General features: G+C 42.1%; 5 protein-coding genes across 5 annotated transcripts in view; 3 read left to right on the forward strand and 2 right to left on the reverse strand.

The window, feature by feature from the left end:
* Positions 1 to 603: 603 nt before the first annotated feature.
* ntn4 (netrin 4) lies at positions 604 to 41,158 on the forward strand. The gene is made up of 9 exons (XM_083999589.1): positions 604 to 1,134; positions 12,589 to 12,870; positions 22,009 to 22,135; positions 23,222 to 23,407; positions 33,193 to 33,406; positions 34,398 to 34,492; positions 35,837 to 35,905; positions 37,719 to 37,892; positions 39,814 to 41,158. The coding sequence occupies exons 1-9, from the start codon at positions 658 to 660 to the stop codon at positions 39,951 to 39,953; spliced, it is 1,764 nt and encodes a 587-aa protein (XP_083855715.1). The 5' UTR covers positions 604 to 657; the 3' UTR covers positions 39,954 to 41,158.
* Positions 41,159 to 57,823: 16,665 nt separating this feature from the next.
* usp44 (ubiquitin specific peptidase 44) lies at positions 57,824 to 74,679 on the forward strand. Its single transcript, XM_083999579.1, has 7 exons — positions 57,824 to 57,877; positions 61,803 to 63,078; positions 64,532 to 65,093; positions 67,875 to 68,073; positions 69,884 to 69,992; positions 71,061 to 71,296; positions 73,812 to 74,679. The coding sequence occupies exons 2-7, from the start codon at positions 61,994 to 61,996 to the stop codon at positions 73,934 to 73,936; spliced, it is 2,316 nt and encodes a 771-aa protein (XP_083855705.1). The 5' UTR covers positions 57,824 to 57,877; positions 61,803 to 61,993; the 3' UTR covers positions 73,937 to 74,679.
* Positions 74,680 to 77,632: 2,953 nt separating this feature from the next.
* metap2a (methionyl aminopeptidase 2a) lies at positions 77,633 to 89,263 on the reverse strand. The gene is made up of 11 exons (XM_083999582.1): positions 89,088 to 89,263; positions 86,258 to 86,353; positions 84,820 to 84,882; positions 84,625 to 84,727; positions 82,880 to 83,041; positions 81,786 to 81,967; positions 80,919 to 81,013; positions 80,728 to 80,824; positions 80,332 to 80,435; positions 80,093 to 80,208; positions 77,633 to 78,776 (listed from the first exon to the last, which is right to left on the reverse strand). The coding sequence occupies exons 1-11, from the start codon at positions 89,245 to 89,247 to the stop codon at positions 78,524 to 78,526; spliced, it is 1,431 nt and encodes a 476-aa protein (XP_083855708.1). The 5' UTR covers positions 89,248 to 89,263; the 3' UTR covers positions 77,633 to 78,523.
* A 6,105-nt stretch (positions 89,264 to 95,368) lies between these two features.
* Positions 95,369 to 125,120, reverse strand: vezt (vezatin, adherens junctions transmembrane protein). The gene is made up of 12 exons (XM_083999360.1): positions 125,012 to 125,120; positions 123,358 to 123,495; positions 118,280 to 118,372; positions 117,107 to 117,318; positions 114,688 to 114,972; positions 113,133 to 113,279; positions 111,108 to 111,255; positions 105,683 to 106,122; positions 102,665 to 102,861; positions 99,910 to 100,016; positions 99,089 to 99,296; positions 95,369 to 96,417 (listed from the first exon to the last, which is right to left on the reverse strand). Exons 1-12 carry the CDS (start codon positions 125,045 to 125,047, stop codon positions 95,774 to 95,776), a joined length of 2,655 nt encoding a protein of 884 aa, XP_083855486.1. The 5' UTR covers positions 125,048 to 125,120; the 3' UTR covers positions 95,369 to 95,773.
* A 1,267-nt stretch (positions 125,121 to 126,387) lies between these two features.
* The window catches only part of fgd6 (FYVE, RhoGEF and PH domain containing 6), a gene marked incomplete at its 5' end in the record, with an annotated part of 51,475 nt that continues 33,683 nt past the window's right edge, over positions 126,388 to 144,179 (forward strand). Inside the window, 2 exons of the mRNA XM_083999361.1 lie at positions 126,388 to 126,397; positions 128,244 to 130,392. Of these exons, the coding sequence (XP_083855487.1) occupies positions 126,388 to 126,397; positions 128,244 to 130,392 (2,159 nt within the window). The remainder of the gene's footprint in view (positions 126,398 to 128,243; positions 130,393 to 144,179) is intronic.

A 144,179-nucleotide genomic window follows, 5' to 3' on the forward strand; every position in this document is an offset into this window, starting at 1 on the left:
AGACATTTCAATATTAAAGATATATATACAATATTACATATTTCAATATAACAAATAAACAATATTACATATAAAGTACATTACAATAGGTATAAATCAGGTAAAAATAATGGTGTGCACTTTAACTGTTTTTTCACTTTCACTCTTTTTTTTCTTTCTTGATTTCTCTTCAAGGCAAGGCATCTTTATTTATATAGCGCATTTCATACCAAGGCAACTCAATGTGCTTTACATAAAGACAAAACATTAAAAAAAAGAAGCATAAAACAGAATAAAAACAAACAAAACACTAAAAACAGAGTTAAAAGCAAGAGCAAATAAAAGTAAAATAAAAGAAAATAGATAAAGTTTTAAGTTCTTTAAAGAGCTCAGCTATAAGCACGTAAAAAAAGAGAAATGTTTTTAACCTGGATTTAAAAGTGCTCACAGTTGGGGCTGATTTCAGTTCTGCTGGTAGGCTAGTTTGTTCCAGTTGTGTGCAGCATAACAGCTAAATGCTGCTTCAAAGCTGTTACATCACCACAGCCCATATTTGCAGAGTGCATGTGTAAACTTTTCTTTCTTTTTCTTCTTTTTTTCATCCATCCAGGTCTGACGGTGGAGGTGTTTCGTGCCGGCGTGGCCCCTCGCTGCGAGAGCCGAGCCTGCAACCCCCGCATGGGCAACCTGGCCCTGGGTCGCCGCGTCTTAACGCAAACCGTCTGCGGCAACAACGGCACCGAGCTCTACTGCTCCTACTCCGACCCGGCCAACTGCGCCGCCAAATGCGCCAAGTGCAACGCCGGCCTGCCGCTCCTCTCCCACCTGGCCGGCGCCATGTCCGACTCGTCGTTCCGCCACCCCAACACCTGGTGGCAGTCGGCCGAGGGCGCCGAGTCCGAGACGGTGCAGCTGGACCTGGAGGCCGAGTTCTACTTCACGCACCTCATCGTGGTGTTTCGCTCGCCGAGGCCCGCCGCCATGACCCTGGAGAGGTCGCAGGACTTCGGGCGGACGTGGAAGATGCTGCAGTACTACGCCGCCAACTGCAGCCGCGCCTTCGGGCTGGAGGAGGAGGAGGGGGGCGCAGCGGGACGGGACGGGGCCACATGCACGTCCAAGTACTCTGGGGCTTATCCCTGCAACCGCGGAGAGGTGAGGAGGTGACCCTTTTATCTATTTTTTTTTTTTTCGTGTCTTGCCTCACTCCCGAGTCCATGACCAGCAGATAGACACCATCCTTTCGACCGTGCGTGCAGTAACAAGGGAGATAGAGCTGTATCGCCCGTAATTAGCTTAGCTCAAACACTGGAAGTGTATGGGTAGTGTTAGCCTGCCTCCACCTAAAGTCATCAGAGAAACTCTTCAGCAACTCTAAACGGAAACCGGCGGGCCGATCTTCGTCTCAGAGCTGACAAAACTCTCCGGTAAGGCATCTTGAGCGGTCAAATGCCGCTAACGGGACGAGATCGGTCAAAACGGAGGGTTCAAGCAAAGACGGTTTATTTTGGTTCAAGCTAGCTACATCGAGGGTAGGTTAGCTTCCTATTTCAAAATAAAAGCACAAATTCTATCGTCATGGTTTTCTGTATGTAAAGGGCAACGGGTGTTTTATTTTGTGAAAGTAACCGGAAGTGCGTTGGTCACAACGGCTAGCTTGAGTAGCGCCGAATACGTCCGAACAAAATTGTAAACAGCTGGTATTTAGACAAATTAACGACACACTGCTGATCTAAACGGCTACTTTCTCACCTAAAAATGTTTGAAATGTTGATAAAGTGATATATTTACAGAGTTTAGAGCTAAAATGAATTGATTTCGGCTCGGGTAGCAGGCAGGCTAACACTACCTATACACTTCCAGCGTTTGAGCTAAGCTAATTACGGGCGATACGGCTCTATCTCCCTTGTTACTGCACGCACAGTCGTAAGGATGGTGTCTATCTGCTGGTCATGGACTCGGGGAGTGAGGCAAGACATGGGGGGAAAAAAATGTTGGCGTATCCCTTTAATGCCTGTTTGAAGTCCACTTAGTCCGTCTGCACATTGTAATACAACATTCTCTATTCTTAGACCCGTCAACAGGCATTCAGTGTATTTCCACTCTCTATATAGAAAGCCTTTGTAGGTGGAGTCCACCTTTCCCACACAGGACTCGTATTCCCAGCCGACCCACAGGGGGATTCACAGAAAATGACTCATGCACGCACGTACTGGACATTATGCACCAGACAAAAGACATTCAGACGTTCAGAGTTCAGCGTGTCCGTGTCGGATGGCGCGGCTGATTGTCTTCTTTAGTCTCCTCTATTAAAATAACATAATGCGGACGAATCCCACAGTTGTTTGGCTGCGCTGCAACAGAGCTATCGGTTACCGCAGTGAACTCCTGTTGTGTTTCTGACAAGAGACGAGACGCCGCCGCCGCCCATGATGATGATGATGGGATGGATTACACATTTTGTATTGACCTCAACTCTGGGACTTTAATTTGCAAATTATTTTTATACCTTTTTTTTTAGAGCAAAAAATAATTCAGAGAAGACAGGGAGAGATGCAACAATCGTTTCTTGTTAAGTGGAAATCAATGCAATGGATGGTCCTCAACTCCCAACAGGTCTGAAATCTTAAAGGGATACTTCACCCAAAAATGATAATCTCGATTATCGATAATTTTCTACTCACCGTCATGCCAAGGAAGGGTTTGGAGAACTTTTGGAGTCATCAAAACTCTTTAGGAGTTCCAGGGCAATGGGTTTTCATATAATGGCGGCGGATAGAGTTCACATTTGAATCGTCCAAAACACACACTATGAAACATCCAGATACCTCCATACTGCTCGTCCCTACTGACCCAAGTGTCCTGAAGCCACAACATGGAAAAGTTGTTCGGAAAATATTAATTTGATCTCTGTTTTTAGCCTTGTTGTAGCAGTAGCAAGATTTTCTTCCGTGTTTACATCAAACATCCAATGGTTTACAACGACAAACGAACATCTCGCAGCAAATCTCATGCAGCCACAGGGAGCTACTGCTACAACAAAGATAAAAACAGAGATCAAATAATTTTTTTCCGAACAACTTTTTCATGAGGCTTCAGAACACTTGGGTCAGTACGGACGAGCAGTATGGAGGTATCTGGATGTTTCATTGTGTGTGTTTTGGACCATTCAAAAGTGAACTCTATCCGCCGCCATTATATGAAAACCCATTGCCCTGGAACTCCAAAACAATTTTGATGACTCCGAAAGTTCTCCAAACCCTTCCTTGGCATGACGGTGAGTAGAAAATTGGTGAATTATCGATTTTTAGGTGAAGTATCCCTTTAAGGATTAGATAAGTAGTTGTAGGTGGGAGTAATTACAGTGGAGTAGAAGTGTTTTTCTTTCCCTCCTACAACAGATTGCACCACACTCCTAGTCCTATGTAACTCCTCTGAAATGATGAAGCAACACCTTGACTCACCTCTGTCCTCGTTTTAGGCGTCTGTCCGTGTTTGTTCTGGATCAGATTTGAATTCCCCAAAAAACACAGTCAGATGCCTCAGAGAGCAGCAGGTTAACACACCTGCAGTGACTCACCTAAGAGGGGAGGGGGGGGGGTCTTCTTCTAGTGAATGAGCAGCTGATGATGTCATGTAACACGATGCACGCGATGTACGACGGGTAAATCAAACCTCCGGGGCACAGATTTCCCAATATTCATCTCCATCATTCTTTACCCCTCCTTTTCCCCTCCCTTCTCCTCTCCTCCCTCCTTCCTTAGTTTCACTCATGCAAGTAAAGTCACGCAACCAGTGGTGGACAGTAACGGAGTAAATTTACTTGAGTAGTTTACATATCCAGGGGATTTGTACTTTACTTGAGTATTAGATCTCTTTGGTACTTATTACTCTTACTTGAATACATTTCCAAGACAAATATTTTTACTTTTACTCAAGTTAATTTCTAGGAAGGCTGAAACGTCTGCTCTTTTTTTTTTTTTTTCTAAAATCCTATTGGACACAAGCTGTGTTTGTCAGAGAAGGAAACCCTAACCCCTAAAAGCAGCACATCAGTGCAGCTGGTTTTAAAGAGTTAATTCTCAGAAACAAGAGTTAAAAGCTCCTTACATTCATTTAGAAATAAATATAGTAATTCATTGATGTGAAAAATAAGAAATTTACTCTTACTCTTAACTTAAAGCAGACGTAAGCGATATATTTGTGTTAATATAAGTCTTAAATAGTTATATCTTCCGACAGCAATCACTTACATAGAGTGTTTGGACCGAAACATGAGTCTGTCAGTCACTCTGCTCTGCTCTGAGCCGAGGAGAAAACTTTTCTCGTATCCTACAAGTTTTATCCAATGAGGAGAGAGAACGGCATAAAGGGATGTGTGTGCAGCCAAGGGATGCGCGTGAATGTGGTGACGTAGGAACGAGGACCAATAGATCCATGACGAGGGCGGGGGCTGCTAACTCCATCGGCTGACAAGAAGTTATGGTGCGTTCAAGGCAACTCGTAACTCGTGTTTTTCCGACCTGTGAACTCGTACCAGTTCGATCTGGTACGAGTTCACGGGTCGGAAGTTACGAGTGGCCGTTATAGTGACTTTCACAGGTAAAACAGGTCGGAAAAACACGAGTGGGTTGCCTGGAACGCTACAAAGTCGTAAGTTGTGACGTGAAGCTGTAATTTACGGTTTCAAAAGCTGGCCTGGAACGCAGCATTAGCCAAAACGACCGGATCGGTTACTTCTGCTTTAAAGTACCTTTAAAAGCAAGTACTTTTTTACTCTTACTTGAGTAACATGTCGACTGAGCTACTTTTACTTGTAATGGAGTCAATTTTGACCAGTAGTATTTGTAACTCTCACTCAAGTACTGGGGTCGAGTACTCTGTCTCTGTCCATCTCTGCAGATTTCCCAATGTTCATCTCCATCTTTACCCCCCTCCTCCCTTCTCCTCTCCTCCTTCCTTCGTTTCACTCATGCAAGTAAAGTCACGCAACACATGCAAGAGTCATACGGCGCACACTTAGCAGCAGCCAGGTGCAGCAGGAGGAGGAGGAGGAGGAGGAGGAGGAGGAAGAGGAGGAGGAAGGGGGGGCGAGTGCATGTGCATGAGTGAGTGTTTAATAGGCGTACTTTGACTGTAGCACGAGAGGGCTTCCTGAAAGTCCATTGATGTTTAATTGAAGCAGTGTGTGTGTCGGTGGAGAGCTGCTCTACAGATGTGTGTAGGTGTGTGTGTGTGTGTGTGTGTGTGTGTGTGTGTGTGTGTGTGTGTGTGTGTGTGTGTGTGTGTTGCGGCGGCTGTGGCGGCTGCTTGGCCCCCCCGCAGCGCTCTGGTGTAATGAGTGTTTACGCCCTTTCTCTCTCTCTCTCTCTGCTGCTCCTCCCTGACAGCTGCTGTGGACTGATTCTGCTGCACGGCCATAAATCTCTCCCTTTATTCTCCTGCTGCTGCGTTCCTCTGTTTTTTTGAGTTTTTACTAACTCCTCGGTGTGTGTGTGTGTGTGTGTGTGTAAAGAGAAACCACTGATGTTCAGAAAAGCAACAACTTCTCACATTTTTAAGAAGCTGGAAACAATAAGGAGAGCTTCATTCAGTCCCATGCATATTTATTTATTTATTTATCTTTAACCCTCCTGTTGTCCTCCTGGGTCAAAGAAGGAAGGACGAAGGGAAAGAGGGAAGGAAGGAAGGAAGGAAGGAAGGAAGGAAGGAAGGAAGGAAGGAAGGAAGGAAGGAAGGAAGGAAGGAAGGACCAAGGGAAGGAAGGAAGAAAGGAAGGACGAAGGGAAAAAAGGAAGGAAGGAAGGAAGAAAGGATGAAGGGAAAAAAGGAAGGAAGGAAGGACGAAGGGAAAGAAGAAAGGCAGGAAGCATGAAGGAAGGAAGGAAGGAAGGACCAAGGGAAAAAAGGAAGGAGGGAAGGAAGGAAGGACCAAGGGAAAGAAGGAAAGAAGGAAGAAAGGAAGGAAGGAAGGAAGGAAGGGAAAAGGGATTGTGGAAAGAGGGAAGGGAAAAGGGATGGAGGGAGGCAACAGATTGGGCCAATTAGATCAAAAGAGGAAGGAAGAAGTAAGGACGAAGGGAAGGAAGGGCGGATGGCAGGAAGGGAAAAAGGAAGGAAAGAAAAATGGAGGGAAGGAACAGATTAGGTCAAGGAAGGAAGCAGAAGGATGGGCAAAGGGAAAGAAGGAAGGAAGGAAGGAAGGAAGGAAGGGAAAAAGGATTGTGGAAAGAAGGAAGGGAAAAGGGATGGAGGAAAGCAACAGATTGGGCCAATTAGATCAAAAAGGAGGGAAGAAGTAAGGACGAAGGAAGGAAGGACGGAAGGAAGGAAGGAAGGGGAAAAAGGAAGGAAAGAAAAATGGAGGGAAGGAACAGATTAGGTCAAGGAAGGAAGGAAAGAAGGAAGGATGGAGGAAGGGAACAGATTGCTTGCTGTATGGTTTTATAACCTGTTTCATTGCTGTGTTGCAACGGCTTTTGATATTGTGTCATTTTTATCAGAACCACATTGGATGAATTAGTGACGTAAGCGCTGCTGATCACTGTTAACGAACTGGAGAATGTGCTGAGTCGAGCAAATACCTCCGTCAAGGCCAATGTTGTCGAGCGACGGCACCACACACACCCGACTCCAGAGGAAGGAAATTCAGATTTGATTGATCATTGCAGCTTTAAAGTGATAGTTCACCCAAAATTGAAATTTCACTCATTATCTCCTCCCCCTCATGTGGACTATGGGCTGGGAGAAGTTTCAGAGTCCTCCGTGGCTTCTCTGAGTTACAGGGGGTCTCGGCGTAGCAGTTCATGTCCATATAACGGTTGCAAATGGATACCAACTGTCTTCGTAACAAAAAGACACACCAAACAACATCCAAATACCTCCATGCTGCTCGTATGTAATGTCCGTCTTGTATTCAAGCCCCAACATAAGAAATTGTCCCAAAAAAATTAAATGAGTCTATTTTTCAAGCTTGTTTGTAGCAGAAGCTCCTCTTCCCAGTTCGTCCAAATTTGACGAACTGGGAAGAGGAGCTTCGAGAAGCTTCTGCTACAAAACAAGCTTTTTTTCGGGACAGTTTCGCATTTCGGGGCTTCAATACAAGACGGACATTACATACGAGCAGCATGGAGGTATTTGGATGTTTTTTGGTGTGTCTTTTTGTTACCAAGACAGTTGGTATCCATTTGCAACCGTTATATGGACATGCACTGCGATTAAATTTCAATTTTGGGTGAACTATCCCTTTAAACCTCTAAAAAAAAAAACTTTTAGTGAAATGAAAGTGTGAAAACTGCTCGCAGCTTGTTTTCTCTCTCTCTTTGCTTCACACTTCGGCTTGCTGCAGCCACCTGTGCCGGGAGCGCGACCTCCGACCTCTAACCCGTCGCCTGTTGACCCCGAGGTTAAAAGAGGTCAAGTAGAGCCGTGACGGAGCAGCTGCTGCTTCTGCTGCTGCTGCTGCTGCTGCTCAGCTGTTCACACTTTTCCTGTTTCTGCAGGTCTTTTATTATCACCTGCACATGACAGGTAAACTCTTACCTGTGCAAGGTGATGACAGGAAAACCTCACATACGGTAAAGTGTGTGTTTAGTAATAAGCTGCTGTAGCACATACAGTATATGCACCTGCTTCAGTTCTAATATGACGAGTAATATTATGTATTTGTTGCCCCATGCTGTTCAGGGAGCCTTACCAAGAATATTTATCTTATTTCTAGTCAAAACAAATCTACTTATACTTAAAATAAGACTCATCACATTAAAAAGTAGCTTGTTTTTAGACACTTTTTACTCCTTTCAAGCATATTTTCACTTGAAATAAGTAGAAAAATCTGATAGTGGAGCAAGTTTTTCTTTCTTATTGCAGATTTTTCTACTTATTTCAAGTGAAAATTATCTAAAAACAAGTTCATTTTTAGGTGATGAATCTTATTTTAAGTGGAAAGAGTTTAGTTTTGACTAGAAATGAGACATTTTGACAAGAAATAAGACAAATATTCTTGGAAAGATTTTGAGTTTTTGCAGTGTACTGATTATTGACTGTTGTTTGACAGGAAAAAGCTCACTTATTGAATATTTTCCAGAGCTTTCAGCCACATTTTATGCGTCATTATGTAATCATTTGTGATATTTTACATGAAAATACAGATTTAAACAAAACTTTAATTGTCACTCCAAGACTTTTCATAATCATTCAAGTCCTTTTATCAAGTAAAAATGTCAAAAAATCCTGATTTTTCATGCTGTTTCTTTGTGTAGTTGGGGCATTTTTCTGTATATTAAAGACTAAACAAGTAATAAACACAATCTTTTGACCATTTGGAGTATGAAATAATGTCATAAAACTTTAGCGCACACTTCTATAGAGTAAGTAAGTAAGAATAGTGAAAAATACAACTGCAGCGCTAATAAGCAGCAGTGACAAATATTAAAATGCTGTGAATCGGGGACGGAGCACCTGAGTTTTAGCTCCAGGTAAAGTTCTCCTGCGTGTGTGTCTGTGTGTCTGTGTGTGTGTGTGTGTGTGTGTGTGTGTGTGTGTGTGTGTGTGGGTCGGAGGCTGGGAGCGATTACAGGCAGCAGGTATTCTCAGCTTTCTGCCTCTCGTGTTTCGCCTGCAAACATGAAAGCATGTCATCTCTTGCGCTGAAAGCTTTTCGTGTTCACCTGTAATGTGGGGAAAAGGTGGTGTGTGTGTGTGTGTGTGTCTGTGTGTGTGTGTATGTGTGTGTATGTGTATGTGTGTGTAGAGGACTCCTTGTCTTATTTATGAGGTCAGCTGGGCTGGAAGAATGTGAGTGTTTGTTGTAGAGACTGACCTCCTTAGGGAAGAGAGTGAGTGAGGCAGACCAGCCAACACACACACACACACACATTTTCTCCCTCTTTTCCACAGTTCCTCAAACACACACACACACTTGCACACACACACACACTCGCCCATGCCCTTTCAGATAAACACATACAGTCGGCTCTCCGTCTGTTGGCTGGGAAGGAAGTGCCGTTGCTCTGATGGATGTTGGTACTGTTGGCTAGACACCCATCCCCCCTCTCTCTCTCTCTCTGTCTTTCTCTCCTTCCATCAATGCCCATTGTGCCTGTTTACCAGATTACAGTCCACAGCGCTTTGATGGAATTAGGCCTGCATGCGAAAGCCAGACTTACTTTATTTTTCAGACCCCCGAAACAGGAAGAAAGATTATAAGTAGTGGACACATGGCTCGGAGAGTGCAGTGCATGCAACCCGCCTCAGACCAAGATTCAATAATGTGCCCATTTGGCTGGAAATGTGTTGCACAGTGGAACGAACGGGAAGTGTAAAACTTTCACCTACAGTATGAGCTTTAACTTCCTCTGGAGAGCAAAGTTTCACCAGCTCTCACATTAGTTACAGTTAGTATGTAACCTCGGGAAACTGTGTCTTCATATCTTGACAGATGTAATTTTGTACCCTTTTAAAGGGATAGTTCCACATTTTGGCAAATTGGCCCATTGCCATAACAATCCCTATAGTTTTAGGAGTAGGTTCTTTACCTTTAATTGTCGGTGCAAGATGTTTTTAGAACGGCGGAGCAGAGCCGTGAGCTGCTCAGAGCTACGCTACGGAGGCTCATGGGATTTCTTGGTTTCCCTCATCAAATTATATCAAATACACAATCCAACAACTCCACAACGCTCTGGTGGACAAGTTGTGACCTGCACATTCACCACGCTATGAGATAATAACAGAACGTTACCACACAGAGTTGTTTTAGAGGTAAATTTATGCGAAACCGATGATGTGCGTTCCTGTCGGGGGCAGTTTTTCAGCAAGCAGTCTCTGCATTTACCTCTAAAACAACTCTGCTGGTAACGTTGTGTTATTATCTCATAGCGTGGTGAATGTGCAGGTCACAACTTGTCCACCAGAGCGTTTTGGAGTTGTTGGATTGTGTATTTGATGAGTTTGATGAGAGAAACCAAGAAATCCCATGAGCCTCCGTAGCGTAGCTCTGAGCAGCTCGCGGCTCTGCTCCACCGTTCTAAAAATAGCTTGCACCGACAATTAAAGGTAACGAACCTACTCCTAAAACTATAGGGATTATGGCAATGGGCCAATTTGCCAAAATGTTGAACTATCCCTTAAAGGAAATGGTAAGAAACCATTGCTAGAAATGTGCATTGCATTGATATTCAACAATATCAGACATCTACTCAATCAAAACTTGTCCCATAGTGCTGTCAGTGGTAAAAACTCCTCAATGTTTTGATGTTTTACTCATAATTTACTGTAAAAATATTCATTTTGACACCAGTTTGATGTCCCCGCACATCGAGAGGACACTCAATAACAATTTCTACTCTTGAAACGTAGAAAATGTGAAGCCACAATGCGATAATATGCAGCTTATTGCACGTTATAATCCTTTAAAGAGTCACATCTGTTCAGGACGCAGCTCCACGTAAACACCGGTGTCATCAGCGTACGTGCGAACGCTAATATTTGGTCAGAGGAAACATATGAGCCATAAATTGTGGTAATAGTAGTAAAAGGCTTCTTGTGGAATTTGTGTTGTGTTGTGTGAAGGAATCCAATTTTTTTTCTTTCAATCAGTGCGTGTCTCTCTCTCTCTCTCTGTGTGTGTGTGTGCATGCCAGCGTGGTTGTGTGTGTGTGTGTGAGTGCGCTGGTGTTGCCGTGGTGTCGCCGGGCTGTCGCAGGCCTTTTGTGCGGCCCTGAGTTATGTGAAGCTGCATCTCCGTCCCCGTCTTTGTCTTTGTCTCGGCCCGGGGCCCTGCCTGCTCTCCGTGCTCTCCCGCGGACCGGCGCCCCCTCGTCCCTCGTCCTCTATTTGTCGTGTTCTCTTAATTGCGGACCCACAATGCTGCGACCCCGTGACCTTTTCGCAACAACGGGGGAAATTAATAGCGCTCTCGGCCAGTCATCCAGCCAATCAGGGAGCCGCATGGGGGCCTTTTTTTGCTTTTTTGCTTGCATCTCAAACCCCAAAGCTTCATCCAAAGAAAACACACACACACACACACTATTACACACACAAAACACACACACACATGCTACTACGCACCCAATGATATCAATGACAGCAACACACACTTTTGGTAAAGAGAGACACACATTTTTCTTTCTCTCACAGCGAGAGTTTGGGTTTGGGGGCAGACACCAACTTTTTCACACACCCCACACTCCCCGACAACAGCAGCGGTGTTGGTTGCTAGTGGCAGCTGTAGCCATGGCGACGGTCGGCAGCCCACAATGGGGTCTTCGATTCGATTTGAAGGATGTCCAGGGACCAGACAGAGTAAAGAGAGAGAAAGACAGAGAGAAAAGAGGAGAGAAAGAGGGAGAGAAAGGTTCGTTGTGCTAATTTAAGGACACCCAGCGAGCCAACACCCTCAACGTCCGTGTGTCATGTGAGGATGTGGTCGTTGATGATGTCGGGGTGTAAAGGTCACGGTTTAGTGCGCGAACGATACCAAAACAAACCATTAACATGACAGATGTGATGACATGAGCAGCGTCAATGAAGCCGATTTTCTGCCTCTGAATACGTAAAGTCTAATCGCTTTAAATCATGAAGTGCAGGGGGCTGCAAGAATTTTATTACACTTTTCCGCAACCGTAAAAAGAAACACCAAAAGCCAACAAAGCAACACCCTCACACACACACACACACACACGCTCTGTCTGAAGGGTGGTATAAGAGCTACGAGCTGCTAGTGATCTCCATTTTCTAAATCTACAAGGTTCAGAAATATCTAATTATTATTTTAAAAAGTGATAATCGCAACAAGAACAACACTACAGACTCAGTTTTCGGCAGGAAACATGAGGACAGATTGAGATTAGTAACTTGACTTTTCCACCTCCTAAAACTTTCAAACTTAAAGGGATAGTTAGTTCAACATTTTGGCAAATTGGCCCATTGCCATAATCCCTATAGTCATAGCAGTAGGTTCGTTACCTTTAATTGTCGGTGCAAGCTGTTTTTAGAACGGTGGAGCAGAGCCGTGAGCTGCTCAGAGCTACGCTACGGAGGCTCATGGGATTTCTTGGTTTTCCTCATCAAACTCATCAAATACACAATCCAACAACTCCACAACGCTCTGGTGGACAAGTTGTGACCTGCACATTCACCACGCTATGAGATAATAACACAACGTTACCAGACAGAGTTGTTTTAGAGGTGAATGCAGAGACTGCTTGATGAAAAACTTCCCCCGATGGCAACGCGCATCAGTGGTTTTGCATGAATTTCCCTCTAAAACAACTCTGTGTGGTAACGTTGTGTTATTATCTCATAGCGTGGTGAATGTGCAGGTCACAACTTGTCCACCAGAGCGTTGTGGAGTTGTTGGATTGTGTATTTGATGAGTTTGATGAGGGAAACCAAGAAATCCCATTAAGCCTAAGGTAACAAACCTACTGCTACGACTATAGCGATTATGGCAATGGGCCAATTTGCCATTTGCCATTTGTCAGTGGATGGAAAGTGTTGTCATGTGTCCATTGGATCACCAGCTAACCAGATTACAATGAGGGTAATTGAATGTTGATCTGATTACTTTAACGTCTGTAAACCATTGAACTCTCCATCTTCGACCAACAGGTGATCTTCCGGACCCTCCCCAAGTGGGAGTCCCTGGACCCGTTCGGCCTGGAGGGCCAGCAGCAGCTCAGGGTCACCAACGTCCGCATTCGGCTGCTGAAGAACCAGCCGTGCCCCTGCCAGGCCAAAGACCCCTCCTCCTCTTCCTCCTCCTCTTCCTCCGCCCGACACTTCGCCATCTACGACCTGATAGTGAAGGGGAGCTGCTTCTGCAACGGCCACGCCGAGCAGTGTGTCCCCGCGCCGGGATACCAGCCGATCAGAGACCGCACCAACCACGTGGTAAGAAGAGACTCCAAGGAAAAGATATGATTAGATTTTGAAATGAAACTTGAATTAGAGAGCGTGGAGTGGACGTTCATTCTTGATCTTGCAAAACACAATAAAGTCAAGATCAGTATCAGATTTCAGCTGCACCTCTGCAGAGAAGAGTTTGTGCATCTTGAAATTTAAAGGGATAGTTCACCCAAAATTCAAATTTCACTCATTATCTACTCACTCTCATGTCGACTCAGAGCTGTGAGAATTTTCAGAGTCCTCCGTGGCTTCTCTGAGTTACGGGTGGGGTCCACGAAGCAGTATTTGTCCATATAATGGTTGTGAATGGTGCTCACTTTTCTTCGTCCAAAAAGACACACCAAAAAACATCCAAATACCTCCATACTTGTCTGTAATGTCCCTCTTGTATTGAAGCCCCGACATGAGAAATTGTTCCGCCGGTCATTTGCACTGACACAGGAAGAGCAGTGAACTGAGACACTGGGAGCTTCCGCTACAAAACAAGCTTAAAATATAGACTTATTTAATTTTTTTCGGAACAATTTCTCATGTCGGGGCTTCGACACAAGAGGGACATTACAGACGAGCAGTATGGAGGTATTTGGATGTTTTTTGGTGTGTCTTTTTGGACGAAGAAAAGTGGTATCCATTCACAACCATTATATGGACAAATACTGCTGCGCGGACCCCTCCCGTAACTCAGAGAAGGCACGGAGGACTCTGAAACTTGAATTTTGGGTGAACTATCCCTTTAATTTTGTTTATATTTCTCCTTATCAGTAGTAGTTATATTTCAACCTTTAACGCCATGATGCTTGATGCGTCAACTTTAATGTGTTTTTGATGATTATCTCTATTATTATTGGTAATCAGCCATGGGCAGATTCTGCACTCGTTCTGAGGAAATCAAGATTATAGGGCATGATAGTTGGAGACTCGATGGTTTGTTCACTTGGTGTTGGCAGTTGTCTTAATAACAGAGTGAAGAAAGAGGAGGAGGAGGAGGAGGATCGCCTCTCCTCGTTCTCCTGTTTCCTCTGAACTCCCGCTCTGATAAACAGCTGCTTTTCCGCTGATAACGAACCCTGAGAGATGGAGATATTGATTCAGCCGCCCGGGGGTTAATGATGGTGTTGATGTGTGTGTGTGCAATGCATGCGTGTGTTGATAAAGGTGTGAACAGACAAACAGTGTTTTTAGCTGGACATAATAATAACATAATATGAGGGATTCTTCACGCTCCTATAATCGCAGGCATCTCCACAAAAACAGAAACGCTGGGTGACTTTGAAGCCGAGCGAGAATCTGTTCCGCCGCAATCAGCGAAGCACAACAGGGAAAGTGAGAGTCAACACGGAGTTTCCTTTACAATTTATACAAGACATTTATAGTTATATATAGTTAGTTTATAGTAGAGAACAAGGCTGGATGTCAAACAAGATGTCGGCCTTGTTTTTCCTGCAAAAAACACGACACAAACATGGAGCTTTTGTTTTAATTCAGCCACACTGATTCAGTAAAAACGTTGTCAGTGCAGAGTTAGTTAGCCTTTGCTACTGTACATACACAACTAATCAAGTCAAACTAGCGTGCATGTCTTTGCATTGTGGGAGGAAGCTGCAGAGAATCCACAAAATCACAAGGAGAGCATGCAAACAGGGCCGGGGAACCTTCACACTGCACCATTACTGTGCTTTTACATCTGTAACCTTATGTTCTTGACTATTTTTCACCTTTTTGCATTGAAATATCTTGATATCTAATAGTTCAGCCTTTGTATTTTCATTGTATTTGGCTGATTTGGGCTAAATTGGTGCACATCTGTTCAGTCAACACTGTATTTTTTTATTGGTAAAGATCATTATGATGTTCATTTTTAATTCTGAGCACCTTCGTATCGCCTTTTTGATTATTCACCCTGTTATCTTGTGCATGAAACGATAAAAAAACACAACAAAAACCTCCCACAACTCGGCACGAGATCAAATATCTGTCTGATGATGAGCAGCTGCAAAAATAAACCATATTTTATATTTCTACTGATAAGAAAACGGAGAGAAAAACTTCTCCACGTGACAAACGAAGAGGGAGATTCATGTGTGTTTTCTTTTGGCGATACGGAGGGCCTGTACTGTAAATCTTTAAATCTCACTGTTTTCACGCAAGAAAATCCCCGAGCGGCTCCTTTAGAGAGTTTTTTCTGGAGGATTTCCTTCTTCTGAGGGTCGAAAATCCTCTGAAACGCTGTTTAAACCGCCGGACCGCGAAGCTCTCCTCTGCACGCGAGCGCCATAAAAACAATAATGAATCATTTTAATGGGATATGAAACTAAATAGCTTTTCTTTTTTTTAAACCACAAATATTAGTGTGGCTGCACCTAAAGGCTTGTTTGAAGTTTGAACGGTAAATCCGCCTTAACCGACCTCACAACATTACCTCAGGTCATCGGGGTGTGTGTGTGTGTGTGCGTGTGTGAGTGTGCGTTCGGTAAACACACAGATGTTATATAAGAGCCTTTTCCCGCCTATCAGCAAGTTTTGTTTTGTGTGTCTGTGTCGACCCCGAGCCGTCTGTTTTCGGGCAAAACCCAAACAAGCAGAGCAGCACAAGACAGGAGATGAGGGCAGAGATTACCGATCACTCAGGGAGGAGGGGAAGGGCGTGTGTGTGTCTGTGTGTGTGTGTGTGTGTGTGTGTGTGTGTGGTTAGGCATTTTTCAGCTTTTTATAAATGTGTGTGTGACCTCTCATAGCTGCTTTAGTGTTGTGTATGTTCAGCCGTATATAAACATACAATGCAACTCTATTCATACATGAACAGTGTGTTGTTTGTTTGGTCTACTGTGTGTGAGGTGCGTGTGCTTAAAGGGATAGTTTAACATTTTGGCAAATTGGCCCATAAATGCCATAATCCCTATAGCCATAGCAGTAGGTTCGTTACCTTTAATTGTCGGTGCAAGCTATTTTTAGAACGGCGGAGCAGAGCCGTGAGCTGCTCAGAGCTACGCTACGGAGGCTCATGGGATTTCTTGGTTTCCCTCATCCAACTCATCAAATACACAATCCAACAACTCCAAAACGCTCTGGTGGACAAGTTGTGACCTATGACGCTATGAGATAATAACACAACGTTACCAGACAGAGTTGTTTTAGAGGGAAATTCATGCAAAACCGCTGATGCGCGTTGCCTTCAGGGACAGTTTTTCATCGTCACAACTTGTCCACCAGAGAGTTTTGGAGTTGTTGGATTGTGTATTTGATGAGTTTGATGAGGGAAACCAAACAAGAAATCCCATTAGCCTCCGTATAGCGTACCGACAATTAAAGGTAACAAACCTACTGCTATTACTATGACTATAGGGATTATGGCAATGGGCCAATTTGCCAAAATGTTGAACTATCCCTTTAAAATGCTAAAATTAGATATCAAAAGGCTGATTAAAGTGCAGAGTGCTAAAGTGCTGTTTTAAATGCACAATACTCAATGCATGTTACATTAGTGTAGTTGTGTATAAACATACAACGCAACTCCATTCATACATGAACAGTGTGTTGTTTGTTTGGTCTGCTGCGTTTGTGTGTTTGAGGTGTGTGTGCTTAAGCATGCAATGTTTTGTCTGCTCCATGTGTGTGTGTGTGTGTGTGTGTGTGTGTGTGTGTGTGTGTGTGTGTGTGTGTGTGTGTGCGCGCAGTAATCAGCGGTGAAAGTGGTCGTTAGGGTTGGAGGAGTCATTACTGCCCAGACACTGTGAGTTTGTTTGTTGTTGTGGTTGTTTGCTGTCGTTGTTGTTGTTGTTTTGTGCTCCTGGACCCCCACATGTCTGTTAGTAACTTAGCCACAAAGCCAACACACACACACACACACACACATAATGACATCCAGGGCAAGCTACTGGAGCGTTTGCAGCAATTAGTCCAACTGTGTGTGTGTGTGTGTGTGTGTGTGTGTGTGTGTGTGTGTGTGTGTGTGTGTGTGTGTGTGTGTGTGTGTGTGTGTGTGTGTGTGTGTTCTTCACTTGTTCCCTGCTGCTGCTTCTTCATGGGTTTGCTTTGCACCTACTTCCTGTCTCTCTCTTCTTTAAGGTATTAAACATTTTTTTTAAAATGTAGATAACTGCTCACAGGCTGACAGTAGGAGGAGAAGGAGGGGGAAGGAAGGAAGAAAGAAAGAAAGAAAGAAAGAAAGAAAGAAAGAAAAAGAAAGAAAAAGAAAGAAAGAACGAAAGAAAGGAAGGAAGGAAGGAAGAAAGAAGGAAAGAGAAAAGAAGTAAGAAGAAGGAAAGAAAGAAAGAAAAAAGGAAGGAAAGAAAGAAAGAGAAAAGAAGTAAGAAGAAGGAAAGAAAGAAAGAAAGAAAGAAAGAAAAAAGGAAGAAAGAAAGAAAGAGAAAATAAGTAAGAAGAAGGAAAGAAAGAAAGAAAAAAGGAAGGAAGAAGGAAAGAAAGAAAGAGAAAAGAAGTTAGAAGAAGGAAAGAAAGAAAGAAGAAGAAGGAAAGAAAGAAAGAAAAAAGGAAGGAAGAAGAAAAGAAAGAAAGTGAAAAGAAGTAAGAAGAAGGAAAGAAAGAAAGAAAAAGGGAAGGAAGGAAGAAGAAAGAAAGAAAGAAAGAAAGAAAGAAAGAAAGAAAAAAGGAAGGAAAAAGTAAGAAAGAAAGAAAGAAAGAAAGAAAGAAAGAAATAAGAAGAAGCAAGAAAGGAAGGAAGAAGAAAAAGAAAGAAAGAAGTAAGAAGCAAGAAAGAAAAGAAGAAGGAAAGAAAGAAAGAAAAAAGGAAGGAAGAAGAAGGAAAGAAGGAAAGAAAGAAGAACAGGAAGAATGAGAAGAAGAGGAAGAAGTAGGAGGAGGAGGTTAGGAGTTATGGAAGTTTAACGACTCAGGTGAAGTTTTCACGGTGCCGTCGTTTCGTTTTATCTCCTGTCGCAACAATCGCGAGGTAGAAACAGTAGAAATACTGTTGTTCATGTTACAAAGTAAATCCATCAGGAATGTTCCCTGGCTCCCCCCCCCCCCCCTCCTCTTCGTCTTTCTGGCTTTTTTTTATTGCATCATTGAATATTCATTAACGGTTCTGAACATTGCACGTTAGTGAGTTTTACATCATCTTCCTGTGCAACAATGCATTAATTTACAATGAATAAGCGATAATTAGGAGTTAATATCAGGAAAAATCTTAATTTATGGTGTAATAGAGGTAGAATAAGGCTATGTAGAATAAAGTGTTAATACGTGATTAATAATTACTAATAAGGAACTAGTAAGCTACTTATATGCATATTAATAAGCACCTAGTTAATGGTGAATATGTGTTCCCTAATCTGAAGTGTTACCATGTCTTTTTTTTATTAGAATATGACATAGCTATTTCCCATGAAAACATATGGGATTGGTGAAAAATGCCAATTAGCTTTGTATTAGCTTCTGCAGTTTAGCCAATAATGATGGCGGCTCTGGTCACTATTTTAGAAACATAAAAAAATGCCTGTAAAGGTAGTAAAATGATAGTCATAAATTGTGACGTATGAATGATGTAGCCTATGAATTCTGCAAGAGTATCCCATTTTCACCGTCTGATTTGCTTACTTAATCATGTTTCAAATTTGTCTCTGTATTATATGCAAGTAGCTTAGTGATCTACACCATGATTGATTGTAAATGACTGTAATAGTTGCAAGGGGGTAGGTTTCTCATAAGCCTTGGCTTCTTACCTATCCTTTTCGTATGTCTGTCATTCATACGAAATAAAAACAATCAATCAATTTTAGTCCTGCGACTCTCAGAAGTTTCCAGAAGTTTCCTCTCTTATCAGTCGACTGCTGTGTCATGATTGCGTGTGTGCAGCTACGTTTGTTAATTGTCCCGTATCACGTTATGGTGGTAAACATGTGAAATGGGTTGAAATACCAGCATCAACATCTGGACCCGAGCCAGATGTTGCTGCTGCTGCTGCTGGTCGTTTTCCTCTTCTTCCTTCACCTCTTCCTTGTTCTTTTTCTTCTTCCTTCTTCTTTTTCCTCCTCCTCCTCCTCCTGCTTCTTCCTCCTCCTTCTTTTTCCTCCTCCTCCTCCTCCTGCTTCTTCTTCCTTCTCCTTCTTTTTCTTCTTCTTCCTCCTCCTTCTTCTTCCTCCTTCTTCCTTCTCCTCCTCCTTCTTCTTCCTTCACCTCCTCCTCCTTCTTCTTCCTCCTCCTTCTTCCTTGTCCTCCTTCTTGTTCTTCCTCCTCCTCTTTCTTCTTCCTTCTCCTCCTCCTTCTTCTTTCTTCTCCTCCTCTTTCTTCTTCCTCCTCCTCCTTCTTCCTTCTCTTCTTCTTCCTCCTCCTTCTTCTTCCTTCTCCTCGTCCTTTTCCTCCTCCTCCTCCTCCCTTCTTCTTCTTCTTCTACCTCCTTCTTCTTCCTTCTCCTTCTTTTTCTTCTATTTCTCCCTTCTCCTTATTCTTCCTTCTCCTCCTCCTCCTTCTTCTCCTTCTTCTTCCTCCTCCTTCTCCTCCTTCTTTTTCTTCCTTGTTCATCTTTCTTTTTTCTTTTCCCGTTCCCTTCGTTTTTCTATGTTCTGGACTTTTTCATGAATGGCTTCATCTTGTTCTGTTTGGCCATATAGTGTCATTACGTTTCCTGCCCCATTATGCATTAGTGCGACTGAAATTGTGTGTGTGTGTGTAAAAGCAGTCATGTGTGTGTGTCTGTGTGCATGCGTGTGTGTGTGTTTATATATGTGTGTGTATAGCATGACAGATCTGGGGTCAGTTCATGTTGTTTATAGTTGTGCTCTTACAGCATGTGGATGTGTTTAAGTCCTATATGCAGTACAGTGTGTGTGTGTGTGTGTGTGTGTGTGTGTGTGTGTGTGTGTGTGTGTGTGTGTGTGTGTGTGTGTGTGTGTGTGTGTGTGTGTGTGTGTGTGTGTGTGTGTGTGTGTGAGAATCTGAGCCTTTCAGGAGCCGGTGACACATCACACACACCGTGGGAAACCAAGGCAAGACCCAGTGTGTGTGTGTGTGTGTGTGTGCGTTTGGTTTCCATGCGTGTGTGTGTGTACTGTGTGTGTGTGTGTGTCTGCCTCTGTAATCATTGTATAATTGTGCGTCCTACATTACAGTTGCACGGTGTAACGCAAACAAATAAAGAGCTTCCTCAGATGCCTGGCTCGCCCCCCTCCTTCAATCATTATCCAGCATGCATGGCATTCCAGCTCGCAGGAATGACAAGGAGATTGTTATTGTGCTCTCAGTGCTGCATACTTGCACTCTTCACACACACACACATACACACACACACACACACACACACACACACACACACACACACACTGAAACACACAGAAACACACACACACACACACACACACACACACAGGCTTTTCAGAGCAGAGGCCCGTTCTTGTTTCCAGTGATGAAGCCAAACAATCAATCTCCATTCACTAATTTCCAGTTTCGAGGGCGTAAAGAGGAAAAGAAAAACGGAACAAGAGGAAATCAGGAAATCAGAGGGAGGGAGGGAGGGGGGGGGGGGGGGGGTTGATGGAGGAGGAAGAAGAGGAGGAGGGGGAAAAAAGAAAGAAGAGGAAGGACTGGGAGTATTATGGGTAAAAATAAAATTAAAAAAAAGCAAAGGGAGGTGAAGAAATGGTGGAGAATGAGTGTGAAATGTAAAAGGAAGAGGAACGTCTTCACTCCTCCACACAGGAAACGTCCCTCCCCATCACACTGACCTCTTTGTCCCTCCCGTCGCTTTTTACCTCCGTCTGTCTGTCTGTCGTTTTTTTTTTTTTTTTTTTTGCCTGTTGCTAATAGTCTGGGGCCGTTGATGACTCGCTGTTTTGGGAAGCAGCAACCAGATCCAGGGCGAGAGAGAGAGAAAGGCCTTTCTGTCAAATTAAATGCACCAAGCTAATAAAATGCGGTGAAACTTTCTTGATTTAAAGGAGAATTACGGTCATTTTTGACCCCTAAATTGTTCACGCAGTGTTGGGGGGGAGCAAAAAACGCGACTAAAATTGATGCAGGAAAACCAGAGTTACACCATGGCTACCCGGCGCTAGGGATAGCAACAACGCTAACCTATGGGGGCAATTCTTTCTTTCTTTCATTAGTTGCAATTTTGTCGAAGTGATTTTTGTATATGTCTGTTTTGTTTTTTTGGTTTGATTGTTTGTTTGTTTTTTGTTTTGTTTTAGTGTCTGTATTGTATTGTATTGTCTTGTTTCCTTTCATTGTATTGTGCTGAGTTGTGTTATGTCTTGATGTTTTTTGTGTAGGACCCCCTCGTAAACGAGTTGTTACAACTCAAGGGGCTTATCCTACTATAAATAAACAACTTCAACAACAACAATAACCACAACAAACACTCAGAAAACAATCAAATATCTCTGGTACATGACTGGAATCCTTAGAGACACCACTGAACTCATATAGTGTACAGTATAAACAGTATAAACTTTGTGTTTTTGCATGTAGTCACTCACCTCAGATAGCCGAACTCTGAAACATCCTGGAAAGACATTACTATCCCATCACAGAGCGCCTGCTCTCCCCGCCACAGAAACTAACACTTTTTCCTTGTTGTGATGATTTCTATACAAAAATAAACGGTGGAGCAGTGCAGCGGTAATGTCCAAAATATCTCTGACCGTTTATTTTAGTAAAGAAATCATCACAACAAGGAAAAAGTGTTAGTTTCTGTGGCGGGGAGAGCAGGCGCTCTGTGATGGGATAGTAATGTCTTTCCAGGATGTTCCAGAGTTCGGCTATCTGAGGTGAGTGGCTACGCAAAAACACAAAGTTTATACTGTTAATACTGTACACTAGGCTATATGAGTTCAGTGAGTTCAGTTGTCGCTATCGCTAGCACCGGGTAGCCATGGTGTAACTCCAATTTAGGGGTAAAAAAATGACCGGAATTCTCCTTTAAAGAATATAATTTAGGCTACAAGAAAGTCCCTGAGCCATTAAGTTAACCTTTTGCTTTTATTGTATTACAAGTTAATGTCTATTTTATAAGTTTTATGTTGATGAACACTTTTAATTTGGTGAATTTGGTGATTTCCAGATCCGCTAGAAGACGGGAACCAGAATGCAGACAAAACTCGGAGTTAACTTGTTGCTAATGAGTTCTTCCTCTCTCTCTCTCTCTCTCTCTCTCTCTCTCCCCCTCAGGTCCATGGGAAGTGTGTGTGCAGACACAACACTGCAGGTGACCACTGCGAGCGCTGCGCTGCGCTCTACAACGACCGGCCCTGGCAGCCCGCCGACGGCCTGACGGGGGCGCCGCACGAATGTCGGAGTGAGTCGAAAAACACAAAACGCAAAACACAAAACAAACGCACCCTGTAACCACACACACACACACCTCGTTACACTTCACTACGCATCGTACAGAAATGTTATGTAACGTGGTTTCTGCTGGAGCTTCACTGATTTTTATACACTGCCCGTCTAAAAAACAAAAAAAGTCACACACTCTAATATTTCGTTGAACCGCTTCTAGCTTTGATTACGACACGCATTTGATATGGCATCGTTTCAATAAGCTTCTGCAATGTCACAGCATTTATTTCCGTCCATAGTTGCATTCATTTTTTCAAAGATTCTCAATGGGGTTCACATTTCTTCCTTGAAGATGATGGTTCCCTGCTCTCCTTCCAGTTTTTAATAATACGTTGGACAGTTCTTAACCCAATTTTAGTCGTCTCAGTTAATCTACTTAGATGTTTTATTTGCTTGATGCCAATAATTTGATCCTTCTGAAACAGATTAACGTCTTCTCCACGACCACAGGATGTGTTCTTTCTAAGAAACGAGACTGCATCAGTTCGGGTTAAATAAGTTGTTGCCGCAGCTGAAACATAATCATCGTCACTTTTCCAAAAACAACAGAGTATAATGACGTCACTCAGGAATAAGTATTTGTGTCCTCAGTCATACCCATCCATAGCTACTGAATACACTGTTGAACAGAGCATGATGTCCAAGCCGAGGTCGGTTTTCAGGGAGGAAAAGGAAGGTGGCTTCAGCTTCAAGAGATGAAAAGACAAGAAAATGAAGCCAAACAAATGGACGATCAGTGTTTTTTTCTTTTTTATCAGACGCATGAAGGATTATGTCTGATAAAAAGGAAAAAAAACTCTGAAACGGAGTCAAACTGAAGACATAATGAACATAATGGAACAAACAAAGGGACATTTTGGTGTCTTTATAAGCATAAGTAGCTATAAGATGAGGTGTCACTGTGACGCAACATTAAAAAACGCCTCAAAATGTTCATAAATTATAATAATAATAATAATAATTATAAAATTATAAACTTCTGCTTCTCTGCAGAATCCGTCCACTCAGTCTAACTTCAGTCGTTCTCTTCTCTCTCCTACAGAGTGTAAGTGTAACGGTCACGCTCTGAGCTGCCGGTTCGACTGGTCGGCGTGGCGCGAGTCGGGCCAGCGCAGCGGAGGCGTGTGCGACTGTCTGCACAACACCGAGGGGCGGCAGTGTCAGAAGTGCAAGGTGGGATTCTACAGAGACACCCAGCGACCACCGACCGCCCCCGACTCCTGCAAACGTAAGACACACATTCGAAATATTTATTTATTTATTCCCACATAAAAAGAAAGTACAAGGGTTTTTCTTGCATAAGGGACATATATACTACCAGTGCAGTGCAGTTTTATCAAAGGGATAGTTCAACGTTTTGGCAAATTGGCCCATTGCCATAATCCCTATAGTCATAGCAGTAGGGTCGTTACCTTTAATTGTCGGTGCAAGCTATTTTTAGAACGGCGGAGCAGAGCCGCAAGCTGCTCAGAGCTACGCTACGGAGGCTCATTATGGGATTTCTTGGTTACCCTCATCAAACTCATTAAATACACAATCCAACAACTCCACAACGCTCTGGTGGACAAGTTGTGACCTGCACATTCACCACGCTATGAGATAATAACACAACGTTACCAGACAGAGTTGTTTTAGAGGTAAATTAATGCAAAACCGCTGATGCATATTCCCATCGGGGACAGTTTTTCATCAAGCAGTCTCTGCATTTACCTCTAAAACAACTCTGTCTGGTAACGTTGTGTTATTATCTCATAGCGTGGTGAATGTGCAGGTCACAACTTGTCCACCAGAGCGTTGTGGAGTTGTTGGATTGTGTATTTGATGAGTTTGATGAGGGAAACCAAACAAAGAAATCCCATTAGCCTCCGTAGCGTAGCTCTGAGCAGCTCACGGCTCTGCTCCGCCGTTCTATAAACAGCTTGCACCGACAATTAAAGGTAACGAACCTACTGCTATGACTATAGGGATTATGGCAATGGGCCAATTTGCTAAAAAAAATTTGAACTATCCCTTTAAACAACAACAACATCAGGGGTGTTAGCTGTGAAACAAACTGTGACGCAAGAGGAACACGCTGTGAAATGTCATAAAGTGTAATTGATGATACCCACTCAGTGTTGACAAAACGTTGCTAGCGTGAATCACAACATCACACACACACACACACACACACACAGACACACACACATGCACCACGGCGACCTGCTGGCACGGCCGCTCTCATCTCATCATTATCCAGCGAGGAATGCTGTCGAGGACTGACATCGCAAGCCGGGACGTGCTGCTGGATAACGCCGAGTCCTGATGCACGGGCAGCTGGCTGTGTGTGTGTGTGTGTCTGTTTGTCTCACTGTGTGTGTGTGTATATGTGTGTGTGTATATGTGTGTGTGTTTAGAGACGGCGTGCTCCATCCAAGGTTTACGCCATAGTTAATCATCAGATGGCGGCATTCCTACGTCTTGACACACAACACGACTCGTCCATCTCCAGCTTGTTTTTGCTTCTCATTTTTCATCCGTGACTCAGAGCGCGAGTCAGAGTCGCTTCGGGGTAAATCATTGGTAGTAAGTTGTTGTAAGTGTGTGTGTGAGGGTCGTCTCTCTCTCTCTGCATCTGTGTGTGTGTGTGTGTGTGTGTGTGTGTGTGTGTGTGTGTGTGTGTAGGCGGGTTGTGCGGCTCGCTGCCCTCCGGTGATGAGACGAGTCTTAAGTAAACACCAGATAGTCATCCATAAACACGACAGTGGCTACATTCTCCCTCTGATTATCTCTCCGATTCGACCCAGAGGCAGCAGCGCAGTCCTGCAGGTAGAAGCTCAGTGGTGGACAGTAATGGAATAAATTTACTTGAGTACTGTACTTAAAGGGATAGTTCACCCAAAATTGAAATTTCACTCATTATCTACTCACCCTCATGTGGACTAAGGGCTGGGAGAAGTTTCAGAGTCCTCCGTGCCTTGTGCCTTCTATGAGTTACAGCGGGGCTCCGTGCAGCACTGCATGTCCATATGACGGTTGTGAATGGATACCACTTTTCTTCGTCCAAAAAGACACACCAAAAAACATCCAAATACCTCCATACTGCTCGTCTGTAATGTCCCTCTTGTATTGAAGCCCTGACATGAGAAATTGTTCCGCCGGTCAGTGCAATGACACAGGAAGAGCAGTGAACTGAGACACTGGGAGCTTCCGCTACAAACAAGCTTAAAATATAGACTTATTTAATTTTTTTCGGAACAATTTCTCATGTCAGGGCTTCAATACAAGAGGGACATTACAGACGAGCAGTATGGAGGTATTTGGATGTTTTTTGGTGTGTCTTTTTGGACGAAGAAAAGTGGTATCCATTTGGAACCGTTACATGGACAAATACTCTCTGAAAATTCTCACAGCTCTTAGTCGACATGAGGGTGAGTAGATAATGAGTGAAATTTGAATTTTGGGTGAACTATCCCTTTAATTTCTAGGAAGGCTGAAAAGTTCTCGTTACTTTCAGGTCTGCTCTTGTTTTTTTTTTGTTTTTTTTTCTAAAATCCTATTGGACACAAGCTGTGTTTGTCAAAGAAGGAAACCCTAACCCCTAAAAGCAGCACATCAGTGCAGCTGCTTTCAAAGAGTTAATTCTCAGAAACAAGAGTTAAAAGCTCCTTAAATTCATTTAGAAAAAATTATAGTGATTCATTGATGTGAAAAATAAGAAATTTACACTTACTCTTACTTTTACACATGATTACTCAACTCTGTGTGCGTGTGTGTGTCTTGTACATGCACACACACACACACACACACACACAGACATCTCATTGAATTCAAAACAACTGTCAAGCTGCACCAGACCGTTGAACAACACCTGTGTGGAGAGAGAGGGAGACGATCGGCCCGATGATTTTTATTACTCAGACTCGACGTGTTGCTGTTGTTGTGTTTTTGTTTTCTTTTTCCTCATGACAACACACACACCCACACACACCCACACACACACCCACACACATTATCAGACAGCGAACACACTCGCAGCACAGTCTCTATCTGTCGTAAATATGATCCAAGGTCTCATGACTCGTGTTGTTGTCACTCGCTGCCGGTGATGAACGTTGGAGCTCGAATGACTGATTCCCATTATCTCATCAGGACGCCACAGTAACAACACAGCACGTTTACTTACGGGAGTTTATCTAAGTATTTATTTTATCTCATTACATGCATTTCTATGAAGCGCTCTTATTTTGAAACAGGTTTTCTTTTATTTTGAAAATGCGACTACAAGAAAAACCAACCACAGCCACTGTGAGTCTCTGTCAGTTGTTTCAGCTGACTTTGACTGGGCAGCTAATTTAGATAAAGATCAGGCGGACATGTTTGTAGTCCATTTTTGAAACTTAAAACTACAGAAAATTTGTTTTTAAATGTTTTTAACCCCCCTGTTGTTGACCTGATCTGTTCCCTCCCTCCATCTTTCTTTCCTTCCTTTTCCCCTTCCTTCTTTCCTCCCTTCTTTCCCTTCTTCCTTCCTTGAACGAATCTGTTCCCTTCCTCCATCTTTCTTTCTTTCAACAATCCTTTTCCCTTCCTTCCTTCCTTCCTTCCTTCCTTCCTTCCTTCCTTCCTTCCTTCCTTCCTTCCTTCCTTCCTTCCTTCCTTCCTTCCTTCATTCTTCCTTCTTCTTCCTTCCTTGAATGAATCTGTTCCCTTCCTTCCTTCCTTCCTTCCTTCCTTCCTTCCTTCCTTCCTTCCTTCCTTCCTTCCTTCCTTCCTTCCTTCCTTTTTGACCCAACTAACCCAATCTGTTCCCTCCCTCCTTCTATCTTTCCTTCCTTTTCCCCTTCCTTCTCTCCTCCCATCTTTCCCTTCCTTCCTTCCTTCCTTCCTTCCTTCCTTCCTTCCTTCCTTCCTTCCTTCCTTCCTTCCTTCCTTCCTTCCTTCCTTCCTTCCTTCCCTTCATCCTTACTTCTTCCTTCCTTTTTGACCCAATTGACCCAATCTATCTTTCCTTCGTTTTTCCCTTCCTTCCTTCCTTCCTTCCTTCCTTCCTTCCTTCTTTCCCTTCATCCTTCCTTCCTTCCTTTCTTGACCCAGGAGGACAACAGGAGGGTTAACCCTTTGATGCACAACATGGGTCTAAAGTGACCTGACTGAGTTTTTTTTTGTGCTATATCTATGCAAAAAATGTATTTCATCATATAGTATTCCAGGTATTCTTCAATTATGAACTTGTTTTGATCATAATACATCCTTATTTTATTTTTTACTTTATTACTTTTTGAATAAAAACACATTTTGTAAGGGGTTTGCATATGTTGTGCATCAAAGGGTTAATTCTGTTGCATTCAAAGGCAGTTTCTACTCTCTACTTTCTTATATTCATGTAGCTTTTATAAAAATCTACTTAAGTATATTGAAAAGCAGTCGCGCTGTCGCTTGAGGATCGACACTCTTGACTCAGGTGATGGAGCTGTGACCTCTGTGACCTCTGAAGAGGGTGAATCCTGTTAATAGTTTTTAAGTGAAACACGACACAACGCTAATCACTGGAAGAAATCTGACCTCCCAGAGATTGATTGATTGTTAATAACTGATTGCCGACGCTCCAAAATCAATCATCTCCTCTCATCAATCTGAGCTGTGAGTCCATTAGCATCAGCTGAGGATCTTACAATGATGAAACGTGACGTGAATTTACAGCCTCGTCTCTCTCTCTCTCTTTCTTTGTGCTGCCATCTTTAATAATAATAAGGTCACAGAAAAGAAAACTGATCCCAGGTCTGTTTTAAGTTCAGTCGGGTTTAAGTTTCACTTTTTTTTTTTTGCACCTGAGATCTCACAGAACTACACGCTGCAAAAACTCAAAATCTTACCAAGAATATTTGTCTTATTTCTAGTCAAAACAAATCTCATTATACATAAAATAAGACTCATCACATAAAATGTAGCTTGTTTTTAGACGATTTTTACTTCTTTCAATCATATTTTCACTTGAAATAAGTAGAAAATCTGATAGTGGAGCAAGTTTTTCTTCCTTATTAGAAGCACAAAAGATTTTTCTACTCATTTCAAGTGAAAATTTGTTTGAAACAAGTGAAAATGATCTAAAAACAAGTTCATTTTTAGGTGATGAGTCTTATTTAAACTGGAAAGAGATTAGTTTTGACTAGAAATTAGACATTTTGACAAGAAATAAGACAAATATTCTTAGAAAGATTTTGAGTTTTTGCAGATTGAAGCAGGAGGGTGATTGATCCTCGCTGACGGCTGAGTGATCGAAATAAAAAGAAGCAGTGGTGAAGGTGTGTGTGTGTGTATGTGTGTGTGCACGAAGCAGGTACAGGTACAGGTTGTGAAATCCCAGCGTTCCCGCTCGCTCACTCGCTGACAATGGAGGAATTTCCCTCCGTCGCGAGGAACATTTTTTTCATTCCAGGCTCCGAGGGGCCCGGGAAAGAAAACACTCTCGTCAGGCTCCACGCAATGCAAGCTCGTACAAACACACACACACACACCAAAACACTTTAGCAGAGGGAGGGGGGAAAGTTACAGTGTGTGTGTGTGTGTGTGTGTGTGTGTGTGTGTGTGTGTGTGTGTGTGTTTATAAGTGTGTTGAAGGCGGGTTAGGTGTGTTATCAGCTCTGGGTGTTTTTTGTGCGGTTGTTCAGGCAGGTGTCCTGTCATGTCTCAGCGCACGCTCATAAAGTTTTCATTGTCAGAAGTTCAGCTCCTGCAGCCCTCACTGCAAAAACTCAAATATCTTACCAAGAATATTTGTCTTATTTCTAGTCAAAATGTTATTTCTAGTCAAAACAAATCTCATTATACTTTAAAATAAGACTCATCATATAAAAAGTAACTTGTTTTTAGACACTTTTTACTTCTTTCAAGGATATTTTCACTTGAAATAAGTAGAAAAAAATGATAGTGGAGCAAGTTTTTCTTTCTTTTTACAAGCACAAAAAACTTGCTTTCACTTTTTCACGACTCCTTGACATGTGCGTGTGTGTATGAAATAAGAAAGCTGAGCACTGCAAAACTCAAAATCTTTTCAAGAATATTTGTCTTATTTCTTGTCAAAATGTCTCATCTCCAGTCAAAACTAATCTCTTTCTACTTAGAATAAGACTCATCACCTAAAAATTAACTTGTTTTTAGATCATTTTCACTTGTTTCAAACAAATATTCACTGGAAATAAGTAGAAAAATCATGAAAAAGTGAAAGCAAGTTGCTCCACTATCATTTTTTTCTACTTATTTCAAGTGAAAATGTGTTTGAAACAAGTGAAAATTATCTAAAAACAAGTTCATTTTTAGATGATGAGTCTTATTTTAAGTGGAAAGAGATTAGTTTTGACTAGAAATTAGACATTTTGACAAGAAATAAGACAAATATTCTTGAAAAGATTTTGAGTTTTGCAGTGCTCAGCTTTCTTATTTCATATACACACACATGCACGCACACACACACACACACATGCACATACAGGAGTCCTTGTGTAGTGAGTGACCCCTTTCAAAAGCTCATAAATTCTCACCCACATACAGTATGTAAACACACGCGTTCCCTGAACACATCGCCACACGTGTTTTAGCTTTACATGGCGCTGAGGTGTCGCCGTAATCTCTGTTAATTATTAACATGCGGGGGCTGCTCACTAAACAATAGTGTAGATAGGGACACACACACACACACATAGACACACACACAGTTAAAAAGCTTTCCTGAAAATCTTGTAATATCTCTCGTAAGTCCAGTATTTGTGTGTCTGTGTGTGTGCACTTCAGGTCTATAAAGTGTATGAATGTGATATCTTTATGGTTTTGACTGATACTGGGCCGTTGGGTCTCGTGATAAGTTTTTATCTTATCTCTGTTGTTCCCGGCGATTCGTCCGATAGCGCGTCTGGTTCAGGAGGACGATGAGACGTTTATGGTTCATCTGCAATTAAAAGAAAAGAAGCGACGCCAAAACGTGGGAAAGTTTAAAACTTTTATTGAGGAAAACTCTTTCCAGAAACTTAAGATGACCCACTGAGAGGTGTTTCTAATATTCTGCCCACTTATTTATGTAAATTAAGTTAATTAAAATCATCCATATAACCCAATGCATTAAATATAGATAAATTCATTAACATAATCTCATCAACAATTAATCTGGTTCATTTACAACACATATTATATTGCTTATTGGCAGGTCATTGTGTTATATTGAATTAATATAACGGCTGACTCTTGACCTGAAGTGGTAAATCAATATGTTCATTCAGGAAGTCAAAATGGGTTTGACATGCATTTATCTCATCATAGGAGTTTAAAATATTGGAAATGATTTACACATGATGCACAATGTTATAAATCCTAATGCATCAGCTTGTGCAAGGATGAAAATGTCGACAAAAGACGTAGCTGCGTCTCCGAGATGCTTTTGTTTTGAAGGACTGTGCACAGCTGCTGTGATAAGTTATTATCAGTGTGCAGAGTCTCTGTCTGAAATAATCCCACCCTGCAGATGATCTGTGCTGCAGTTTGCATGCTTTGACTGGAGGCAGCCGTCTCTGTGTGTGCAGCCGTGTTACTGTTATCAATGACGTTGGGTTTTTATTATTGAGTTTTATTTATAGAAAAAGCTTCATGGTGGAGAGACTTCACTTCCTTATAGGTTTCCAGCAACACAAATATAAACATTGGAGTTGTTCAGATGAATGAGTAGGCTATGTGATGAATTCAAAGTTGTTAAAGGGATACACCAACATTTTTTTTTCGTGTCTTGCCTCACTCCCGAGTCCATGACCAGCAGATAGACACCATCCTTTCGACTGTGCGTGCAGTAACAAGGGAGATAGAGCCGTATCGCCCGTAATTAGCTTAGCTCAAACACTGGAAGTGCATAGGTAGTGTTAGCTTGCCTCCTAATATATCACTTTATTGACATTTCAAACGTGTTTAGGCGAGAAAGTAGCCGTTTAGATCAGCAGTGTGTTGTTAATTTGTCTAAATACCAGCTATTTACAATTTTGTTCGGACGAGTTCGGCGCTACTCAAGCTAGCTGTTGTGACCAACGCACTTAACCGGTTACTTTCACAAAATAAAACACTCGTTGCGCTTTACATACAGAAAACCATGCAGTAGAATTTGTGCTTTTACTTTGAAATAGGAAGCTAACCTACCCTCGATGTAGCTAGCTTGAACCAAAATAAACCGTCTTTGCTTGAACCCTCCGTTTTGACCGATCTCGTCCCGTTACCGGCATTTGACCGCTCAAGATGCCTTACCGGAGAGTTTTGTCAGCTCTGAGACGAAGATCGGCCCGCCGGTTTCCATTTAGAGTTGCTGAAGAGTTTCTCTTGATGACTTTAGGTAGCAGGCAGGCTAACACTACCCATACACTTCCAGTGTTTGAGCTAAGCTAATTACGGGCGATACGGCTCTATCTCCCTTGTTACTGCACGCACAGTCGAAAGGATGGTGTCTATCTGCTGGTCATGGACTCGGGAGTGAGGCAGGCAAGACACGTAAAAAAAAAAAAAAAAAGTTGGCGTATCCCTTTAAAGTTAAATATTTCTATAATCTCCCATCCAAAAAAAAAAAAAAAGTGTCAGAGGTGAGAGAGTACAGAGCAGAGAGCAGAGAGAGAGACAGGTCTGTGGCTTTACAGTGAGTTACAGTCATTTACTGCCAGTCAGCCCCTCACGCATCATTAAACACAAGAGAAATGGCTCCAAACAACCAACCAACCCCACCCTCCTCTATTCCTCTTTCCTCTCTCTCCTCCTCCTCTTTTGCTTGTCCTTCACCACCCTCCACCACCCTCCTGCCCCCATCATGTCCTCCCTCCCCTCCCCTCTCCGTCTGCCCCAGAGATAGGGACAGATTTATGGGGAAGGTAAGACATGTTGTCCTGCTGCAACGCTCCAAGTCTCAGGTCTCAGCAGCAGACAGTAGTTTTCTCAGACTGTTAGTGGGTGTATACATGTGTGTGTGTGTGTGTGTGTGTGTGTGTGTGTGTGTGTGTGTGTGTGTGTGTGTGCGTGCGTGTGTGTAGTATATTGTTTTTGGAGGTTGTTTAAAGAACACCCTATCAGCACACAATTAGAGGGGACATGAGGGAGGGAGAAAGCTGTGATAAGAAAAAGAGAGAGGCCTTTGTGTTGCGAGCTCCGACAACAATGCCAGACAGACGAACAGCACAACTGATGAATGATGAAATTCTAATTTATCACCAGAGTTGGTGATAAATTTTAACATGCTGTGGGTCAGCAAAAGCTTAGAGAGAAAGAAAGAAGGAAAAGAAAGAAAAAAAAACGCCCTTTGGACTCAGGGCTCTACTAATGGGATTTGATTCTTTCTTTTTACATTTGAACCAACTTGGATATATTCACCTATTTTTATCAGGCTTGCATTGTAATAAAATTGTAAGCACCTTTATTTTTAAGCTTTATAATATGAGGATTCATCTTAAATCCAGGCTTTTCAAAATAAAGTGTCAGTCAGTCACAGTTTTTTGAAGAATTCACATTAGCTTTGCAGCTTTACAAATGTTAGCATGTTTAACAGCATAAGAAGTTACAATTATAAACATAGTAAATATTATAGCCTATCTGCTAAATATTAGCATGTTAGCTTTGTCAGAGTCCTAGCATTTAGCTCAAAACACCGTTGTGCTTGTAAATACAGCCTCACAGAGCTGCTAGCATTGCTAACCGTGTTAATAATGATTGTTTTAGATCATAAAATAACTATAATTATCTATTTTGTGAACTGAACTTTCAACTTTTGCAGCAACAATTTATAGCACAAGTCGCAAAACTTCAAGATACACAAAACTGACCCCCAGGATTATATCATACCAGAGACGTTCTAATATAGAACTAGAAGGACTTTGATCATACATGGCTTATTTCAACTCATTAGCGTGTTAATTAGCAGAAGATTAAGACATATTAGCGTATTAATCAATGCATTATCTCCAATTGTCCTAGTTTTTAGCTTATCTGGATTAATTGCACACTTATTTTTCCATATCCCAGCATGCAACTGCCACCCCATGGGCTCGATGCCCTTCCACCTGGCGGACGGCTCGCCCTGCGACCCCGCCAACGGAAACTGCATCTGCAAACCCGGAGTGGGTGGAGCCCACTGCGACAGGTGCATGGTGGGATACTGGGGTTTCCACGACTACGGCTGTCGTCCGTGTGACTGCGCAGGAGACTGTGATCCGTTCACTGGAGACTGCATGTTCGGGTGAGTGAAAACATTTTTTTTTAAAGGGATACGCCAACATTTTTTGTGTGTGTCTTGCCTCACTCCCGAGTCCATGACCAGCAGATAGACACCATCCTTTCGACTGTGCGTGCAGTAACAAGGGAGATAGAGCCGTATCGCCCGTAATTAGCTTAGCTCAAACACTGGAAGTGTATAGGTAGCGTTAGCCTGCCTCCTACCCGAGCCGAAATCAGCAGTCAGAAGCTGATTTCATTTTAGCTCTAAACTCTGTAAATATATCACTTTATCGACATTTCGAACATGTTTAGGTGAGAAAGTAGCCGTTTAGATCAGCAGTGTGTCGTTAATTTGTCTAAATACCAGCTGTTTACAATTTTGTTCGGACGAATTCGGCGCTACTCAAGCTAGCCGTTGTGACCAACGCACCTTGCTTGAACCCTCAGTTTTGACCGATCTCGTCCCATTACCGGCATTTGACCGCTCAAGATGCCTTACCGGAGAGTTTTGTCAGCTTTGAGACGAAGATCGGCCCGCCGGTTTCCGTTTAGAGTTGCTGAAGAGTTTCTCTGATGACTTTAGGTGGAGGCAGGCTACTACCTATACACTTCCAGGGTTTGAGCTAAGCTAATTACGGGCGATACGGCTCTATCTCCCTTGTTACTGCACGCACAGTCGAAAGGATGGTGTCTATCTGCTGGTCATGGACTCGGGAGTGAGGCAAGACACGGAAAAATAAAATGTTGGCGTATCCCTTTAAATATTATATTATGATTATGTTGTTTCAGTTCTGATAACGGAGATTTCTTTTAAAACCTGTAAAGTCTAAGATATTAAACTTGTTGGATAAACAGGAGTTTTATCAGATTTGTTCAGTGGTCATAGTGGTTGTTGCCTCCTCGGTCGAGCAACATTTGTTTAGTGCAGATTAACATTCCTACACCCACATGTGTGTGTGTGTGTGTGTGTATGCGTGTGATAATGTTGGTGTGTGTGTAATGTGTTTGTGCAGCTCCGATCTGGACCTGTACAACTTGGAGGGAAACTCCAGCGAGCCGGTCCGGATCTTCAGAGCAGACGAACTCTTCTCTGCCCTCCACTACTCAGGTGAGACAGTGGGACAGTGTGTGTGTGTGTGTGTGTCTGTGTGTGTGTGTGTGTGTGTGTGTGTGTGGGTGGGTGTGTGTGTGTTACTCATGTTCCTCCACAGTCCAGTGACCAAGCATTAATGGTTAAGTAATGAAAGTCTTGATAGGGCCATAGAAGGACATGGAACAAAGATGGTTGTGTCTGTTCTTGTACTTACTACGTTGTGAGGACCGGAACGAGTTTTTAACCAACAGAGTGAGGACATTTTTGGGAAGTGGGGACATTTTGGCCTCGGCCCTCACTTTTTCCCAAGGGCTGTTTGAGGGTTAAGAAGACTTAAGGTCATAATTAAGCAATACATCACCACAGGCCGTGGTAGCGGCTAAGAGGCGTTCTTCAGCCCGACGGTTACCAGTAATGACAATATAAAAGAGGGATACGCAATCAATTTCATGTAGTTTTATTCAACCAGAAATAGGCTACATATTATCCAATAAAATAGCCTCACTGTGAAAAAAATAGCTCCACCTCTCCGGACGTTAGCTCCAAGTAGCTCTGCATCTCGTCTTTTCCTCGTCTTTTTTTTCAGGTGAAAGTCACTGCTCAATCCCCTCTACCATTGTTAACTCTCCCCGGAGGTGAAAGTTAACCTTAAACATGTGAATTCAACCACTTTAGTCAGTTTTTTAACATTGTAAAAACACAGACTGGATACATGACAACAACTTCCATTCATACCAGTCATACGTGCCTGAGGCGGAGTGATAGCCTACGCTGTGATGAGGCTTTAGTATAGTAGCCGTGGTATATGCTCATTATACAACGGTTAATAATAATAATAATAATAAATTTTATTTGTAAAGCACTTTTCATAAAGTAATCTCAAAGTGCTACAGCTAACAACCAATCAGATTGCCGGATTTCACCTTTCCGTTTTATAATTAGGTTTAAATTAGGTTAAGAGTAGCTAATGGTTAAGGTTAGGCATTTGTTTTGGATGGTTAAGGTTAGGGTAAGGGGCTAAAGGGAATACATTATGTCAATGGGTGTCCTCACAAAGATAGCATTGTGTGTGTGTGTGTGTGTGTGTCTGCAAATGTGTGTGTGTTTCTATGCATGGATGGTTTCCAAGTGTCCCTTCTCTTAGACCCCCCCCACCACCACCACCACCACCACCATGTAACTGCAGCTTTCATAGGCACATTCCTCACCGGACACACACACACACACATACACACACACACTGTTCTTGCATTCTTAGGACGCCTTGCACAGTATCTTAGACCACACACACACACACACACACACACGTCAGCTATTTTACAGATATTAAATGTGCCTGTGTTTGTTTGTCCCCTGCAGAGAAGTGTGAGTGCAAAGAGCAGGCGCTGACCAACAGCAAACTCTTCTGCACCATGAATTACGCGTACGGTAAGAACGAATGACGTCTTTTAAAATTCCATTAGTCATTTCTTTCTTTTTTTCTTTTTTTTAATGTTTTATTTTTAGCTTTGTATGTACCATGTCTCAAAATAGAAGTATGTTTTGGTTTTTATTTTATAACGTCAGTCCCGTGGGTCCAACACCAAAATCGTCAGAACACTCAAAATAAAAGCAAGGTCATCAGGGTTCATTCGGGGGGGAAATCCATCCAATAACTATAGTGACTCACAGCGTTCCCTGTGTTGTTGACTGATTTCGCTCCAATCCCTCCAGGGGAAAAGCGTTTTATAACTAATCTGAATTTCATATCAATCTGTATGAATCACATTAAAACTCTAAACTTTTTTGAAATTTGTCCAGCGACCTTGAAAGTTGGCCACGTCAGCCATCTTCTCCATTAATGTCTAACCGAGTTTTATATTTCTACAGAAAGACAGTAAATCCCTCTTCTTTTGTTCTTAAAGGGATAGTTCAACATAGTATTGCCATAATCCCTATAGACCGAATCGCCTTGTTGTTTACATTCTACTTCCGGGTAGAAAACCAGCACGTAATTTGAATGAGATCAATAGTAACGAACGAGAGTTTAGCTATATATATCATATTTTTCACGCCGTATCACTGTTTAGACAAATATAAAATGATTGAAGAAACATTACTACTTCTGTGTGTGTGTTTTGTGTTGCTATGTGTTGTATTTATTCAGTTGGGGGGAATCACGGTGTGTAGAAAGCATCAGTGGCTGCAGCTGACAGGGACAGCTGACGGCGGTAGCTAAGCTAACGGCGGTAGCTAAGCTAACACCAGGACGTCAGCTGTTAAAACCCTCCCGTTGTCGGACACGACATGAAACTACTCCAGTTTGCTCAATCATGTTGTAACTAAGATATCCGCTGGAGAAAATATTTTTTCATGGACCGTTTATTGAGTCACTGAGTTATTAAAGTTAAACAGGTAGCTAACCGTTAGCCCAGCTAATCTCTGATAACCATGACTAATTACAAAAATGTGCACACGTAAATAGTAATGTTTGTCTAATCATTGGTTTTATAGACTTTACAAACATCAGATTAGTCTAAACGGCGATATAGTGACATGAAAAAGTAGATATATATAGCGAAACTCTCGTCCGTCACTATTGTTCGAATGCTGGTTTTCTACCCGGAAGTAGTTGTAAACAACAAGGCGATTCGTCCTATAGTCATTAATTGTCAGTGCATGTTGTTTTGAGATCGGCGGGGCAGAGACATGAGCTGCTCAGTGAACACAATGGAGGTGAACGGTATCAACTCATCAAACTCATCAAATACACAATCCAACAACTCCAAAACGCTCTGGTGGACAAGTTGTGAATTGCACATTCACCACACTATGAGATAATCATGTATAATTATGTAACATTACGACACATGAAGCAAATACTCAGCTGCATTTGCCTCGAAAACAACTCCATCTTTTAATGTTACATGATTATTTCATAGCGTGGTGAATGTGCAGGTCACAACTTGTCCACCAGAGTGTTTTGGAGTTGTTGGATTGTGTATTTGATGAGTTTGATGAGTTGATACCATTCACCTCCATTGTGTTCACTGAGCAGCTCACGTCTCTGCTCCGCTGATCTCAAAACAGCTTGCACCGATAATTAAAGATAATGAACCTACTGCTATGACTATAGATATTATGGCGATATGCGAATTTGCCAAAATGTTGAACTATCCCTTTAACAAGTGTTCGCTTCACTTGCTGTGGTGACTTGCAAATCACATCTGTGGTCTCTCTCTCTCTCTTCCCGACTTGTTAGTGCTGAAGGTGAAAGTGCTGTCGGCCCACGATAAGGGCTCGCACGCCGAGGTGGAGGTCAAAGTTCAGAAGGTGCTGAGTCAGAACACCAAGCTGAAGATACAGCGGGGGCGAGTCACCCTTTACCCCGAGTCCTGGACCGCGCGGGGCTGCACTTGTCCCATCCTCAACCCAGGTCAGACACACTGAACAGAACAACATTTTTTTTTTCATGTCTTGCCTCACTCCCGAGTCCATGACCAGCAGATAGACACCATCCTTTCGACTGTGCGTGCAGTAACAAGGGAGATAGAGCCGTATCGCCCGTAATTAGCTTAGCTCAAACACTGGAAGTGTATAGGTTGTGTTAGCCTGCCTCCTACCCGAGCCGAAATCAGCAGTCAGAAGCTGATTTCATTTTAGCTCTAAACTCTGTAAATATATCACTTTATCAACATTTCAAACATGTGTAGGCGAGAAAGTAGCCGTTTAGATCAGCAGTGTGTCGTTAATTTGTCTAAATACCAGCTGTTTACAATTTTGTTCGGAGGAATTCGGCGCTACTCAAGCTAGCCGTTGTGACCAAAGCACTTCCGGTTACTTTCACAAAATAAAACACCCGTTTCTCTTTACACACAGAAAACCATGACGATAGAATTTGTGCTTTTACTTTGAAACAGGAAGCTAACCTACCCTCGATGTAGCTAGCTTTAACCAAAATAAACCGTCTTTGCTTGAACCCTCCGTTTTGACCGATCTCGTCCCGTTAGCGGCATTTGACCGCTCAAGATGCCTTACCGGAGAGTTTTGTCAGCTCTGAGACGAAGATCGGCCCGCCGGTTTCCATTTAGAGTTGCTGAAGAGTTTCTCTGATGACTTTAGGTGGAGGCAGGCTAACGCCCAATCCCATTTCTCTTTTTTACCCCTACCCCTTGCCCCTCGCCCCTTGAAACGGAGCTACAAGGGGTAGGGGTAGAAAGTCAACCCCTCCGAATTGGGACACCCCTTCAACAATCACATACATCATCACGTAGTCTCACTGGCTTTTACGTAAGCTGATGCGGCGAGCTTTTGCCAGAAATCAAATAGCGTGTTCCATATAACTTAATAAAATAAGATAAAACTTAATGCAGACTGATCGGTTCATTGTAAAACATTTATTTACTGATGTAAATGTGGTGATTTCTGTACACAGAGCCCAGAGGCAGCGCTGCCTGCTCCTCTGACTGGTAGGCTACATGAAGCATAACTTTTCATCCAAATAAACTAATGCTACTGCCACAATTGTCAGATTTCATCAATGAGACCAACATTTAAATGCTGAAAAGAATTTAACATGCTGGTGGTAAACCTCTAAAAACCCGCGGATAAGTTAATTAACGACCGCCTTCTCTCCCGGCGGGACCGGGACGAGGACGTAATTTGGCCGGCGGAGCAGCACTGCAGACCGGCTGCTGTCTCTGTGAGGAGCCGCTCCTCCTGGAGCTTCACTTCTCCGAAAAATCGTCGGAGCAAACTTCTAACCCGCCGTCATTTGGATAAACTAACCGCACATTTGGGACCTAAATAGTTACTTTCTCGCAAGAAAAAATATTAAAACTTAATAAAGTGACGTAATAACCGCGCTACAGTGAGAAATAAAACAGCTTTTCGTTTTACAGCCACCGCTGCCGGCTGCCGCAAGATGCATTCTGGGAAATTTTCATACCCCTCCGTTTGGAGTGTGCCTCTGAAAAATCTCCGTTTGGAGGGCTATGTAGCCCTACCACTTCCCCCTACCCCTCTGTCCTAACGGGGATTGGGACACCCCTACCCCTACACGTGAACGCGCAAAACGGAGGGGTAGGGGTAAGTGGTAGGGCCAAGGGGTGAAATGGGATTGGGCCTAACACTACCCATACACTTCCAGTGTTTGAGCTAAACTAATTACGGGCGATACGGCTCTATGTCCCTTGTTACTGCACGCACAGTCGAAAGGATGGTGTCTATCTGCTGGTCATGGACTCGGGAGTGAGGCAAGACACGTAAAAAAAAAAAATATTGGTGTATCCCTTTAACAGAGTGTTGTATGAATGAGTGCGAACCGTCCTTGACGTTTTGACGACCTCATTTCTCAGGGGTGGAGTATCTCGTGGCGGGACATACGGACCGTAAGCAGGGCCGCCTCCTGGTCAACATGAAGAGCTTCGTCAAGCCGTGGAAAGCCAGTTTGGGGCGCAAAGTCCTCACGCTACTCAAGACGGACTGCAACTGGTAGACAGGACGGAGTTTAAAAACGCTGGAGGAGGAGACACAACACACACACACGGACTGACAAGACTGTTTTCTAGCTGAACAAAGCCGTGGATTCTTGTTTTCTTTGTCCTCCAGATGTGGAATACAGTACGAGTCGCACAGGATTTCTACGGGGGGGGGAGGGGAACCGGGACAGAAAGACATTTGAATACCCGATCCGCCCCACCCTCCGTTTCTTCTGCTGTTGTCCAATGAGAGCATAAAGCTATAGCGGTGGACTGCACAAAGCTAAAAGCACACAGGATGTAATTTTTTTTTGTGTGTTAAAAGACGTATCTGCCTCTGCATCCGAGCAAAAACTGTCACTCTTACATTTTCATGTAGGATTCTTTCAAGCAAATGTTTCTGTTGCTGCCGCAGCTCCAGATATCGAGGACTTTTCCGCGCTACGACCAAGAGTTCGTCATTTTGAGTGACTGAATGGACCCATTGACATATTAAAACACACACACAAACAAACACAAAGTGAATTCCCTCCTTTCTGCAGCACTTTAGCCTAAGACGGACTGAGGGGAATACATTACGGACACATGATGACGGATAGAGGATAGATTTGCATAATGTGTGTTTGAAAAACATACAAATGCAGTATGTCTATATCCTCTATGTGCTGCTTTTACAGTGGACACACAGAAAGCAGCAATGTGTGTGTGTGTGTGTGTATATGTGTGTGTGCAGGAGACACGATGTGCAAAGCACCCAGAGTGACGCTGAACAAGCCATACAAGCCACTACAGGTGGTTAAATCTTAGCCAGTCCAGGTGTGCCTGTGTTGAAATCAGAGTGAATGGGTTTTACCCCAAACGTGAATGTATTTGCCTGACTGTTTTTGCAAAATGTGTGTGTGCATGTGAGCTAGACAGAGAGAAAGAGAGAAAGAGAGAAAGAAAGAGAGGTTGAATGCAGCAGTATCCTACAGTACGAGCACAGTCCAGATTCAGTCCAGCTCCTAAGCTTCTCTCTTTAGGTTTGTGTACTACACTTTCAACAAAAAAACAAAACAAAAAAACAGCCGTTCCAATGTTTATGATTACGTTACGTACTGTATATTGATTCATCTCATATTACACTCCACTGCTGAATTCAGAAAATCCTTGTTATTCCTTCCTTTGTGCTCCTGTACAGTATTATTTGTATATATCTATATAAATATTATTGTTCATCTTTCTCTCTTCTGTTTGAGTCTTATTTTAAGGAGATTTGGCCAGCAGCTCCATTGGTTGTAATGATGTAGGTAAAGAAGTAATTAGCTGTTGTGTAAACCCCTCTCCCAAACAGTAATTACCAAAGTAGGCTTATGTTTGAGGCCACAGTCTGAGCAATTATCCTTTATATAAAGAATGAGGGTGTTGTCTCTTTTAGCACTTTCCCAAAGGGAAAAATGCAACAACAAATAGAAAATTTACACTGTTAGCATGTCTGGCTAACTATCTTACTAGGTATGTAAAAGCAAGGTTACTTATGCTGCGTTCAAGACAACTCGAGAACTTGTCTCGTGGGATTTCCCACTTAAAAACTCCGATTAACACCAGAATAACCAAAAACATGTTGGACTGGGACAAAGTTTGCATTCAAAGTGCTTCACACAGCTAATATAAGGCATTAAAACATTACAAAGGGCACAAAACCAATTTTAAAAAGAAGCATTTTAAAATAATGAAACAGTTCATTTAAAATCGAACAAAAATAACAACACGAATTTACTGTAGCAGTAGAAATAGAAGTAAATAATGTATATTTCATAAGGTTTTTAATGTATTTTTGCGTTAAAAATGCATTTTAATCAATGTTTTCTCTGAGAAATCGGGGGAAGATTTTTTTTTTTCTCTGACTTTTCCCGAATGAGAGCTTCCGGCATGAGGTGGCGTTCGATTGCACTTTTCCAAGATGGAGGTCAGAAAGACCCGCGTTCCGACCTGCGTTCCAAGTTGCCTTGACAGCAAGTTGACCAATAAAAGATTACAAGATGGCAAACTAACCAAACATGAGTGAAGATAGAAAGCTAAACAATAGAAGCCTGGGCTTTTAATTGCTTTGACTGCCGAACTGACCCGGCTTATATAAGAGACGGGCATCTATAGCTATGGGACAGGCTTTTAATCAACTTTGAACAAATCTTACGCTCAACAAAGGTGTGATATACTATCAAATTGCTCTATTCTTACTGTTTAAAAGAGTAAAAATAAAAGGAAAGAGCTGAATCCGGAGTACACGGTTGCGTGCTTGTTGAGAACTCTAGCACGAATTAAGCAGCTTAGAAACGTCTCAAACGGGCGATCTTGGGCTTTGGGAAGTTTTGTACATTCAGAAGAACTTGCAGAAAATAGAAGTAGACCCGGTTTCTGTTTGAGACTCGACTTTTATTTGCGCCAACCTGACGAGCCAGACCCGGGCCTTTTGAGACTCAGCTTTTATTTGAGAATGTATCTTTTCCCTGCAATGCAAGAAAAAGCTTAGCTGCCCCTTATTTACATGTAAACTGTATCAGCAGCAGGGTAGTTTTATCTTCAACATGAGCCGGCTATTGTCGTGGCCATTATTTTTTACATGCCAGCTTTAGTGTACATAGCTACCAAGCTGCCTACAACTGACAAAATCAGTGGACAACAATTGCTTTTTGACTACCTCTTATCTAAAAAATCAAGAACCCACAGTGTAATCAGCAGCTGTCGTTGATGCTAAACTGCAAATGTGTCACGCAGGTAGAGAAAGCTCAGCGGGGGCGTAGCAGCAGCAGCAGAACCACTGAGATGTGGCAACACAAAGACACATTGTTAAACCACATTTATCATTTTATACTTGGGAGTTTGTTGTCGAACTCTGCCGTGTGACTAATGTTGCTCGGTCACTGAGAAGTTGCAGTATCTTTCTGTGTCACTGAAACCTTGTTGCAGATCTGAACAATCCCCCAAACTCTCAACAACAGCTGATATAACCGTCCAGGCCTTGAAATACTTCACGTAAATTGGACAAAAATATCCTTATCACCCTGCTCTTTCTTTTTCTCTCTCACACACACACGCCTCCCTTTCCTTTCCTCTCTGTGTGTCCCTTCAGATTAAGTCATCCATCACTCTCCCTCCCAAAACACTCACCCCTACATTCACACAGCGCCACAGAATGTAGACCATAACAGAGAGCGCCCGGTGGCGAGCACACACACACACACACACACACACACACACACACACACACACACACACACACTGTTTGCACTGCAAAAACTCAAATATCTTACCAAGAATATTTGTCTTATTTCTAGTCAAAATGTCATTTCTAGTCAAAACTAATCTCTTTCCACTTAAAATAAGACTCATCACATTTAAAAAGTAGCTTGTTTTTAGACACTTTTTTTTACTTTTTTCAAGCATATTTACACTTGAAATAAGTAGAAAAAATCCATCTCAGTGGATCAAGTTTTTTCTTTCTTATTACCAGCACAAAAACTTGCTTTGACTGGCAGATTTTTCTATACTTATTTCAATTGAAAATTAGTTTGAAACAAGTGAAAACTGTCTAAAAACAAGTTAATTTTCTAGGTGAAATAAGACCCATCACCTAAAAGTTAACTTGTTTTTAGAATGTTTTCACTTGTTTCAAACACATTTTCACTTGAAATAAGTAGAAAAAAATGATAGTGGAGCAAGTTTTTCTTCCTTATTACAAGCACCAAAAAACTTGCTTTCACTTTTTCACGATTTTTCTACTTATTTCAAGTGAAAATGTGTTTGGAACAAGTGAAAATGATCTCAAAACAAGCTCATTTTTAGGTGATGAGTCTTATTTTAAGTGGAAAGAGTTTAGTTTTGACTAAAATTGAGACATTTTGACAAGAAAGAAGACAAATATTCTTGGAAAGATTTTTGCAGTGTGGGTTTACACTGCAAAAACTCAAATATCTTACCAAGAATAATTGTCTTCTTGTTCTAGTCAAAATGTCATTTCTAGTCAAAACAAATCTCATTATACTTAAAATAAGAAACATCAAATAAAAAGTAGCTTGTTTTTAGACAGTTTTTACTTCTTTAAAGAAGATTTTCACTTGAAATAAGTAGAAAAATCTGATAGCGGAGCAAGTTTTTCTTCCTTATTAGAAGCACAAGAAACTTGCTTTGACTGGCAGATTTTTCTACTTATTTCAAGTGAATATTTGTTTGAAACAAGTGAAAATGATCTAAAAACAAGTTAATTTTTAGGTGATGAGTCATATTTTAAGTGGAAAGAGATTAGTTTTGACTAAAATTGAGACATTTTGACAAGAAAGAAGACAAATATTCTTGCAGTGTGGGTTTAGGCTTTAGAGTGCGTACTGTTTTCCACCTCCACCTCCTCCTCGCCCCGGCCGCTCGCTCGCCATGACGTGGTTGGCCGAGAGGTGTGGACACATTCCTGGCGCATCGAGCGAGCGCTGCGCGGCAGGCCGGGTCAGAGGTCACTCACCTGTCTGCCGGCCTCGCCTCGCCAAGGAGAGGTGAGGTGAGCGAGGGGAGGGGGGTGGGGGGTCAGTGGAGGATGTTTTCTCTCACAGCCGAGGCCGGATATACTGTATAGCCTCTTGTACCCACGTTTTTTCCTCATTCGTGGCCCATTCACAGATCTGTGGCAGAAGGGGTCAACGGCTCCTCCTCGTCCTCGTTCTCCGCCGGGCTGTTTCCAGACAGCAGGGGAAGGGGTGAACGAGTGCATACAGGAAGAGGAATGTGTCTGGAAGGAATGCCTCAGTGCCAGCGGAGGAAAGTAACTGAGTACTTTTACTGCAAGCTCTGTACTTGTACAGTATGTCACTGTCTTATTATAGTGTTTTACACTGCAAAAACTCAAAATCTGTCCAAGAATATTTCTCTTATTTCTTGTCAAAATGTCTCATTTCTAGTCAAAACTAATCTCTTTCCACTTAAAATAAGTCCCATCACCTAAAATTAACTTGTTTTTAGATCATTGTCACTTGTTTGAAACTAATTGTCACTTGAAATAAGTAGAAAAATCTGCCAGTGAAAGCAAGTTTTTTTTGTGCTTGTAATAAGGAAGAAAAACTTGCTCCACTGTCAGATTTTTCTACTTATTTCAAGTGAAAATCTGCTTAGAAGAATTGAAAAGTGTCTAAAAACAAGCTACTTTTTAATGTGATTAGTCTTGTTTTAAGCATAATGAGATTTGTTTTGACTAGAAATGACATTTTGACTAGAAATAAGACAAATATTCTTGGTAAGATTTTTAGTTTTTGCAGTGTAGTCACTTGTTACTTCACAGATGGAGACTTTCCACTAGTAAAACATCATTATAAGATGATTAAACCAAGTATCCTGTTGGAAAAACCAATAAAGAGGTCCCCCACCCACTTTGGCTTTTGACCTCTCATAAAACAGCAGTCTATTGTTGGACTTCCTAGACATGTTTCAGATGTCTAATACAAGTTTTATTGTGACTGTAATGCACATTTTTAAACATATTTCCAGAAACTCTGCAAGAGAAACCCATATTTGGGATGTAACGATTCACTCAACTCACAATTCGATTCGATTCACAATTTTTGGAAGCTCTGTTTATGTCTGTTGTGAGTACTTTTACCCATGCTCTGTACTTGTATGTGACTGTCTTATAGTTTTTAGTCACTTGTTACTTCACAGATGGAGACTTTCCACTAGTAAAACATCATTATAAGCTGATTAAACCAAGTAACCAATAAAGAGGTCCCCACCCACTTTGGCTTTTGACCTCTCATAAAACAGCAGTCTATTGTTGGACTTCCTAGACATGTTTCAGATGTCTAATACAAGTTTTATTATGACTGTAATGCACATTTTTAAACATATTTCCAGAAACTCTGCAAGAGAAACCCATATTTTCATCCAATACTCTGGGGCAGACATCACATTACTAGTTGGGTAGCCTACATTGTAGATGAACACTTGGTTATGCTAATCTTCCTATTTGAAGAATATTCAACAAGATGCTACAAATAAGTCACATACTTTATGTCTGTCGTGATTTACTTGCTAAATGTTTTCATTTCTGTCACATTTTAGACTTTATTTATCATATACCAACTTTACAACAACTTAGTTATTTGGTGCACACATTAAATATATGCATGTAAGATGTAACGCAATGTAAATGTAACATATTTCTCAAGTTTAAATTGGTGCTCAGCATCCAACAAAAATGTCAAATTGTCCAATACACCCCTATTAATTATGGCCTGATGGGTCACTGGATTATTATCTATATCCTCATTCCACCTGTTATACAACAGGAAAATGCTCCTTACACATTAATGTATCACTCACATATCAAGTAGATAGGGACTTTAAATGGACTTTTATTTTGAAATAATAGATAATATTTCGTTAAGTGTTGTATCCTCCATCGCGGCTCCGGTCAGACCTCCAGGTGGAGGCGTTTGACATGGTGGGAACTGTCCTTGAGGTGAAGACACAACACGAGCACGAGCTGAACCACGGACTTCCTCTCTCACTCTCACTCTTTCTCTCTTTCTCAGTCTCTCGCTCGCACATTGTCCTCAGATTGACTGGCCATTCTCAGCCTGTGATGGAGATGTCCTGTGGGGGGTTGCATGGTGTGGGAAACTATAGTTGATGAATGAGTGTTTGGCATGCTCGCACACAGATGCATAGTTTTGCTCCCGTATAGTTTAATATGTGTGTGTGTGTATTATTGTAGTAATGGCAAATGCATGCATGTGTGTATAAAGTGTGTGTGCGTGCCTGTATGAGCACAATGCCCCACTTGTGTTGCTATAGAATAGAGTTATGGCCTTTGTCCTATGAGCATTCTTGTGTTGCTATTGGCCCCGGAGCGCATGGCAGCTCCCGCGGGCTCGGGGACAATAACTCCCCCACCCTCCCCTCCTCTCGCTGGGAGTCACAATGCCCCTCTTTGGCAGCACCCATCACCCTGAGACAGACGCCCTGAAACCGGTCTGCTATGGGTGTCACACGGCAACCGGCACCCAGAGGTCCTGCCTGGACTGGGGTTCCTCCAGCCACCATGCAGCCATTCATAAATGTCATTATTATGTGTCAAAGGTAAAGTTATTAGTTTAGTTAGCCTCTTACCGCTCCTATAAATTCTGTAATATTCGCCTATATCCAAGGCAATTTACCCAAAGTAAATTGAATGCTGTTCTTGAACTGTTTGGAGAATATGGATGGGCTTGGTCTCTTTTGAAAGGTAACACTCTGAAGTTTTTCAACCAAACTGAAAGAATCACTGTAATGCTGCGTTCATAACAACTCGGAGGTCGGAATACCCAACTCAGTAGCCTAATTTTCGATTTCCGACATCATTGCGTTCACGCTGCAGGAACTCGGAAGAAAAAAAAACATGGATACCTGAAGGAAGTTTTGGCATATTGTGGCTCATAGCTGAATATGAAAAATAAATGCAGCAGTAGGCCTAAATTATGTTTATTTTGGAGGAGAGGAGATGCCGCAGATGAGTGCACATATAATGTTATAGCCTTGATAACAGTTAAAGGGATAGTTCAACATTTTGGCAAATTGGCCCATTGCCATAATCGCTATAGTCATAGCAGTAGGTTCATTACCTTTATTTGTCGGTGTAAGCTATTTTTAGAACGGAGGAGCGGAGCGGCAGGCTGTTCAGAGCTACACTATGGAGGCTAATGGAATTTCTTGGTTTCCCTCATCAAACTCATCAAATACAAAATCCCAAAACTCCAAAACGCTTTCGTGGACAAGTTGTGACCTGCACAATCACCACGCTATGAGATAATAATGGAACGTTACGAAACGTAGCCGTTTTCGAGGTAAATACAGAGTCTGCTTGCTGAAAAACTGTCCCTGAACGCAACGCGCATCAGCGGTTTTGCATGAATTTACCTCTAAAACAACTCTGTCTCGTAACGTTCTATTATTATCTCATAGCGTGGTGATTGTGCAGCTCACAACTTGTCCACGAAAGCGTTTTGGAGTTTTGGGATTTTGTATTTGATGAGTTTGATGAGGGAAACCAAGAAATTCCATTAGCCTCCATAGTGTAGCTCTGAACAGCCTGCCGCTCCGCTCCTCCGTTCTAAAAATAGCTTACACCGACAAATAAAGGTAACGAACCTACTGCTATGACTATAGGGATTATGGCAATGGGCCAATTTGCCAAAATGTTGAACTATCCCTTTAAACGTTATTCCCGTCACATACAAGGACCACAATTTCACACAATACAACAATCACAGCTAAATATAAACGTATTTCATATAGGCTACTGCAATATTACACAAAAAATATGCATTAAAACTTCAACAAATAACTTAAATTTCTAAATTAAAACCGTTTAAGACGAGGCCCGAGTTTCCGACCTGTAATTTCCGAGTTCGACGCCGTTCAATTCATTTTTTACAATCGGAGCTCGTTTTTCCGAGTTGTCTTGAACGCAGCATAAGTGCTACTACCATTGAGTAATCTAAGTTGGAACACACTTAAGTAGAATGTTTTTATTCTCGCCTGAATTCTTTTTTTTGCAATCAGATGCCTGCGGATGAGTGTATAGCTGGGAATTTTAGCTGGAAAACACAATGGGACTACAGCATGAAGCCTTACCTGGCCCCAGTTCAAATTTGATAACAATCCTGCAGAAATTGAGTATTTTACACATGTTTTTCTAAGTGTAGGCCTATGTCTAGGCGTTTTCCTAAAGTTGCCATTAGGGGACAAGTCATGCGCCAAAGTGCAGCATTTGCATTGTTACGCATGAAGATGGCAGTGTTGCCTTTTCCTATAGCCTACTAATGGTTGCGGCATTAAGACTTGAAAAATGTTGGTAGGCTACTACTGTACTTTCTGATGAGACACCGATTACAACGAGTTTCCAGGCTGTTTTATACACAACTTTAAAAAATATAGGGAACAATACAGGAAAATGTGTTGTATTAGGCTACACTTTATGTGAAGTTGATCTATTAGTGTTCAGTGGGCAGCCTGAACGAAACAGTGACTCGGTATCGGAAAGGAATGAGACTAGCAAGCTAGGCTAACTAGCAGCCTAAGCATGCTAATTTCAGCATAGCCTACGTCAGGTAAAAGAAATAACAGTAGCAAAACAAAGGGACTATCTTCCGCCACTGGAGACAGTTCTTGTTAAGTAAAGGAACTGAACTCGTTATTTTTCTTTTAGCAGGGCTCTCAAGTCTCACGCATTTGGCGTGTGACACACGCATTCCCACCCGTTCACACGCTCACACGCCACACATTGTATTTCTCACGCATTTAAATTACCACAGTGACGTCCATCAAGTTGCACCGCTTTTGCAGTGGAACAGATTTGAGGGCGCACTGATCACACGAGAGAGGTGAAAAGAGACAACAACACTGTTACCTGTTAGCGCACTGGCCTCAGCCTACACTGGTCACTGCCTGAAGAGTTTGAAAGCAGCCTCTTAACTTCATGAACGCAGCTCAAACCGACCCGGTGCCTGAGCACGGCGGCCAAGCTTTGATAAACACACCAGATCCGCGCCGATTTACAGTAGGCTATACTCCCGTATTTGAGCCGGTCGCTACCGGAGCTTAATTAAAAAAAAAAAAAAGTGCTCGTCGGAGATGAGAACAGCGGAGTTTCCTCTGATGCAGCTGATCAGCTGACATGTGGTCAATAGCTACAGACCTGTCACTGTCACAGGTGCATCTCATCTCATTATTAGGACTTCAACCTCAGAGCTGTCTGTCCCCAGTCCTGACCTGTCCCTGAACATCACATAGGGACAACATGGAGCTGCCTGTGTGATTGGTTACTGAGTTTTATTAATGTTTACATCAGGCTGAGTTCAACAAATCAGTTTAGCTACTGTGATTTAAGTAGTTAAATACAGTAGCCTAATCATCATAGTGTTGTGGCAGGAAAGACCATTTAAATTAATCTGTATGTATCAAATATTGTGTTGGTCAAGAACAAGTTCAATTTAAAGTCAGAGGAAAATAAGGGTGTTTTTACTGTTCCTAAATGTAAAAATGGGTCACATTGGACCCTCAACATTATTTAAAGGTTAAATAACGTGCTACTTAAACATTTTTCATTGTGCTGTGCTCTAAAAATAAACTAACAAATACTAGTGTAGAGTCCTGTAAAGTGCCCAAAATAAGTGATTTGAGGGCATCCTCCAAAAAATTTTGTGCGCGCGCACGCGATAGCACATCCACATTCACTGTGCGCCCCCTCCAATTTTTGGGTTGCATGACGCCCTGGTTAACATATTCCAGTCATAAATCATAAATCATAAATATTTTTGTTTGAATTAATTTATGAGTCATTTGTCAGACATCCATCCTCACTTCAACCAAATCCCCGCTGCCGCTGGTAAAATCTCACTCTGAACTCACTTCAAAACTTGAGAGCCCTGCTTTTAGACTGGTAAAAAAAAAGAAAAAGAAAAGAAAAGACCGTTGTCATGCTAACGTTAGCCATAGCAAAACTTAGCTTCACATAGCTTCTTTAAAGTGCTAGTTTGCTGCTTTGCTGCTTGTTAGCCAATACACTTCTAATTGATCTATAAAGCAAAAGTGAATGAAGTATTAAAGCAGAAGTAAGCGATCCGGTCGTTTTGGCTAATGCTGCGTTCCATGCAGGCTTTTGAAACCGTAAATTACAGCTTCAAGTCACAACTTACGACTTTGTAGCGTTCCAGGCAACCCACTCCTGTTTTTCCGACCTGTTTTACCTGTGAAAGTCACTATAACGGCCACTCGTAACTTCCGACCAATACATCCATGCTTCCGACCCGTGAACTCGTACCAGATTGAACTGGTACGACTTCACAGGTCGGAAAAACACGAGTTACGAGTTGCCTTGAACGCACCATAACAGTCCTCCTCCCTACGTCACCACATTCACGGCGTCCCTTGGCTGCACACACAGCCCTGCATGCCGTTCTCTCTCCTCATTGGATAAAAATTGTAGGATACGAGAAAAGTTTTCTCTTCGGCTCAGAGCAGAGCAGAGGGACTGACAGACCCGTGTTTCGGTCCAAACACTCCATGTAAGTGATTGCTGTCGGAAGATATAACTATTTAAGACTTATATTAACACAAATATATTGCTTACTTCTGCTTTAAGTAGGCTACAACAACTCATACATAGAAAGTATGTTTAGTTGTAACCTGATGCTGATGCGTTTCATATTTTGTTGTTTTATTCTTGTGGAATTTAATTCTATCCCCTCAGGATGAATCCATTATTAAACAGCATTTATCATGTGTCAGATATGTCAAGTGCGTCTTTTACCTGTCAACTTAATGTTGGGTTTGTCTGTCAGCAGGTTGAACGGCTGCCTCAGCTACAGACGGAGGGAAATAAAGGCAGAAAATATGGAAAGAGGGGGATCTCTGACTCTTTTCTTCTATTTTTTTTATCCTCTTTGCAGTATGTTCAGAGAGGAAGCGTGTGCTGGATAAGTGAGTCATGTGTTGAGTATTATCCCATCAGCTGTGATTCACTTATACAGAGGAAATGAGAAGATTGAGGCAAAAGGAAGCCAGACTGAAAGTCCTTCACCAGAGAGTCCTTGAAACTAAAAATATCCAGCTCTGTCCTCAGGAACCATCCACACTCTTGGGTTTTACTTAATCACACATGAACACACACACACACACACTCACACACTCATACACACACACATGCATGCACACACGCATCAGGAATGCTTTTCTACCTGAGGAGTATCAGAGCAAGCCAGAACAGGGAAAGCCATGTTGACATAGCAGAGTGATTGAGACGCTACTGCTGATTATTACACAGCCATGCAAACAACGACCTGATGTCATCGAGTCATTATGAACGTACCTGCACGTCAACGTGACAGCAGGCCAGACGGTCCGGGCCAGAAAGTGAGGGAGGGAGGAAAAAAAAAAAAACAGCCTCCCATCATCATGACAAGTCGGGACGCCCTTAAAGGGATAGTTCACCCAAAATTCAAATTTCGGTCTCGTTATCTACTCCCCCTCATGTCGACTAAGAGCTGTAAGAAGTTTCAGAGTGCTTCGTGCCTTCTCTGTATTTGTCCATATAATGGTTGTGAATGGATACCACTTTTCTTCGTTCAAAAAGACACACCAAAAAACATCCAAATACCTCCATACTGCTCGTCTGTAATGTCCCTCTTGTATTGAAGCCCCGACATGAGAAATTGTTCCGAAAAAAATTAAATAAGTCTATATTTTAAGCTTGTTTGTAGCGGAAGCTCCCAGTGTCTCAGTTCACTGCTCTGCCTGTGTCATTGCACTGACCGGCGGAACAATTTCTCATGTCGGGGCTTCAATACAAGAGGGACATTACAGACGAGCAATATGGAGGTATTTGGATGTTTTTTGGTGTGTCTTCTTGGACGAATAAAAGTGGTATCCATTCACAACCATTATATGGACAAATACTGCTGCGCGGACTCCCCCGCAACTCTGAGAAGGCACGGAGGACTCACAGCTCTTAGTCGACATGAGGGTGAGTAGATAACGAGACCGAAATTTGAATTTTGGGTGAACTATCCCTTTAAAAGACAGATAAAAAAAAAAAACCTGTCGAGTAGCCAACATTAACAATTCAGGCCTGTGAGAAACCGAAGAGGAGAAATTACAGGAGATGTGTTTGTGTACAGGCTGTAGAAAGCATTTCCTCCGGCTTCAGCAGCAGCACCTGTGTTTTCACCCACCACAAAACCAACAGCGTATCCAGCTGCGTTAACACCAGCGTGAAACAACCAGCAGGAATGGCTTCCTTTCACTGCAGACGATAGAGAGACCTCTTCTTAAAATGAAAACAGGCCACACAAGCCACATGTTTCTATCTAAGTGGGTGCTTACATGACATGAGTCACAGCTAGGTTGTCGCTCGATCTGCAAACGTGTGAATGAATGGGTTTATAGGGAATCTATTGGCAGAAATGTATGTTATTATAATTGGTTTGGTTAGTGTAGCCTATAATCACTTGAAACTTTTCATCATTCTTACATTTACAGAGATATTGATCGTCTTGGACTGCATACAATACACTTTTGTTACCCGTAGGCCACCATAGCTTCCCCTACAGGCTTAGGGATGTTGGTATTTACACTGCTATATCCCACTTAATCCTCCACTCTGGTGCTTAAAAGCTTCTCCATTTCAATTTTTCCTGACTTTTTCAAGAGGTTAACACTTTATTTTTCGATTACTACGTGTATTTTTCCCGCAGCTTCCAGAGAAGTTCCTCTTCTCCATCTTTTTTTTGTAACCAGATGCCACTGTTGATGCATTTACTGTACGTGTCTTGTTGAGTCATGCAAAATTTATTCAAAACATTGTCGCTTCTGCACCTAAACACAACATTGGGTGCCAGTAAATCTAACCAGACATCAGAGGTTTAGATAAAAACAAATGTTAAAGAATACCATGGCAATATTTGGGTTGTTTTTTTTCCTTGTGCATCACATTCCTGTCTGGAAAACATGAAGTTACAACAAGTTAAGTTACAACATACACATTTACCATCCTATATTCAAGGTGTAGCTTTCTAAACTGGCTGTATAGGCTTTGTCTCTTTACAACAACCGAGAAAACCAACTTAAAAACAAACTTTATTCATAGTTTCTATTCTATCTAACACGTGTTGTGTTGTGTGTATCCTATCCTTGAGTTCTGACAAACATGTTTATCATGTTTCTTGGCGCGGTACAGTAGTGCCACCAGCTGTTGATAGCGCCCGCGTCCTTGTGCGGTTGCACAGTGTAAACAAAACGCTGGCCTGCTTGTCAAAACACCGCTCTGCAATGGCGCCGATGATGGTGCCGTAAAATTATGTTGGAAATGTCAGATTTCTGCTTGGTTTGGTGCCACCGAGCAGGTTAAGTATTTGGTTCTGTTGGCAGTGACATAGAGCTGCATGGTTTACGTAAATATGACGGAAAAACCAAAACAATGAGCTAAAAGGAGCAACGAGGCGAGGTCAGGCTGCAAGGTTGAGATACTATAATTCACTGCGTGCAACATCCGTGCTCAGATGATTTGATTTGCAAATGAAAATAAGCGATGAACACTGTAAAAACTCAAAATCTTTCCAAGAATATTTGTCTTATTTCTTGTCAAAAGTTCTCATTTCTAGTCAAAACTAAACGCTTTTCACTTAAAATAAGACTCATCACCTAAAAATTAACTTGTTTTTAGATCATTTTCACTTGTTTCAAACTAATTTTCACTTGAAATAAAGCAAGTTTTTTATGCTCTTACTGTAATAAGGAAGAAAAACTTGCTCCACTATCAGATTTTTCTACTTTCAAGTGAAAATATGCTTGAAACAAGTGAAAATGATCTAAAAACAAGTTATTTTTTAGGTGATGAGTCTTATTTTAAGTGGAAAGAGATTAGTTTTGACTAGAAATTACATTTGACTAGAAATAAGACAAATATTCTTGGTAAGATAAGATATTTGAGTTTTTGCAGTGAATGCAGCTTTAAATATAGACCACAGTGAATCTACACGGGGTCCTCACTCGTACAGTGACCGAAAAATGCACGAGTTTATGAGTGAGAGAGTATAGATGAAAAGAGGATAGGGAAAGAGAGAGAGGGAGGGAGGGATAGAGGGAGGGTTAGCATGTGTGGACATGAAGGCGGGAAAGGCCCGGGGACATAGAGGGAGAAAAACATTAGCGGTGATTCACAGGCATCGCATGGCACATCAACACATACCTTCTTCTCTAAGTCACTACCAATGCTCCTTAATCTCTCCCACACAGGCCTCTGGTCCATTGTCATGAACACACTCATATTAAACACACACACATGCACACACACACCTGCTATCACACTGGCCCTTGTTCAGTGGAGGTTGAAACAGGGCTTGTGTGGATCAGTTCCCCACTAATCAGTACATGAGAGGGATTCTTCACATGCGTGTGTTGAGATGAAACGTCCTCCTTCAGGCACAGTTTCTGAATGAAACTCTACTCCTCCTCATTCTTCACTCTTTGAGATATTAACTTAATGTTTATCTATAGGGATTCATATAACGGGTTTACAATGACAATCAATCAACACTGCAAAAACTCCAAATCTTACCAAGGATATTTGTCTTATTTCTAGTCAAAATGTCTCATTTCTAGTCAAAACTAATCTCTTTCCACTTAAAATAAGACTCATCACATGGAAAAAGTAGCTTGTTTTTAGACACTTTTTACTTCTTTCAAGCAGATTTTCACTTGAAATAAGTAGAAAAATCTGACAGTGGATGTGCAAGTTTTTCTTTCTTATTACAAGCACAAAAATCTTGCTTTGACTGGCAGATTTTTCTACTTATTTCAATTGAAAATTAGTTTGAAGGAATTGAAAACTGTCTAAAAACAAGTTAATTCTTAGGTTTTGAGTCTTATTTTAAGTGGAAAGAGATTAGTTTTGACTAAAATTTAGACATTTTGACAAGAAAGAAGACACATATTCTTGGAAAGATTTTGAGTTTTAACACTAACTTGTGCAGTTTCACCATTTAACGATTAAAGTTTTTTTTTTTTTTACCTGCTGTTGTGGTGGTGGTGGATGATGTTGGAGCAGTCAGAGACAGTAAAGTATTGTTTTCTTATGACAAACACTATCTCAGTGTGTTGATAGCATCTACGCAGTGAGTGCCAGCAGCCCCCATTAACCAGCATAAAGTGCAACATTTGCATCCCACACCAGCACACAAGACGTTAAAATACCTGGCTTCTACACCTCAGGGGCAACGGGGCAACAGATAATAAACACAGAAATGGAAGAGACGGGGCTGAAGGTAAAGTAAAAAAAAGAAAGAAAAATTGGCATAGTTGCAGGATCACATTACCTAAGAGGGGCAGCAGCTGCAGATGGGAAGAGATGGAGGCATCTGCAATTAAAATATTCCATATGCTGCAGCTTTGGGTTGGTGCATGAACCTCCATGTGGTACTAGGCAGCTACAGTATAATGGAGATAAATGGGAAACAGAACTCAGCATATAAATATATCCAAAGACAACTAGTACAATAAATAAATACCAGCTAGCTCCAGACTGTGGAAATAAATCTATTGGGAAAATAAACTTCTAAAATTCTTCATGACTCCTAACTAAGTTTAGAATAAGTGGATTTTTCACAGACACAACAACATTGCGATGCTGTTGTGGCAGGGAATGTGGATCTTTCTCATGTGTTGTGGGAACGTCTGAAAATAGGGATGGTTTATGTATGAAAAGGGCTGAAAATGATATGAGGTTATGAATTGGCTGCTGCGACGTTTGGGTAACCTGACCTGGGATTGGGAACAACATTATCCGACCTACGACATGCAGAAAGAGCCCAGAGCACAGAGCACAGCGGCTGTCAAGACTCAGAGTGTAACGTGTAATTCTACTAGGAAAATTTAAATATGAATGTCTTTTTGGGTTCAATAAATCAGTTTAACTCATAGTGGGTTGGCTACTGTACTGGTCTGGCCCCTGTTTTGTGGCGATAAAGTCATTGGGGGCAACACTGGAGTGTAAATAGTGCAACGCTCCCCTCTAGTGGTATAAATATGACACTGCTTTTATTCAATTATCAGAGAAAAGCAGTGATTTTATCCAGTCACGGTTTGGTTTATTGAAATGTGACTCTGTATGTCTTATACCTGTGACTGAAAGTAACTATAGTATGTTTAGTTACATACTCTTTACTTGAGTATTTCCATATTCTGGTACATAACTTTATCTGATTATTTAACTTTCAAGTGATTCCAATTGATTAGTATTGATACTTTTTACTTTAAGGATAAGGCTGGTATCCATTTATTCCAGGAAAAGACTAAACCAACTCTGTGCTGGTTTGTATCTAATTTTACTCTCTTTTTTTTTTCAAAGACTTGGAAAATGTCTTCTGACAGCTGGTCAGTGTGGGTTTCAGCAAATGTTGCTCTCAAACAGGAACAAATTGTGCATTTTTGAAGAACTAATCTGAGTGTTGGATGGATCAATACACATTGGTTGTGTTTGTGAGTCTTTAGGGCAGATGGATGGTTTATGTGGAGTGGGACAAACCCTTAAAGCCCATGTCTATTGTAGGCTAATAAAATACAGTGGAGCTGTCTGTGTGGCACAGAGTAATAACATTACCGGTAATCAAGTTTTGCATATTCAGAGAATAGTGTTTATTAATAATGATATTTTATATTGTTTATTGGGTTGGTTTTTTGTTCACTTTTTTTCTGTGTAAAGCACTTTGGTCAACTTGGTTGTTTTTAAATGTGCTCTATAAATAAATTTGATTTGGATTTGGATATTTATATTATATATTACTGTAAACAGCCTATGTTTTCTCCTTATTTGTAAAAAAAAAAAAAAAAAACGGGCTATACAAATAAAATTGCCTTGCCTTGCCTTATAATTTTATACTGATTTTGTTACGGCATCCTTAATATTATTCTAGCCTAAGTTATTTTATTCTCCTAATTAGCCTATTGTATTTTTTATTCTATTCTATTGGAGCTGCTGTGACACTATATGTTGATATATATTTGTGTGTGTTTTTTCTTTCTATAATCAGTGAGAGTCAGATTAAGATTACTTCCTCCATAGGCTACTGTAAAAACTACACACAGTAAAGTATAAGTAGCCTACTGCAACTGACACTGACTCAACCCATGATAAATCATTGCAGTATAATACAATTTAATATTCATTTGATATTATTATGTTATTATTATAAATATTGTGTTGTTGTAATAGAAGATTAGTAAACATATTAGCCATTAACAAATTCATTAACAAAACAACAACAACACGTCACGTATCGAGGACGCGCTCGAGCCAGCACCACGCGACAGCCAGGCAGCGACTGACAAGATGGCGACGATCATTTTAGAAACAGAGGAGTTACTGCCGTGAAGGAGGAGAGGCTCGGTACGGTTTGTTTTCTTTCTATACACTGGGCTTCCCGGGGACAAATATGTTACAGAACAGTTGATGGTACATTGGTTTCTTGGTAAAACCCACCCGGCAGGTTTGGGATATCTATTTTTGTCTCTCTGTGTGTGTGTCTCTCTCTGTGTGTTTGAAAAAGCCGAAAGCCGAAAGCCGAGCCCAGCTGCACTGACCTCCGGCTAGCGAGAGAACTTGTTCGGATTACCGCTGCTAACTAGCATGCTAGGCTAGGCTAGGCTAGGCTAAGGTTCGGCCATAGACATTCTATGGGTTGGGCTAGGCTAGGCTAGGCTAGGCTAACCGTCGCTAGGGCTCTGTGTGTAATAAAAACGGTAGAGCTAGTTAGTAGCATAAGCGGCGGTTGTTTTTGTGTGGGCTGTACTTTTTTGTTAAGCGGTGAATTAGACGTTTATTTCACGTAGTTTAACACATAATTTTCCATTTTCTTTGTGTTTGATTTCGGTATTTTTTTTTGTAATAGCAACTCCTTATAGCTTGGATCAATTACACGTTAGCAGTAACAGCAGCAGCAGCTGCTAGCTCACCTTAGCTGTGGAGGAGACCTGTGGGGTTTTAAAAGTTGAGTCGTGTCTCTGTGTGTGTCGTTTATTAAAAAGCCACACTGACACTGGCTGTCGGTGTTGTTACTATGGTTGTATATACTATTTACTATTAGTTTGTGTAGGACTGTGCGGTGAAACAGCTGCTCACTAACGTTACTAGTTACCAACCAGCCAACCAACCATGCAGGCACAGCACAAGGACAAACCAGGCAAAGACTGAGCGGCTGTTTGGGTAAAAACAAACTTCAGTGACATTATCAAACTCTGGATACAACTCTTTATTAGTATGCTTATTATTTTCTTATGCTTTCTACTGCTTCTTTTTCTTTTCTTTTCTTTTTTTACTTGGTGGCATTGTTCCCTAAAAGCCATGTGGCGATTACTGTAACTTATAATGCGGCTAATCCTCATCAAAGTTGCTGAGTGGAGTGACAGCAAAGCAAAGCAAAGCACCGCGCGTTAATCTTAATGCGCGTTTATTGGCTGTGATCACGGTTCACAGACCAGCAGTAGCAGTTTTTTTTTTTAGGTTTTCGGGGGGATGTCATGTCATAATGCCGCATGATTTAGCTAAAAAGAAAAGAGAAAAAAAAGACATGTGGTTGCTGGTTATCAACTCAGCGGGATCTGTGTTGTTGGATCAGTGACAGCGCTGAGATTTTTTATTTATATCCCCAAGTGCCTGCAGTCAGACACGCATACACACTCACAGCAGCACAGTCTGAATAATATTTTATATTTTTTCTATTGGTTTGGGTTGATATTTAACATTTAAATGTGCTTTTTTTGACTTTCTTTCTGTCTATAATCAGCAGTGTGAGGTTAAGATTACTTCCTACAACTACACAGTATAAGTCAGCCCATAATAAATCACTGCACTAACACTCAATTATGTTACTATAAATATTGTGTTGTAGTAGTAGAAGCTTAGTAAACATCTTGATCAAACCAGTTCCTGCATAACACTTATTGAATAAACACGCCGCCCACGCTATAACGGGGTAAACAAACGCCTACTTTGAACCTGAATGCTTTTTGAGTCATGCTTGATTTGCCTTTTTTTTTTATGTTTTCAATGAAACAGCTGATGTAAACAGCTCTCACTCCATCACTCTTGTTATTTAACTGGCTGCTTCTGTAACAAGACAAAAGGCGTAGAAACTTTTCAGGCCCACTCCCCCCTCAAACCCTGGTCTTTTTGTTGGATAATCTTACTCCTCTGACCTCAGTGGGAGGAGGAGGAGGAGGTTTGATAGTGCTCAGCCCACTTAAGGATCCCCACTTTTGTCAGGGGAGTTGGAGAGAAGCCAGAGACGACCGATTGTTTAGGTTTAGTTGTTCGTTCGTCTCTATTTTCTTACTTGAACTACTGTAACATGGTCTGGGCGGCTACATCTCCTACACATCTCAAGAAATTACAGTATGTCCTACTATTCAGAAGAGGTTCTTTAGATTCATCTCACATTCAAAGAGATATGCTCCGTCAACACCACTATTATTCACAAAGTATTCTCTTCTACCAATTCACAAACTGAATCACTATCCCTATGCCTAACCCTAACTATCAGATTTGTTTGTTTATTGATCACAAGTTTATTTATAGGAACCAAGATCTCCCTGTGACTTTTCAAAATTTCTTTACCTTCACTCATAATGTACATTCTCACCGTACTAGACACAGTAATAATCTTACTTTATATTTACCCTTTACCCGCACATCACACCATCAGTTTAATATGTCCTATAGAGGTCCTATGTTTTGGAATGGACTACCTCCTTCACTAATCCATTTCTTCCTATCCACTTTTTAAAAAGCAGCTAAAAATAGGCCTACATCTCAACTTCTCTTGACTTTCCCACTCTCTCCATATCCCACATCCTTACTCTGTCTTTTTATGATTTCAATTCACGTGTAGGCCTACCTTATTTCTATTGTCTCTATTTGTTACTGATTCCTTTGTTCTTTATCTCTCCATTTTTTCTTATTTTTGTTAATTTTGCTCATATAACGTTGATGATGTATGCATGCACTTTATCTTCTTTTTTTCTATGTTTATTTGTTAGCCATAGAAATTTGTCTTGTTGTAATTTGTTATAGGGGTGGAACTTATATACAAGTCAATCGGCTTCTTTCCCTCCGTGCACCATTGAATATAAATGTGTGCTAAATAAATAAACCTAAAACCTAAACCTTGTGAATTAAAAGCTTACATACTCTATAAATCACTCTGCATACCGTCAAGTGACTAATTCTGGAGGTTTGTAATTGTTGACGTTCTCACATTCAGGTTTTAACAGTCCACTCCACACACACACACACACACACCACACCACGTTACCTTCCTGGTTTTTTTCAAGAGTGGAAGTGTCTGGCAACACTCAAGTGCGGTGAAGTGAAGTCGTGTTTATCAACCGGTGATTTTCCTGTAGGGAAATATTATTATTAATGCTCCGTCCTCGGCCTCAGCCTGCTGGCAGCTTGCCACTGGACTGTGTGTGATTGTGAAGCTGTGGCCTCATAAACAGAATCACTGGAGTACTAGGGGATGTCACAATTACTTGTTTTTAGAAAAAAGAGAGAGTTGCCCGCACACTCTGGTAGGATATCACAGTGACTTTATTTGCACACTAACGTTTTAACGCTCACATCTATACATAGGGTCACAGGTGTATTGATGTGCGGTCCAATTGGGTGAAAAGGGGCAAGCCTGAAGGTGAGAGGACATCCTTCAGTTTAAAGTTATCTCACTGTGTTAACCAGTGGAAAAGTTTAACAATTTTTAAATATAGAAAACATCTTTTAAATAAAGAACATAACATCATACACTATCATTCAACAATTGGGCTAAGAAAAACACACAATCACATACATAGTATATAATCAGTGGGAACCCATTTGTAGTCAAAAAATTCATCATCATGAGAGAAAGAAAAAACGTGTATATAATCCAAAATGGATACAAATGCATAAACAACCAACATCACATATAAAAAATCATTAAAGTTACAGAATAAATATTAAAATCCTGTTTTTAGGAGACTGCTTTTAGGAAAACGCTTGGTATCATACTACTTTGTCTTAATAATAATTGTGATAATTGTAACACCGTGATTATTTCTCTGACAATAATAAGAAAATCTATAATGGTGACATCCCTACACTGGAGGTTTAGAAGTTGTTTGTTTGAGATTATACTTTTTATTCTGTGGAGGAAAAGAACAGGAAGTGTGTAAACAACAAATCTGCAGCGATGGAGAAACATTTTCTTAAATCTTTAAAAACTTAATAAATGTAACTCACACTTGTTTTTAATCTCTCTCGCTTTCTCTCTTTGCTTCAGACACCACCATGCCCTGGATGGGTCCCATTTCTCAGCTCGCCGTGGTCACCATGGTGATATGAAGCCGGTGTGAAACGTTGACACGCGCGGGCACACACACAGACTCACGCACGCACACACACACACACACACACGGACCGTCAGTTGCTGTCCGACTGACTGACGCGACTGACGCCGACTGTGTGTAATTAATGGACAGGTGTAAGCATGTGGGGCGGCTGCGGCTCGCCCCCGACCACTCCATCCTCAACCCCCAGAAGTGGCACTGCGTCGACTGCAACACCTCCGAGTCCATATGGGCGTGTCTGGGCTGCGCTCACGTGGCGTGCGGCCGCTACATCGAGGAGCACGCGCTGCAGCACTTCCAGCAGCAGCGCCACCCGCTGGCGATGGAGGTCAACGAACTGTACGTGTTTTGCTACCTGTGCGACGACTACGTGCTGAACGACAACGCCACGGGAGACCTGAAGCTGCTCCGTAGCACGCTGAGCGCCATCCAGAGCCAACGCTACGAGGTCACCACGCGCAGCGGACGCACGCTACGCTCCGCCGCCAGCGCCGCGGACGCCGCCGCCGCGCTGATGCCGTCCGGCGCCCGCGAGCTGCAGCTGAGGGACGAGGACAGGATGTTCACGGCGCTGTGGCACCGCCGCCGCGCGCTGATGGGACGCGTGTTTCGCTGCTGGTTCGCGCTGACCGAGTGCGGACAGAAGCGGGAGGAGGAGGAGAGGAGGAGGGAGGAGGAGGAGGAGCAGAAGCGCGAGGCGAAGGAGCGGCGGCGAGCGATGAAGAGGCAGCTGCAGGAGGAGCTGGAGAACGCGCCCGTGAGGAAGAGTCGCCGGTTACGCCGGAAGAGACAGAGAGTCGCGGACGCCGCGGTTGCGACGCCGCAGCCGATTCCTCGGAGGACACGCAACAAAGCGAAACCCGCCGAGCCGCCAACGCCCGCGCGACGGCCGCGCACGCAAAGTCCCGCCGCCGCTGCTGCTGCTGCTCCCAAAAAACCTGCACGGACGAAAAAGCCCCAACCGGGTCCCAAGCTGCGTAGCCGCTCCTCCGGCGCCAAATCGAAGCCCAAAACGCCGTCAGCGACCCCCCGCGCCGCCCAGACGCCGCTGCCGCCTCAGCGCCGCCGCCAGACCGCCAAACAGGGCGGCGGCTCGCCCTTTAAACGGCGGCCGACGGTGACGCCCGGCGTGACGGGGCTGAGGAACCTCGGCAACACCTGCTACATGAACTCCATCCTGCAGGTGCTGAGCCACCTCCTCGTCTTCAGGTAGGAGGACCGCTCTAAACTGGTTTGAATCCTACTTAAAGGGATACGCCAACTTTTTTTTTTTTCGTGTCTTGCCTCACTCCTGAGTCCATGACCAGCAGATAGACACCATCCTTTCTACTGTGCGTGCAGTAACAAGGGAGATAGAGCCGTATCGCCGTAATTAGCTTAGCTCAAACACTGGAAGTGTATAGGTAGTGTTAGCCTGCCTGCTACCTGAGCCGAAACCAGCAGTCAGAAGCTGATTTCATTTTAGCTCTAAACTCTGTAAATATACCACTTTATGAACATTTCAAACATGTTTAGGCGAGAAAGTAGCCGTTTAGATCAGCAGTGTGTCGTTAATTTGTCTAAATACCAGCTGTTTACAATTTTGTTCGGACGAATTCGGCGCTACTCAAGCTAGCCGTTGTGACCAACGCACTTCCAGTTACTTTCACAAAATAAAACACCCGTTGCCCTTTATATACAGAAAACCATGACGATAGAATTTGTGCTTTTACTTTGAAATAGGAAGCTAACCTACCCTCGTTGTAGCTAGCTTGAACCAAAATAAACCGTCTTTGCTTGAACCCTCCGTTTTGACCGATCTCGTCCCGTTAGCGGCATTTGACCGCTCAAGATGCCTTACCGGAGAGTTTTGTCAGCTCTGAGACGAAGATCGGCCCGCCGGTTTCCGTTTAGAGTTGCTGAAGAGTTTCTCTGATGACTTTAGGAGGAGGCAGGCTAACACTACCCATACACTTCCAGTGTTTGAGCTAAGCTAATTAGCGGTGCGATACGGCTCTATCTCCCTTGTTACTGCACGCACAGTCGAAAGGATGGTGTCTATCTGCTGGTCATGGACTCGGGAGTGAGGCAAGACACACAAAACAAATGTTGGCGTATACCTTTAAGACCATAACAAAGTCAGCCTACTATCATCTTAAAAACACATCATCATTAACTGCACTGTAACATTATACTGTTATTTTATATCTTTTTTTTTTTACTATGTCTTAGTTGTTTCTGTTTTACTCCATTTTTTATACCTGTTTTATATTTCTCTTGTCAGTTTTTTTTATGTTCTCATTTAAAGCACCTTGAGTTGTCTTGTTGTGGAAATGTGCTATACAAATTGATTGATTGATTGATTGATTGATTGATTGATTGATTGATTGATTGATTGATCATATTTATTTCAAACCAAACAAAAATTATATCTCACATACAACATAACAAGAACATCCACAGGACACCATAATAACCAAATATCGAACAGGACAAACAACAACAACAGACACTAACATCAACTAACACAGTCATCACATTAGTTTACATCATTTATCTCTCCTCCCTGCTATACATTTCAAACACTCCTTTTCTAAACTTACTTTTAAATTGATTAACACTTTTGCTGAGTTTAATCTCTACATCTGAGCTATTCCATAGTAAACTTTGCCTTTGCCTTCAGGGAGTGCTTCCTGCGCCTCGACCTCACGCAGGCGCTGGAGCTGCTGGCGTCCGCCGTCCACGGCCAGCTGGCGGGCAAGGCCTCGTCCCAGTCTCCGTCGCTCCTGTCCCAGAGGAAGGGGCTCGGCGCCGGCGGCTCGGGGGCGGGGCTTAGCGGCGGGGCGTCGTCGCGGGCGCGCAGCATGGAGCTGATCCAACCCAAAGAGCCGAGCTCGAAGCACATCTCGCTCTGCCACGAGCTGCACACGCTGTTCCAAGTGATGTGGTCGGGGAAGTGGGCGCTGGTGTCGCCGTTCGCCATGCTGCACTCGGTGTGGCAGCTGATCCCGGCGTTCCGCGGCTACGCGCAGCAGGACGCGCAGGAGTTCCTGTGCGAGCTGCTGGACAAGGTGCAGCACGAGCTGGAGAGCACCGGCACGCACACAACGACCACGACCACGGCCGGCGGCGGCGGCGGCGGTGGTGGCGGAGGCGGCGGTGGTGTCCCGCAGACGCAGAAACGACTCATCAAGCAGGTGCTCAGCGTCGTCAACACCATCTTCCATGGCCAGCTGCTCAGCCAGGTACGACACACACACACACACACACACACACACACACACACACACACACACACACACACACACACACAAAAGCTGGAGTCAAGGTTATAATAGTTTTTAAATTTTCATTAGTTTTCATTCCTTTTTTCGGTTTGGTTTTTAATTTCAGTTTAGGTGTGTTCAAAAGTGTTCAAAATTAGTTTTTGTTTTTTAGGTATGAGGAGGAAAACCTTAAAGGGATAGTTCACCCAAAATTCAAATTTCACTCATTATCTACTAAGCCTCATGTGGACTAAGGGCTGGGAGAAGTTTCAGAGTCCTCCGTGGCTTCTCTGAGTTACAGGGGGTCTCGGCGTAGCAGTGCATGTCCATATAACGGTTGCAAATGGATACCAACTGTCTTCGTAACAAAAAGACACACCAAAAAACATCCAAATACCTCCATGCTGCTCGTATGTAATGTCGGTCTTGTATTGAAGCCCCGAAATGCGAAATTGTCCCGAAAAAAATTAAATAAGTCTATATTTCAAGCTTGTTTGTAGTGGAAGCTCCACTTCCTGGTCCATTCAAAACTGCTGATGTGCGTTGCCTTCAGGGACAGTTTTTCATCAAGCAGTCTCTGTATTTCCCTCTAAAACAACTCTGTGTGGTAACGTTGTGTTATTATCTCATAGCGTGGTGAATGTGCAGGTCACAACTTTGCGTTTTGGAGTTGTTGGATTGTGTATTTGATGAGTTTGATGAGGGAAACCAAGAAATCCCATGAGCCTCCGACGAAGCGTAGCTCTGAGCAGCTCACGGCTCTGCTCCGCCGTTCTAAAAATAGCTTGCACCGACAATTAAAGGTAACAAACCTACTGCTATGACTATAGGGATTACGTATGGCAATGGGCCAATCTGCCAAAATGTTGAACTATCCCTTTGAATGCACCTCAATCTGTCAGTGCAAAGTCTGTTCAGTACTCTGCTGAGTGTGTTAATGACGTCACTACCACCCTTTCACCTGAACCAAATAGTGACTGAGTGAATTTTCTAGAAGGTGCGACCGACCGACCGTCCGTGCACAAGCAGCCAATCAGACGTTGGCGTCATCTGGATTCATATGAGGGAGAAAAACGGCTTAACTCCCAAATCAGATTAAACCGGTGCTGATGGATTTTGTTTCTCGCTTTAAATCCTCAAGTGACGGTTGAGCTTCCAGCACCGACATGAGTCTTATAATTTCAAGGTTATTTTTATTTTTATGGTTTGATTTCATACTTTTGTTGTTGATTTTGGTTTTATTGCTATTTTTTATTCTTTTCTATCCTCGGTTCTCGTATTCTTACTCACATTGTTCAAGCCCTCACCACTGGGATTTTTTCTATCTATCATAGTTTTACAACACAGCATAAGACATACTATAAAGCAGAATTAAAATATAGAATAGTATTAATAATTATACAATAATGTTGTATTGATGTGTCGGTGTAATAGTTTCACTTCATTTTTCCTTTCCAAAGAATGAGTAACAGACTCGCTTTATTACTCTGGTTTTTATTCTGCGTCCTGGTCGTAAAACTCACTGACCCCAGATCAGCTGATGATATTATAAAATGATAAAACACTTGCTCTCGTCGTGGACTTTGAATCTGTTGGGCTTTCCCCGTCGTCGTCGCCGTCGCATCAAGTGTCTGATAGCGGAGGAGGAGGAGGAGGAGGAGGAGGTTTCTGGGAGTGTGTGGAGGGTTAGTCTGAGGACAAGGGATCGGTGTCGACTTGTGGAGGCCGAGCACGAACTGTGACACCTGCTCGGGCTGAACAGAGGCGGCTGTGTGTGTGCAGCGAGGGGTGAGGGGGTTCGAGGGGGTCGCAAAACCCAGTGGTTGTTAAACTAAAGACCTAAACGTGATGATAGTTGAAGTTAAACTGTCAAAACCATAAAAACATGAAAAAACTAAACAGGAATATCTTTATTTTAAAAATTCATCGGTCTACAATTCGGTTCGATTCGATTATACGATGCATCACATCCTCAATTTTCTATGTAATGTTGCCACACATGGTTTTTTCCGTAGTTAAAGGGATAGTTCAACGTTTTGGCACATTGGCTCATTACCATAATCCCTATAGGCATAGCAGCAGGTTTGTTGCTACCTTTAATTGTCGGTGCAAGCTATTTTTAGAATGGTGGAGCAGAGCGGCGAACTGCTCAGAGCTACGCTACAGAGGCTCATGGGATTTCTTGGTTTCCCTCATCAAACTCATCAAATACACAATCCATTCATTCATTCATTCATTCATGAGATAATCATGAGATAATAACACAACGTTACCAGACAGAGTTGTTTTAGAGGTAAATTCATGCAAAACCGCTGATGCGCGTTGCCTTCAGGGACAGTTTTTCATCAAGCAGTCTCTGCATTTGCCTCGAAAACAACTCTGTCTGGTAACGTTGTGTTATTATCTCATAGCGTGGTGAATGTGCAGGTCACAACTTGTCCACCAGAGCGTTGTGGAGTTGTTGGATTGTGTATTTGATGAGTTTGATGAGGGAAACCAAAAAAAATCCCATTAGCCTCCGTAGCGTAGCTCTGAGCAGCTCGCGGCTCTGCTCCGCCGATCTAAAAACAGCTTGCACCGACAATTAAAGGTAACAAACCTACTGCTATGACTATAGGGATTATGGCAATGGGCCAATTTGCCAAAATGTTGAACTATCCCTTTAAATAATTCTAATTCTGTTCAGATAGCAAAGATCGTAGTGACAGATATTGTATCCTTCTTCATCTCTGTGATTCCCTCGCTCTCCTTCTCGTGCAGGTGACGTGCCTCGCGTGCGACCACCGCTCCAACACCGTGGAGCCGTTCTGGGATCTGTCGCTGGAGTTCCCGGAGCGTTACCACAGCAACAGCAGGGAGTCGGCGGCGCAGGCCTCGTGCCACCTGACGGAGATGCTGGCCAAGTTCACGGAGACCGAAGCGCTGGAGGGAAACATCTACGCCTGCGACCAGTGCAACTGTGAGTGGAGAGTTTAAAACTTTTAAACGTATAAACACGCACAGACACACGGTTTATCCTCCGAGATTTATGTCGGATATTTCACACTGATGTATATAAACACATTCGTATGAGGGATTAATAACGAGCACGACCTTCTAGTATCTAAATGTTCCACTTCCTGCACATTTATTAAAGGAAAATTCCGTGCAAATTCAACTCGGGGCTGTATTTTCCTCACATTTTATGTCTAAAAGAAGGAATCTGAAGATTTTCAGTTTAATTGCTCCTGTTTTGCTTCAAGTAAAAAAAAACTTCTCGGCGCATGTTTGAGTACCCATCTGATGCTGTTTGTGGAAAAAAATGTACACTTCAAGATAGTGTTGTCACGATACCAACATTTTGGTACCGGTATCGGTACCAACATGTTTTTCGATACTTTTCGATACTTTTCGGTACTTTTCCAAATAAAAAGAGAACACAAAAAATGTCATTATTGGCTTTATTTTAATAGAAAATCTTAGAACTATAACATATGCATCAGTAAATAATCATTAAATCAGTAAACAGTCACTGCTGCTGCAGGATTAAAATTCCATCTATATTAATCTGAACTCTTCCTAAATTAAAACATTAGTGGTCTGTTTAAAAATGAATATCAACTTGTTTTCTTTGCATTATTTGAGGTCTGAAAACACTGCATCTTTTTTTTGTTATTTTGACCAGTTGTAATTTTTGGGAGAAATTGTTATCAGTAGTTTATAGAATGAAACACAAAAGTTCATTTTACTCAAACAATATTGTTTCCTATACGTAGACCAAATTGATTGATCTAAGCGCAGTATAGTACCGTTTTAAATGCGTCAGTACCCCGGTACCACTCTAGTACCGGTATACCGAACAACCCTACTTCAAGCAAGTCAAGAGTTGATATTCCTGTGTTTATGACACAAACGGTAGCTCCGACTGCACCTGAACACACCGAGCACGGCAACTTGGGTCTCCCGCGAGACTCTGGGAGACTTTGAATTAGATCTAGTTTTACAAACATGTCGGCTTGCTTGAAGTAAAAAAACTTCTCGGTGCATGTTTGAGTCGCCATCTGACGCTGTCTGTGGAAAAAAATTGTGGCTTTGAGGGATGTAAACAGCCTAAACAGCGGAACTTGCATCCGCTCCCATTCATTGCTGCCGTGGCGATGCGGGGACAGACACAACCAAAAACCGCAAAACAGGAGCAATTCAGCTGAAAATCTTCAGATTCCTTCTTTTAGACCTAAAATGTTAGGAAAATACAGCCCTGAGTTGAATTTGCCTGGAATTGTCCTTTAAGATGCTTTAGACTCTTAGATGTTTTTACTTCTGATGAAAAGAGGTTTAAAAGATCTTTAGTTGCTTTTATTTTCAGAGTTGATTCCTTCAGTCAGAGAGAGTGGGAAAGAAAAAAAAAACATGAAATAACTGTGGTGTAAAGTCATCGAGTTAACAGCCAATACGCCCGGAGCCGAGTTAAATTATAACTTTTAACTTTTTTTTTTGTTATTATAAAGCTTTTAAAGAGAAAATAATAAGATACTGAAATAAAAACATGGCAGCTGGAAACAGTGGGTCAGTGCAAAAACACATGGTTTGTGTTTTAAACGTCAGACACAGAGCAGGAAGTCAAATGTGCAGACACGAGGATAAAATCTACACACACACACTCACACACACACACACACACACACACACACACACACACACACACACACACACACACTAATCATTCATTTAGTGTGTTTAATATGATTGTGTTACATTGTTGTTGTTAACTCTCTCTCTCCTGTGTGCAGCTGCTCGGCGGCGTTCCTCGTCCAAACCCGTCATCCTGACCGAAGCTCAGAAACAGCTGATGGTCCACAAGCTGCCTCAGGTGCTGCGGCTCCACCTCAAACGCTTCAGGTAAGAGACCACGACTCATTCATTCATTCATTTAAAGGGATAGTTCAACATTTTTGGCAATTTGGCCCATTGCCATAATCCCTATAGTCATAATAGCAGTAGGTTCGTTACCTTTAATTGTTGGTGCAAGGTGTTTTTAGAACGGTGGAGCAGAGCCGTGAGCTGCTCAGAGCTACGCTACGGAGGCTCATGGGATTTCTTGGTTTCCCTCATCAAACTCATCAAATACACAATCGAACAACTCCACAACGCTCTGGTGGACAAGTTGTGACCTGCACATTCACCACGCTATGAGATAATAGTCTAGTATCTCTGTTTTTACATTTAGTATCTCTGTCCTTACATAACTTGTTGTATGTCACTGTACGTCAAATCAACTGTCAGTTTGTGGTATGTCATTGCATTATGTTGGCTAATTGTCTCTATTCTTTCTTCTTTTGTGTCACTGTTGTTGTATGTGCTTTTATTGTCTATATTTTAATGTTATACTCCCCCTCTCCCTTGCCCTTAGGAGGTCTTTCACCTCCTACCAGGCCATTGCCTTAATAAGAATGTATTCTTAGCAATTCTTGCCGGGTAAAATAAAGGTTTACTACTACTACTACATAATAACAGAACGTTAAGAGACAGAGTTGTTTTAGAGGTAAATTCATGCAAAACCGCTGATGCGCGTTGCCTTCAGGGACAGTTTTTCAGCAAGCAGTCTCTGCATTTCCCTCTAAAACAACTCTGTCTGGTAACGTTGTGTTATTATCTCATAACGTGGTGAATGTGCAGCTCACAACTTGTCCACCAGAGCGTTGTGGAGTTGTTGGATTGTGTATTTGATGAGTTTGATGAGGGAAACCAAGAAATCCGGAGGGATGAGCCTCCGTAGCGTAGCTCTGAGCAGCTCACGGCTCTGCTCCGCCGTTCTAAAAATAGCTTGCACCGACAATTAAAGGTAACGAACCTACTGCTATGACTATAGGGATTATGGCAAACTATCCCTTTAAACCTGCTCATCGTCGCTCCTATGGAATAAAAGCATAATAATAAACGCTGGTTTCTGATTGGTCGTCTCGTCAGGTGGTCTGGGCGGAACCACCGGGAGAAGATCGGCGTCCACGTCAGCTTCGACCAGCTGCTCAACATGGAGCCGTACTGCTGCCGCGAGGTGGCGTGCTCCAGCCCCGGCAGCCCCGGCGCCACGGGCTCGCCGCGCCCCAAGCACTTCCTCTACGAGCTGTCCGCCGTGGTGATGCATCATGGGAAAGGCTTCGGCTCGGGCCACTACACTGCCTACTGCTACAACACAGAAGGAGGTGAGTGAGTGGGGTTTTCAAATTGATTTCTCAACAGATGAAGCTTCTTTTTGTAGCTCAAATGTGATCGATCGACCTTACAGAAGCGTGTTGCGTTCCTTTTTCTGTTTTCGGGGTAATTTATTTTTTCCCCTATTTTTCAGTGTCGGAGTAATTTATTTTCTGACACTACAGGTGAATAGGGTAACAATTTTAACTAACAGATATCACCATGAAACTTCCCAAGTTTATCACTCACATTAAGACAAATATTTTTTGTATTACAAGTTTTGTCAAATGTTATGTTTAAATATAGAAATGAGGCAATATCTGATGAAATATGCGCTAATTTACATACATTTCCCGAACAGAAATCTGAAAAATGGATAAAGCTACTTTCAAAATTCTTGTTTTATTTTGTTGACATATTAGAGTCAGAAGTTTTTACAGAGGAGGATTTTGGATATCTCTTTTTATCACTAAAATACTGTCTCCAGCTAAAAAAAAAATCCAATTTTGCCATGTTTTTAGGAATAATAATGTTGTATAAATCAGGCTTTGAATGATATCAACAATCCCCTCTGTAAAAACCTTCATAATATAGAAAGGGATCAAACTGGGAGGTTTGGTGTCTGTAAGTGCTGCTGAAGTGGAGATTTCTAGCTCAGATTCTGAGGAAAAACTCATTTTGAGAAAACGGCCTTTAAAGACTTGTACTGTAAAATTCCATAGATTGTTAATGTAAATCATACTTTTACGATTGGTTACGGATACGGAGGAAATTACCATTTTTGAAGCCTACATCATTGTTCAGGAGAGAGAGAGCTTTACATGACATGGGTCAGCTTCCACTTCATCATGGATCCTAGATCAATTAGATCTAGGAAAATAAATTACTCTTTACTTTACTTTTTTTTTTTTTTTATTTACTTATATGCAAAACACTTCCATACGATCTTTATAGATATATTTTTTGTATTTAAATCATAAAGACATGTAAGTATAAAAGTAGTTTCCAGTTGTTGTTTCTAATTTGCTCATCTTTTTTTCTGTCAAACGTTGTGACAGCTTCTGCATTTATTTAGACAATTCTGAATTACCAAAACACAAATTTAGCTTTTTAACTCTTTTTAATTATTTAGTTTTTTATTTTACATTTGACGTCATTTTAGAGACTTCAATATGGAGTTTGCTGGTTTTATCACAGTGAACGCTATACAGTACCACTTCTTTTTTTCCTGGTCAAATCAAATCAAACGATCACATTATTTAAAACTTTTTCTTCTTTCTGTTTAATCTTCTGATCTCGGTTCTCTGAGATGAAACTTTGAAGCCGTAAAAATAAAAAAGTTATCGACTTTAATTAAAGTGATAAAAGATGAGTGACTGTTGAAGCGTTAACTCAACTGAAATGTGCTCATTTCTCTCTTTTCTTTCTTTCTTTACTTTGTGCTGCTGTTTAATTCATTCGTTCATAATTTATTCATTTCCTTTAATGACGAACTACATTTCCCATAATTCATTGCCACAGAAGCTCTTTTTTCCCCACTTGTGCAGTTGCTGGTGAATGATCCAGAACCTCCTGAATTTTCCCCTTTAAAGGGATAGTTCAACTTTTTTTTTTCGTGTCTTGCCTCACTCCCGAGTCCATGACAAGCAGATAGACACCATCGTTTAGCTCTAAACTCTGTAAATATATCACTTTATCTACATTTCAAACATGTTTAGGTGAGAAAGTAGCCGTTTAGATCAGCAGTGTGTCGTTAATTTGTCTAAATACCAGCTGTTTACAATTTTGTTCGGACGAATTCGGCGCTACTCAAGCTAGCCGTTGTGACCAACGCACTTCCGGTTACTTTCACAAAATAAAACACCCGTTGCCCTTTACATACAGAAAACCATGACGATAGAATTTGTGCTTTTACTTTGAAACAGGAAGCTAACCTACCCTCGATGTAGCTAGCTTGAACCAAAATAAACCGTCTTTGCTTGAACCCTCCGTTTTGACCGATCTCGTCCCGTTAGCGGCATTTGACCGCTCAAGATGCCTTACCGGAGAGTTTTGTCAGCTCTGAGACGAAGATCGGCCCGCCGGTTTCCGTTTAGAGTTGCTGAAGAGTTTCTCTGATGACTTTTATAAAGGTGGAGGCAGGCTAACACTACCCATACACTTCCAGTGTTTGAGCTAAGCTAATTACGGGTGATACGGCTCCATCTCCCTTGTTACTGCACGCACAGTCGAAAGGATGGTGTCTATCTGCTGGTCATGGACTCGGGAGTGAGGCAAGACACGTAAAAAATTTTTTTTGAACCATCCCTTTAATGACCAAACTACATTTCCCATAATTCATTGCCACAGAGGCTCTTTTTTTTCCACTTGTGCAGTCGCTGGTGAATGATCCAGAACCTCCTGAATTTTCCCCTTTAAGCCCACAGCGACTGTCACCATCGTTTCATCAGTCCGACTATTGATTTATTAATTCATTTATTTATTAATCGATTAATTGGTTTATTCTTGTTTCTTTTCCTCCCGCAGGCTTCTGGGTTCACTGTAATGACTCTAAGCTGAACGTGTGTTCGGCGGACGAGGTCTGTCGAGCTCAGGCCTACATCCTCTTCTACACACAGCGAGTTACTCAGGACAAAGACCGGCCGCTATAGGACCACGACCCTCCTCTTCCTCCTCCTTCTCCTCCTCTTTCTCCTCCTCTTCCTCCTCCTCAGCGAGGCGATATCAGCACAACCCCACCTATCGCTCTTTCTCTCTTCTCTTCTCTGTCTTTTTGGGCATTTTAGGAGGAAGAGGAGGAGGAGGAGGAGGAGGACAGTGTTTTTTTTTAAAGTCTATTTTTCTAAATAAGGGAAAAAAAAAAACTCAACTCAAAAGAGGGAGGAGGATTTAATTTTCTTCCTTTTTTAAAACCTGGTTCTGCTTTGTGAACTTCTTGTATATGGTGTTTATATGTAGGTATTATTTTTTTTTAAAAGAAAAAGAAAAAAGGTGACGTTTGTGTTTTTGTGTACAGGTGTATTTTTTATTATAAAGAGAGAAAGAAAGCGAGAGAAAGAGAGAGAAAATGAATGAGTATCAGCCAAGATGTGTCTCAGTAGCGGCCAACAGACACCGGCTGGGCTTTGTGACTACAAAAACATACAAAGTGTCCTCAACAGGTCGCACAGGTGTGTTTTATTAATATTATTTTTATTATTCACCTGGTGTCTGCCGGTGGCTCGTTGATTGATTGATTGTAAAAAAAAAAACTTAAAAAAAAGAAAAAGTGTTTGTTTTGAAACAACTGAAATGTTTCTCAGTCACTTTAGATAGTCAACACAGAACTGGATGTAGGGTTGTACAATTACAAATCTAGAAATGGCCTCCCTGTGTTTTAAACAGGTTAAACATGGTTTTAAAGGGATAGTACAACATTTTTGGCAAACTGGTCCATTGCCATAGTAGGAGTAGGTTTGTTGCCTTTAATTGTCGTTGCAAGCTATTTTTAGAACGGTGGAGCAGAGCCGTGAGCTGCTCAGAGCTACGCTATGGAGGCTCATGGGATTTCTTGGTTTCCCTCATCAAACTCATCAAATACACAATCCAACAACTCCACAACGCTCTGGTGGACAAGTTGTGACCTGCACATTCACCACGCTATGAGATAATAACACAACGTTACCACACAGAGTTGTTTTAGAGGGAAATGCAGAGGCTGCTTGATGAAAAACTGTCCATCAGCGGTTTTGCATGAATTTCCCTCTAAAACAACTCTGTCTGGTAACGTTGTGTTATTATCTCATAGTGTGGTGAATGTGCAGGTCACAACTTGTCCACCAGAGCGTTGTGGAGTTGTTGGATTGTGTATTTGATGAGTTTGATGAGGGAAACCAAGAAATCCCAGAGCTCACGGCTCTGCTCCGCCGTTCTAAAAACAGCTTGCACCGACAATTAAAGGTAACAAACCTACTGCTATGACTATAGGGATTATGGCAATGGACCAATTGGCCAAAAATGTTGAACTATCCCTTTAAAAGAAAAAAAAAGAAGAAAAAGACAAAACAAAAAGGAAAACACGGCTGCATCGAAGCGTTATTCCTGCCAGAAAATGCACTAATGTGTCTGCACAACAGGTCGTCAGTGTTGTTTTTATCTTTTTTTTTTATCTTTTCTTTTTTTTTAAACTGATTTTTATTTTATATTTTTTATTCTAAAGTTAATCCTGGGTCTGTCTCGAGCCAAAGCCTTGGGGGGGAATGTTTGGAAAAACCTCTCAGCATTTCCAAAACAGTTCAACGTCTTTTCTTTTTTATTTTTTTTTATTTTAATGACTTGATTGAGGAGAAAAAAAAGAAAAAGTTTCCAAAGGGATAATTATTATTCTTATTATTAATGTTAATATTATTATTATTTCTGTCGGCTCAACGCTGCCACCTCTCTGCTCCAGAATGTAACTGTTCTCAGAGTCTGAACCAAGCAGACAGAAACGAGTGCTCTAGAAAAAAAAAAAAAAGTGCCCTTTTGTTAAAGAAAATTAAAAAATAAGATATATTTTTATAGATCATATCAAATAAACAGCAACCAGCATTTAGAAAATGAATGTATTTTTTTATACAATTCTTCTCAGAGGTGTTTTTTTTTTTTTTAAAGAGGCCATTGACTGTTGTTTTTAAGTTTTATAACAACCGCCATCTGTTCGACACCAGCAGTTATGACAGATTTCACTGTTCACCAGTAATTAGGTGTGTTTGTGTGTTTGTATGTGTACATGACTGTGTTTTATTTACCAGCTGTTCAGTAAAATATACAGATTTCTACATTGTTATATTTATCTCCATACTGGAGAAAACTGTACAAAAGAAAAAAAGAAAATACAAGAATCTCCACCTCAGATCGTGTTTCCTCTGGATTTATCCACCAGAGCGAAATATCAAAGCACACTTCATGTTGTTTTTGTTTTATTTTGTTTTTTTCCTTCATTGTGAGACATTGTTTGTTGGCATTTTCTTACTACTACAAGGGTGTGTGTATGTATGTGTGTGGGTGTGTGTGTAAATTTATGGAAGTTATACTATGCAAATTGTTACCTCAATTTTTTTCTAGAGAAAATTACCTCAATAAATGAGAATATTTTTTCATTTTTCTACAAAAGATGCCTGTGTCTCTTGCTTTTTTATTTTATTATTCCTGGAAACTTGTTGAATAAGTTTTATTTATGTAACAGGAAAATCTAAAAGTTGCACTCACTCCTCTGATTCAAATAACATCAAACATAAGATAATAAGAATAAACTGCCACTAGTAGCAACAGATGAGTTTTGGCTGCCTGTAATTAATGATTTAATTACAAATTAATCTTTTTTCCTTAGTTATCTGGTCAATAAAATAACGAGGAATAGTAATATGTATCTAAACTTGAGTTTTCAAGTTGCTTTTTTAATAGTTCACATAACAAATGAGCATATATTTATATTTAGGAAGCTATATATATATGTTTTTTCCAGTCTTTTGACATGATACCGGTAAATATGTTAATTATACATTTGCCCATTAAGACAATGAAGCTCACCAGCTAAACCAGCAGCTGCTTATTTTTAGCATAATAAATAAACCCATCTAAAGCAAATATGTACAAAAACAGCAATGTAAAAAGTTCTTCTTTATTTGTGCACAGAGCTAAACTTCCTGTTTCCAATCTGAGTTAAAGTGAACAAGTGTGATTGTTAGCTGTCGCTTCAACTTTTAAAGTTGTATTTCCTTACATCAGGGTTATCTGCGGGGTCTTGAAAACTATTAAAAGGTGATAAATCAATTTTGGGACCCTTAAAAAGTATTAAAAAGGCTTTACACGACTATAAAGTCCTAAATTTTGAAGGTATTTTTTTCTGAATTAGCTGTCCAAGAGTTTGAGTCCTAAAAAAACATTGTAAAAGTGTGTGACTTTATTCATTTTATTAAAAAACAAAGATGAACCGGTACCAAAAAAAAAGAAAATAAGAGTGGAGCAATGTTTTTTTTGATAAACTTTGCCTTTGATTTATTATTCTAGCCTATTTTGAATTATTTTGTATCATAGTGGTCTATAGTTTATCACAAACTAAAACTGTTACGTCAAAAGTGTCACTGATGTGAATGGTTACAGCTTGAAGTGTCAGTGAGGTATTGAAAAATATTGAGAAGGTCTTGAAAAAGTCTTAAAAAGCTATTAAAATTAACTTCAAGATTCCTGTATATACCCAAATACAGTAACTTAAACCAAGATAAAATTATTTTTAGATAGATATTGTGTAATTTGCATGTCTACTTCAGTAAATCATGATTTTCTTCTTGCCCTGTGATCGGAGACACCAGAAGAGGACGGCCCACAATGAGCAAAATTATTTTAATCATCTTTTTTTTTTCTTTCTTTCTTACAAAAACATTTTCAGGGAGTTCAAAATGAAGCATTTTTTAATTTTGGAACATACAGTGGCAGCAGCCATTTCTTTCAAAGATATTTTACAAATATCAAAGAAACGAGTCCCCGGGTAGCGACAGAAGCCAAAAAAAAAAAACATAAGAGCTGCAGCAGATGCAACAGTGTCTGTATGAAGAAGATGGTGTTTGTTTGTTTGTTTGTTTACACGACGGCACCCCGAAGCTTTTAACATGTTAACAATTGTCTGTGTGCGTTTAGTTTAAACCCCGTCAGTAGCGGCCGTGCTTAATTTAACTCAAGCACCGAAGCAACTGGAGGCTCAGAGAGGAAGGAGCCTTCGACTTTTCAAAATAAAAGGAAAAAAGGGGAGGAGGAAAGGGTCTAAAGGAGGGAAGGAGGGGGGTTTCCCACTCTCACTCTCTTGTCTGAATACTGAGGTCGTTCTAACATTTCTAACTGTTTAACAGCTAAAAATGTTGTTCACGTTTAGTAACATGAGGTTGCAGCTTCCTCCGACAAGTATTTGGCTTGTTTTTTTTTGTTTTTTTTTAACGATTTCTTTAGCCAGTCTTGTCTGTTCTCTCTTTCTCTTTTTCAACAAGCTGTGAGTGGAGTGGTGCATTGTGGGTAGAATACAGTAGCAGTTTGGCGGCTCTGAGAGACAAAAAAAACCCACTTCCTGTGTTAGAAGAAGCTCTTTATCTGCTGCAGGAGGAGGAGGAGTTGCTAAGGAGGTGACGGTGGCGGTGGTAGAAGAAGTAGAAGTAGTAGAGGTGGTGGTGGTGGTGCTGTTGCAAGGGATTGTGGGTAAAGGGAGGAGGTGGAGAGGTGGTGAGGGGTCAGTAGTCGTCTCCCCGGCTCACCACCTCCTTGCAGGTGGGCCTGAGCAGGATGGTGTGCTCGAACTGAGCCGTGTAGCAGCCCTTGGTGTCGCAGAGCGGCGGGTACGGGTCCACGATGCCGAGGTCGCACAGGTTCTTCAGCGCCATCAGGTACTTGCTCTCGCCCAGCCGGTCCAGCCAGCGCCGGCAGAACGCCAGCGTGCCGAAGTTCTCGTTCACCACGTTCAGCAGGTGCTTCGCTCTGGGCAGCCTGGATGGGGGGGGGAGGGTGGCGTTAGAGACTTGTTTTTTTTTGTTTCTGATCTGTTTATATAATTTTTTAATTTGCTTTTATCTTTATCAGTTGTCAGTTATGCAGTTATAATGGTGTATAATGTATTCATCATGTCTCTTTGTTGCATTTTCCTTCATTCAATAATTACAGGTTTGAATTTCAACACAAAATAAACTGATCAGATGCTGAAGGATAATAGTTAATCATAAAAAAAAAACACTGATTAGTCTACAGCAGGGTTATTATAGTTAAAGGACAATTCCGGGCAAATTCAACTCGGGGCTGTATTTGTACACTGCTCAAAAAAATAAAGGGAACACTTAAACAACACATAGTAACTCCAAGTATATCACAACCGTGTGAAAGATAATTTTGATTATGTTATTTTGTTCTCAACACACTCTACTATATATTGAATAACGATTTTAAACTGCAATATTTCATTAATTGAGATCTAAGATGTATTGAGATCTAAGATGTGTTTAAGTGTTCCCTTTATTTTTTTGAGCAGTGTATTTACAGCCCTCAAAGCTGGCCGACAAGCAAGCCGACATGTGTGTAAAACTAGATCTAATTCAAAGTCTCGCACGAGAACCAAGTTGATGTGCTCGGAAGCTCCCGCTTGTGTCATAAACACAGGAATATAAACTCTTGACTTGCTTGAAGTGTACATTTTTTTCACAGACAGCGTCAGATGGCGACTCAAACATGCGCCGAGAAGTTTATTTACTTGAAGCAAGTCAAGAGTTGATATTCCTGTGTTTATGACACAAACGGGAGCTCCGACTGCACCTGAACACACCGAGCACGGCAACTTGGTTCTTGTGCAAGGACTTTGAATTAGATCTAGTTTTACAAACATGTCGGCTTGCTCGAAGTAAATAAACTTCTCGGTGCATGTTTGAGTCGCCATCTGACGCTGTCTGTGGAAAAAAAATGCGGCTTTGAGGGATGTAAAACAGCCGAAGCAGCAGAACTTGCATCCGCTCCCATTCACTGCTGCCGTGGCGATGCGGGGACAGACACAACTACCGCAAAACAGGAGCAATTACAACTGAAAATCTTCAGATTCCTTCTTTTAGACCTAAAATGTTAGGAAAATACATCCCCGAGTTGAATTTGCCCGGAATTGTCCTTTAACTAAGACTAAAAACTAGCAGTGAAAATATAATTTAGTTAACTGAAATCTAAATAAAAATGACCTAAAAAACTAAATAAAAATAAAAACTAATATAAATGTATATACAGTATAACTACAATAATGTTGGTCTACAGTGGGTTTGTGTTTTTACCTGATGGGAACGTGGCCGACGTCAAAGTTTTTCATATAGTGAGAGCACTCCATGTCGTCGTGGACTACACCTTTACCTGTGCTACCGAACGTCTCAATGGCATAAACCTCTCCCTCCTGCAGGGAATCAATACACAATATATCATCAATAACAGGGTGAGAATTAAGGATTTAAATGGGGTTTAATCTGGTTTATTATGTAAATTATGTGATAAAATGTATGCCTGTACTCGAACGCACCTCCATCCTCGTGGCTTCTCCTCCTTTAACGATGGGCACCGTCTTCCCGGCGTGTATCCTGTACTGACCGATCGAGTGACCGTTCAGGTTTCGGATCGGCTTCACTGCAGGACGACAGACAAAGTTTCACCTGTTTATTCTTTTTTTTTTTACTGGATGCACTGAATTTTGGGATATCAGTGACTAAAAATAGTGTTTTTATGTTAAATTTGTCAACATTAAGATATGAAAATCCTAATTGTAGGATATTTTCACTGGTTTGAAATCAAGTTTTTGTGACTTTAGGTTTGTTTTTTTGCTTTGAGCACTTGAAATAATAAGTCGCCTTCATCAGACTTTATAAATTTAATTAAAAACCTGCAACACAGCAGAAATATAAAGTGTGTGAGAACTCACCTTGATATGTTTTGCCATCGAGCTCGACCTCGTACGACTCCATCACCTCCTGGATGGACTCTCCGACGTCACACAGACGCACGTCGATACCGGCGTTCTGCCACAGACAAACAGCAAAACGTCAGCTACAGAGCCCAAACGAGTGTGTGTGTTTATACGAGCATGTGTGTGTGTGTGTGTGTGAGTCTCACTTTGATTCCAGTATTGGTGGCGTCTCTCACGGCCTCCAGCAGCTTGTCGTACTTTGGGTTAAACGTGACGGTGAAGGCACAGTCAATGATCCGCCCTGCAGACGCCAGAGCAAAGAGGAGAAGAGGAGAAGGAGCGTTGGTTAGTTCATGTGTTTGGACCCTGAACGCATTGTATGTGTCTGTGTGTGTATGTGCGTTAAAGATATAGTTCAACATTTTGGCAAATTGGCCCATTGCCATAATCCCTATAGTCATAGCAGTAGGTTTGTTACCTTTAATTGTCGGTGCAAGCTATTTTTAGAACGGCGGAGCAGAGCCGCGAGCTGCTCAGAGCTACACTACGGAGGCTAATGGGATTTCTTGGTTTCCCTCATCAAACTCATCAAATACACAATCCAACAACTCCACAACGCTCTGGTGGACAAGTTGTGACCTGCACATTCACCACGCTATGAGATAATAACACAACGTTACCAGACAGAGTTGTTTTAGACGTAAAAACTGCTGAAAAACTGCCCCTGAAGGCAACGTGCATCAGCGGTTTTGCATGAATTTCCCTCTAAAACAACTCTGTGTGGTAACGTTGTGTTATTATCTCATAGCGTGGTGAATGTGCAGGTCACAACTTGTCCACCAGAGCGTTGTGGAGTTGTTGGATTGTGTATTTGATGAGTTTGATGAGGGAAACCAAGAAATCCCATAATGAGCCTCCGTAGCGTAGCTCTGAGCAGCTCGCGGCTCTGCTCCGCCGTTCTAAAAACATCTTGCACCGACAAATAAAGGTAACAAACCTACTGCTAAAACTATAGAGATTATGGCAATGGGCCAATTTGCCAAAATGTTGGAACTATCCCTTTAATAACGGACCGTTGATGTGCGTGCCGAAGTCGATCTTGCAGACGTCGTCGTACTGCAGGACCGTGGTGTCTCCGGCGTTGGGAGTGTAGTGGGCAGCACAGTGGTTGAGGGAGCAGCCGGTGGGGAAGGCCAGGCCGGCGTTCAGCCCGCTCTCCTTGATCAGCTTACGGGAGCAGTCCTCCAACCGCTCGCTGGGGGGGAGGAGGAGGAGGAGGAGGAGGAGGAAGAGGAGGAGGAAGATTTCAGATTTAATGCATGTTTATGTTGTATATGGGTCAATGACATGATGCAACCCAGTGTGATCTGACTATATACACAGGAAAATAAATCTGGACTCAAATTGGAATACGTGTAATTCACCTTTACAATGCAAAATTATGTTTTTTTAACAGATTTTACATCATTTGTCACATTATTTAGAAAAAAAAATGGTGTTTTTAGGATATGTCCTGCTCAGCATTACCAAATTAATTCAAATTTGAAAGAAAAAAAAAAAAATACAGAAAAAATCTATCCTATTCCATTAAATCTATTTTGATTTAATGTTTTCAGAAGAAAGTATATTAGTATAGTACACTTAAATCCACTGTAGGTGGATAAAACATTTAATATATATCATTCTTTTGTGGTTACACCATTTGACATTTTCAGGGCATTCAGTCATATAGTATATATTTTCTCTTATAATAATTTCATTCATTTTTCATTCATAATTTCATTCATCTACTCATCCTCCACTCCTACATCCCTTTTCTTATTGCTGTTATTATCAGTATTGTTATTATTATGACCAATATTACTATTTTATTTAATTTTTTTGGCTTTTCATGTCTTTATTAGATAGTACAGTTGAGAGAGACAGGAAATGGGGAGAATGACATGCAGGATTCAAACTGGGGCACCTGCTTAACCTGATATTACTATTATCATTATTATTATTCACCAATTTATTTCTTTATTACTGCTATGACCATCATTTATATTCTACTTGAATTACATACACACACACCGATGTTGTTTTGTTCTGTATTTCACAATAAAATAAATAAATAAATAAAAGGTTTAACACGTGTTTAACAACCAGCGATGAGAGAACTCCTCACCAGATCTCGATCATGGTCATGCCGGGTTTCATGAAGCTGCGGACGTGCTGGCGGACTTGTCTGTGCGCCTCGGCCGCCTGTCTGAAGTCGTTCCACACTTCCTCGTTGGCTTTGTCCAGAACCCGCTTCTCCTCGTGGGTCGTACGCCACGCCGCGCTGCGACTGGGACACACACACACACACACACACACAGATATACACAGTGTTTTAATTCTGGACAGGAAGCTGCTTCAGTAAGAGGAGCGGCTTCTACAGATGAAAGATGTTGGGGTTTTTGGAGTTTTTAGTGTTGAGAGTGAACGTGTTAATGCTGCAGGCTGCAACAACTCTGACTCATCACATGACCAGAGCTCAGGAGTTTCTCTGCAGCAGCAGCAGCAGCACAGAACAGACTGAGCTGCTGCTGCTGCTGCTGCAGGATATTCCTCATCTGCACAGTTTAATATTTGATTTCCTCAAATCCATATTTACATTTTGAGCCGTTATTCAACTGGATAGAAACATCTGATCAACGAGAATTAGAACAAAACTCCCTGAAAAACAACTGTTAACATTAAGACTTAAGTTCTTTACAGGAAAACATTAAAGCAGATATCAGCTTCACGGCCGTTTTGGCTAATGCTGCGTTCAAGGCAGGCTTTTGAAACCGTAAGTTACAGCTTCAAGTCACAACTACGACTTGGTAGCGTTCCAGGTAACCCGTAGCTCGTGTTTTTACCATCCTGTTGTCTGTGAAAGTTCCCTATAACGGCCACTCGTAACTTCCGACCCGTGAACTCGTACCAGATCGAACTGGTATGACTTCACAGGAAGGAAAAACACAAAGTACGAGTTTCTTTGAACGCACCATGAGTTAGCAGCCCCCGCCCTTGTCAGGCATCAATTGGTCCTCGTGCTACGTCACCACATTCACGCGCATCCCTTGGCTGCACACACAGCCCTTCATGCCGTTCTCTCTCCTCATTGGATAACACTTGTATCCCACAAGGAAAATTTTCTCCTCGGGTTACAGCAGAGCAGAGTGACGGAGAGACTCGTGTTTAGGCTGAAATACTTCATGTAAGTGATTGCTGACGGAAAATAGGACTATTTAGGACTTATATTAACAAAAACATTCCACTGATATCTGCTTTAACATGTCAAATACTAAAGGTAATTATCCATCATTTCCCAACTCTTCTTTACCAAACTGTCGGCAGTTTGCAGGAAAAAGGGGCTTCAAATGTTACATCATCAAATATTATTATCATCATTAATCCTCAATAGGCCTGTAACGAAATATATATTTCAAGCTTGTTTGTAGCGGAAGCTTCTCGAAGCTCCTCTTCCCGGTTTGTCAGAATTGGACGAACTGGGAAGAGAAGCTTCCGCTATAAACAAGCTTGAAATATAGACTTATTTAATTTTTTTCGGGACAATTTCGCATTTCGGGGCTTCAATACAAGACGGACATTACATACGAGCAGCATGGACGTATTTGGATGTTTTTTGGTGTGTCTTTTTGTTATGAAGACAGTTGGTATCCATTTGCAACCGTTATATGGACATGCACTGCTACGCTAAGAGACCCCCTGTAACTCAGAGAAGCCACAGAGGACTCTGAAACTTCTCCCAGCCCTTAGTCCACATGAGGGGGAGTAGATAATGAGTTGAGAAATTTCAATTTTGGGTGAACTAACCCTTTAACTTCCAACAGGATAAATGAACATGTATGAAGCGGTGCGTTTAGTTCAGGTTCCTCTTACCCGTCCTGCGACGCCGGGTATTCACACTCCTGGCCGATGGGGAACACGCCGGTCGGGTAGAGGTCGCAGATCGGCACAGATGGAGGATCGCTCTGAGATTTGGCTAAAAAAAAAACAGAGAAAAAACAGACGTCAGCGGAGGAGAGAAACCAGGACGGTGAAAACGTTGTCTTCTTCGTCATCGTCTCAACTTACGTCCTTTCTTCTTCTTTTTCTTCTTCTTCTTTTTCCCTGCTGAGTTTTCTCCGTCGTCTCCATCTGTGTCGAGGCGTGAAGAGGAATGAATGAATGGATGGATGGATGAAATTGTTGCAACCGTACATTTCACACACACACAAAAAAAAATCATACAGTGAATAGGGATGGGAAACTTTCACATTTGAATCGATACGTTTCAGTACTTTTTGTGTTCATGTATGTGTTTTAAAGTTATTTTGTCTAAAGATTTTTGAATTTATTTCTCAACAACATCACAACTCCTCAGACTTTAGTATAATATTTTATGTTTTAAGAGACCCCGAGGAGGTTGCTTTTGGTTATAAAAGAGTCGAGACGAGTTGTTTTAGAGGTAAATGCAGAGACTGCTTGCTGAAAAACTGTCCCTGAAGGCAACGCACATCAGCGGTTTTGCATGAATTTCCCTCTAAAACAACTCTGTTTCTTACGTTCTGTTATTATCTCATAGCGTGGTGAATGTGCAGGTCACAACTTGTCCACCAGAGCGTTTTGGAGTTGTTGGATTGTGTATTTGATGAGTTTGATGAGGGAAACCAAGAAATTCCATGAGCCTCCGTAGCGTAGCTCTGAGCAGCTCACGGCTCTGCTCCGCCGTTCTAAAAACATCTTGCACCGACAACTAAAGGTAACAAACCTACTGCTATGACTATAGGGATTATGGCAATGGCAGGGCTCGACAGTGCGACTGTTTTGCTCTCATTTGCGGGTTGATAATATCCAGAGCGAATACAAAATTACATTCAGTCGCATCAGTGCGACTCCGACAGAAACTGTAGTACATGCACCGTTTTGAATGCTGTTTAACGTGAGCAGAAACAAACAAATCTTAGTGTAGAGCCCTGTATGTAATCTTCAGCTTTTTATACTGAGGGAAATATAGGTTCACTGCTCATCAATACCCCCACCCCAGGGCCTTTGCCACCCCGGTCTCAAAAAACCCCCAGGAAAAATCAGATCGGACCTGTAATCAGATCTGATACAGAGCTTTAATGCAGTCCTTCCATAACAGACCATAATGTGACCACATGCACACAGCGCAAAACTAAAGACTAATATACTATTTTCTCACATATTTGCATTGTTTGTCTTTCCTGATTTTTGTTAAGGCAAAGAGCCAGTTGTAACATTAAAATTTAGTCTACAGGGTTAGGATTATAGGCTAAATAAGTACTTTATTTGTTTGAAAATGACATTTTCACCAAAACTGCTATATTATTATTATTGTGCTACTAAAAAATGTTGTGTGCTACTAAATTTTTCAGCATGGTAGCACAGTGCTACTTGGAAAAAAGCTTAGCGTCAAGCCCTGAATGGGCCAATTTGCCAGAAATGTTGAACTATCCCTTTAAGAACACAGTTTTAATGCAGATGAGATGATCTTATAAATTGAACTCACCTTCCTCGCCGTCTTCCTCCTTCTCTTTGTCTTCTATCGCCTGCTTCTCCAGCTGTTTGGTCACTTCGCCAACGCCATCGGCCTCTGGTTCAGCGCCTACACACACACACACACACACACATAGAGACACACACACACACACACACAGAGACACACACACACACACACACAGTCCAGTGAGCGATTAGCTGCAGCCCCAAATGTTCTGTATCAGCAGGAAGCGGCAGACACAGTTGTGTAACTAGAGGTAAAAAAAACCCATTCACTCTCAGACTGGCACCAGCTCGGCATGGTGATATAATAATAATATGATCCCAGACCCCGAGAGAGTGAGGGAGTGAATGAATGAATGAATGAAAGAAAAACAACTTCAACACTGCTGATGATGATAATATCTGATCTGAGAGCCGATCTGACACCGTTATCCCAGATCTTTACTCTGCTCTGTGGAAAAATGTGGCTCATTTTTATGTCAGATAACAGAAGGCAGGAGGATAAAAATAGAGTTAGAAACTACGTAAGCAGGTTTATTTAAGTCCGCAGCTGTATAGAGACTTATATAAGTGACTTTCAACAGCAAAAGTCTGAAGAAATTCATTATAAAGTAACAAAAATCAAAGTTAGATGTGATGGATTTGGAGGATTTTATAACGATAAAACAAAAAAAACGAAGTCCCGTGTGTCTAGCTGCTAATATAACTGGCCTCGGGTCAGTTTGATGGCCAGATATCGATCGATCCGAGTCGACAACCCGACGGGAAAATGTAAAACTCTGCAGCTTGTGAAGCCAAAAAGCTCCGAGCACTAAATTAAACCTGATCTCTGACGGAGATAAAGACGTGAGTTGCTGCTTTAATTTAAAGTGAGGAAACGGTTTCAGACAGAGAGAGTTATAACATTAAATACTGTTTGTTCAAAAAATCTTATTAATAATAAATATTATAAAGTTTCATGTCAGTTTAATGTGTTTTCATTTCATTTCAGCAAAGTCACTTTTTTCCTTCTTCTGCAGCCTAAATATTTCATGCTTTATAATCCTCCTTGTTCTCATTTATATTTCAACAAGTAGACACTCAGGTAATGTTTGAATATTGAAGTGAAAAGTAGATTTTATTAAACTGTTTGTAGAAAAAGAGGACACACCCATGTTTTCTGGGGTTTTTCACCGACACAAACAGGTGAACACACGCTGTCACTTTCAATTAGATGCTGTCTTGCAGGTTTTTACTGCACCTGAACGCCTCATGAATTGCACAATGCAGTGTTTTACTGGGTTTTTTTTTTTTATATCCGGTCCTGCAGGTTTGCAAATGTCCTTGTAATTTTAATAAATCCTAATTGTCCTCCCCAGTTTTGCTGTGACATGACAGTTTCTCCTCGAAAAAAAAAGCGTTTCTTCTCCAAATCTCAAGTTAATCTAATTGAGTTTGTCTTGTTGTTGCACGCTGATGTAGTTTTGATGTGGTTTATTTATCAAATTCAGCATCTCCTCTCTCTTCTTTTCTTACATAATAACTCTGGCAATGAGGGGAATTACGAAACAGGAAAACTTGGCTGAGGCTCATCATTTCATTACATCGCAGCGGTCGGTTGGTGACTGCGAGGAAAAAACAGACTTTATAAAAGAACCGGAAGAGGAGAAGAGAAGAGGTGAAAGTCGTTTTCTGTCTGAAAATAAAGTGTGGAGGTGTTGTAGTTGCAGCTGAGGTGGATGTCAGTGCTCCGGCGTGTTTCACGAGGCCTGACAGTCCACACCGCTCAACCCGCATGGCTAATGAGCATCTGGGGCGAAGCTACACGCGCTGCAGCACCAAGCTTCCGATTCAGAGGCTTTCAAAATAAAAGGCGTGTCTGTCAACTGCATTTGTCCCATCAAATTAGATCCTCCGGGGTTGCAAGAGTAAAGAAAATGGACACAACTTTCTTCTACACAATATCACAATAAGCTAATATGACCGAGTGTATCACTGCCAATTTGTTGTATATACGTTTGTCCATTACATTTTATTTCATTTGCTATTTTTTTTATGTATAGTTTGTTATTTTATTATGTACAGTTTGTTCTTTATATTCTTATTCTTTATATTCTTATACTATATGTTGTTATCGTCACTGTGTGTCTGTGTAATGCTGCTGCACAGTAATTTCCCAGTTTGGGATCAATAAAGTCTGTCTGTCGTAATGTTGCACTTCACAAAACCACAAGAAAAATCCAGGAATTACAAAATAACAATAGTAAAATGCCATATCAACCTAGATTAAGCAATTACTTCATAACCGGCTACTATATTATTAGTAGTCACAATTATTTTCATTTTATTTCATTTTGATTTATTCCATTCATGGTATATATTCTACACATGGTTACACTTATTTACATAAAGTACCTGCCCCTCTGTTGTTGTTATAATTACATTGGCTTACTTCAACACCAATATTATACTCTATTTCAAAATATTAAAGATGATGAAACATAGTAGGGACAAGAAAACAAAAAAAATAGCAGTGGACACCACTCATCTATCTTTTCTTTTTTCCCCTTTTTTTCTCTTTCTCCTTCTTTTTTGTAATGTTTTATGTATTTTCTAACAAAAACACGCAATCTCTACTATTTTTTAGTTAAATACATTAACATTTTACACACAAGCAGCAAGCCGATCACTAGACTAACAAAATACGCTCGCCTATGTCGTCTATGCAGCGCTTTATTTTGAAGGAACCCTCCCATCGCTTCCGGTTTAGCCGCTGCTAACGGTCGCTAGCTTGTGGCAGCGCTGCTAGCCTGCTAGCTCCGTTAGCATGAAGCAGCGGCGGCTCGTGACAGCCTCACCTGTGGTCGCCGCGGACTTCTTCTTCTTCTTTTTCTTCCTCTTCTTGGCCGTCTCCACCGGATCGGCCTCCTCCCGGTCCTCCGCCTCCCCGTTCAGCTCCCGGTCCCGGTCCGGCGCCGCTTTCTGCTCCGCCGCCTGCTCCGCTACCACGTCCGCCATGATCGCAGACGCTGCTGGAAAAGGAAGCCCGAGGGATTGTGGGAATGCTGTGTGTGGTGCTGCGTTCAGGGGCACTCCGAGTTTTTACCATTACTGCAGAGTAAGCAATTTAAACGCTGTCTGTCTACCACCTGTAAAAGGCTCCTGTTTTGATATTTCTAACATATTTCTGCATATTAATGTACAAATGTGTGTTATTGCACATTGATGCATTATTGATTTTTTTTAAAACTTGTTTTATCTTTAGGCAAGGCAAGGCAAGGCATCTTTATTTATATAGCGCATTTCATACCAAGGCAACTCAATGTGCTTTACATAAAGACCAAACATTAAAAAAGAAAAAGAAAGAACAGCATAAAACAGCATAAAAACAAAAAAACAAAAAACACAGAGTTAAAAACAGGAGCAAAGAAGAATAAAAAAGTAAAATAAGAGAAAATAGAGTTTTGAATTTCCCTGCTAGGGATGAATAAAGTATTCTCTATCTATCTATCTATCTATCTATCTATCTATCTATCTATCTATCTATCTATCTATCTATCTATCTATCTATCTAAAGTTTAAAGTTATTAATGAAACAATGAATCATGTTAATTCCAGCTATATAGATTATATATATATATATATTTACAATTCAAAGAATCATGTCTAACCCTGTAACTATGTAAATGTTCCTGTTCTCTACTGGTCCTCTGTTTTTTTGGACTTTTTATGTTTATTTGTTGTATTGTTTTGGGGACTACGGGTGTAATTTAAATCCGGTGTATTTACTGTGGGTACTCTAGCACTCACTGTCCATTAATATGCATTGTCCCGACCAAATAAACAAATAAAGTAAAGTAAAAAGAGCTCAGCTATAAGCACATGAAAAGAGAAATGTTTTTAACCTGGATTTTAACTTGAGGTTTCAGGTACTTTTTTATACGTTGTACTTCATTTTCATATCACTTTTGTACTTCACCAAAAAATGTAAGCTGTTTTTCCGTCTAATAAAATTGAATATCTTGGAAACGCTTATTTATGTCAGTAATTCAATTCAAAAAGTGAAACTAATACATTAGATAGATCCATTATTACATACAGAATGAAATATTATATGTCTTTATTTATTTAATTCCTTCTAATTGTAATGTTTATGGCTTACATTTAAAAAAGACCTAAAATTCGGTATCTCAAAGAATTACAAAAGACCAATTAAAAAAGCATTTTTAATATGGAAATGTTGGCTTTCTGAAAAGTATGTCCATATTATATGCACTCAATACTTGGTTTGGGCCGTTACTGGGAATGGACTTTTCCATGATATTCTAATTTATTGAGATGCACCTGTATTTTAAAGATTGTTTAAAGCCTAAAAAAGGTCAAATTATTCAGTGTTTTCAAAGATGTAAGTAAGGGTACAGAAACTATTCCATCATGCAGCCATTTAGAGAAGCACAACAACAACTATGTTAACTTGCTTGGAGCTTTTAATGGAAAATGTCCTGGTCGATTTATTGGTACTTTTACTCCTAGATAAAAAAAAAAAACGTTTGTATTTTCCACCAGTGAATTCTGAAACCAAAAACTGCGAGTGATCAAAAATCCGAGGTTATGTAGAGCCCATGAAGGCATCACACTGTAATATGCTGAATCAGCTGTAGTGGAGCCCTCAGCCTAATGAGGACAGATCTAGTACTGCAGTATAAATACATCTATGAACTACACTTAAACTATTACATCAATATAGCTACATACAACTAAACTGACTGTATTAAATAACACAAGGAAAGCGAATTACAGTCTCATTGATTTATACTAGATTAACTGTCGTAAATATGTTTTATATAAAGTTTCATGTTACAAAAAGCACCAGTGCCAGTAACAGGAGCGACCACCAGATGGCAAAACCACAACAGTTAACGAGCTATTAATAATAAAGGTTTATATTTAGGCCGATTGTGCAGCACATGATGAGCAATCTGTTGTGTTCAGGGGACATTCTGGAGAAAAGACAATCTGGGTATTTTGTGTGAAACTATTTCTTGGACATTTCTGCAATTTTGAGTGATTTTTGGAGGGTGGATATTCATTTTTATAAACTTATTGATTTTTTCCCCCCTATAAAATCTGAGTCTTGCATAGTTATTTGAAGAGTTTGTCATAACTATAGGAGAGTGAAGTGTGCAAACTCTCACTGTCAAATGTACTGAACTAAAAAAGTAGGATGAAATAGAAATATTATGTTTCTGAATTGTGAACACACATATACATATAACATTGTTTCTACTGTCTATTTCTGTGTTCTCTCTCTTTATTTCTGTATCTGTTATGATATCCTGTGAAATTTGTCGTGTATTTTCTTTCTCCTGTATTTGTTATGTGTGTAAAGCACTGTTCATCTTTCCGGATGTTGTAAGGTGCTACTATATATAAAAACTTTATTATTATTATGAATATGCTGTCAATGCACTTTATTTCCCCTCACGATTTATATTTATATCTATTATGTTGGCTTTTCTTTTACATATCTGGCTTCACTATTTATCTGGGATTGTAATGGTTGCACTTTATGACTATGAAATGCTGTGAATGCTCCAACGTTATCTATCTCAATGACAATTAAACTATTGAATGGGAAAAAAAAACACAGTGCTTGAGTAAATGTAGGTGTTTAAAAGCCCTCAGAGGGGCTTTAAAGGGGGAGCACCAGCTGTTGTGGGTCAGACAAATGCAAAAAAAAAGAAAAATCCCACACACACACACAACGTATCAAATAACCGACCAAACCTGTTCGTGAACCTCCGGCCATCCAGAGTCTGTGAGTTTGAAACGTGAGCAGCAGCAGCGGCAGAAAAAAAGGAAAAGAAAAAAGAAAGACCTCAGGAAACATCGAACACTTCCAGAACGGTATTTTATTTCACGTTGGAAAATGCAAGAGGGGGTTGTGGAAGACCTCACCCCATGGGGGAGGGTGGAGGGAGGATGGAGGGAGGGGGAGTCAGGACAAGGCAAACATGGAGACAAGAAAAGACCGGAGGGGGAAAAGGTGGAGGCGATGAACGTCAGGGCTGTCAAGACTCTTCTGGCAACTTCATGTGACATAAAGTTAGAGAAAAACCAGTCTCTTCTTTCTTGTTTTATCACCAACCCCCCCCTCCTTCACACATACGCACACACACTGGGAGGCGTTGGAGTTTAAAAGGATAGTTCAACATTTTGGCAAATTGGCCCATTGCCATAATCCCTATAGTCATAGCAGTAGGTTTGTTACTTTTAATTGTCGGTGCAAGCTGTTTTTAGAACGGCGGAGCAGAGCGGCGAGCTACACAGAGCTACGCTACGTCGGAGGCTCATGGGATTTCTTGGTTTCCCTCATCAAACTCATCAAATACACAATCCAACAACTCCACAACGCTCTGGTGGACAAGTTGTGACCTGCACATTCACCACGCTATGAGATAATAACACAACGTTACCAGACAGAGTTGTTTCAGAGGGAAATACAGAGACTGTTGATGAAAAACTGTCCCTGAAGGCAACGCGCATCAGTGGTTTTGCATGAATTTCCCTCTAAAACAACTCTGTCATCATGTAACGTTGTGTTATTATCTCATAGTGTGGTGAATGTGCAGGTCACAACTTGTCCACCAGAGCGTTGTGGAGTTGTTGGATTGTGTATTTGATGAGTTTGATGAGGGAAACCAAGAAATCCCATGAGCCTCAGTAGCGTAGCTCTGAGAAGCTCACGGCTCTGCTCCGCCGTTCTTAAAAATAGCTTGCACCGACAATTAAAGGTAACAAACCTACTACTGCTATGACTATAGCGATTATGGCAATGGGGCCAATTTGCCAACATGTTGAACTATCCCTTTAATCCTCGCAGCAGCACAAGTTCATCAGATCCAGTGTGTGAAAACCAAAATTCCCCCTGTAAACACACAAGACGCCGACTATGTGGGATTGTTTTTCAGTCCTGGATGAATTGTTTCTTAGATACAATAGTGTCGTATTCCAAACACGTCGCTGCGAATGGGACCGTGTGTGTGTGTGTGTGTGTGTGTGTCTGTGTGTGTGTGTGTGTGTCGACTTCACCGTTACCCCCATTGTGTCCAATCAGAGATGGATCGCAGAAGGAGGAGGAGGGGGGACAGAAATAAAGTGCAGAGTAAAAATAGACCCACACTTCCTCTTCTTCTTGCTCTTCATGTGTGTGTGTGTGTGTGTGTGTGTGTGTGTTCATGTGTGTTCTGTGTAAATCTGTCGTCTGCCTATTATAAGATTTTTAAGGTGGCCCAACTTCAACCTTCTGCTGTGAAGACTGTTCGGACAGAAAGCAAAGACGATCGGCGATTTTCCCGAGAAGAATGTGATCGTTAGTGTTTTTTATTCGACTCAAAACATCCAAAGTATCAACAACGACAGTAACTTAAGTAACTGTTTGTGAATATTACTTACTTGCACTTCAGGTTTTAGTTTTAGGCCGATTTGTACTTCAACCTTCCCTATAAATAACTTTATTATAGTGGTGTTTTTGCAGTTTCAGGTTAATTACTGTACAAAAAGTAAAACTAACAAATAAATCAAGTTGGATTTTTATGAGTTCAGATAAAATTGATCCACAGAGGAATTAATTAACACCCTTTTCTGTTCTGTATAAAGTGATTAAAATTAGTTCCACCTTAACCAGCTTCAACACTGAAGTGCTGAACATATGAACAGATTAATCTTTTGCTACTTATATGTAAGTTTATTATCTGAATCCGTCTTACAACTGTAAAGTTACAGAAGTTAGTTATTGTAAACATTTTCCTCATTTCTCTATCTATCAAATAAATAATAATTTAATTGGTTATTATCAGACTCTTCATTGAAATGTCAGTAAACCAAATATTCAATATAATCTGCTGTATTTCAATGCGCTTTAACGTCTTTGATAAATGTCTGGTTCATTTCAAATGTAAACAATGAGACTTTGATCAATATTTTTTTAAATCTTTTACTTCCTTATGTTTCCTCGTAGGGTGGTTTTGTTGCCCGAGAGGCGAATCCCAGGGGAAACTGTGTCCGAGTGTCCGCATCAAACTGAAACTGTAAGACTGAAGGAGGAAGAGAGGGAAGAGCAGGGGGGTTAAACTGGAGATTACATCGTTTTTGTGGGAGTGTTGTCTCACAGAAACTCCACTTCCTCCTCAGCTGGAGTTTCTCCCTCGCAGTCGTTTATGAGTCTGGATTTCTCTCTTTCTCTTTCTATGAACTGTCACTCGGGTGAATTTGCATCTAATCGCCTCTTTTACAGTATTTGCTTTCTGTCTGAACACACCTTCACACAATTAGCACTCGTATCTCCTGCGCCTCCTCTCTCTCTCTCTCTCTGAACTGCTCCTCTCCTTCTCCATCACTTACTCGTTCCCTCCTTTTCTTTTTATTCCTCGATCCGATCGCCTGTTGTTTGTTTTGTTTTTTAAAGGGATAGTTCAACATTTTTAGCAAATTGGCCCATTGCCATAATCGCTATAGTCATAGCAGTAGTAGTAGGTTTGTTACCTTTAATTGTCGGTGCAAGCTATTTTTAGAACGGCGGAGCAGAGCCGCGAGCTGCTCAGAGCTACGCTTCGTCGGAGGCTCCTGGGATTTCTTGGTTTCCCTCATCAAACTCATCAAATACACAATCCAACAACTCCAAAATGCTCTGGTGGACAAGTTGTGACCCGCACATTCACCACGCTATGAGATAATAACACAACGTTACCAGACAGAGTTGTTTTAGAGGGAAATTTGCGCAAAACCGCTGATGCGCGTTGCCTTCAGGGACAGTTTTTCATCAAGCAGTCTCTGTATTTCCCTCTAAAACAACTCTGTCTGGTAACGTTGTGTTATTATCTCATAGCGTGGTGAATGTGCAGGTCACAACTTGTCCACCAGAGCGTTGTGGAGTTGTTGGATTGTGTATTTGATGAGTTTGATGAGGGAAACCAAGAAATCCCATAATGAGCCTCCGTAGCGTAGCTCTGAGCAGCTCACGGCTCTGCTCCGCCGTTCTAAAAACAGCTTGCACCAACAATTAAAGGTAACGAACCTACTGCTATGACTATAGCGATTATGGCAACGGGCCAATTTGCTAAAAATATTGAACTATCCCTTTAACGCCGTCTCCACCTTCGACGACTGTGAAACACTTTGACGCTGTGTATGAGTAAACTGCAGACATTCTGGTCTTCGGACCTCAACAACACGGTCAAGGTTGTGTCGTCGTTGTTGTTGTTGTTTTATGTTTTTATGTTTTTTTTGTTTTAGTGGTTCTGGTACCTGAGTTTTAAACAGCAAAAAAGAGCAGTAAGAATTGTGGGTAATAATGTACAGTAACATGGACGGACGGACGGACGGACGGACGGGTAATAAGAGAGTGAATCTGAAATCTGAAATCTGAAATCTGAAATATCTCCACAAGATAAGATGTGACACAGACCCATCGATTAAAAGACGTCGGACATAAATACAGTCTTTGCTCGCCGCTGCGTTGAAGCGATGAAACGGCGGCTTGTTTTCAGTCCTTGTCGGGGATTTGTCTTTCATCGTCTTCTCCGTCCTCCTCCTCCTCTTCTCCGTCGTCGTCATCGTCGCCGAACGTCTGCTCCTCCATGTGGACGAGGGAGTGCGAGCGCGCGGCGACCTGCGCGGCGAGGGCGGAGCTGAAGCTGAGCGCCGCCGAGCCGTGCATCTCCGTCAGTCTGTCCATCACCGACACGGCGGCGGGGACTCGGGCCGCCGGCAGGAAGCAGTCCAGGCCGTTCTGGGATTCTCCATCCCTACTACTACCCTCCTCTTCCTCCGCTTCCTCTTCTTCCAAGACGCCGTCGTATTGGTGCAGCTCCGACGCTCCGCCTCCTCCTCTGGCGCGGACCGAACCCCCGCCCAACTCCCGTCCTCGTCCTCGCCGCTCTCCCTCCCCGTCCTCTCCGTCCGAACCGTCCGAACCGCAGCTGAACTCCATCGCTCTCCCGCCGTCGCCTTTTCCTTCCCCTGCGTTTCCTGGAAGATGGTTTCCCTCCTCCTCCTCCTCCTCATCGTCGTCGCCGCTTTCTGCCGAGGCCGCGGGCGTCGTCGGAGCATCATCATCTGCTGTTGCTGCCGGTTCGGTGGTGGCGGTTTGATCTGAGCCCTCGCCGCGAGCTGAAGGCGCCACGGCAGCTACGAGAGAGAAGAGAAAAAAAATGGAAGAAATAAATAACGTCATTTAGGCTTTGACTCAGTGGTGTAGTCTATGTGATACTCAGGTTTACTCTGTAGTAAACCCACTGAAAATACATAAATATTTCAGTATATATTGATTGTTTTACTTTTTTTTTTAACCACTTTTCTTAGATGTTTTTTTTTTTACCACTTTTCTTCGATTTTTTTTTTACCACTTTTCTTTGATATTTTTTTTTACCACTTTTCGTAGATATATTTTTTTTTACCACTTTTCTTAAGATTTTTTTTAACCACTTTTCTTAGATTTTTTGAGACATTTTACCAGTTTCTTCTCAATTTCTCTTTTCTACATTTTACAATTGTTTTAAGAACTTTTTTGGGGGGGGGGGAATTTTACCACAAAAGAAAAAAAAAAAAAAAAAAGCAAAATTTTACCACTTTTTTCTAACATTTTTAAAACTTTTTTGTGGAGAAATTGTACCACTTTTTTTCCAGAAATTTCTCTAGAATCTTTCAAAAATGTACACCTAATTTGAACGTACATTGATTGTTTGTGTGATACTCTGGTATACTCAGTAGTAAACCCACTGAAAATGCATAAATATTTCAGTATACTACAGTACAACAAGACTATATAACTGTCAATGGTTCTCAAAGTGGGACGGTTGACAGGGTTCAAGGGGGTCCCCAACTTTTGCTTGAATTTTACCACTTTTCTTAGATTTTTTTGAGAAATTTTACCAGTTTCTTCTCAATTTTTCTTTTCTACTTTACTATTTTTTTAAAAAGTTTTTTTAATTTTTTTTTTTAATTTTACGACAAAAAAAGAAAAAAAGAGATTTTTTTTTTTTTTTACCACTTTTTTCTAAAAATGTTTTAACTTTTTTGTGGAGAAATTGTACCACTTTTTTTCCAGAAATGTCTCTATAATCTTTCAAAAATGTACGCCTAATTTAAACGTACATTGATTGTTTGTGTATTTCTGGTGTTTGCTTCAACATTTTGCCCAGTGGGGGTCCGTGGTCTAATTTACACCACTGCTTTGACTCGTATTGATTTTGGATTCTGTGTTCCTGTAAAACAAATCCGATGTGGATGAAAAGGTCACACACACGCCGCTTGATACGATTGATACGACACAGTTTGTCACCCAGGGAGACTTGTATTGTTGTCAGCCAATTATTTACAAGGAAACAAGTTCAAGTTTTTCTCGCAGCTACAAAAACCAATTTCCACAAAACCCCCAGATAGACTCCGTCTCCTCTCCGGCTGCTGTGTCGTCGTCTGTCTCAACTATTATTCCACGGTCCAGGGAAACAACACTGTGCTTCTTTAAACCAATCACAACAATTGATGGTGACCCAGAATAATATTTTCTATCACATTTATGTGTGGATATTTCAGTACGGTAGTTTATTAAGTAGTATATTATACGTTTAAATGGATATTTATGTAGTATATACTGTATATGTTTCATATATGTCTATGTATGTATATTGATATGGATATGTATAAAGAATGGGAGGGAATTAAAAACAAAAAGTACATACTTCCTACCCCTTTTTTGAACTTGTGTGTGTATATTATGATTTGATGATACTTACATTTTATTTTCGACATACAGTATATGAAATAAAATTGATTCCTTCATTTATTATGAATCATACTTTTTTATTTATCTTTATGTCTATGTTAAAAAAAGAGGAAACCATCCTCTTCAAACTGTTCACTATGTGTGATCAACAGCAAATTTACAATTAAAAAAGACAGGGAAAAATCAGCAGCAAATCCTCAAATTTATTGATTAATTGATCGGTTCCAACTTGTCAAATGAGAATATTTTCTTCCTTTTCTATTAAATCACCAGGAATTATCTGACTATGAGTAGAACTGTGAGTAAGCTGGTCGTTTTTTGCTATTTATTGTACTATTTAAAGCAGAAGTGAGTGATATATTTGTGTTAATATAAGTCTTAAATAGTTCTATCTTCCGACAGCAATCACTTACATAGAGTGTTTGGACCGAAACACGGGTCTGTCAGTCCCTCTGCTCTGCTCTGAGCCGAAGAGAAAACATTTATCGTATCCTACAGTTTTTATCCAATGAGGAGAGAGAACGGCATGCAGGGCTGTGTGTGCATCCAAGGGACACCGTGAATGTGGTGACGTAGGGACGAGGACTGTTATGGTGCGTTCAAGGAAACTCGTATTTTTCCGACCTGTGAAGTCGTACCAGTTCAATCTGGTACGAGTTCACCGGTCGGAAGTTACGAGTGGCCGTTATAGTGACTTTCACCGGTAAAACAGGTCGGAAAAACACGAGTGGGTTGCCTGGAACGCTACAAAGTCGTAAGTTGTGACTTGAAGCTGTAATTTACGATTTCAAAAGCCTGCCTGGAACGCAGCATTAGCCAAAACGACCGGATCGCTTACTTCTGCTTTAATTATTCTTTTGATTATATGCCTTTCTCACTTTTATTATCTGCTTTTACTGCCCACTATTCTAACACCTGAATTTCTCCCCGGGGATTAATAAAGTATCGTTATCATTAAAACCCACAGTCAGTCAGTACTATTATCTATCACCTGGTTGTGGTTGGATTGACCTACTTATTAAAAAAAGAGAAAAACCCCTCCCTCTAAGAATTATCAGCCACGCCAGCACAGACCTTGGTCGTTGAAGAGCAGCTGCTTCCTCTTCATCCTCTCCCCCTCCGACGCGCGGAAGCCCAGGACGGCTTTCAGCTCCGACAGGACGCGCCGAGACTCCTCCCTCTCCCGCCGCTGACGCTCCCGTTCCTCCGGTGACAGCATGTCGGCCCACGAGCCTCTGCCTTCGCCGTCAGAGTCCGAGTCGGACACGTACGCCTCCCACTCCTGACGGGAAAAAAGATTGACAACAGGAAAACGACACAGAGGAGGAAGAGGAGGAAGAGAGGGATGATGGGAAATTTGGTTGTCGATCTTAAAGGGATAGTAGCATTTTTTTTAAAGTGGGGTTGTATGATCTACAAATAGCCCCTAAGTACTTTAATTGCAGTAGAAGACTCTCTGCACTCCTCCCGTTAGCAACGCCAGCCCATAATAGCCCTGCCCAGAGATTTACAACATACATTGTTGTGAATGGACCCAAAGAAACGGCCTATTTTTGTTTTTCCTGCACTTTGAAGGGCTAGAAAAAATTATATTATAGCGAACAATGGAACTGTGTATTTTTTTTCCAGGTAAAACCTCTTTTAGGCCGTGAAAATAGGCCGTTTCTTTGGGTCTGTTCACAACACTGTATGTTGTAAATCTCTGGGCAGGGCTATTATGGGCTGGCGTTGCTAACGGGAGGAGTGCAGAGAGTCTTCTACTGCAATTAAAGTACTTAGGGGCTATTTGTAGGTCATACAACCCCACTTTAAAAATATGCTACTATCCCTTTAAATAAACAGAAATCTGTAGTACGAGGACGAACGAGGTGAAAGGTCAAACGTTGTGATCTCACCAGCTCCTCTGGAACGGGGTCTCTGTCCAGGATCAGGGGGAACGACGGAGGAGGGGCGGGAATCTCGGATTCAGGAGTACCGCACTGCTCCAGACCCTCCACAGTACCTGCACAGACAGAGTTAAAAAGGGACAGTTCAACATTTTGGGGCAAATCCTCCTCTCACCATAATCCCTATAGTCATAATAGCAGTAGGTTCATTACCTTTAATTATCGGTGCATGATGTTTTGAGATCGACGTGAGCTGCTCAGTGAACACAATGGAGGTGAACGGTATCAATTCATCAAATACACAATCCAATAACTCCAAAAACGCTCTGGAGGACAAGTTGTGACCTGCACATTCACCACGCTATGAGATAATCATGTATAATTATGTAACTGGAAGAAGGGGACAACAGACTGAAGCTTGATTTTAAACATACATTTGCAAGGCTAAGCTTAAAACAAATGTGTATTTCTGTTGCAGGTGTAAAAGTATGGCATTCACAAAGCAAGGAATTGAAAAGTTGTACAAGTATGTTTCAGTTTAAGAAAATGTTTAAAAAAAGAAAAGATAAGCATCTACAAAAAAGAAGAAGGGGAAAGAGAAAAAGATAGATAGACAAGTGGTGTTTTGTTTGTTTTCTTGTCACAACTATGTTTCATCATCTTCAATATTTTGAAATAGAGTATAATATTGGTGTTGAAGTAAGCCAAGGTAATTATAACAACAGAGAGGGGCAGGTACTATAAGTTTTTCTTCATCCTGCTCCTTTTCATTCATGGTGACAATGTGTACATTATGTAATTTTGTGCAACCTTGTGAAGAATGTAAACCATGAATGGAATAAACCAAAATGAAATGAAACATTACGACACACTCTGTCTACATGATTATCTCATAGCGTGGTGAATGTGCAGGTCACAACTTGTCCACCAGAGCGTTTTGGAGTTGTTGGATTGTGTATTTGATGGGTTGATACCGTTCTTCACCTCCATTGTGTTCACTGAGCAGCTCACGTCTCTGCCCTGCCGATCTCAAAACAACATGCACCGATAATTAAAGGTAATGAACCTACTGCTATGACTTATAGGGATTATAGCAATAGGCAAATTTGCCAAAATGTCGAACTACCCCTTTAACACAATGACCTCAGTGACTTGGTATTAGAGCCTGGTGGTCACTGCACTGGGATCTGTTTCTCATCCTGAGCAGCTACTTCCTCCGTCACTAGTGGCAACCGTCTTGAGTCATGGTAAAGGAAGGAGGAAGTCTGTGCTAAAAATAGGTCTATTGTAAATATGGAAACTAATATAGTGGTAAAAAGAGGAGGGAGGGGGTTTCGTATATGTTGTATAGGTCAGTGAGAAACACAGGAAGACGTGTGAGGCAGAAGTTTCTAACCAGATTACGGGGAGCTGATTTTATGGCACCTATAGATGTTATATTTATAAAAGAAATGTCTAGTTATTGATATTAAAGTTATTTTGTCAGTGTTTAAGAGGAACTATGCACATTTTAACCTTAATTAAACAGCTTTGGATTATTTGTGATGGTTAAATCAATGACTTGTAACTAGTTCCAGGGAGAATGGAGGCTCTCTGCCTTCCACCTAGCATCTCTTGGCTGAAAACTAACCTTGTAAGATCAGAGCCTCCGACCCGGTGTCCCAGCTCTCGTCTCACAAACGCAACGCGCCCTGTAACCCGTAATCTGTCCGTTTATGACAGATAAGACTACGCAAACCCTAAAAATATTCAAAAAATGTTCAAGGAAAGAGAAGGGAGATATCAGCTAAGAGGGAAACTTAACTTAAAACAACCAAGAATAAATTCTACATTAAAAAGCATGTGTATTTCTGTGGCGGGAGTAAAACTGTGGAATAGCTTGACAGAGGATCTCAAACAATGCAAAAACATAACACAATTTAAAAATAGATTAAAACATAGTATGATAGAAAGCTATAAACAGGATTGATTAATTTAGTGTTGATTGCAACTGTAATACTGTTAAATTATTTATTTATTTTATTTTTTTGGTTACATTTGTTAATTATTGGATACTTGTTTCTTTCTATAACTCTGAAATCATGAAGAGATCTAATGGATTTAATGGAAAATTGAATTAAAGGGTAGGCATCTATAAGCTAGATAGCTTCAGCCTACAGCTTTTCGATCTATTTATGAAATAGTTGAACGAATTATGGTATTATGGAAGGTTGACTGACTGTGATTGGTGCTCAACTGTAAACAATTATGTGTAAAAGATCGAATAAACTACTACTACTACTACTCTTTTCACGTGCTTATAGCTGAGCTCTTTTTAAGAACTTAAAACTTTATCTATTTTCTTTTATTTGCTCTTGCTTTTAACTCTGTTTTTAGTGTTTTGTTTGTTTTTATTCTGTTTTATGCTTCTTTTAATTAATGTTTTGTCTTTATGTAAAGCACATTGAGTTGCCTTGGTATGAAATGCACATAAATAAAGATGCCTTGCCTTACAACAAATATACACATGGTAACTCGTCTATGATAGATAACGTTCTCCAACGCTCTATTGATTGATTTCTCGCCGGCTTTGTTGTAAACAAATGCACATGGCCAGGAGGAGGGTTAGCAACCAAACTTGCTTAGTTCCCCTTCAATCGCTGTTTAAAAACTCTGTATTGTTACTTTCTTTGCAGGTGCAGTGATTGATCTTATATCGATTGTTCCCGTTGTAGAATCTCTATACTATATTTATTCTAAAAAGGACTAAGCGTTTGCCGCTCACCTGGACAGGCGTTGTTGGCCCGCCTCAGCATGCGCTCCACCTGGCCGATGGTGTCCTCCCAGCAGCCGGCGCTGGCCTGCATGTGCGGCTGCAGCTGGTGCAGCCGGTCGCTGAGGTCCTGGTAGCCCTCGCAGCTCAGCTCCGTCAGCTCCTTGGACACCATCAGCTTCTCCAGGTCGTCCTCCAGGATGATCATCCTGACCATCAAAGAGACGTTTCATTGTTTTCCATTAAATATATTTCATAATCTTTAAAATACACAGTAAGGCAGAAATGGGTGTAATGCAATCGTAATCAATAACGAAAAACGGTTAAAAGAAAAGGAAGTGTAGTAAAATGTCTGTGAATGAACGTGCACACTTTAAGAGGAATCTCCCTGATACGATTGAGCTCCTTTTCTACAGTCGATGTCTCATCTTATGTAACAATAATCTCACTTCTCTGTTGTCGCCGACTTTAAAAATCCTCCTTTAACTCGTCTGCTTCTCTTAATCTCCATCTGGGACTGTAACGGATTTGACGAGGGAAAGATAAAAACTTTACTTACTTAGAGCTCGATGTCTGTCTACTGTCGGTCGGCCTATTTCATGCAGCAAACTCATATACATATACTCTAATATTTGTCTTGTCTTTAATGATTTTTTTCACTTTTGGACCTTGAATGTTTTGAGGAAAGACAGGATTTGAAGATTTGTACACAATTGTTTCCCTTAAACCAACACTAAGGAACTTTTCAACCTTCATGTAATATTTTCATAACTTTTGTGATGGTACATCGACTTACAACAGGTTGAATGACACCTCTGTCGTGGCCTGAGGGGGTCTGTATCATTATGGTCTGTATCACCTTTACTGGCACTAAGCAGCTTTGAGGAGCATGGTAGGAAACCGGCTCTCACTTAAAGCAGAAGTAAGCGATATTTTTGTGTTAATATAAGTCTTAAATAGTTATATCTTCCGACAGCAATCACTTACATAGAGTGTTTGGACCGAAACACGGGTCTGTCAGTCACTCTGCTCTGCTCTGAGCCGAGGAGAAACTTTTCTTGTATCCTACAAGTTTTATCCAATGAGGAGAGAGAACGGCATGAAGGGCTGTGTGTGCAGCCAAGGGACGCCGTGAATGTGGTGACGTAGGGACGAGGACCAATAGATCCATGACGAGGGCGGGGGCTGCTAACTCCATCGGCTGACAAGAAGTTATGGTGCGTTCAAGGCAGCCCGTAACTCGTGTTTTTTCCACCTGTGAAGTCGTACCAGTTCGATCTGGTACGAGTTCACGGGTCAGAAGTTACGAGTGGTCGTTATAGTGACTTTCACAGGTAAAACAGGTCAGAGAAACGCGAGTTGCGGGTTGCCTGGAACGCTACAAAGTCGTAAGTTGTGACTTGAAGCTGTAATTTACGGTTTAAAAAGCCTGCCTGGAACGCAGCATTAGCCAAAACGACCGGATCGCTTACTTCTGCTTTAAGTTTCACTTTCACTTTCGCGAATCACGACGAGGAGGGAGCAGCAATGCGGCACCTTTCTGTCGGATTGTGTATGTGTGTTTACTGTGAAATGATCCGCTGGAAACAGAAACTTAGTTTGGAAGTCTTCTGGTAATTTCCATGCACCGGGAGATCAGGGAAATGGAGTCTTCCTTCAGGCAAAACACTACGGCTTTGGGCCACTGGCGCCGCCAAACTCAACCAAAACTGAAAGTTCTTAAGTACGGCTTTAATAGAATGAACTGTTGCATATTTTTCAATGCACATATTTTTATTCTTTTTTAACTCACTTTCTATGTCGATGTGCACGTTGTCTTTACTTTACTATTATTTCTGTGTTGCTGCTGCAGTGACCCAGATTCACAAGACTGACTATTAAAGTCCCATCTTATCTTATGGGTGTAAAATGAGGCCACTCAGGCTTTTCTGTCTGTCTGTATGAACTGAATTGAACTGAATGAATTTATATTTATTTAAGTGTCATGCACCAATTAAGGCGCCCAGCCTATAAGGGCTTACAAGACACATTTCATATTTAGATAACAAACAAAATCATCAGAGCACAGACAAAACAAAAACCACATGGAATTCACATAAATAATTCACTTTTTCTTACTGACCAGGCACTTTTTTTTTAAATGAAAGTAGCTATAGTAAAAACTTCTTTTCTGAAGAACCATTCCAACTTTACCTCATCATCATCAGCCCAAAACAAAAACTGCCTGGCTTCGTCATATAACAGACAACGAAACACAAAATGCAGCTCATCCTCGATTACATTTAAAGCGATAGTTCAGCATTTTGGCAAATTGGCCCATTGCCATAATCCCTATAGTCATAGCAGTAGGTTCGTTACCTTTAATTGTCGGTGCAAGCTATTTTTAGAACGGCGGAGCAGAGCCGTGAGCTGCTCAGAGCTACGCTACTGAGGCTCATGGGATTTCTTGGTTTCCTTCATCAAACTCATCAAATACACAATCCAACAACTCCACAACGCTCTGGTGGACAAGTTGTGACCTGCACATTCACCACGCTATGAGATAATAACACAACGTTACCAGACAGAGTTGTTTTAGAGGGAAATACAGAGACTGCTTGATGAAAAACTGTCCCTGAAGGCAACGCGCATCAGCGGTTTTACATGAATTTCCCTCTAAAACAGCTCTGTCTGGTAACGTTGTGTTATTATCTCATAGCGTGGTGAATGTGCAGCTCACAACTTGTCCACCAGAGCGTTTTGGAGTTGTTGGATTGTGTATTTGATGAGTTTGATGAGGGAAACCAAGAAATCCCATGAGCCTCCGTAGTGTAGCTCTGAGCAGCTCACGGCTCTGCTCCGCCGTTCTAAAAATAGCTTGCACCGACTATTAAAGGTAACAAACCTACTGCTATGACTATAGGGATTATGGCAATGGGCCAATTTGCTAAAAATGTTGAACTATCCCTTTAAATTACATAATGTGCATATCATATATTGAAAGGCATCTGTATCTCTGTGTGTGTGTATCTGTGTGTGTGCGCGTCTCACTCGCTGAGCAGCGCCTTGAGGTGCAGCTGCAGGCTTCGGATGGACGTGTGCAGCGTGTTGAGCTCCCGGCACTTCTCCCTGGCCCGTCCCGTCCTGTCCGAACCCGTCGACCGCGGCTGCGTCTCGAAGTGCCGGTGGAAGTCGTAGCTGCGCTGCACCTCGCCGAGGCAGCTGGCCAGGGCGTGATGCAGGGGCTCGGTCACCGCGGCGATGGACCGGTGCAGCGGCGGCAGAGCGGGAGGAGGGAGAGAAGGTGTAGTAGTAGTGGTGGTGGTGGGATGAGGAGGAGGATGGGAGGAGGAAGAGGAGGAGGAGGAGGAAGAAGAGGCGTCGGCTTTGGGCGCTCCCTCCTCTGGCTCCTCTATCCGGCGAGGCGACAGCAGCAGCGCGAGCCGACGGAAACACTCGGAGCTTTGTCCCACCCACAGCTGGAACAGCATCTGGAGGAGGACGAGCCAACAAATACCAGCTTTATAATACATCGTCCAACTCGTAAAAAAAAAACATATGACGCCATGTTACCAGCACCTTCCTCTCCTTTCTTTCTTTCTTTGACCTTTGACATTAGCTGGGTTTCCATTACAGGTTTTCGCAAAATAAAAGCGATATTTCAAAAAAAGTACAACTGCTATTTGCAGGTGTTTCCATTGAAAGGCGTTTTGCGAATGAGCCGTAACTCTAATAAAGTCTAGTCTCATATTTTATGCTCTATTTTAGTCTATATGTATTTTTTTTCCCCCCCCTTCTATTTTCTTTATTCTTGCTTTTAATTGTAGGTTTATTGTTTCCAACTTTTACTATACTGCATTATATTCTAATTTTCAAAAAAACCTTCCTTTCCTTTCTTTCTTTCTTTCTTTGACATTAGCTGGATTTCCATTACAGGTTTTCGCAAAATAAAAGCGATATTTCAAAAAAAGTACAACTGCTATTTGCAGGTGTTTCCATTGAAAGGCGTTTTGCAAATGAGCTGTAACTCTAATAAAGTCTAGTCTCATATTTTATGCTCTATTTTAGTCTATATACAGTATATACTGTATATATATTTTGTTTTCCCTCTTCTACTTTCTTTATTCTTGGTTTTAATTGTAGGTTTAATGTTTCCAATTTTTACTATACTGGGTTATATTCTTATTTTTTTTTAAATTGTGTGTTTTTATGCTTTTTCTCCCCGTTTCCAATTCTTACTGTTACATGTTTTGTCTTTCTGTAAAACACATTGAGTTGCCCCTTGGTATGAAATGTTACTATATAAATAAAGGTAGCTTGCCTAGTCTCGGGATATCCCACAATTCTCTTAAATTCTCGTCCCCAGCGAGACTTCACTTTGAGGAGGAAGATGGACGTTAAGCGTCTTGGGTTTCCATGATCTCAGTTGCTGTTGTTGCTGTTATTGTTTTTTTACAGAAGACGAAGGCAGCGTTGATCCCTCAAAGGCAAAGTGATGTGTGGCAGCGACCACGAATAAGACGAATATGGATACAAAATTTGTTCTCAAACTGAACTAAGTGTTTACATTACACTTTTATATTGATATGTCACCTCATCAGAGTGTAATGTAAATGTTTTAGCGATATTTGAGAGGTTTTTTGAAATGTAGGAGTTTCCATTACCAGTTTTTTTTTTTTTATTGCGGTATTTAGGTTTTGCGCCATTTCTAGGGGTAATGGAAACGCACCTACTGCCTTTTAGCTGTTGCCGTCTGCAGGCTTCTCTACTTCCAAGAACCAGAGCATCATCACATGTTCTCGCCACAGTATCACTTTACTCAAAGCTCCGAGGCGTAAAAGAAACTGGGCCACAAGACAAAACAATCTGACAACTGAGAAAGTGTTTGCAAGATGTTTGCAAGAGACAACAGAGACGAGTGGATTCTTTCTGCGTAGAGCTTTCAATCCGAGGACTTTAAACTGTGGTAACTTGGAGGGAACCGCTTCAAATCTCCTGGAAATGTGTAATGAGCAGTGTTGGGAACGTTACTTTAAAAAAGTAATTAGTTATAGTTACTAATTACTTCTCCCAAAAAGTAACTGAGTTAGTAACTCCACTACTTCACTATAATAGTAACTAGTTACCAGGGAAAGTAACTATTGCGTTACTTTTTCTTTCTTTTTTTTAAGTTTAAATATGTCGAAGAATTTGGATTTTTTTTCTCTCATTTTTAAATTGTATTTTATTGTTTTCACATATTTCACTGATCGCAATTATGGAATGCGAGTGTGTGTTTTATTGAAAGCGAGGCTGGTGTGCCTATGAAAATAGGTTACAGTGGGTTTTTTAAGTGCTGTGGCTACAAGCAAATCTCATATTGTCTCTGTACAAAGACAACAAAGACCTTTTTAAATGTGAAAACAGCGGAGACCTATTCAAGATTTGCGTTTAATAACAGGCGAAACATCGAAATTAATTTATTCATGGCCACATTAAGTGAAATTATTAACTTTACCGATTATCCATCTGATTATCTGTCCTGCTGCGAGCGCACAACAGGGTATCTGCGGATCCATAAAAAGTCTTAAATTCATGTATCTAAAATTAAGGCCTTAAAAAGTATTAAATTTATTAGAAAATTCTAAGATGGTCTTAAATATATAATACACAGCATCATAAAATATGTATGCACTTAAACTTTTATATGAAATAACAGGGTATGCGCGCGGGGTCTTAAAAAGTCTAAAATGTGAAAATCTAAATTTTAGGTCTTAAAATGTCTTAAATTTGTTGAATTATTGTGTTCAAGTCTTAAATATTTTTAGACGGGTCTTACATTTTCTTATGCCCACCATGGGCGAGCATTTCACTCGCATTTGCCCCTAAAAAAAACAAACATGTGTGAACCGGAAAAATCACAAAAAGAAAGAGCACACGATTGGTCAAAAACTACAAATCCCACAATCCTCTGCCTCAACAATAACAGTAGTTAGTGTAAGTAAGGGATAGTGGAGCTGTAGGTGAAAAGAGGAAACAACGCCACGTCTGGTCCTGTTCTATGTTGTTCGTTCACACCGTCACCGTTTATTCGTTACGTCCGCGGTGTAAAAGGCCGTGACGCAAAGACGCGATTAGGCGCGAGACGCGATTAGGCGCGAGACGCGGTAGACGCGACTTTTTTTTTTTTTGCGACGCTACACCCGATTCTTTTATGGCGACGGGACCTTCGCGTCTTCGTCCTTTTCATCGTGTTTGGTGCACGAGGAACGCTTTTTTTTTCGCTCGAGTTTATACGCGCGACCAAACGCGAGATACGCGAGAAATGCGATTTATCGCTCGTTTTGATTTTGTGTAAATTCGCGTCTTCACGAGCCCGCCCATTTTCACTACAACAACAACATTTCTGCTCTCACCAACCATGGTTGAGGTCACAACGCTGCTGTAGCTGCTCTGGAAGAGTTCCAGCTGATGAGCTACAGAGACTTTCTGAGTCAAAGAGGAGCAGTGCGTCGCTGTGTCGGACTGTTTGGATTTAATGAAGAAGCTGCACAGAGTCAGGTGAGCAGAAGCTCAGGACAAACACTTCGCTCCGGGACATAATGTAGCTACACTTCACATGTTCTTGTCTTTTACCTCAGGGAGATGTGTCTGTTTCCACTTTCCCTCCGATCTCGGCAGCTTCCCTCTGCTAGTCTGTGTGTGTGAGGCTAAACCTATGGGCTAAACTGCGTGCGTGTGTGGTTTGTGTACAAACTGAACACTGCCTCTGATTGGCTTAGCATGAAACCTTACTCTGCCTCAACCAATCATCATCACTTATGCGGTTGTCTCGTCCCTCCCTCCTCCCCCCTCCCCTCACCAAAGGAGAGGAGGAAAAAACAACAACAGTTTAGCAGCTTCTGTGTCTGAGATGAGATGAGCCAAGTCGGAGGACAACGGCTTCACTGAGTAGTTTGTAACGCGCCTCATTTAATTGTCGGTAACGGTAACGGCGTTGTAACGGTGGAAATAATTAGTTAGATTACTCGTTACTGAAAAAGATAACGCCGTTAGTAACGCCGTTTATTTTAACGCCGTTATTCCCATCACTGGTAATGAGGCACAGCTTTTATCAAGAGAAATAATTAACATGATACGCAGGTTGCCCTCTTTCCACTGCCACTGCTCGGGTTTGAGCTCAAACAGACTGTAGACGCTAATGTATCACCCCTTCCACTGATCTATTGAGATAATACGATCTCTGTACACCCTCACCTTTTCTTTTTTCCTTCCTTTCCCACTAAATTCATGTATTTTGTGTATGTACCACATAATTTGTTGTTCTTTGTATGCGTTTATTTTTTTGTTTGTTTAGTTGTTGTTTTCTGTTCTTTTTCTCTCTCTTTTTTACTTCATATAAACCAAAAATTGCATTGTAACTATGATTAACTTGATCTTGATTAGTTTAGTTTTTATTTGCACATTATATAAGCTGCATAAACAATGAAAATAGTCAAATTAAACATTGTGCAGGAGAGGTAGAAGCCAAAAAAGGCTTATAAAAATACCTCCCCTATGTAAAAAACAACAACAGTGGTGGTCTTCAAAGTAAGAAAATAATACAGACATTCATAACATAAAAAATAGAAAAGAAAGAACGACAAATTAACATAGAAAAATGAAAGATACTGAATTAATAAAAAAAAAAAAAACTTGATCTTGTCATATCATCTTTGACTCTCTGGCTGCCAATAAAAGTGCAAATTACAGTTGTGAAGCAATAAGCCTGTGAATATTCTCATTTGTCCAAGTCATAGTTATCTCAAGGAAATTTAAAAGCAACTGGGCTTTTTCAGTTGCTTTCGATTTAAAGCAGAAGTGAGTGATCCGGTCGTTTTCGCTAATGCTGCGTTCCAGGCAGGCTTTTGAAATCGTAAATTACAGCTTCAAGTCACAACTTACGACTTTGTAGCGTTCCAGGCAACCCACTCGTGTTTTTCCGACCTGTTTTACCGGTGAAAGTCACTATAACGGCCACTCGTAACTTCCGACCGGTGAACTCGTACCAGATCGAACTGGTACCACTTCACGGTCGGAAAAATACGAGTTTCCTTGAACGCACCATAACAGTCCTCGTCGCTACGTCACCACATTCACGGCGTTCCTTGGCTGCACACACAGCCCTGCATGCCGTTCTCTCTCCTCATTGGATAAAAACTGTAGGATACGATAAATGTTTTCTCTTCGGCTCAGAGCAGAGCAGAGGGACTGAGAGACCCGTGATTCAGACCAAACACTCTATGTAAGTGATTGCTGTCGGAAGATATAACTATTTAAGACTTATATTAACACAAATATATCACTCACTTCTGCTTTAAATTTCCTTGAGATAGTTGTGAAGCAAAAGTATCATTTAAAAGCAACATTAAACATTATCAATAGCACCTGTTGCTCCTCCCTGAATGACCTCTTCTGGTCTCTGCTGGTTAAGGTTTTAACTCTCGGGCCTCCTCACCTTCAGGGCCGGCAGGCTGTAGTCGTCCGTCAGCTCCTGCGCCTGCTCGTCGCCCAGGTGTTCGATGCCGAGGCCGAGGCCCAGCTCCTTCAGAGGCACCGCCGACACGTAGTTGGTCACGTTATCGATCTCAGAGTTCAGAGGGAACGTTGGAAGGGGTCAAGGTCACATCACATCACGCTCCGGCGAAACAAGACATAAAACTACAAATAAAAAAGCTTCATACTGTGTCTCTCTCTGTGTGTGTGTCAGAGCAACAATTCCTGGGATTTCCAACCAGGAATTGATGTTTTCCTGCTTACTAATAAAACTCAAACAACAAAAGACTCCTATCAAAAGAAATTCCCCCTCCTCCACGCTCCAGAGAGATCTAACAATGCTTCACGCAAGAGTCACACACACACAGCTCCAAACCACACGACACATGAAAAGAAAACAATACAAAAGGGAATGCCTTTCAAATGAGGAGTTTCTTTGGACATTAAAAAGTGAAAGCTTCGTGCTGCTTTTGAGGGAACTGACTCATCATACGGCTGAAAAAAAAAGCATCTTTTAAAGGGATAGTTCAACATTTTGGCAAATTCTCCTATCACTATAATCCCTATAGTCATAGCAGTAGGTTCATTACCTTTTAATTATCGGTGCATGTTGTTTTGAGATCAGCGGGGCAGAGACGTGAGCTGCTCACTGAACACAATGGAGGTGAATGATACTTCCGCCTTTCCCTCATCAAACTCATCAAATACACAATCCAACAACTCCAAAACACTCTGGTGGACAAGTTGTGACCTGCACATTCACCACGCTATGAAATAATCATGTAACATTGCAAGACAGAGTTGTTTTAGAGGTAAATGCAGCCGGAACTACATTCTAGACACAGCTGCTGCTGGGCGGAGGGATTTCAAAAGCGCAAGTAGTTCCTAGTATTTGCTTCATGTTACATAATTATATTTTGGAGTTGTTGGATTGTGTATTTGATCAGTTTGATGAGGGAAACTAAGAAATCCCATGAGCCTCCGTAGCGTAGCTCTGAGCAGCTCGCGGCTCTGCTCCGCTGTTCTAAAAATAGCTTGCACCGACAATTAAAGGTAATGAACCTACTGCTAAGACTATAGGGATTATGGCAATGTTGAACTATCCCTATAAGTCACCAGCAGCAGCAGCGATATGAGAAACTCAATTTTCCAATTCATATTGATCTTCATTTGAAAGATACTTTTTTATGATGCAACAGCTTAGAAATGTCTTCATCTCTTTCATAACCTAGCAAACCTGGTATTTAAACTGAAATATCTCTAAATGAATCAAAATCAAAATCGAATCGGGACCTTGTTGTGAATCAGAATTTTAATCGATTCAGTAAATCAGTAGTGATACCCAGCACTAGTCGTCAGTCGACCACCAGACGCTTTGGCCACTTTTATATAAGCTGACATCATGTTCGAAAGGAGCTCAGAGATGTTTTTCCATTAAAAAAAATAAAATAGGGGACAGTCTCGTTTGAGAGCCTTAAAAAAAGAGAGGGGAAAAAAAACTGTTTACGGGAGCAAAAACTATATATTACCTGTGTTTTGTAGTTGATTCCCCCTCCGCCCCATTAAGACTGAACCTCACCTGTTTCTGTTTCTGTTTCTATATATTTCTCATTTATTAATATACAGCTACCAGCTCATAATTTCAGTTTTTGATTTATTGCTGTGTGGGATTGTCTTTAACCCATAGAATGATGATGATTGACCGACATATACGGGAAAGAGATCGGGTTTCGAAGAACTTAGTGCACAAATACACCCTTGGAGCAGGGGCTTTACAAGTTGCACTGAAGAGGGGGCTCTGGTGGTTAACTAGACTACTCCCCCCACCTTAAGAAGTGTTATATTACTTCAAAATGGAGGTCTACCTGAGTTTTTTCTTGTTCAATGTTTCAAGTTTTTATAAAAATAAAGTACAAAAAAAAAATAAAAAAAAATATAATAAAAGGTAACAAAAGTTCTCTCTCTCTCTCCAGGTGTTAAAGGATATGCCTTGAGCATGTGACAGGTGGCTCTCCTGGAGGATCTGAAGGCAGAGCGGAGCGCCCGGTACAGGGCCTTCCTCAGTCCGATGAGCTGCTGGCCCCGCGGCACCGCGCCCGGCCCCGCCCTGCTAAAGGAGCTGGCCGCACTCACCCTGTCGAGCAAACTTGACAAGTGAAATGTGATACAACTGTGGAGACGTCCCAAAGAGGCAGGGGGGCAACACACAACACTGAACAACACCACACATCGGCTAGAGACAACGATGACACACAAAAGACGTGTTTTTTTTTTTGTTTTTTTTTCTTCTAGGTGACAAAACGAACACACTGATATTCATTCAGACATGGACGGACGCTACACAGGGATGTTTCACTTTCACTACCGACTGCTGATCTCTGACATCATGCTGTTGTTCAAGGGGCAGTTTGGGAAATTTGCTAATTCACTTCCTGGGAAGATTGATATCACTCTATTCTTCTGTGCATTTAGCAGCCAATTAACTGACTGTCAAACTCAGACAGGAAAATAATAGCATGATAAACCTATAAATAAAATTGTTTTAGTACATTATTAAAGGGATAGTTCAACATTTTGGCAAATTGGCCCATTGCCATAATCCCTATAGTCACAGCAGTAGGTTCGTTACCTTTAATTGTCCGTGCAAGTTATTTTTAGAACGGCGGAGCAGAGCCGCAAGCTGCTCAGAGCTACGCTACGGAGGCTGATGGGATTTCTTGGTTTCCCTCATCAAACTCATCAAATACACAATCCAACAACTCCACAACGCTCTGGTGGACAAGTTGTGACCTGCACATTCACCACGCTATGAGATAATAACACAACGTTACCAGACAGAGTTGTTTTAGAGGGAAATACAGAGACTGCTTGATGAAAAACTGCCCCCGACCAGAACGCACATCAGCGGTTTTGCATGAATTTCCCTCTAAAACAACTCTGTCTGGTAACGTTGTGTTATTATCTCATAGCGTGGTGAATGTGCAGGTCACAACTTGTCCACCAGAGCGTTTTGGAGTTGTTGGATTGTGTATTTGATGAGTTTGATGAAGGAAACCAAGAAATCCCATTAGCCTTTGTAGCTCTGAGCAGCTCACGGCTCTGCTCTGCCGTTCTAAAAAATAGCTTGCACCGACAAATAAAGGTAACGAACCTACTGCTATGACTATAGCAATTATGGCAATGGGCTAATTTGCTAAAAATATTGAACTATCCCTTTAACATAGCTACATATTTACAGTGCAAGATGAACTAATTTTTTGGCTAAAAACAATAAAACAAATAAGCATATTTCCCAAACTTTGAACTATTTCTTTAAATCAAATCAAACCAAATTAACAGTGTCCTTCTATAATGCTAAAGCATCTAAGGAGGAGGAGGGTTAATTAAGACACTGCCAACAAAGGAGGGGATTAACTGGACAGATTTGGGTGGAGCAGTGGCAGCGGGGAGAGATGACAGGATATGAGGTCACTTTGCTGTTATGTGATTGGGTGATTGGGTGATGATGATGGGGCAGGCAGAGGTAAAACGAACAAACTTACAGGGTGAACCCTCTGGAGATGACCTCGGTCTCCTGCACCAGACGCAGCGCCTTGCGGGACAGGCCCGTCAGAGTTTTGCTGTTGTGCACCAGAGTCTGGAGCTGCGCGGCCCGGGCGTGCAAGGCCCTCTGCATGCGGCCGCGTCGCCACAGCGTGATCCCCCGCAGCCCCACCCAGCCCAGCAGCGCCAGGCCCCACGGCGCCGCCGCCAGAGACCAGAGGCCCTCGGACGCCGAGCAGAGACCCAGCAGCACCGCGGTCAGACCCACCAGCCCGGCCATGTCCCTGAGAGGAGAACAGGACCAGAGTTAGATCATCACATCCAATTTTAATTTTAATCTTAATTTTAAAGGGATACACCAACATTTTTCTTTGTGTCTTGCCTCACTCCCGAGTCCATGACCAGCAGATAGACACCATCCTTTCGACTGCACGTGCAGTAACGAGGGAGATAGAGCCGTATCGCCCGTAATTAGCTTAGCTCAAACACTGGAAGTGTATAGGTAGTGTTAGCCTGCCTCCTACCCGAGCCGAACTCAGCAGTCAGAAGCGGATTTCATTTTAGCTCTAAACTCTGTAAATATATCACTTTATCGACATTTCAAACATGTTTAGTTGAGAAAGTAGCCGTTTAGATCAGCAGTGTGTTGTTAATTTGTCTAAATACCAGCTGTTTACAATTTTGTTCGGACAAATTCGGCGCTACTCAAGCTAGCCGTTGTGACCAACGCACTTCCGGTTACTTTCACAAATAAAACACCTGTTGCTCTTTACATACAGAAGTGCTTTTATTTTGAAACAGGATAGCTAACCTACCCTACTATACCCTACCTACTATACACTTCCAGCGTTTGAGCTAAGCTAACTACGGGCGATACGGCTCTATCTCCCTTGTTACTGCACGCACAGTCGAAAGGATGGTGTCTATCTGCTGGTCATGGACTCGGGAGTGAGGCAAGACATGAAAAAAAAAATGTTGGCGTATCCCTTTAAAGGTCCAGCGTGTAAAACGGGGGGAAAACCGTGACATCTAGCGTTCATATTCAAGATTGCAGCGCTCAACCCTCCCATCAATAAAGTAACGGTGGCCTCCGAGGACAAAAAAAAACTTGCGGAAATGGTTTACAACTCAAAAACTTCTTACTATTCTCTACCAACTAACTACTACCTCACTTTTTCTGCTGTTTCCTCCTCCTATACTGAATACTGAATTTGATTCGATATTGATTCATTTAGAGATACGTATATCAGTTTTAATACCAATTTTGCTCGGTCATCGAACTAAGATAGATGTAACTCTCTAACCTGGTGCATTATCAAAAATATCAATGTTTACGTTAAGAACTGACCCAAAAGCAGTTACATTAATGCACATTTATTTAACACGACCCACTACAGAAGTAAACAGTGCAACTCTTCACTACAGTTGTGGGTGCCAATTGCGATCACGCAGATCTAACAGAGGAAACAGGAAATTGCGTACATTAAAAGATCGATTAAAGGATTTTATGAATCAATATCAGATCTTTTAAATGAAGATCTATTTATTTTATAGCGATTATACACTTATACAAATATATTAATGGGTTGTATATTCAGATTTAGCCAAATGTGACACACTGGACCTTTAATTGACAGAAAACAATGCAGCATGCAGCCCAGTGTTAATGTTTTTAATTGCATCACCCTGGTATCAGCCTGTTTACGGTTCACTCCCCCCTGCAGCAGCTGAATCACAGATGGATTAAGTTACTATGCTAATGCTAATCCAACATTTCCTAATCCTGTTAGCTCACATTTAAAGCACTGAACCGGCGACACACGGAGCGGCTTTCATTGTGCAGGAAACGTGAAAAGTACTTCTCACAGAGATGAGGACAGTGGATCAGATTTAAATATTCCAGGGGAGTAAAATTGAACGAGAACAAAAAGAGCCGGCGCTGACTGAGCTCGTCAGATGGAGGTGAACGACGACCGACTGCGCCGTTGTGTGTCCTGCCGTTACTTCAGAATCAGATCCAGGACTGAAATGTTCAGAATTATAAAAATTAAAGGTAATCGAGTTTGCGTTTTGTAGAGGTCACAAATTCGTAGGCATGTGGCTGTTTACCACGCTCAGGAGGAGCTGAAGAAAGACACCACTCAGCCGGTCATTAAGGAAAAGTGGGAAGATTCAACCGTTTACGCACTTAAACAACACAGGAGACTTTAAAGTCGGGGTCCTTAACTCGATTTTCACTTGCCGAAAGGATTTCAGAGCAGTGAGGAAACAATTCTGAGAAAGAGGAGTTGTGGTTATTTTTGAGGCTGCAGCTTCAGCTCGCTGTTGTTGTATCGGAGAGTATTATATTCTCCGGTGATCCAATTATCTTGCCCAACCTCTGCACAAGTGTGTGTGTGTGTTAGTGTGTGTGCGTACCACAGGGAGGGCCTGGCGATGAGGCTCGGTCTGGGCAGGGTGCTGGCTCGGCTGGGTGAGCCAGAGGTGGCGGAGGAGGAGGAAGAGGAGGAGGAGGAGGAGGAGAGGGTGAGGAGGCTGGGGTCGAGCAGCTCGATCAGCTCCACGTCCTCCTGCAGCAGAACGTCCTGGTCCAGGATGCATCTCACCGAGTACTGGCCGAACACGCAGTCCTGCCAGATTTAATTAAAAACAAAAGAAAAAAAAACAAGGAGAGAACATTTTTCAAAGAAAAGAAAAAGGCATTTCAAAAATGATGTGATGTTTTTAAAGGGATACGCCAGCATTTTTTTCCATGACCAGCAGATAGACACCATCCTTTCGACTGTGCGTGCAGTAACAAGGGGAGAGTCGTATCACCCGTAATTAGCTTAGCTCAAACGCTGGAAGTGTAGTGTTAGCCTGCCTCCTACCCGAGCCGAAATCAGCAGTCAGAAGCTGATTTCATTTTAGCTCTAAACTCTGTAAATATATCACTTTATCTACATTTCAAACATGTTTAGGTGAGAAAGTAGCCGTTTAGATCAGCAGTGTGTCGTTAATTTGTCTAAATACCAGCTGTTTACAATTTTGTTGTGACGAATTTGGCGCTACTCAAGCTAGCCGTTGTGACCAACGCACTTCCGGTTACTTTCACAAAATAAAACACCCGTTGCCCTTTACATACAGAAAACCATGACGATAGAATTTGTGCTTTTACTTTGAAACAGGAAGCTAACCTACCCTCGATGTAGCTAGCTTGAACCAAAATAAACCGTCTTTGCTTGAACCCTCCGTTTTGACCGATCTCGTCCCGTTAGCGGCATTTGATCGCTCAAGATGCCTTACCGGAGAGTTTTGTCAGCTCTGAGACGAAGATCGGCCCGCCGGTTTCCGTTTAGAGTTGCTGAAGAGTTTCTCTGATGACTTTAGGTGGAGGCAGGCTAACGCTACCGATAGACTTCCAGTGTTTGAGCTAAGCTAATTACAGGCGATACGGCTCTATCTCCCTCGTTACTGCACGCACAGTCGAAAGGATGGTGTCTATCTGCTGGTCATGGACTCGGGAGTGAGGCAAGACACGAAAAAAAAAGAGTTGGTGTATTCCTTTAACACCAGCAGCATTCCTCTCTCTCTGCTTCTCGTTCCACCTACCAGTTGCTGCTGCTCCAGCTTCTGGGAAGCGGCCGCCTGGTGGATCGGGCTCCATCTCCACAGGGCCTCGGCCAGCCTCCACAGCCATCCTCCCTGCACGACACACACACACACACAGACACACACAGACACACACACGCACACACGGGGACATTGAAGATTATAACACAGGCAATTAACTAAGAGCTCCGCTGCAGTTTTTATTATTCAGCCCCAGCGGATTATTCAAGTTGAGAAATATATCCCATATTAAAATCCTAAATGATTCACCTTCAGTCCTCTCACTCCTTCTGAAGTGCTGCTGCTTCTATCCTTGACTGCATTTCCCAGTAATCACACACACACACACAAAAACACTCGCTCCCGGTCAAAAGGAGTATCCCCGGAGACAAACTCTTTCAGGCAACAACAATGAGTGCAATGTGTGTTTGTACAACACTCGCTCCCGGGTCTTTTATAGCACCACTGTGGCACCGAAAACCACATCACTGACAACATTTCTCCTGTGGAATTATATTATAACCGAGTGTTTATATTTTCGGCATCAATAAAACTCAAAACTTTTCATCCTTGCTAAGTGTACCGCCGTCATACAGACAGACAGGAAGACTTCTTTCTAGTTCCAGAAAAAGAGAGGGGGGAAAGAAAAAATGAGTTTGTACGCCTACACTTTACGGAAACACACATTTGTGTTTCGTTCTTTGCTTCCAAGGAGGCTCGGTATTCCCAGCACAGAGGGGACTCCCAGTGTAAACACTCGGGGACGAGTCGGACGACGTCCAATAACCAGACAGCTTCACGTTTTCTTAAGTGCACTGACATTTCAATTCAGGAGTGAAGTGAAGTGAAGTGAACGTCAGGCTCGGGCAAAGTGTTGTTGTAAGTTTTTCTTTCATTCCAGCAGCTAAGAGCCTGGAAACGATCCTAAACTGTGTAAAGCGCCCGATCGTGAATAGGATCTAGTTTATTTTTTCAACTAATCTACTTACTAGTTGTTTAGATGCATCACTGAAATTCTTTGTTTTTTTTTTAAAGAAAATGGGAACTGTAACATGTTTGTATGTTTTAGACCTTGGCTTCAGTCTCTTTATCAGTCCAGCAAAAGAAAAAAAACAGACAATCATAACATAACATCCTGTGCAATGTGTGAGTGTGTGTGCGTGCGTGCGTGCGTATGTGTGTCAGAAACATGGGGTTATTGATCCAGACTGGGCAGAACTTGCATGCTGACCCTTTTCTAGAGGGGGGAGAGGGGTAAAGGACAAGTGTTATTACAGTCGTATTGATTACTGATTATAGAGACCGAGCATTCACACAACACTGGTCATCATCGGTCTCAGCCAATTGTGTGGGTCTGTGTGTGTGTGTGTGTTCTCATATTAGGCCACAACTCGGTCTGCTCAGTCAAATGCAGCAACTCCCGTCTGATGCAAACCTTGTATAGGTGGTGAACACACACACACACGCTCACTGCGGTTAATATCCTGCTTCACTTCACTGTTTTAGCTCATCAATATTCTGCCGGTGTCACTTCAGCTTCAAAATCCTACACTGATCTTTTCTTTACCACCAAGACAATGAATGAATGAACAACACAACACGCACTCAGCAGCATAGACATGACATCCAGGTTTCATGATATAACCTGTGTTTGTACAACAGGTACGGCTAAAACGATCAGCTGTTTAGTGTTTAATAATCCACAGGCAGATGCTACAGTACAGACATAGCTGACATTAACATTATGGGTTATTTTTTACACAGGCTGGAATAAAAATGCTGCAAGTTCAGCATAAAAAACAGAAAAGAAACCCTTCAAGTTTAGCATGCTGTTGCTAACCAGGTAGCTTTTCCGATACCGAGTCACTGCAGCGTCCAATCTAAAAAAACACAAAAAAACACTGTGTATCTGTTTAAGGAGTTAACATCTGGAACAACTGTCCTGAAAATATTAAATTATGCAGCACAATAGCCAGTTTTAAAAGACTTGATCTCGTTATAATATGGAAAAATACTCATTTTACCGATCTTGCACTCTTAAGTTTGGATTTTCTGTTTTGTTGTGATGAGAAATCTAAGTTTATAGATACGATTTATTTGTAATTCTTGTGCTTTATGCTTTTTGTATTTTGTTTTGTGATGAGTTTTTAATTTTGTAGAGTAAAAGGGGTAGATGTACATAAGCTTAGCTTCTACCTACACCTTTTCGGCCACATAGTCTAACTGAGAAATCAGCTATGTACCTAAATAAAATGTATTCATGCATTCAATAACAAACTTTTATATTGTAAACACAAGTTACTAAAGCTCTGGACTGGTAAAGATATGTAGCTTCTTTAACTAACACTTCCAGTAACTGATTTGTACAAGTTTTGTTTTACTGTGTCTTTCTCTGATCCCATTTTTTTGTCATGTTAATGCAATGTAACAGAGCAGATTAATCAAAATTAAACTCGCCATTGGCTACAACTTTATAAGCAAACATAAAGTGCATAAAGATTAAAAGGAGAGGTGAGAGAACAAGGGTGCACTGTGTCAAAGTAACTCTCCAACGTACAGTCGGTTATGATCCTATATTTGCTTAAGCGGTGTTGCCAAACTGTAATAAATCACCCAGTCAAATAAGGTTTCACAGTTTGCTGCAACTAATGATTATTTTCAGTCTTGGTTAATCTGCACTTTATTTTCCCCTAGTAACTGAAAACCAGTGTGGTCTTGTCTACAACACGGCCAGGAAAAACACCCACCACCACCACCACTATACTTTCACCAAGCCCAGGAAGATGAATTCAGATTCAGATTCCTCCCTTTTCTGGTTATATAATATGTAAATATGAAGTTACAAAACACTAAACGGAGGCATGACCAAAAAAATTCAGTACAACATCCTATCTCTGAGCTAACAGCATGAGACAGCTTTAATTCAGGTCTGTTTATTTAGGGGGAAATTCAACTACATTTACAACAAGGAATGTGTTATATAAAATAAAAATAAATAAACTGTACAGACATACAGATTCATTTCCATGACCTTCAAAATAATAGCATGTCAGGTCAAGGTCGTTGGCGCATACTTAACTGCACATACCACAAATTAAATGATAGCACAGTTTGGCCGTTTATTAGAGCTAATGGAAAACAAACACGGACAAAGTGTTTGTCTCGGTTCCTTCCAACTTTCTCTGAGCTCAGAGGGAGGAAACTGGTCACAGGACAGAGGGACGACCCTACAGCTTTTCCTGTCTCATCTGAATCCCTCATCCTCCTTAACTCCTTTAAAACAACAACAGCAGCAGCCGAGCAGGAGAGAGGAAGCATGACACACACGGAAAGTTCCTGAGTGAAGCAAGCAAACACAACGCCGCTTCCCGTCGCAAAAGGGGGGGAGAGGAGAGGAGAGGATGAGAGTCATGTGATCCTGTCTGAGCCTCCCAGGAGGCATTTTACACGTCCGACTGAATCACGGGTCGACTCAAACCGTAGTCATCAACCTCTCTTACGTTAATGCAAGTGCCATTACAAGTTCACACTTTTAATCCTGAGCTGAAGTGCGCAGAGCAGAGGTCCATTAAAAAAAGAAGGGAGAAAAAAAAAGCATACACATGTGAATTTCTGCAGAATACACACACACGGAGACACAGCCAAACACACACATACACAGTTCGTAAGAGGATGCTGTTGCTCAAAGAGGCAGGAATAACGTCAGTCAGAGCGAGTCCCGGTAATCGCATTTGGGCTATCTCCTCTAAAATCAGCACAACAGTAGGTGCAACGCAAGAGACGGAGAGGAGAAGCTGCTAAAAATGAATCTGCTGTGAGAATAACAAGAACATGCAACAGAAAAAATACCTGTGTGTGTGCGCCGGGAGCGACTCTCTCCATGTCTTTTTTAATCTCGACTGAAGAGAGGCACGTAAAACCAGCGTGTGTTGAGTGTACATAACGGTCTGTGGGGCGATTGCGTGCCAATATATGTGTCTGAGTCAATATCCAAATTAATTACTTTCTGTCTGACTGCACAAGTCAACCAGTGACACTCACACTCACAAACACAGACAGACCCGGCGGCCGGGGGGGACGGGGGTCAGTGAGACAGATAATTTCAAGAGAATTAATGGTGGTGGCTGCTAAGTAAACATATGATGACATATATGACATATGATCTAAAACTGGAATGACCGTTATAAGCCGCTGACCATTTTCACAATCATTCAAGAAATCAATAAATGTCAGAAAATAGTAAAGAAACTCGCCGCATTTCCCTTGTTGAGTCCTTGTTGACATCATGAAATGTTTTGCTTCATTTGACTAAGAAGAGCCCAAAACTAGGATGGATTTTTACAATTGACAATGAAAGAAAATCGGTAACTCTTTAATTTACAGGCCACAAATTACGTGATAATGTCAAGAAATAGCCTAGAAATAACGGTCAGTGTCATAGTAATGTCATCTTTTTCATAAAGGCAATAGATTACACGTGCTTTTAATGCTTTGAATTCTTCTCAATGAGGTCCTTGCAATATTTCTGGGCTATTTCTAGCCATTATGACGCAATTACTTGTTATTCCTTGGCTATTTCTTGACATTATCGCATCTGTAAATTAAAGGGTTACCAAAAAATCTATTCCATCCTATTTTGAGCCTTTCTATGACATTTTATTATATAGTTATCTTTATTTTAATTCTATTATTATCAATTTCCTGGTGTCCTATGACTATACAACATCTTTTAGGCACGTTTATGGTTGTCTTTATTACTGTGCATTGGTCCTGTTGAACTGCCATATAATTCAAGTATTATAGCTGTATATGTCACTGATGGAAAGCACCAGTTAGTCAGCACTTGATTTGTTAAGATTAGGTCATTCTAGTTGTTATGTAATGGCAGTTGGATTAATGTTTATAATATGCATAATGCTTGCTTAGTATATCCTTGTTATATGTTTTATGTATGATGTTTTGTTTTCAGTTCAGGTCTGTGTGTTTTCTGTGTTTCATTTGGCCGTAACGCTCTTTTAAAATTGTTTGTTTCTACTGAATCAACAAGCTGATTATCGAAAGAAAATGTGGAAACTCACTTTAGTTTTCCGTGGATCTTCATCAGGAGAGAGGAGGTCTCCCTCTTGTCCGCCATATTCGTCCTCCTGCGATGCCGTCGGACATGCCTCGAAGTCTGTGTGGCCTAGATCGTGCAAGTACTGGAAAAGAGGAGAGTTCTGCAACGAGAAGGAGACAGAGACAGAGACAGAGTGAGGAGGAGTGATGGATGAGAAGGAGGAGTGTGGGATACGGATGGATGGAGAGAAGAGCTGAGGAGTGAAAACGTGGTGCTCAGCTCAGCTTAGCTCCATGCGGGTTGAGCCGATAATACTCATCCTGATTTTTTCCCCCCTAAGTTTTTCCAAAGGTGTCCGAAGAACGCTGATAAGCGAGAGGAGAAGCAAGCATCCCTGATTCGCTGAGCTGCTCTTCTCTTCTTTCCTCCAGGGATTCATCAGCTGAAGTTGAGAGACTCCACCCTCATCCATATTAGCCCCTATCAATCTATCCATCTATCTCCTCCTCCTTGCAGCTCATGGTACTTTACTATTCACGCAGGAATGAACGCAGTACAGACTTTACAGTACGTGCCTTCACATGTGAATCTGTAAATCAACACATTACAGATGCCAGGATTGTCTCTTTTTTGAGCCTCTGTCAAATGCAACCGAGACAAGATCCTCCCTAATTCCTTTTCTGCAGCCGGAGAACTGGACAACAAATGTGAGCAAGCACAAGTTACCATGGAATAATCTGATCTTCTTGCATGAAGAGGAGGATAAACACGGGCATTGTCGTTTCATGCCCCCTGAACAGAGAGAACTCAGCCATGAAATAATAAGCATAGAGGTAGGAGATTGAGGGAGAGAAAAAAGCAAACATCCCATGGTAGAAATTGCCCAAAAGATGCCTGCCTGCCTGCCTGCTGACCCACTTCTCTTGTCAGCTGCTGGGGCAACAAAAAAAAAAAAAACATCACTCTGAGCATCTGTGCTGCTGTGGGATGTGATGTGAGCATCTCATTTTAATCTAATAGCAGTCAAGACAACGAAATGCTACTCACATGCATTGTCACACGAAGTCGCAGCTCATGTTGTCACCATCCATATGTAGCTCTCTCTCTCTCTCTCTGTGTGTGTGTGTGTACGCGTTTGTGTGAATGGGTGAATGTGAATGTGAATGTGTATGTGTGTGTCTTTCTTCCAGAACCGACGCATTGGATCTGGTCATCCCCACCCCACCTCCTCATCCACCTCCTCCTCCTCCTCCTTCTCCTTCTTCAGCAACTGGTCTGGTATTAATGATGAAACACCCCCAACAACAATGCGCACACTTTGCCCCCAGCTCAGCCGCTCTCATGACCAACCAAAGCTCCTTGGCAGAAACAACAACATTCAACCACCAGGGTGAATGAAAGCCAGATAATGTGGATTTTGTTTTCTGCACTGACACAACACAACGCACTGACACTGCATAGCAACAGGAGCAAACGGCTACTGTTGCTTGGTGTGTGTGAAGCTAACTTAGCTTTCCTACTAGCTCGCCAAGCTAAGCTAAGCTAAGCTAAAAGCTAAGTCGTGTAAAATGAATCTTGTGCGGTAACGTATATTTAACCTCAGCATGACAAAGCAGCATTACAAGTTTCGGCGCACACACAGAAAAAAAAATGGTAGCACAAGACAAGACACAAACCTCAAATACCACATCTTCATCGAACTCCTCAGTCATTGCTCTCCGCCATCTATACGCAGCCCGTTCAGCATTATGAAGTTGTAGGCAGTCGGCAACAAACAGCAGCCAGGCAGCCGTTGTTGAATTGAGAAGTTGGTAGCCTTCAAAGTTAGCCGGCGGCTAAACTTCGCTAAAAAACTACAATTCCCGTGATGCTCCAGCGCCTTCGAACCGCCGCCACTTCCTCTGCTCGCGAGCAAACGACCGACCAATCGTTCGAGACGGTTAGAAGTTAGAACGCCCCAAGTGGTCGCGAGAGGCAACCGTTAGGAAAAGCCGTGTGGCGTAAAGTCAACGGAAAAGACGAGGTAAAGTGCCTTCAAAATAAAATCCACACTTTTTTTTAACAACAATGCTGTAAATAGGAAATCCAGCAATTCTATTCTAGTTTATTGAAAAAAATATACAGCTGACTACATTTTTATATATATTATTATTTTTTGTTTACTTTTTATTCATTTTCTTTTAGTAATACACTCATATGCGCCAACTGGGAAGACATAACATAACATAACATGGCAAGGGGAGGATTTGGACATTGAGTAAGTAAGACAGCAGAGTCAACATAAGCACATCATACATAAAAAAACATAAAGATCGACTGAATATGATTTTATGTTGATTTCATCAGTATTCCAACATAGCCATGTAGCTTTATTAAAAGGGTTTTTTGGAATTTCAAGGCAGCGCTGTGTTTGACCTGTTGAATCTGAAGCATACGCTGGGTGTCTATGGGAAATATACTATAGTAAAAGTAACAGTTTTTCATGGTAAATCAGAAAATCCCTCTTTTAGGTGCTCATAAAATCGCATGCAATTTGCAAACTAGGCTTACCTTGTGGTGAGATGCAGTGTTTTGTATGAATATAGTTTGCAGGTAATGTAAAAAAAATAAAATAAAATATAAAAAAAACAATGGCAAAAATAATTAAATAATAGTTCAGATACTTATTCCAGATATTAATCACGTCACAACAAACACAGATAGGTACATACAGCTTCAAAGATTTTGCAAAGAGATTTATTTTGAAACGTGTAACCGGAAGTGCCTCGTTTCGTTGCGTCGCGCTTGACGCCGTTGGGAAAAGCACCGTGGCCGAAAAAAAAACTTAGTAGAGGAAAAATGAAAAAAGTAACAGGCGTAAAGACTTTATCCGTGCATCCGCTGGAGCGATAAAGGAACAACAACAGCGATGGATCTGCATGTTTCCTCCCTGGACCTGGTTTTAAACTGACAATAATGGTGTCGACGGAGGAAAAAACACGGATTTTCTCGCAATTCCATTGAAAAAAAAAAAAAATTTACTCATGGAGAAGCAAGCAGCAAGTCGGGAGTCATGAGCACAGGTTTGTTCCTGCTGAGCTTTACACAAAACTTCACACACACACAAATACTTTTTATTTAGGCCTTTGTATTTTTATTTTTCTGTTCTGTTCGCTTAGTTAAAACCAACAAACTCTCCACTTTCGATAGCATCCACTCTATTTTTAACGCAGCCGCAGTTAATTACAGTTTTTCTTAATAACAGCCTACAAAGAGATATAAAAGAGGAGGGCTCTGCCTCGTTTTCGGTGCTTTCTTTTAAACAGATAATAACAAAACCGCCTCCACAACTCACATTTTAGAAAAAAAAGAAATCCCTCTTTTCCGTTTGTTATTAACTTACAGCCTCTGTTGCAGCTGCAGAGGGTTAAATCCTTTGTCTTAAAACATCTGTCCTGCTGTTGATGCAGCAGCTCGGTAGTAAGTTAATAGGCTCGCGAGGCTAACATCTGGATAAAAAAAACTAAACTAAACAAAAAAAACAGTGGATAAACCGGGAATAGCCTTCACTGAATCCGTTTCAACAAGTTTGGGAAAAACACAAGGGCCAGAAATAAAAGATAAAAAAAAAAAAAAAATCTGGCTGTTTAATGTTTCATCTTTTGCTGCTGCTGGACTTTATAAACATCCTGTGACATAATTAACTAACTTTAAAAGTATTTGTACCATTCGGTTTCTTATTGATAAGGATAATAAACACCAAAGTGAAAGAGCAGCAGGATATATGAAGTTGTAGATCCGTCCTCTGCTGCTGCTCACCACCGCCATCCTCCGTGAGGGTTTTTGGGTTCAATGAGTTGTGTTGTGTTGTGTGTCCCACTGAAAAGTATTAACAGAGGATGTTAGCCTATTATTATAATATGCCGAATTGATAAATAAATAGTAATAAATAACAGTTGCAGTTGCAGACAGCTCCACCACCTATTGGATTATGGTGTATAAGAAGGTTTATGTTATATTTAGTGGGGTTTTTTAAGATGAATTTGTGTGTCTATGTGTGTGTGTCTATGTGTGTGTGTGTGTGTGTGTGTGTGTGTGTGTGTGTGTGTGTGTGTGTGTGTGTGTGTGTGTGTGTGTGTGTGTGTGTGTGTGTGGAGGCAGAGCAGCGTGGATCTGGGGGCAGAGCGGTTTTTGGGTTGTTGGCCTTTTCGGAAACATCCGCTCGATGACTCCACTTCTCGTGGTGTCGGCCAGCCAAGAGGCTTTTCAGCGGAAAATATGGCCTACGATGTCAGTTCACAGCTTTTTTTTCCTTTTTTTTATAAGTGTAGAGGCTCTTTTCCTTTTTTCCTTTTTTCTTTTTTTCATTTCAACTTTATTTAACCGGCTGGATGGATCACACTGAGACACTGATTCTATATCATCAAACTTATTTATTTATGTAAATTTCCAGCAGTTACAAATAATGTAATGACTCATTACATTATCTCATCATTACTAATGAGATTACACCCAGTACAATAGCTATAATATAGGGTTTAGTCAGTGTATTTTCCAGGAACAGGAAGGAAGCGACTAATAATGCAGTAATATGTGAGATTTATTTTTAATTATGGTAGATTGCTTTCAGATAAATAAAAATAGACCAGAAATGAAAATATGATTGACAAGAGAAGCCACAACCTGATCGCTCGGGTTTAATTCGTGCATTATGAGTCCAACGACCCCCTCTGACCCTGAGTCTGACCTCTCGACCCCGGTCTTAACACACAGTTTGCAGCTGTGCGTGCGTCTATTAGAGGAAACGTGGGTGAAGCATGTTTAGTGTGTGTGTGTGATTCATTTCAAAGGAAGTCTGTGAATAATGAGTGAATAATGTTTCTGTAACTCTCCCTCCCTCCTCCCTCTTCTCTTCTCTTCTACGTGCAGGTGTGAAGAAGCCTCCACTCGCTCCCAAACCTAAACTCCCTTCTTCTTCCTCTCCTTCTTCTTCTTCCACCAACGCCACCAACGCCACCAAACCCTCGCCCCCTCCCATCGCCCCCAAACCGGGGCTCCTCACCCAGCCTTCCCCCGCCACCCTCAAGAGGACGAAACCGGCCGTCGCTCCTAAACCGTGCATCCCCAAATCCGCTGCCTCTTCTCCGCCCGTTTCACCACCACCGCCACCACCGCCCAATCCCAACAACTCCCACCTCATCATCCTATCTCAGGAACAACAGGAAGAAGCTTTAGATGACGACAATGACAGCCTCAACTCGCTCCTCAACTCCAAAAATGGGATTTTCTCAGAGTCTCAGAGCAAGCAGCGTGAGTCGGACTCGGACTACATCATCCCCACCTGCCGCCGGCGCCCGGTGGAAAACGGAAACGTAAGCGTAAGCGTAGGCGTCGCAGAGATTGGGAGCGAAGATTTGCACGACGATGACGACGAAGAGCATAGTAGCTTACAGAATGGGATTTCTAGTACGGACGGCTTCAAAGAAGAAGGGACGAATAAGTCGAAGAAGAAGCCGAGAGAGAAACCGGAGATAAAGGAGCAGGGAGTTGTCGCTGCCTCGGAGTCGAAGGGCGAAGGCGGCGGTGGTGGAAGGATCGGCGGAAGGATCGGCAGGAAACCGCGGGATAAACCTCAAAGACAGAGACACTTGGAACGCCGTTTGGTAAACAAAGAAGTGGCGAGGAAAGCTGCAGAGCCTGATGAGCAAGAAAACGCACATTTAACGACGACGACGGACTCTACTACGCAGCCGTCGCCGGCCTGTGATGTTGCAGGCAGCATCATCGTCCTCTCAAGCATCCTTCCTCCTCCTCCTCCTCCGCTTCTTCCTCCTCCTCCTCTTCTTCCTCCTCTTCTTCACGATTCTCCAGATTCCCTCGGAGCCTCCCAAGTCCCCGCCGCCCCGAGTAAACCGCTCCCGGTGCCTCACCCGCGGAAACTTAAACTTAAAAAGCCGACGCTGGTGCGGCAAGATGGCGTCGAGGTTGGCGAGGCGTCGAGGCTGAGTGTGGCCGCCGTGTCGCTCAGCTCCGAGGGACAGGACGATGGCGACGGCTTTTCACCGCAAAGAGACTCGGATGACGAGGGAGTGGACGAGCCGGACGCCGCCGCCGCCGCACCGGTCCCCCCTCCTCGCCAGACCTCGCTCTCGCTGTCGCCACGCCTCCACAGGAACAAAAACACCTCGCACTCCTTAGATCTGCTCTCGCCACACGAGGAAGTGAAGAAAGACGGCGAGCAGCGGGAAGAAGAGGAGGAAGAGGATGGATACGGCGACTTCGAGCGCTATCCGATCACCCACAGTCTTCCCAAGCAGATCAAACTGGGCTGCCACCACCGCACGCCGCAGCTCGCTAACTCCCGGAAGGCCTTCTCCGCCGACGACGACCATCCATCGCCGCGGGCGCCGCCGAGGAAACCCCAGAGACACAGCCTCCCGGCGCCGATCACCCACCCTCCCGCCGCGCCGCCGCACGCCAACACGCCGATGCGGGAGCTGCCGCCGCCGCCGCCTCAGGAGAAAACGACGACGGCGGTGATGGCGTGGCGCTTCACCCGACCCTGCGTGACCTTCTTCAGCCGCCAGATGCCGACCCGGAGCAGCGTGCCGCCGAAGGGCCGCGCGCCGACGACGACGACGACGACGACGCTCGGCGGGAAGCAGCGGGCGCAGTCGTTCTCCGCCGCCGACCTGGCAACCCGCGCAAACTCCCACTCCCAGAAGCGCGGCGGCGGGCTCTCGTTCCGGAAGCTGCTGGAGCTGCGGCTGTCGGTGAAGATGCTGCCGAAGCTGCTCGCCAAGGGAGGACAGTCGCTGGATTGTACCAGCGTGGACGATCGGAGGAGTTTGGAGCGGCCCAACAGCTGCATAGGGGAGGCCGATTTCTGCGGCGGAGATGGTGGCGAGGGGTCGGTGGAGTACGAGACCGTTCCTCTGTACGAGGAAATCCCCGAGTACATGAACCTGCCGTTCCACGGAGCGAGGCTCGGCTGGTCGCACGACCCCGACGCTCCGGACTCGGACATCTACGAGGTTCAGGACCCGTACCACAGATGCCACGACCACGTATACGAGAGGTAGAGTACTGAATCTATCTATCTATCTATCTATCTATCTATCTATCTATCTATCTATCTATCTATCTATCTATCTATCTATCTATCTATCTATTATCCATTATCCATTATCCATCCATCCATCCATTCATCTATTTTTCGATCTATCTATCCATCCACCCATCCATCCATCGATTTATCCATCTATCTATTTTTCTATCTGTCCGTCTGTCCATCCATCCATCCATCCATCCATTGAATCCCTGTTTCAGTCCATTCATGTTCTGTCTATCCATCCATCCATCCATCCATCCATCCATCCATCCATCCATCCATCCATCCATCCATCCACCCATCCATCCATCCATCCATCCATCCATCCATCCATCCATCCATCCATTTATCCACCCATCCATCCATCCATCCATCCACCCATCCATCCATCCATCCATCCATCCATCCATCCATTCATCTACTTTTCGATCTATCTATCCATCCATCGATCTATCATCTATCTATTTTTCGATCTGTCCATCCATCCATCCATCCATCCATCCATCCATCCATCCATCCATCCATCCATCCATCCATTTATCCACCCATCCATCCATCCATCCATCCACCCATCCATCCATCCATCCATCCATCCATCCATCCATCCATTCATCTACTTTTCGATCTATCTATCCATCCATCCATCCATCTACCCATCCATCCATCGATCTATCCATCTATCTATTTTTCGATCCATCCATCCATCCATCCATCCATCCATCCATCCATCCATCCATCCATCCATCCATCCATCCATCCATCCATTCATCTACTTTTCGATCTATCTATCCATCCATCCATCCATCTACCCATCCATCCATCGATCTATCCATCTATCTATTTTTCGATCTGTCCATCCATCCATCCATCCATCCATCCATCCATCCATCCATCCATCCATCCATCCATCCATCCATCCATCCAATCCCTGTTTCGGTCCATCCATGTTCTATCTATCTATCTATCTATCTATCTATCTATCTATCTATCTATCTATCTATCTATCTATCTATCTATCCGTAACCATTCACACCAACAGGGAGCCACACCTCCCTTTTGTTTTGATGCTTTATGAGTTCATTGTGACACTGTTTATTTATCCAACACATGGGGAAGTTGGTTGTTACAGTAGCGTTGCAGCACACAAGGTAAAAGGAAAAGTAGATATAAATAAAATGATCAAACAAACATATGAAGAAGGTCCAGGTCTCCTTCTTTTTCTCTTTGTAAAAAACAAACTCAAAAATATTAAATTCATAACTTTAGAAAACTCAGAAAAGCAGCAGGAAACATTTTTTAAAATTGATCAAACAATAGATTATCAGACTAATCGTTTTAGGATTTTGTTGAATCGCCCTGCCTGAGGTGATCGAGCAGCAACAGGTGTCGTATCAAAAGACGATTCATTATCTGAGTCACAATGGATCATGGAGGGGAAAAGGGGGGAAAAAAAAAAACTGCAAACGCATGCGTTTATCAATGAAATGTCTCAGTGAAGGAAGAAGAGAAGAGGTTTTTATACCAATATGCACAATGGCTGCTTGTTGTGTTTGTGCATGTGAGAAAATAACAGCCTGAAGGTCCAGATGTTTAACCCTCTACAGGTGAGGTGAACCCTAGAGCTGCTGTTGCATTATGGGAACTGTAGTGTGTGTGTGTGTGTGTTGCACAGGTGACACAAGCAGCAGCAGCAGCAGCAGCGAGGGCTTTGTGTTTTTTAGTTTGAGCCAGTGGCGTTGAATTTGAATGGAGCATTGATGTGCAGCAGGTCAGCCCCGATTTTCCTGTGGGTTATTTTCAGTGGCCAGGGCAGGAAATGTCTGAGAATCGCAGAAACGCCGCACAGCTCTCTAGAACAGGGAAAATAAACCTCCAGCAGCAACCACCGGCCTCCTCCTCCTCCTCCTCCTCCTCCTCCTCCTCCTTCTCTCCGTCAGGCCGCCCGTCCGCCCGCCCGCCCTCGCACTCTGTTTAGCCTCTTCCTTTAACCTCATCACTCCACTTTCCTCCTCTGTCCCGAAGTGAGTTTTGTTTTCATCTTGAATAAATGAACAAAGTTGTAGGACAGTGAATAACACAGGAGCAGATGAGCTGAAGAAGTACAGGAACAGCAACGTGTAGTGTGACCAAATTAGAGCTGCAACTTTATTAAATGAATTGTCAACTATTTTGATAATCGAAGAATCGATTTGAGTATTTTTTTTAAAAAGAAAAATAAGTCCAAATTCTCTCATTTCAGTTTCTTAAAGGTACATTGTGTAGGAATTACTCCCATCTAGCATTGTGGTTGTATATGGCAAGCAACTCAATCGTATTTTTCATGCTGCATTCACGTGAAATTGGGCAGATGGCAGACGGACGACAGCCGCTGCACGTAACGGCATAAACAAGCCTCTATGTAAACAAGTGGTCTGTCAGCACGAGGCAAAACAATACACGAGACAATATGTTGTCAGGGTTAGGGTGTGAAAAGTAATGTGGAAAGCAGGATTACGATATCTGGTCACCCTAGTAACGTGTTGGAGAGACTTGTTGACGTGATTTACTGTGAGAAGATCAACATCTAGATACAAAACCTCCTCCTGCGTTAAACTGGTTTTATGACGTTGTAGATTTGGATTATAACCAAAATCTGTTCAGTTGTTTATTTCTCCGCTCAAATCACACACTCGACTAGAAGTCCATTCATATTTTTTATATCAATCAATATTCACTACAACAATATTTCTATCATTATTTCAATTGGACATCTTCATATATAGTTTGTTTTTGTCAGAGAAAATCTGAAAAAAAAGAGCAAATTTAATGGAGAAATACTTGAGAATCGACACATTAAAATAAAAGCTGCATGACTTGATTTATTTGATTGTTTATTGATTTGATTCAGGCGCTCGAGGGCAGAGGAACAAGCTGGAACCGCAGCATGTGACACATTTCCACCGTACGAGTTTGTTAAGGGAGGTGTCGTCTGCTCTGGGAGGGAGAACAGATCAGTTGGAGGCCACAAAACCTGGAACAATGACGCAAACTGAGGCTGAAATGCGACACATGCAACAATCTGAGTTATGGACCTTTAAAGGGATAGTTCAACATTTGGGCAAATTGCCAGAATCCCTATAGTCATAGCAGTAGGTTCGTTACCTTTAATTGTCGGTGCAAGCTATTTTTAGAACGGTGGAGCAGAGCCGTGAGCTGCTCAGAGCTACGCTACGGAGGCTCATGGGATTTCTTGGTTTCCCTCATCAAACTCATCAAATACACAATCCAACAACTCCACAACGCTCTGGTGGACAAGTTGTGACCTGCACATTCACCACGCTATGAGATAATAACACAACGTTACCAGACAGAGTTGTTTTAAAGGGTAAATACAGAGACTGCTTGCTGAAAAACTGCTCCCAACGGGTAAACTTATCGGCAGTTTTGCATGAATTTCCCTCTAAAACAACTCTGTGTGGTAACGTTGTGTTATTATCTCATAGCGTGGTGAATGTGCAGGTCACAACTTGTCCACCAGAGCGTTGTGGAGTTGTTGGATTGTGTATTTGATGAGTTTGATGAGGGAAACCAAGAAATCCCATGAGCCTCCGTAGCGTAGCTCTGAGCAGCTCGCCGCTCTGCTCCGCCGTTCTAAAAATAGCTTGCGCCGACAATTAAAGGTAACGAACCTACTGCTATGACTATAGGGATTATGGCAAAGGGCCAATTTGCCAAAAATGTTGAACTATCCATTTAAGTAGATAAAAGTGGAGAATTATTGGTATTTCTTTTGTTTTTGTTCGCTACATGACAACAAACAGTTAACAGTCGGTTCAACTGTGCGTTTTTTGTTAATTAGTGTTTAATTAAACAGTCAGGAGACGCTGCCAGCTCGGTGACTCAGCCACCTGGTCACATTGATGCCAATAAGATCCAGTTGAGTCACTCGGCTGCTGATACGAGGCCAGGACTGTTACTGTTCCCATCGTTAACGCCATGCACAGCTCAAACTGTGACGCTACAGAGTAGACGAGGAAGGTCGAGGTCGAGGTCGAGGTCGAGGCCACGTGAGGTGACCGACCGACCGGCATGAAAATCTGCGGTTTATAAAACTATTAAAATGTTTCCCTCCTTCCTCGCTTCTGTCTTAATTCAGTCTGGTATGTGTGGAGTGAAGTGGAGTGGTTTGTGTGTGTGTATTTGTGAGTGAATCTGTAGTGTTTCCCAGGCATCGCAAGCCTGTTAAGTTTATGTAAGTAGCCTCAAGGCTGTAAACAAGTGGCGCTCTGTGCCGGACCCAGTGTGCAGGAATGCTCGACTATAGAGAGAGAGAAAAAAGCATGAGGAGAGGACGACGAAGCTGAGAAAAAAAAGAGAGGAAGAGCAAGAAGAGAGGGAGAGAGAGAGTGAACGTGAATTCAGATTTTTTTTTTTTTTTTTTTAGGCAAAAGACAGTGTCAAGAGACTCTGGAGATAAACAGGGAAGTGGAGAGAGTGGGCGACAGGGAGAGGAAATGAGAGAATATTTGGAGTGCCATTGTCTTTCCCGTCTGATATTTACTCTGAGCAAAGGTAGAAGAACAGGGAATCCACGGGGTCTTGAAAAGTATTAGGCTAAAAGGTGTATGGCAGCGGCCATCCACTGTATTGATTAGCCGCTGAGAGGCTGAGACAGGGGGATCTGTCCGACACGCATCCAAAGAAATGCATCACTCCATAGCTGCTTGATGTTGCTTTATTCGCGCACATACACACATACAGGAGATGTTGACTTACTTCGTGATGTTCAGAGATGTAAACTGGACTTTGAATTGCGGTCAACAGAAAATGACGCCACCCTACTCACCCCCTCTCCGCAAGCACACACTAACCACACACACGTGCAGGTGACATTAATTACCGCTACTCGGGCTCCCCAGTGATGCACGCAGACACACCTCCACGCAGACACACCCCCACACAGACACACACCTCCACATACATGCTCGCTCCCACATTCCGGCCCCTAATTATTAGAACATAATAATTACATAATCATTAATGCAAAACAAACATACAAATAACACACACATAATCAAAAACAAAGGTCCAACTGTCAATGTCCCTTCGTTCCATGGTCTGTCAGCTCCCTCAGGCCAGACATTACCAGAACATAGTCAGTTGAGAGCAATTTAGTCACCACCTCTCAAAAGTCACACCCAACGTCAGTCATGTCAAAAGTCCACAACGATAATATCCATCAGGATTCCACGGCCTCTTGTAGAAGACAGATCTTCGTGACAGGCCTGTCCAAGCAGCTTGTCTTGGTCTTGATCCTCACTTGTCGTACCAGTCCTTTCTTGTCTGGAACTGCTTCTATAACTCTCCCCATGATCCACGAATTGCGAGGTGCAGAGTCATCCACGATCAGTACGATGTCCCCAGGTTTGAAGTTACGCTTGACTCTGGTCCACTTTTGCCTTTCCTGGAGCTGTGGCAAGTACTCCTTCGTCCACCTTTTCCAGAACAGGTCCGACATGTATTGCACCTGTTTCCATCTGCGGACAGCATACAAATCCTCCTTCTGAAAAAGACCAGGCGGCAATGATGGCTGAGTTTTGAGGAGCAAAAGATGGTTAGGAGTTAGAGCTTCTAAGTCCTCCGGATCTGTGGAAGACTTTGTTATTGGTCTGCTATTAAGAATAGCTTCCACTTCACAGAGTACTGTCTGAAGACCTTCCTCATCGAGATTTTGCACTCTTAAAGTGGAGTTGAGAACCTTCCTTATAGAGCGAATTAATCTCTCCCAAACACCTCCATGGTGAGAACCAGTTGGAGGATTAAAGGTCCACTTGATGCCTCTTTGCAGAAGTTCCTCATGGATCTGAGAATGATTCCATTTTTCCATAGACCTTCTCAGTTCTCGATCACCGCCGACAAAGTTGGTACCATTGTCAGAGCAAAGTTCTTTGACTTGTCCTCGTCTCGATATGAATCGACGCAAGGCATTGATGAAGGAGTCAGTATCCAATGACGCTGCCACTTCAATATGCACAGCTCGTAAGGCTAAACATGTGAATATGACACCGTACCTTTTCACTTGACTTCTCCCACGTCTTACATCAAATGGTCCAAAACAATCTACTCCCACTGAAGTAAATGGTGGATCATCTGGAGAAACTCTGTTGCGTGGCAAATCTGCCATCTGCTGGCTGCCTGCAGCTCCTTGTACCCGTCGACACACAACACATTTTGCCAAGATCTTCCTTATAGCCACACTAGCGCCTGTAATCCAGTACTTCTGACGTAGATTTGACATCATGTGTGCTCTACCACTGTGGCCGACTTCCATATGCACATGTCTTAGAATAATGTCGGATATATGTAGGTCCTTAGCCAGAATGACCGGATGTTTCGACTCCTCCGGCATCGCCGCCCTACTAAGGCGTCCCCCAACTCTTAAGACACCGTCGTCCAACACAGGATTGAGTTTGAATATTTGGCTTGTCCTTTTCACACCCTGTCCCCTTTGCAGGCTCGAAAACTCCTCTGGGAATCTCCTCCTTTGACAACATCTGATTATCTCCAGCTCAGCTTGCCTTAACTCCTCCACAGAGAGAGAAACTTGGAATGAACTCTTAACAATTTGCCGCTCTTTTCTCAGAACGCTCTTCCCTTTTTTCTCATCTGCACTTGAGTGAACCAATGATGCTTTGACCTCCTTTTTTCTCTTACAAAGATTTAAGAGTAGGTTCTTAAACCTTAAAATCCAGCCCATCACTCTTTTCAGATGACTCCACGATGAAGTATTATTGATCACCTGAATCACCGAGTCATTTTCCTCCTTGGCACAAATGGTGTGAACCAAGATGCTTGTTTTGACCTCAGGATCATCTTGTTCTGGGAACTCTCTCCCGACATCTGGATTTACAGGCCATTGATCCTCTGACAGCACCAGAAACTGTGGACCAGATATCCATTTTACATCCTTAAGGAATGATTCTACTCCAAGTCCCCTGGAAGCAAGATCTGCTGGGTTGCTCAAAGTGTTCACATATCTCCACTGTGTGGCATCAGATGTTTTGAGGATTTCTGTGACCCTATTAGCCACGAATGTTCGAAATCTGGAGGTTTCATTCCTAATATACTTCAGCACAGAGGTGCTATCAGTCCAAAAAACAGAGTTGAGAAGTGGCATCTGCAATTCTTTCCTCAACAATCTGTCCATGCGTGCTGCCACCACAGCTGCTGTTAGCTCCAGTCTAGGGATGGTAACCAGCTTTAAAGGAGCCACCCTGGCCTTTCCCATCACAAAAGCGCTGCACAGGTCTGCCTTGGCGTTTCGCAACAGCAAGTAGGTGACTGTCCCGTACCCGACCTCGCTTGCATCAGAAAAATGGTGCAACTGAGCAGAGGTCACAGTACCAAAATCTGCCGGCTTGAAACATCTTTTGACTTCAAAATCCTCCAGTAGGTGGAGCTCCTCCATCCATTTTTTCCACTCCATAGCCACAGGTTCAGGTATCCTGTCGTCCCACCCAAGACCTGTTCTGCACAACTCCTGCAAAACTAGCTTGGCCTTCAACACCACCGGTACCAGCACTCCAAGCGGGTCATAGATTGAACTGACCATGGACAGGATTCCTCTGCGTGTCAAAGGTTGATCTTGAAGTGTTATTCTGAACCTGAATACATCAGATTGAACACACCATTGCACGCCCAGTGCTCTCTCAACAGGGAGTGTGTCATAGTCAAGATCCAACTCTTTCACTTCCTTGGCTCTCTCCTCTTCAGGTATTGCAGCCAGCACATTTCGACTGTTGCTTACCCATTTCTTTAGCTGAAAACCCCCTCTGGCACAAATGGCTCGGAGATCATGATAGAGAGTGATGGCCTTAGACTCTGATGCCACTGAAGCAAGACAGTCATCCACATAAAAGCTGTTCATAATGATGTCCACTGCTTGCTGACTGAATGAGTCTCTGTTGTCCTCCGCACACCTTCTTAGAGCAAAGTTTGCGCAGCTCGGAGATGAAGTTGCTCCAAAAAGATGTACAAGCATCCTATACTCCTCAATGTTTTGAGCGAAGTCCCCATCGGGCCACCAGAGAAACCTTAGCAGGTTAGCATCCTCAGCTGGCACACGCACCTGATGAAACATGGCTTCGATGTCCGCCATCAAAACAACAGGCTCTTTCCTGAACCTGGCTATGACTCCAACAAGAGAGCTGGTGAAGTCAGGTCCTTGCAGCAGTTGAGAATTCAGTGATGTACCTTGAAATGACGCAGCACAGTCAAACACAATCCTAATCTTCTTCTTCTTCGGATGATAAACACCGTGGTGTGGAATATACCACACGTTGCCAGAGTTACACGTCAGATCCTTTGTGGGCACCTTCTCAGCATAACCGGAGGAAATGATATCATGCATGAAGGCTGTATAATCTGCATGAAACAAGTTGTTTCTCTGGAACCTCCTTTTCAGACTGAGGGCACGTTGTTCTACAAGCTTGCGGTTATCAGGCATGCTGACCTCCCTTCTCTTTAGAGGTAAGGAAATGCTATAATGACCACCCACCAGCTTGATGCTGTTCCCGACCATTTCCATGAACTGATGATCTTCCTTTGACGAACCCAGCTGTTCCTCTTGACTGCACTCTGGAAAATCCATTTGAAATTGCTGTTTCCACAACTGATCCAATCTCACGACTGAAACACGGTTTACGGTGAGTTGTTGTTGTTCACAGTCAAGTCCGCCATCACAAAGTGGTCCGTTCACGGTCCATCCCAGCATTGTTTGAATAGCATATGGTCCTCCGTCTTGACTTGGAATTAGTTTCATTGGTTCCAGGGCCTTAGGCACATTCAAGCCAATCAGAAGATCCACATCAGAATCAATCTCAGGTAAGCGCACCTCTTCCAAGTATGACCATCTGTATAAATCTTGCTGCTGTGGGATGTTACTTCTGCTCACAGGCATTTTCTTTTGGACAAAAACATCTGGCAGTTCACAGTAGAGGTCACCATCCAGGCCGGCTATTTGCAAATCTGATACAATGCTACTGCTCACGACCTTTTCTTGGCTCATAGTACGCAGCAAAATCCTAGTTCCTCTTCCAAAAATGTCCAGCTTTTTCATCAGATTTGTTGTACAGAATGACGCTGAACTCCCTTGGTCCAAAAAGGCATAAGTCTCCACAATTTTCTGCCCCTTTTTAGACTTGACCTTGACTGGAACGATGGATAGCTTGCAATCCTGCTCACCGGCCCCAGTTAGACCACTGCTGTGAGCCGTCACTGCAGCGCTACTCACGACTGTGTCAGTAGCTGTATGACTCTTCTCTGTGGCTTTGTCTTTTGAGTAGATATGAAGCATGCTTGGATGCCTGGATCCACATACCCTACATGACAGTCTCCTCCTGCAGTCTTTACTCATGTGCCCTATGCACAAACAACTGAAACAAACTCCATGTTCTTTGAGGAAAGCAATCTTATCGTCATGTGCTCTCTTTTCCAATAGAGGGCACAATTCCAATATATGTCCACCTTTACAATACAGACACATCCTCTTGTCCTTTGAATCTTCCTTTCCTCCGTGGGCCTTCTCATCCAGAGGAGCAGCACTAGTTGCAAAACTGCTTCCTCTATTTCGCACACCATAGCTCTCCTTACCTTCAGCTCTGTTTTGAGCTGGATTAGGGGCATCTTGTATATTACCAAATATGGGATCAGCTGCAATTTTTACCTGACGTTCAATGAAGTACACAATGTCTGAGAAGGTAGCTCGACGATGAAATCTTTCCTTAATATCACAAGCGACTGTCCTCCATCCGTCCCTCAGCTTGTATGGCAACTTTTTTAATATTGTTTTCATGTTAGCGGCCATATTAAACTCAGACAAGCATTGAATTTTGTCCATGGCATTGCAGCATCCTCTTAAAAAGAGAGCATATGCATGAAGCGCCTTGACGTCCTCTGATTTAATAACTGGCCACAAGAGGGCTTTGTCCAAATAAGCTGAAGCAATCCTTTGCTCGTCTCCAAAATGCTCTTCCAACAAAGCTTTTGCCTTATCATAGCCTCTGTTTGCAGCCATTTGTTGACAGCTTCTTACCAGCTCTCTTGGTTGACCCCTGGTGTACTGTTCCAAGAAATGCAGGCGATCTATCTCGTCACCAGTCTTGTCCTCAATATTGCGCTCAAAAGCTCTCATAAAAGCATGATATAACAGAGGGTCTCCATCAAATACTTGCATCTCTCTATTGGGCAAGGATGAGAGGTTCTGTTGATGTACCAGCATGGCAGTTATTTCATTTTGCTTTGCCATTATAGATACAATATTGTTGTTGTCTCCAGTGACAGATGTGGGAACACGTGTACCTCCAAACTGAGATGTTATAGCAACAGGTTGTTTATGTTGAGCCATATCCAGCTTTATTGGTCTTTGACGTGCTTGGGTAACATTTTTTCCTTCCTTTGGCCTAGCACCTGCCAAGTGGGACTCAGGAACACCTATAGCTGGAATATGATTCTCCAGTCGTCCTTGGGCGCGAGGCACAAATGAATCAGCATCAACATTCAGAGCGGCGTGGGTCAGTCTCTCCTTTGCATTAAAATAAGATTCCATACCATTGGATTTATTGGATTGGCTACTTCGCACGTCACTTCTTGAGGCTCTCAGGACATTCACCTTAGCCATTGATGCTGCTATCTCCACTTCAAGCTCAAATTGTTCTTTCCTTTTTCTTATTTCCTCTTCCTGTTGCTCCAGATCATGTTTGCCTTTGAGTAATCTTTGTCGCACAAGAAGAGCAGCCATATCAGCTTCTGCTTTAACACGAGCAGAAGTGGTAGAGGTGCTTGAAATCCTAGATTTTGAACTGAGCCTTCTGCTGCTAATATTTGAGATGCTATCCTCAGGCTTAATTTCATCATCATTTGCTGTTCCAGGTAAAACATCCTGCTCCTGTTTGGAGAAAATGTGAGTGAGATGTGGTTCATCTGTGTTGTTAGGCTGTTCCTCCTCATGGTGCTTGAAGTGTTTGTTTATTGACACCAGCCTGTCATTTTCAGAGAGCCATGTCTTTACGTCCTCAATAAACCCTTGATTGTAGTTATTGATGCTTGTGAACCATACATTTTGTTTCTGTTGCTCCTCTTCGGATATTAAAAATATCAGTGACCCATGCAGGGTAATTGCATCCTCCACCAATTGCATCAAAATGTCCAACTGAGCTTGCACCTGTGTAACATTATCATCATTTTTCATTAGGTCTTTCAGAGCAAGAATGACACCTTTTATTTTATTCACTCTTGATTGGCGATTTTTCTGAAGCATCTCAACTTTACATGCCAGTCCTTTTTCCGTGAGTGAGACTGTCCTTCTGACGATTTCAGTTTCAACTTCATCTCCAGCCTTTGATCCGCTCATATTGATAACCAGCGATGCGCACACAATGCAACTTCAAAGAGCATTTGCCACAATCCACGTCAATGTCAATCATCCGCACATCCGACTTCGACAATTTGCATCACAATACAAGCGATCCACTCATTTCCAAACGTCAAGTCCAACTTGAACAACGGCAACAAATGCTACAATCAGCAAGCACTGCATCAACAATACCCGGCGGTAACCGTATTCAAAACTGTGTCGAAGCAAAAAAAAACCACAAACTCACAGTATGAACGAACAGCGTTACACATACCGGTCGCTAGTGCTGCGATCTGTCCATTCATCAGCCAAGCTTCATGCTGAGTCCGTATCCGTAGCGGTTGAGTGATCCATTGTTTGCGTCCACGAATCAAAACGAAGCGTAAAAGTTTGTACCGGGACTCCGTGGTCAGGTTTTCTGTTGACAATATGGCAGCGGCCATCCACTGTATTGATTAGCCGCTGAGAGGCTGAGACAGGGGGATCTGTCCGACACGCATCCAAAGAAATGCATCACTCCATAGCTGCTTGATGTTGCTTTATTCGCGCACATACACACATACAGGAGATGTTGACTTACTTCGTGATGTTCAGAGATGTAAACTGGACTTTGAATTGCGGTCAACAGAAAATGACGCCACCCTACTCACCCCCTCTCCGCAAGCACACACTAACCACACACAGGTGCAGGTGACATTAATTACCGCTACTCGGGCTCCCCAGTGATGCACGCAGACACACCTCCACGCAGACACACCCCCACACAGACACACACCTCCACATACATGCTCGCTCCCACAAGGTGATAAATCAATTCTGGGAAAATTAAGACCCTTAATAAAAAGTATTAAAAAGTCTTTTCACGACTTTATAAAGTCTTACATTTTGAAGGTATTTTTTTCTGAATTAACTGTCCAAGAGTTTGAGTCCTAAAAACATGAGCCGTGTTTCCACTGCAGGAGTTCCTGGTAAAGGGAGGGGGTAGGAACTTCTACAGGAACCGTCCTCTCACTCGGCCCTCTCGGTGGCCGTGTTTCCACTGCAGAGTCGGACCCCGCGGTGACGTCATGAGTTTCGATCGCCGCTTAATCGCTGTGCGACAGTTTCGACTGTGACGTCACCCAGGCAGGTCACAAGCACATGCACAAAAATCATAACAACAACGAAGAAGGATGGAAGGAGCTGAGGCGGTAGGCGCGTTTCTGGTTTGTGTTTGTGCGCATGGCGGTTGATTGTAATCCTGCTTGAGTTTTTTTTTTTTTTTTTACTTTTCACGGCATTGTTTTGCGGCGTGATGGATCCCCAGTGTGTCGAGGTGCGCTGATATTTTCATTTCGCCGCGATGACTCAAACCCTCTCTGAATCTCCTCGGTGCTGTAGACTGCAATCAATGTCTGCACCTCACCGTCGGTCCATTTGTGTACATCTTCCTGCTGTTTTCTTGTTGTTTACAGCGGTGTCTGCTAGGCTAATGCTCCCCTTCTGCTCCCCCTTTTAAAAATGTCGGTTGTTTTGGTGCTTTCTGGTAGCGTCAGAGCCTAGCTGCTCTAGCTTTAGCCAATCAGTGCCGGGTTAACCTCGAGCCCCACCCAGGAGCTTTTCAGGGCCGAACGGAGTACCTACCCTGGAGTAGGTACTCCGTTGGCCCCCGTAAAAGTTCCTGTAAATGGCCCTGTGGGGGAGGTTCCTGCAGTGGAAACACGCACCAACGGGGCTGGCCCCGTAATATTACCCCAAAGTTCCTGCAGTGGAAACATGGCTATTGTGAAAGTGTGTGAATTTATTAATTTTATTAAAAAACAAAGATGAACCAGTACATAAAAAAGAAAAGAAGATTGTTGATGGCGTCAGATGGCGACTCAAACATGCACGGAGAAGTTTATTTACTTCAAGCAAGCCGACATGTTTGTAAAACTCGATCTAATTCAAAGTCTCCCGGAGTCTCGCGCGAGACCCAGTTGCCGTGCTCGGTGTGTTCGGGTGCAGTGGGAAAGCTCCAGTTTGTGTCATAAACACAGTAATATCAACTCTTGACTTGCTTCAAGTAAAAAAAACTTCTCTGCGCATTTTTGAGTCGCCACCTGACGCTGTCTGTGGAAAAAAATGTACACTTGAAGCAAGTCAAGAGTTGATATTCCTGTGTTTATGACACAAACGGGAGCTCCGACTGCACCTGAACACACCGAGCGGCAACTTGGGGCTCGCGCGAGACTCTATGAGACTTTGAATTAGATCTAGTTTTACAAACATGTCGGCTTGCTTGAAGTAAATAAACTTCTCTGTGCATGTTTGAGTCGCCATCTGACGCTGTCTGTGGAAAAAATTGCAGCTTTGAGGGATGTAAACAGCCTAAACAGCGGAA

The sequence above is a fragment of the Trachurus trachurus genome (assembly GCF_905171665.1).
Source record: "Trachurus trachurus genome assembly, chromosome: 23".
Lineage (NCBI taxonomy): Eukaryota > Metazoa > Chordata > Actinopteri > Carangiformes > Carangidae > Trachurus > Trachurus trachurus.

What these genes read in the sequence shown, in the direction of transcription:
- usp44 (XM_083999579.1), top strand. Translation starts at nt 61,994, where the DNA reads ATGGACAGGTGTAAGCATGTGGGGCGGCTGCGGCTCGCCCCCGACCAC. An exon ending in ATGGCCAGCTGCTCAGCCAG is followed by an intron (nt 65,094 to 67,874) that starts GTACGACACACA and finishes CTTCTCGTGCAG; the next exon opens with GTGACGTGCCTCGCGTGCGA. An exon ending in CTGCTACAACACAGAAGGAG is followed by an intron (nt 71,297 to 73,811) that starts GTGAGTGAGTGG and finishes TTCCTCCCGCAG; the next exon opens with GCTTCTGGGTTCACTGTAAT.
- ntn4 (XM_083999589.1), top strand. Translation starts at nt 658, where the DNA reads ATGGGCAACCTGGCCCTGGGTCGCCGCGTCTTAACGCAAACCGTCTGC. An exon ending in GAGACCGCACCAACCACGTG is followed by an intron (nt 12,871 to 22,008) that starts GTAAGAAGAGAC and finishes TCTCCCCCTCAG; the next exon opens with GTCCATGGGAAGTGTGTGTG. An exon ending in GGCGCCGCACGAATGTCGGA is followed by an intron (nt 22,136 to 23,221) that starts GTGAGTCGAAAA and finishes TCTCTCCTACAG; the next exon opens with AGTGTAAGTGTAACGGTCAC.
- metap2a (XM_083999582.1), bottom strand. Translation starts at nt 89,247, where the DNA reads ATGGCGGACGTGGTAGCGGAGCAGGCGGCGGAGCAGAAAGCGGCGCCG. An exon ending in GAAGTCCGCGGCGACCACAG is followed by an intron (nt 86,354 to 89,087) that starts GTGAGGCTGTCA and finishes GTGTGTGTGTAG; the next exon opens with GCGCTGAACCAGAGGCCGAT. An exon ending in GGAGGAAGACGGCGAGGAAG is followed by an intron (nt 84,883 to 86,257) that starts GTGAGTTCAATT and finishes GCCTCGACACAG; the next exon opens with ATGGAGACGACGGAGAAAAC.
- vezt (XM_083999360.1), bottom strand. Translation starts at nt 125,047, where the DNA reads ATGACTGAGGAGTTCGATGAAGATGTGGTATTTGAG. An exon ending in ACAGCCTGCCGGCCCTGAAG is followed by an intron (nt 106,123 to 111,107) that starts GTGAGGAGGCCC and finishes GTCCTCCTCCAG; the next exon opens with ATGCTGTTCCAGCTGTGGGT. An exon ending in CTCAAGGCGCTGCTCAGCGA is followed by an intron (nt 102,862 to 105,682) that starts GTGAGACGCGCA and finishes TTTGATGGTCAG; the next exon opens with GATGATCATCCTGGAGGACG.